The sequence below is a fragment of the Thermobia domestica genome, chromosome 3 (assembly GCF_964235325.1).
Source record: "Thermobia domestica chromosome 3, izTheDome1.hap1.1, whole genome shotgun sequence".
Taxonomy (NCBI): domain Eukaryota; kingdom Metazoa; phylum Arthropoda; class Insecta; order Zygentoma; family Lepismatidae; genus Thermobia; species Thermobia domestica.
In genome coordinates this window covers 106,145,854-106,270,429 of record NC_137456.1, presented here as the reverse complement: position 1 = coordinate 106,270,429, position 124,576 = coordinate 106,145,854, and the positions used below count along the sequence as shown (strand labels likewise).

At 36.3% G+C, this 124,576-nt stretch overlaps 3 protein-coding genes across 3 annotated transcripts; 1 reads left to right on the top strand and 2 right to left on the bottom strand.

Moving 5' to 3' along the window:
* Positions 1 to 3,685: 3,685 nt before the first annotated feature.
* LOC145680641 (uncharacterized) lies at positions 3,686 to 33,429 on the bottom strand. Its single transcript, XM_081751340.1, has 7 exons — positions 33,216 to 33,429; positions 29,243 to 29,408; positions 25,915 to 26,091; positions 24,239 to 24,509; positions 14,479 to 14,574; positions 10,037 to 10,207; positions 3,686 to 6,035 (listed from the first exon to the last, which is right to left on the bottom strand). The coding sequence occupies exons 1-7, from the start codon at positions 33,233 to 33,235 to the stop codon at positions 5,482 to 5,484; spliced, it is 1,455 nt and encodes a 484-aa protein (XP_081607466.1). The 5' UTR covers positions 33,236 to 33,429; the 3' UTR covers positions 3,686 to 5,481.
* A 24,861-nt stretch (positions 33,430 to 58,290) lies between these two features.
* Positions 58,291 to 87,659, top strand: LOC145680640 (ferritin, heavy subunit-like). The gene is made up of 3 exons (XM_081751338.1): positions 58,291 to 58,586; positions 65,971 to 66,195; positions 87,362 to 87,659. The coding sequence occupies exons 1-3, from the start codon at positions 58,482 to 58,484 to the stop codon at positions 87,545 to 87,547; spliced, it is 516 nt and encodes a 171-aa protein (XP_081607464.1). The 5' UTR covers positions 58,291 to 58,481; the 3' UTR covers positions 87,548 to 87,659.
* Positions 87,660 to 92,544: 4,885 nt separating this feature from the next.
* Positions 92,545 to 120,999, bottom strand: LOC145681477 (soma ferritin-like). The gene is made up of 4 exons (XM_081753123.1): positions 120,849 to 120,999; positions 111,232 to 111,371; positions 96,248 to 96,475; positions 92,545 to 92,964 (listed from the first exon to the last, which is right to left on the bottom strand). The coding sequence occupies exons 1-4, from the start codon at positions 120,961 to 120,963 to the stop codon at positions 92,737 to 92,739; spliced, it is 711 nt and encodes a 236-aa protein (XP_081609249.1). The 5' UTR covers positions 120,964 to 120,999; the 3' UTR covers positions 92,545 to 92,736.
* Positions 121,000 to 124,576: the final 3,577 nt, after the last annotated feature.

The following is a 124,576-nucleotide window of genomic DNA, read 5'->3' as shown; positions in this document are numbered from 1 at the left end:
CTCAGACCAGAAACAAGTATTTATAGAACAGGTACAAAGCATGCTCTTAAGGTTCTCTGGCATATCTATCTGCCTTGTCCTCATTCGTACCAAATAATTAAAAGTCTAACTAAAAAGATAAATGAAAAATGAAAACAAATAAAGTTACCCGTTAAACATGAATACACAACTTCCTACTTGAAGTCTCCTGCCGAGCAAAATTCCAATCTAAAATCTTAGAAATAAAACTGAAAAGAAATCATTATAATTTAACGTTCGATGGTTATACCCTTTAGGCTAAAGGAGACGAATGGTCGTAGCAGAATTAGTAAAATGAGGGGACGAAATGGGAGAGTTTCGAGAAAACCCACAGACTCACATGGACTAGGAGCGAACCATGGAACCCTCGCACCAAACGAGAGCGCTCTATCCCTGAGCCACCATGCCCATTTAAAATTTTAGGTCACCACTCACACGTCTTGTTGAAATCATTCTCTCTATATCCTAGGCTAGCCCTATCAAAATTATGATGATGAAGAAATTAGGTCTCCACTTAGACCTCGAGAGAAATCATTTATTCTTTCCAACATAAACCAGTATCTAGGCCAATTCCTAACCAAAGGAAAAATTAAGTCCCCATGTAAATGTCGAGAGAAACCATTTATTCTCTCTGTATTGACCAGAATGCAGACATATCCTAACAAGAAGCAAATAAACATATAGGAATTTCTTAAAAAGAGAACCCTTCGCTTATATATACTTCAACGATTCTTTTCTCTCTTAGATCATTGCTTTGCTAAAATACAAGAAGCAAATATTATAGAAGCAAATTACATAAATACAAATATATATGAATCCATACACAATTCTAAATGTCTAGCCAGACTTAACTTAGTTTATTATTAAAATGTATCCTATTAAATACGTATTACATAGTTAAAAACATCAACATATTTCAAGAATAAGGCCAAACCCATTAGGGATGAACACTTTCCTTACAAGCATCGAAGAAACAAAGACCGAAAAAAACTGTTTGGTGAAAGGAAGGGTTGTCAGTAGAACAATTCTCGCTATTTATTACCGTTTCTGCTATAATACCTGTCGATATATAGATAGGCGTTCTATAAGACTTCTCATTTTTATGCACAGCGTAGTTTGGAAGTCGAAAAATGAGTTTCATTTCACATGGTAAAACTACGAGATAAACGTGCAAACTATGGAGATTAAATATTGAAACGCGAAGCGGTAGAAACATATGGGCGGAGATGGATCTATTCCTGAAACGCTGAATTCATATTATATAATCTCTTACCGTCTTTGTTCTGATACCTGTTGACAGACAAATGAACAGAGCTTTTCTGCAAGACTCTGAAGACGGAGGGCATCCATAATATGACCTGGAAACCTAAATATAGGATAAAGTGTACGAAAGATGGTGGGTAAAGACCAGTCTTTTCCCGTCTACGATAGCCGATAGCATTAAACATTACATCTATGTAAGATGCATATGAATTATATTACATGCTATCTAATCAAGACATGAATTATATTGTAGGAAATCAAATAAAGAACTCCGCAAACAAAGCATTGTTGATATTCAGCCAGTTCAGACGTTTTGTCGAACTTCCAATAATTTTAGTGTATAGCACTTCATGAACCTTTATACTTTCTGTTCTTCTGAAGACTACAATTAATAAGCTTATCAACAAACAGTGGCTCAGTGCAGTGTTGCTCATGAAGTGCCTCATACTAAAATGAAACGTCTAAACTGACAAAATATCAACAACATACTTTGTTTGTGAGCAGAGTTGGTTGGTTTAAACCAAAAATGTAAAATGTCCGTAAAAGTGTTAAGTGTTTGTAAAATCTTGATGAACACACATTTGTGGGTTATCACGTTTCACTCCCGTATATTATTCGTATTATATTCAGACCTAAATTCCCCATTCATTACTCGAAAAGATTATAGTACAAAAGCAACTTTTTTTGGTAAGTTTATAAATGTTTGTTTTCTGATTTTTTCGTAGTTGTTATTATTGTTATGTAATTGCAATCAAAGAAAAATTCTGAATATTGTTTCGTTTCAATGTGTACTATTGATAAAATATATCGAAATGCCGTACTTTGTGTGTGGGGGGAGGGGGGGGGGCATTTAGTGAAATGAGAAGTATCTTTGGTATCTATTTATGTATAAATGAGTCTGAGCCAAAATGGACTCAAATAATCCGTATTTTTATTCACTTTTCTTACCGATATGCAAATTAAGTCGTCGTATTTCTTTAATTTGGACCAGTAAAATTCGTTGTTAACTAACTTGAACTAAATTAGTTCTTCTGTACTCCGTAGTACTTTGAAATTGTCCATATGTAATTCTGTATAATGGTTTCACTTGTGCAACTGTTTATCTTTTTGTGAAGCATGTAAAGATCAGTACAACGTATTTTTATCAGGATTCCTTCGTGAGTGAGTCGGCAGACGTATCGCATTTGTGGCCAATTAGTCCTGGTTCCGAGTTCAAATGGAGGACAATTTCTCTCGGATGTAACTCGAGAAGCTGTTTTTATTCCGCTTTAAGCTTATGTGACCCCTTCCAGCATAACCCGGTTGTTGCATAATAACATCAAGGCGAAACAGACTTATTTCTGTCCATATATGATATGAATATATAGAGCAAATTATTTAAACAAAAAAAACCTGGTTTAAACCAAAAAAAAACCTGTTTTTTTTTTTCAATAAAAACCATGGTTTTTGTCAACCCTGTTTGTGAGTTCTTTATGTGACTTGCTACAATACTTTTCAAATGCATCTTTCATACATGTAAAGTTTAATGTTTGAACTTTCATATTCATAGATACAATGGCTTTTATGAACATTTACTTTTATTCTATCATGGGCGATAAAAGGCCGATCTTTACCTACCTCTTTTACCGCGAAACATATTTGTTTTAAATCGGTTGGAGGATTAATTCATTTATATATAGAAATTACTAACATTCTTTATGTTCCTGTATGTGGACAATGCTTTTCCAATGGCATCTATATTTCGGATACATTAATCGAGTATCCATCATCGGGAAAAACACAAGTTTCAGTCACTGCATCGCTGTATGATTTCCACTGTATTGCTGAAACTAAGTATGTGAAAAACTTTTTGAATAATACGACTCAAGCCTGTATTTTATCCCGATGATGGAAACTTGATTAATGTATCCGAAATATAGACTGACGTTGGAAAGGCATTGTCTACACAGGAGCATTAGGAAAGTTAGAAATTTCTACATGTGTATATTAAAATGTGTTCTTTACATTCTATTAGTCAGTTAATTCACTTCTTTATTCTTGACCGACTTCAACTTCAAGCAGTGACGATGGCTGGAAAGCCTCAGTAGAAATATACACTGTATTGCCTCAAAATTAGTAATTTTTGTTTAGAAAATTTACTGTGGAGGATTAAATAATAACCGGAAGGGGGGAATCAGTGGATTTCACCTCCCATTTTTAATAGATTTCAACCCATGCAAAGGGAATGGTAGAGAAGCCATAAAGAAAATATAAATTACACTACATTAAAACTTTTTTTGTTATTATTGTTGTTTTGTTTTACGAAATAGTTTCCGTTTAAATTTATTTTCTTAGCATATAATATTAGATATTTTTTTTTCTTTTTTTAATCCATGGTGAAGGGAAAGGGTAGAAATGAAAACCATTCTTAGAACACTGTAGAACTAAATTCATTTCAAAATAAATGATTACTAAAAAACTCTCTTACAGTTTTTCCTCTTGATACCTATCGACAGACAGAATCGTTGAATAAGACTTCTCATAATTACTTCTGCACACCATAGTTTGGAAGCATAATAATTTAATAAAAGCTGAACGTTTTGTCTACACAGTGTGGAAAAGAATCAAGAAATGGGGTCATATATTAGTGGACAAAAATATGGTCATATATTAGTGTCAGCCACTTTGACAGAAGAAGGTATGATCAAGTTAAAGTCTGGGTAGGTATTATGAGGATAGAGAGATGAGCATGGCAAGCAAGTAATTAGATAAACCTGCAGAAATAACAGCTGTTAATGTGAAACTGTTGAGAATGTAGAAGTAGCGAGATAAGGAGTAAAAGCTGGAATTAAGGGATGGTACTGTGAATGAAGATGGGGTCAGCGGGAATAAAGATAAATGCTTTTAAAAAAAAGGTTGGAATTTCGAGCAGACAAAATTCAAACACTAATGAACACCAAAGATGAAATAAACATTTGTTATTTTTCGGTTGAACTAGGATTCGTACAAATAACTACACAGAAATATCAAAGTCTGAAAAAGTCCTGAAAAAGACAATTTAAGAAGTGTACTGTATTAACATGAAATGATCAACACAACATATTATTCATACACCTCTGCTATAACTAGTTCTGTAGTGCACACTTTAAATTCTAAGAATTAGGCTACAAACAGTTATTTGAAAGCTACCATTGAACAATAATTCCAAGTTCTCTTTAACTTTCAATTTACTAATTTTGCTATACATGAAATCTGACTAATGAGAATTGCGAAATTACATATTATTGCTTTATTTGCATGTCCAGATACAGAATGGGTTCTTGTTTCTCAAATTTAAGGAACAAAATAAGTATTGCTTAATATTTGTGAAAGTATTATATAGAAGAAAATATGTACTAAATGAAGTTATCACAGGTTAACAAGAACCTCTTATCTATAGGCACAGTTTGACTGTCAAAGTTTTATTGATATACTTTCTATAAAGTTTTACAATCAGATTCGAAATGGAGAAACACTATTCTTCTCTTTTCTGTAAATTATAATCTGAGTTTATTTTCTTTTTCGATGGTCTGTCCATAAGCGTAGTACCAACAAGTGTCGCGACAGCTTTAATCAACTTCAAACATTTAACTTCATTTCACAAATAAGTAGCTTAACTACTATAATTAATTAAATTAATATTATTTTCAGGATTGTCAGAGATTTGCAAGTGCATTTACAAGGAACTTGGACCCACAAAATGCAAACTAAATAAGTTATTATCAACTGAAATCATATACAATAATAATATACAAAAAGTACTGTTAATGCGCATGGTATATGCATGTTTTGTACAAAGACTCCTTTCGAAAAGTCTAGATTATTATTTTCCTTCTTTCTTAATAGCCCTCTTGAAAAATTAACAGTTTTCAGAATATCGTACATTGTTAACTGAGAACGTATTTCACGATTCAGTTCTACATATCAATCAGAAGCACGTAATTTCTAAGTTTAAGTAAACAAAATTGCACTTCTATTTTCATTCACTGAATCCAAGATATATTTGGCTTTCGGGACAGTTTCCTCTAAAGCATGAACAGGTAATCTTTCAGTTGGTAATCTTAAGATTACATTAGTTATCTGTGCAATTCATACAATTTATACCTTAATTGTTATAACTTACGTCCTGTGCCGTTCTACAGATTACATTCTCAAATAGTTACATTTTTCCATATGCAACGTTCACGTTGCATTAACTAGTTCACTGAATATTGACTTAAGCCTATTGTATTTGTTACTACTATCTAACACCTCTTGCACTTCTTTCAGATGGTCTGCTCCTCTTGTTACAATAACAGAACAAAAGTTCTTGATTTGAAAACTGTGACATTGATTTAATGCACTCAATACCTGTTCGCAATCACATTTCGACTTCAACACAGTTAAACAATATTCTTCCAAACACTGTAACAACTCTTTCTTGTGAACCTCTTGTGTTTGTTCCTCTTCAGGACTTTTCGGTTCCCAGTCACTGGATTGGCCATTCATGCAGTTCGTTACATCGGAATCTCTTTCTGGAACAGTTTCTTCTGACCTCTCCATAAGTTCACTTAATATTTTTACAATAGTCACAAAAGAATGTCTGTGAAACACAGAACTTAGTAATGTTTCCAATATAGTTACTATACATGTAACAAATTCCGTATTGTCTTCCTGAAGTCGATTTAACGTACGCTTCTTTGTATACGGTTCTAGAAATCGATTCAGTCTGTGAGCAACTTCCTCGCCATGTTCTTCTGAAAGATCAAAGAGTTATATTTATCAATAACTATCTCATAGAGAATTTTGAGAACTATAGAAGTATCTATATTGTGATTCTTACAGAACCTGCCCGACAATATATGAAATGAAATGATATCTTTCAGTTTAAGGTCAAACGAATTAGTGGAATGAGATTGTGGGAGGAAACAAGAATACTCTGAGAAAACTCACGGACACAATGTTGTCCAACACCAACTTACTTGGCCGGGGATCGAAAAAGAGACCCCACGCATCAAAGGTTAAGCCCTTTACCACTGAGCCATAGTGCTCCACGAGCTGTAATATAAATTATACCATATGGATGGTAACGTAAGGTTTACCTTGGGATTGTGTTACGTTTATTGAAACCAAGGCACTATGGCTTAGTGATTTATTGAAATGTTGAGTGTGTGTCATTTTAACCAAGCCACGCCGCTATCAGTTATTTTCTACTTTCCGTGACTCGCTGCAGTTTTCTCCGGTGATGTTCCCGACTTAACCGAAATATTGTTCTTTAACTGATATAACGTACTGGGTTTATTCCTACAAACCCAGCAGAAAGCAAACCCTACAGAAAGAAATCCGGGTTGTTCAGATCGAAGGACATTTCCTTGAGAGATGTCACAGTTGGAGAAGCTCTACAGCTTCGTATATTTGAATTATTTTGCTGCCATTGGACCATCTATACACTATTCGATTCCATTAAGACCCACGGATTAATGCTCTAATTTTGATCAGTTATAATTATCGACTGCGGAATTATCAGCGAATCATTAAGCCGGTACTATAAGAATCATCCTGTATTACAAAAGTCCCTTTAAGATTATGCTGTGGTAAATGTGAAAGCAGAGTTGGACTACCCGATTATACTAAACTGATTATAATCAATGTTTTCTTTCTAGAGTCGCTCTATGCAAATTGAATATAGTATCAGTTTATATTAGTAAACGCATATAGAAGGAAAAATATTTGTTTTAAGATGGATTCCCTAAGTGTTTCAAGGATTAACAAATTAAGTTAACAGGCAGTAAGTCTTATGACAAAGTACTTACTTCCTATGCAGTATTTTCGACTATTGTAAAAATAAGGACAAGTAACAAAGAAATTTTATGATTTCCTTTAATTCGGTGAGACTTCTGATTATGAAAGCCGGGGTCACTGGCTTTGTAGCTCTCTTGGTTAGTTGGTTGACTTGGAGTTTGGACCCCTTTCAGCAGCGAGGCTATGAAGTTTGGGTCTAGCGAGACTATGTGAGACGTGAACCTGCAGTTTCAGTGGAAGCTGAACATCAGCTCCCATTGGGAATCTAACCCACACTAGAGACGCATACGCTAACCACACAACTACGAGTGAGCTTTCAAACCATCTTGAAAGCGACATAATATGGTGGGGAATGGCATACACTGCGAAGATTGATCTTGTATGATTGTCTGTGAATCCGCTAACTGCACCGGAATAATCAAACCCCGGCCGTCCACGTTAATGCAGGGTGTCTGGTAAGTTGTGCAACCCGAATTTTGAACCATTAGAACATTTGAGCCATAAGTGTGAATGAAATGAAACGTCAACTCAGGAGAGGTCTGTCTGTATAGATATTTTTGAGATATAAACCATGGAAAAGGGGATCGACATTTGTCCTCACGAATGCCATAAATGTACGAAGGTAGTAACTTTTTTTGGTGAAATATGAAAAATTGCGAAGAGGAGACAGGTGTAACATTGTTTGTTGACAAATGGGAATGCTAAAGTGTAGGTTGGGTGGGAAAGTATCATTCTGAAACAAGAACGACATGTTGGCACCGAGTCCAGATATCCCACGCCCTTTCCGATATTATGGTGCAATATGGCAACATTGATAGTACCAGACAGTGTCAACATACGTGGCTAGCCACAAACTATACTACGGATATACTGTTACAAACGAACAAGAAACTTGCACATGCAAGGGTAATTAGATTATTACTTTCCCTCGATTTGCAAGTTCCTTATTTTTTTGTAACAATTTATCCGTAACATAGTTGGCTAGCCACGTGCTGATACCGTCTGGTACCATCAGAGTTGATATATTAAGCCATAATACCGTAAAACAGGTGTTTCTTCATACAGCAGGTCAATAATTGGGCTAGGATTTTTGGTGAAAAAAGTACTGAAAACTGGTGAATGGAAATGTGAAAATCAAAGCACCGTTTCTGGTGAAAATCTGGTGGAATGAACACTATCTTAATTTTAACAAAAGAGACACTGACCAAAGCTTAAAACCCACTTTATTTTAAATTATAATTTGTAACTTATAATAATATAGATATCCGAAACAGTTACAAATTATAATTTAAAATAAAGTGGGTTTTAAGCTTTGGTCAGTGTCTCTTTTGTTAAAACAATCAATCCAAACCCATGAATAGTCTTACTATCTTAATTAATAATTATATTACAATAGCAAACACAATTTTAATATTTTTGTAGCAAATTCTGTACATTTAGATCTTTTACTGAATACTGAAAAATGTAAATGAATATCACAATTAGAGTTTCGATTTGTTGACTTTTCTAGGCGTGGAAGGATGTAAAAAATTAAATTGAATTTGATAACATTTTATCATTTTGAATTCTTCAATAAATGTACATAACTCTGATTACAATACGACGTGTGAGGGGGAGAGGAATGAGCTTCAGCAATTCTTTCAAGGGATGTAAAAATGAAATCTTGTGTATCTATGTTCTCTGATCTTTCGTATCGCTTTCTTTGTGAATACATTTTATTATACTGGATCTAGAATGTGTAAGGTATATGAAAGAAATCTGGTTTGTTTTAACATTCCTTTTTAGCATCGAAACTATATGAGATATAGGACTACAAATTTAGATGGGTTTCGAATTACATGAGCTCCCACAGGGGATCGAACCCGAGTCCCTCGCCCCGAACACGTGAATGCAAACCATTTAGCCACAAAGGTGTTCAATATAAAAGAAATTAAGGTTGGGAGCGGGCTACATTTTAGACGTAAATATTTTATCACTGAATTTGTGCACGATTTAATTGTTTGTGAACAAAATGTCGAGCTGTGGACTAGTGGTGACAAATGATAAACGCAGGTACCTGACGACAAAAAAAAAAAAAAAAAAAAAAAAAAAAAAAAAAAAAAAACCCTTTTAGAATGAAGCCAGTGAAAAGTCCATGAGGCAAGACCGAAAAAAATCCACAGGCATATGATGTCCATTAGAAGTTCACATGACTACCTATCAAACACGGAAGCCTTTGAACTATTTAATCTACCATTGTTTCACAAATTTTCCTTCTTACAAATAAAACTGGAGAGATATTCAAGTTTGATTACGTACTGAAGTTGTTACAGAATTGAAACGAATAGTCAAGGAGTAAAGTCCAGAGTTTTTAAAACGAGCAATTTCACTTTTGAAAATAGCATATACTATTCTACGAAGATAAAGCATGTTTTAGGATCAAAACTTGTTTGTGAAATGAAATGAAATGAAATCTTACAAGTTCTACGTCCCACGGTTATGCGGGCTAGGCTAAAGGAGAAGGTGATAAGGAGAATTGAATGAAACTGTGGAATGAAGAAAGTGGGAGGAAACGGGAGAACCCCGAGAAAACCCATGCACACGGTGTTTGTCCACCACAAAGCTCACTTGGCGCGAGCTGGGATCGAACCAAGGATCTCATGCACCATAGGTGAACGCTCTGCTACTGAACCTCCGCGGCCCTAAAAACTGGTTTATACAAATGTCAGTTACCAATAGCATAATTTATTACTTTATTTTAAGTTCATGCAAATTATGTTTCCAACACTTGAAGGATACAACGATCTCATTATAACATTAACGAAGTACAAGTTTTCCGTTGTAACTTTTTAAATTTTTTTTTATAGATGTTAAAATTCTTGCTTCAGGGGCTTGCTTTCTATTCATCTCCTTGATCATATCACTTATATAGTTAAAAGACAAATAACTAATTATTGATGTACATAATGACACTTACGTAATGCCGCCCTTCCTTCTGAATGGAATGTAAAGTTGTAGAGTATAGACACCCAATGATGTTCAGCGCTTCTCATTTTCCTTCCACCTCCATACACTCCGTCATTCTCACTTTCATAGTCATACTTGCTACGCAGTTGCTTTAACGCTTCCAACAAAGCCTGGATTAAATCTACGGTGAGAAGGAATAAATAAAATAATAAATAATAACTCATGACCAACACAGTTTCACCATCAAACGATATAAAAATTAAACTTTTAAATATCGGTTTTTTGGGAAAAATTCACCTCGAAGTAGAGAGGGAAAAAGTTATTATTAACGTATTACTGTTGAACCATTGGAAGTACCTGCAAGAAAATTTTACTTTTTGATATATAGAATTTGAATACTTCAATCTCTTGACGAATTTAATATGGAGGAAGCAGCTTGAGTAGATGAAGAAAATACAAGTACAGCTAGAAATAGCTCTATAGTGGAAAACGGAAATGATGATCGATGGGGACAAAAACAATTTTCACCTAGTGTCTAAGAAACATGAAATAACCTAGAAAACTTATCCATAAAAGGTGGAGATACGAAATCAAGAAGCGCTGAAGAGTAACATGGAAAAGAATTTGCCGAGATAGATGGTCATGGAGAAGAGTCGGAAAGACCTTCATTTAGCAGCGGACTGTCAATACTTAGCTATGTTGATGATAGATCCCCTCCCTAATAGATAGCGATGAAATTGGTTATTAACCGGAGAGGGATCTTATTGAATGTCTAACATTTTTTACATTTTGTGTATAAAGGTTTTGCTCCAATACTACTTGCATCACCACCACCACCATCATCATCATCATCATTTGAATTGAGTGTTCTGACATCAATCAGATGATCTACGTTCTCTGGAAGATCTAACTGTTCTCCTGGGTGTTGACAACTCACATAACAGAAATATACGTATTCTGTTTTTATATTAGTGCTGCAAGTGTCTTAAAAAGAACAACGTTAGTCATTATTGCCCGAGACGAATAGATTAGCACCCATACCCAACTACGTGTTTGTTAAGTATAGACTCGAAAATTTACACCTTTAGTTGCTTGGGATGAAGTTTCCTTATTCATCCTCAAAATTCTCACCTTCTTTGAGATTGCTGGCCTAAGTACTCGACCACGATGACTGCAATTTATGTGATTCATACATCCATTAAACAGTTCTTTAAGACTGAAAATTCTTAGAAGGATGAAAAGCTACGCCGTCCTTCCTATTGTGATTTTATACGGCTATTATTTTACCAGATTCGTTTCTATGCTAAATTTACTGATAGACTAACATAATATTTTTTTAAAAAACCTACATGAATATATAGAATAACTATACATATGCATGCATTTGTCTAAAGAGATATCTTTTTTAATCTAAATATTCGTTCTCATTTTTTTATATTCTGTTAAATTTTTATATTAATTTTAAGACGGAAAGAACTGGGACTTAACAATATGTTACACTTACTTTTTAAACAATTGATGTTCATATCTTTGTCTTGCCACTTGACAACAATTGTACTTAAACCATCTTATATAATAATATTACCCTCAATAGTAGTTACCATTTTAACCAACTTAATATCGTCAGCACAGAGTAAAATTTTACGGTGTTTAAAACTGATGGCAAATGTTAAAAAAAAAAAAAAATAAATAAATAAATAAAAATAAAAATAAAAAAATTAAAATAAAGATAGGCCCACTGGAGAACCTTGACGAAATCCATTACTGAGAACAGATGCATCTGAAAGACATTTTCAATTTTTATTTGGTATGTTCTACCAGTCAAATAACTTTTAAAAAACTGTTGATACAAGGGAGATAATTTCTTTCAGAGTAATATATGATCTACTGAATCTACTCATTTTGAGTTGAGTTGATTTGGAGATTAATGTCCTTTTCAGCAGCGAGGCTATATGAGACGAGACCTACTGATTAACATGAAATCCGAACCACATGAGCTCCCGCCGGGAACCGAACCCGGGTCTCCCATCCCAAAGGCGCATACGCTAATCGCTTAGCCACGAAGGAGCTCCTGAATCTACTCATGTCGATATATAACATCTGCATATACATTATTATTATTATTATTATTATTATTATTTGGATAGGTGGACAAACACAGCTTTCGCTGATTCATAACTTATGTACGTGAAAAGGAACAGAAACAGAAGAAAAGGGAATGAGCCCAGTAACGTTTTAGCATAACAAAACCTGGCACACTTCTGTCAACACTAATAACCACAAACTTTTTTTTATGTTCCCTAGAATAATTACTTTCCTGGCATAATTTTGTCAACCAATTCTTTTGCCATCGACCGACAAACAGTAACTAAAGCAAGCAGAATTTCTGCATACATTCCATGTTCTGTTTAAAGAAAACACTAATATCAACAGCCGCTTTTTATAACCACTGATGAACACCTTCACACACACTAGCTCAAAACCTGGAAAAAACAGCTACACATAAAATGCGTCTAACAAGGTACATTCGCGAAGTGTCCCCTCGGGATTCGTGTAAAATTGATTCAAATCCAAAGTTCTCCGCGGCCCAATATGTATTGTACTAATTTTAGCGGCCCATAGTTGTAATTTGCATATTTATAGGTCTTCATACAGTATATCTCGAATTCGATCATACACTATTGTAACACTCGAACAAAAAATTGCTTTTAGTTTCTTTAGATTTAACTGGACATGAATGTGGGCATATGCGAAACAAATTGGATCAAATACTGCTTCTTTGACACATTTTACCCACCCCCACCGCCATATTGGATTCAACTTTCGGTTTTTCAAATGGGAATAAGTGAAAGTGATACATCAAATTCATGTACAATTTTCTCGGAAATTCACTGATGTAATGAATTTTACTATAGCTTGTACAGTTTGGAAGGCATTCCATGTTAAATCCCTCCAGGCACTTCGCGAATACACATTGCAGAGTAATATCAGTTACGATTACGTTTTTGATGACAAATCAAAACAATTTCTAACTGAAAAATACTGTAGGAATAAACAAACTCTTCACAACATTGGTGTCATAATCTTATTACATTTCTGTTAGCAATTGTTATTACTTCCATGTTATGCCATAACAAAAAGTATTGTATTACGGTCAAAATGCCTAATGTAAATCCAGATACGACCAGATTTGGGTGAAGATCTACCATTTTTGTATTGACGTCTGTGTGTATACATTCAGAGAATATTCCGTCAACGATAAATCACGTAAAAGCTTTCTATTTGGTTCAATATTCGTGAAGTGCCTGACATTTAGTATGCAATACCTTGCAAACGATACAAGCTACGGTAAAATCAGGGTGTCTACTAAAATTCCAAAATAAAATTTCGTGACTTTTTCTTTCTCAAACCATAAAATTTCATAACATGCTCAAGAGTGAATTTGGATGCGAATTAGGCTGAATTTTCATGCATGCGATAGAAGCTTGCAATTTGGTAGCGTCTAAAGCCGATTACAGACATTTTTAGTGAATTTTGACGTTATAGAACAAAATTTTCCAGACTATACTTATATTTGTACAGATAAAAGAAAAATAATGACCCAAAAACTAAATTTCTTGACTTTCATGACCGTTTTTTGATTTCGTGACTTTTCTATGACTTTCGTGACCGCGAGACACCCTGAAAATTCACTACAGCGATGAATTTCTGAGAAAATTGTACATAAATTTGATGTATCACTTGCATTTATTCCTATTTGCAAAAACGAAAGTTTAATCCAATATGGCGGATCTAAGATGGCCGGGGTGGGTAACAGTGTCAGAGAAGCAATACTTGATCCAATTTGTTTTGCATATGCCCGCATTCATGTCTAGTTAAATCTAAAGAAACTAAAAGCAATTTTGTGTCCGAGCGTTAATAGCAGTGTATGATTGAATTCCGGATATATGAAGGCTTATAAATATGCAAATTACCGGTATGGGCCGCTAAAATTCGTACAATACACATCGAGCCGTGGAGAACTTTGGATCTGAATCAATTTTACACGAATCCCGAGGGGACAGTTCGCGAATGTACCTTGTAAGACTCTTGATTTATGTGTATGTGTTTGTTGATTTACGTGTGTCTCGAAGTTTTGACATAAAGTATACAGATGATCAGGTAAATAAGGCAGATAATTGTGTAGGTGACTAAGTTTTTAAAAAATGACTTGATGTTAGTGCTTTCTTTGAGATTGAATAACATGTTAAAGTACCTATAAAGCCTAAACTCTTGAATTACTATGTGGCAGTCCATGGCAACAGGATTAGATGCCGAAATTATACCAGAAAAGTAATCATCCAATTAGGGCTCCCAGGACACACAATAAAAGTGTAATGCTTGTTAATTAATATAACGACTTAAGACAAGATCCTAATAATTTCTCTGTCTTCTTAGAAAATAAACTCTTACCTGGACTAGCAACATGTTTACCAAAATAGCTTCCATCCTCGAATTTTATATAAAATAATGTATCCAAAAATTCGAATGTGAAACAAATAAGATCCTCTGCAAACAAAAGAGAGAATAAGTTAAGTATTTAACACTTTTAAGAAATATGACTTTAAAGAAGACTTAAAGAAAACATACTGAACAATATACTCTAGTATATATGACACATTCTGACACACTTTGAAAGGAAAGTTGTATATTGTACTGAAATAACACAAAAAAATTTGATCGCACCTGGCATAAAAGTGCATATGAATAATTAAATATTTGTACATACTACATGTTATTGCTTCCTCAATCAAAATATCCGTTATAATGGATTCCCTCTAATATTTAGGCAGACAGCTGCTTAATCGATCATCTATCTATTAAAATGCTACAGTACCAATTAAGAGCGACCGAGCTCTAACCTATAACCTTAGCTTTCAAACCTTTGATTTACGGTTATTTGTGATTTCACGTTTATAACAAAGACAAATATTTTTAAAAGAATGTACTTTAAATAAATTACTTAAAGAAATATTTTTCCCAAAGTTTATCCTTTTAAATTATTGTTCAAAGGCCTTTGCCTTTAATAAGTCTTCTGCGAAATAAATGCAAATGAATTGTGCTGCCATCTTTGGAGCTCTTTTAAACTACGTTTATATGTTTGTGGGTAATCCTTTCGACAATGAGATCTCGGAAACTACAACGTCTAGAAAGATGACGTTTTCACTGATCGATTGCAAATTTCATGTAGATTGTCCAGTTCTAATTGAATATTTAAAAAAACATGGGCACTATTTCTTTATTACATTTTTACGGGTACATTGGAAGTGTTGAAATTAAAAAAAAAACTAAAGCATCACATCCTAAGCATTATACATTCCAACACCACACTGTTGTATATAGGGGTTGTATATGTCTCAGGCGTTTGTTCCATGGCCAAATAATAGTGAAAAAGGAAGGATAACCATTTCTCCAGTCTAAGATGAACTTTTTTTTGGGGGGGGGAGTGTTTTGCCCAATGAACACCATATATAACTGACATTATAATTAATTGTGTATGTAATGTATTTGCTTATTACATACTGCATGCAAAAAGAAAGAAAACACTGGTCAGACATGAATTAGAAACTCCAACCGGAAGCAGGCTCAAATCTTGCAAACGGTGCAAGACATTGAGAAAAAATAATCGAAAAAATTCTCCCCTTTATGATACCCCTTGGCTTTCTTTAATCAATACGTCTTTCACTTGTGTCTGTAAAGGGACATGTACAGATGTAAGGAATGAAAAGGAGATTTATGCTCATATGCGAATGATGCGCTGTGTAGAGAGCGCAGGTTCAGCTAGTGTTTATATATTTCATAGTTTAAAAGGTCAATCCTTTCGACAATGAGATCTCGGAAACTACAGGCTCTAGAAAGATGACGTTTTCATTAATCGATTGGAAATTTTGCGTAGATTGTCCAGTTCTAATTGAATATTTTAAAAAAAACATGGCCATTATTTCTTTATTACATTTTTTAGGGTACACTGGAAGCGTTGAAATTTTAAAAAAAACCTAAAGCATCATATTCTATGCGTTATACATTCCAACACCACAATGTTATATATTGGGGTTGTATATGTCTCAGGCGTTTGTTCCATGGCCAAATAATAGTGAAAAAGGAAGATAACCATTTCTCCAGTCTAAGATAAATCTTTATTTTTGAGTGTTTCGCCCAAAGAACACCATATATAACTGACATTATTATAATTAATTGTATATGTAATGTATTTGCTTATTATATACTGCATGCAAGAAGAAAGAAAACACTGGTCATACATGAATTAGAAACTCCAACCGGAAGTAGGCTCAAATCTTGCAAACGGTGCGAGATATTGAGAAAAAATAATCGAAAAAATCTCCCCTTTATGATACCCCTTGCCGATTTTTTTTTTAAATCAAGGCGTCTTTCATTTGTGTCTGTAGAGCAGTCTTTGGAAGTAACGTAACGCAAGTAACGCGTTACTTTTTAAGTAACGTTTCCTAGTAACGCGTTACATTTTTCCAAAGTAACTGTAACGGTAACGCGTTACAAATTTTTAAGTAACGTACCTAGTTTGCGTTACATTTCGGATGAGTAACTACAATATATGCATTTTTTTTTTCGGAAACAAATGTTTCTTTCCTGTAAGTGAATTTCTCAAAATGAAACAATCGAGCATGAACTACATATGTCAGTGACCGACAGTCACCGACACAGAGAAACAGAGAAGTTCGTAGTGCTACTTTCGTTTTTGGAAGATGAGGACAGCCTTAGGGTAATCACGTGTACTGATTGCAAGCATCTGAAAGATTTTGTCGTAGATTTTGACAGCTCCAAATCAATACATTCAGTGAGTGAACTAGGAGTGCAATGATACCGGTAGTCTATTTTACTTTTATTGGTGTTGTTTTTATAAAGTTGGAGAACGAAAATATTTTACCTTTCGAACATTTGAAAGAATACTTTTTTCTTAAGAGCTGAGGATGATGGTGGACAGAATTTAAAAGTAAAGTGTCTGAAGTGCCCCGACGGAAAATATTTATCAACAACTAGGGTGCCATAATTAACGATACAGTAAGGGGTAAATATGAATAAACTGTGTTCTGATGAGCAGGACTAATTTATTACTAGAATAGTTTGCTGATGGTATGTAATATTGGAGTTCTTTCAGATCAGTTTGCTTATCCTAGTCCCGTTGATTATTGAGTTTGAAACTAGCTTTAAAAAGCATGTATCGATTTTAGAGTTACTGGCAAGTTTTGATTCACCCCCAGTTCATGTGTTCTCCTTTTATTACTTGTAGTGTAATGTTTCTCTATATTCTGTATTTTTAATTTTACATAACATTATTATTGTTATATAATTAGTTTAGCAGAATAATAATAAGCAACCATTTTTTCTAACGCATAGGGATGAGCACGAGTCAAACTAAAACTCGACTCGACTGGAATTCAAGTCGAGTTTCGAGTCAACTCAAAGGTAATATTCTCAAGGCTCGGAACTCGACGATTCAGGTTTTCGCGTCGAGTTTCGAGTCCAGTCGAGTTTGATAAATGGCTCGTTCGTTTTAACTCGTCTTGAAATCATGGCCTGATTACACTGGACAGCGAAAGCCGTGAGAAAGGTAAGCTAAACACTAATATGGAATACTTTTAGTGTTGCTCACGAGAGGGGACACTGCTCGCATCTCGTCTCGATAGCGAGACCACAAGAGATATTTTATAACAAGCTCAACTGGGCTCGGCTCAACTGAGAATATGGCTCGAGCCGGCTCGCTTGGGGTGAGCCATCTGCTCGGTTCGGCTCAACTGAGCCTAGGGCTCTAGCCGACTCGGTTGGGTGAGCTATTGGCTCGGCTCACTTCTCGGTTCGGGTCGATAGTGAATGAGCTGTGAGCCGAGCTGCTCGAGTCGTTGACAATTCTAAACCCGGGCCGAGCAGTTTTGAAGATATTTGGCCAGTGCCCTATAACTTTTAACAGTGTTTGGCCCGAGCCCGAATACTCAACCTAGATCCTCAACCCAAATTCAGAAGCTCGTGAACAATGCCCTTGACTTCTAGACCTCACGACTACCGAGGTTGGCAATCAACTAGTTTTTTAGTATTCAAATACAAACCACCTATCTTTCATGTTTATATACTGGGTTGTTATAATAATAATAATAATAATAATAATAATAATAATAATAATAATAATAATAATAATAATAAAAAAAGTTGTAGTAGTAGTAGTGTCATTGATAATAATTATATTGTCTATGTAATATACTTGAAGAATGTACTCGAAACTACACACGGATTTGGCTCGACTCGACTCGAAACTCGACCCCAATTCGAGTTGGAGAAAATTTTTCGAGCCGAGTTCTCGGGTCGAGTTCAAAGATGTCTGTTTCTAGTCGAATCGAGTTTCAAAGAAAACTCGCTCGTGCCCATCTCTACGAGTAACGCAGTATGGCATTTTATCAATGTTGCATTATATGAAAATGTTCATAATCAAGTAAAAATTTGTCCTTGCATTTACATAAAGCGATTCAGAACGTGCAGCAATAATAATAATAATAATAATAATAATAATAATAATAATAATAATAATAATAATAATAATAATAATAATAATAATAATAATAATAGCAGCGGTAGTAATAGTAGTATGGAACATTGAAGTAATTTTTTTTTCACATATTTAAAGTTTTCGGACCTAAAAGTAACGCGTTACTTTCGAAGTAAAGTAACAGTTACTTTTTGGGGGCAAGTAACGCGTTACTAACGAGTTACATTTTAAGAGAAAGTAAAGTAACTTGAAACGCGTTACATTTTTACAAGTAACTTACCCAACACTGCTGTAGAGGGACATGTACATATGTTGTGAGGAATGAGAAGGAGGTTTATGCTCATATGCGAATGATGCGCTGTGTAGAGAGCGCAGGTTCAGCTAGTCGAGTAATCAAAAACATATATATGTTCGTGTAGCTAGTAACTTAATTTGGCGGATTATTTCCTTGGCAACCGGAACATAATGACTCGAGTAGCAACCCCCTCCTTTCCAGTTCACTAATTAGATTTGTGTGTGTTATTCCAAAATAATTGCATACCTATTTTTATATAGGGTTACCAAGGATTTCCTACTTTCATTTTTCCTGACTTTTCCAGATATTCCAGGTCTATCCACCACATTTTACAGATTGAATTTCTTGAGTTTCTAGTGTATATTTAGCTTCTAAGATTAGGAAATTTTTGTTAGTTATATATACAAGGTGACTGGTAATTCGATGCATTTCTTGCAAGGGGATATTCTACAAGTGTTTTGAAACATTTCATCTACATGCACCCGGGGTCGCAAATCAATAGTTTCTGAGTAATTTGCATATGTATGATTTCTTCGAAATTTGCAGGTTAACGACAGGTGCGCGAGAAAGTTTTACCCTGACCCACTTCCACATATCGTAGAGCGATGAAATTTTACATGTGTAATCCTGCATATCTATGTAGGTCATCTCGTAATGTACAGCTCGTAACTCTGTACTGTTGCTGTGTTATAGGTCCGAACGTGAAGTAAGGTGTACTGGTCTAAAATCCATTACTGTACCTCAGAAATCAGCTTGGCAACATCACAGAAGCACTTGCCCCTAGGAAATGGCTCCATGGTTGGAAAGAGGTGGAATGAAGATAGTGCGGCCGAGAGAAAACGCGAACTATGACAGGTTTCATACCCAGGGTCGTGCATCTGTCTGGCCATCATTCGAGGAGTGAACGGGTGCGTTGTTTTCCAGGGGGCACACACTTTTTGTCAGCATGCCACGCTCTGGAATTTCACAGAATACCTCAACGCACGCAGCAGTGAGGCATAGTATATCCTGGTAATTGTGGTCCCTTTGCCTGGAAAGCAAGTAGTAAAACCCCATGTTGATCCTAATCAAACGTGACCATTACTTTAGTCGCTCAGAGCTGAACACGGACTTCCTTTGGTGGTGGTACGTCGGCATGCTTTCATTGGTTTGACGAGATTTTCCCTAGTTTTCTTTACTCACATTAGGCGAACAGGGATGTTACCTTCTACAAGGCCAGGGCCAGTTCCTTCCCAAATCCTAGATCCACCCAAAAGACCGATGCGACCCTGGAGTTTGAGGTCCGAACCACTCTTTGAGTCATTCTCTTACATAAATAAATAAATAGCAATCGAAATCTATGACATCGTGCCGACGTACCACCCCAATGGAAGTATGTGTCCAACTCTGAGCGAATAAAGTGAGCATCACGTTTATTTGGGATCAACATGAATATTACTACTTGCTTTCCAGGCAAAGGGTACCACAATTAGAAGGATATACTATGCCTCACTGCTGCGTGTGTTAAGGGATTCTGTAAAATTCCAGAGCGTGGCATGCTGACAAAAGGTGTGTGCCCCCTGTAAAACAACGCACCCCTTCACTCCTCGAATGATGGCCAGACAGATGCACGACTCCGGGTATGAAATCCGTCATAGTTCGTGTTTTCTCTCGGCCGCACACTATCTTCATTCCATCTCTTCCCAACCACGCAGTCATTTCCTAGGGGCAAGTGCTTCTGTGATGTTGCCAAGCTGATTACTGAGGTGCGGTAATGGATTTTGGACCACTGCACCTTACTTGGCGTTCGGACCTATAATACAGCAACGGTGCAGAATTACGAGCTGTACATTACCAGATGACCTATATAGGTATGTAGGATTACACAAATAAAATTTCATCGCTCTACCATATGTGGAAGTGGGTTAGGGTAAAACTTTCTCGTGTACACTCATGTCCAAAATTATTGTTGCATGTCTATAAATATGTTGTTCTACGAATATAATTTGATAACGAATTCGCCCGGTATTTCTTATAATGTTAGTATGTGTATAGTCGGTAAAGACATGTATGTGGCAAATTTCGTACCAAAAGAGCAGTAAATAAGAATAAAACGAAAATAAAACTTTCTTCTCCATTTGGCAAGATTTTGTTTTACTCATTCTAATTTTCGTATTTATGATTCTTTTTCTATCAAATTTACCACAAATATACATTTCGCGATTATACACATAGTGTCAGTATTAAAAGTAACCTACAAAATAATTATCAAATTATATTCTTACAAGAAGACAGTTGTAGATACGCGTCAATCATTTTGGACATGAGTGTACCTGTCTTCAAAGAAATCATACATAAGCAAATTACTCAAACTATTGATTTGCGAACCCCGGTTCATGTAGGTGAAAATATTTCAAAATATGTGTAGAATATCTCCTTGCAAGTAATGCATCGAATTACCAGAAACCCTGTATATATATATATATATATATATATATATATATATACACATATCGGGTGTTCTAAAAAGGGCGCCCACTGACCACAGAGCACTATTCTAGAGATCAAAATAAAGCGGAAATGTTATATGATGGTTTGCCCTCCGGGGCTTCTTCAGTCGCTATGAGGAATCAAGATTTGACAATGTAACAACGTTGCAGATTAACTTGGAACCATTAGCATCACTCTACAAATACATCAAGCAGTTAAATCCATTGCTACACTAGTAAGTGATGATAGTCTCAATCTATACCGACTTGAGCTGCCTTCTGGAAAGAATTGATGCAGCTATTTGATAAATTAGTAAATCTACTCTACGGTTCTTTACTTGTGACGTTGCTACATAGTGCAATTCGTGTCTCCAGACAAGTACCCGAAAGGTATACAAATATATATATATATATATATATACGATTTATTATGACTCGTAGAATAGTGCTCTATGGTCCGTGGGCGCAATTTTTAGAACACCCGATTTATATATATATATATATATATATAAATTTTTTCTTATATCAAGGATATTTAAATAATATATATATACACACACAAAGGCCCATCAACATGCATCCTCAGCGTTTGTGTGTATTTTTTAAATATTCTTGATATAAGAAAAAAAAATAATAACAGAAAGTTACATGATGTATTTTGATGACAATAAACAGAATCTAGCATTCAACATACTGTAACTAACAAACAGTTGTGACAAGTTTTCATTGTGTTACGGAAGAGATCGTCTCAAGGCAATTTCCACGTTGATAGCTTCTGTTTCCAGATCGGTGCTTTCTTTTATATATATATATATATATATATATATATATATATAACTTTGCTTTCTCTCTCTAATATAGTAATTTGATCAGCGATGCGTTTACGCTTACCTTTTTTCGACTTAATTGCATTTTCTTTGGCAAGCTTTTTTCTTCATGGCTTCCTTATAACTCATGAAGTAACAACAGATTGAAGCATTTTTCTATTTATTTCCACCGCACAAGTTCCTCCAGAATATTTTACAGAATCACACACTATAACTCAATGTTACTATTGAATCTTCACGAAGGTTTTCTACCATGATCTCCTTATTAATAGAAAAAACACTTTCAACACTCGCATTTCCATGAGAAAGAATAAGCAAAATTTTCATTACCTTCCACAATTCTTCGAACTTATTATTTCCGAATAAATTGTTGTTTTTTTTTTTTTTTTAAGTGTTCAGTCGATCTGATTTAGGGTTGATACTGTCAAACTTATCCATCCATATATTCTGTAATACAGAACACATTTTACTGTACTGATGTTTTGCTTCTTCTGGCGGAATGCGATTTTTCTCAAACAGTTACTACTTTCACACAAATTTCGAATTGCATGAATTTCTCTTGGTATGAGACAAGAAAGGTTGCGCATAAACCTACAGTTCGCTGGACATTTCTCAAGGATCTTCCTTCACATTGATACCAAAAAATTTCCATGTTCCAGGAGGAATTCAAGTTTTAGTCTTTCATTACGTCAACTTTAGAATAAGAGCAAAGTTTATATTTTCATGAGATACTTACACTTTTAACAATTTCCAGGTTGTGTCTTCTCCTCTTTGAACACACTGTTCGGCAGAGCACTTCATTTTCATCTAACACACCAATATCCAACACACGATTGATGATTACTGAGCTCAGAACTCAACTGAGGTCTTGTTACGAGGTAGTTTAAGCGGTAGACGTGTTCAAACTTGCCTGATACTGCGTGCAGAGGAAGTCATGTTCAGACTTGCAGTAAGATGCAAGTTATTAGATTAAGCACACGTGCTTGTTAGTATTTGTTTTTTATTTATACTTTGTTAGTAACATGGAATTTTACTATTCTAGTCATTACGAGCATTATGAAGCAAATAAAGGTTATTTAGAGTAAGTTTTAGAATTTTCGCACTTCCCACACCAGAGATATTCAAGTTCAAACATTGACAAAGTCCCGTTTGTGACCATATTTGATGTCTTATAACATCATTACCATTAATTTCTACGATCTCGTATTTCGTCTGGCTGTATATTGTGTGAAGACAAATACAAAGTAAATATAGAACATTTTTGGAGCAACTCTTTCCCAGAATTCTCGGAGCTTAAAAATGATTGATGCTCACTTATGATTTTGTGGGATTATTTAAGGCATTTTACATTGAACTGGTAAAAAGCTTTTAGCACTACATAAAAAGCCACTTCATAACCCTTTCACTGGTATTTATCTCATATCTGTACCCGTTTTCATTTTTGAGATATTGTAATTCGTGTACAATCTGATTTTCTCATTAATTGCTACACGCCATATTGGAAATATGGACACCGTGGACATATGGAATGGAATCCAATGTTTCTTATCATACCATTGTGTTTACGAGACATGTTTCAATATGGTAAATGGTGCGATTTTCGGTGCGAATAATCCAGTTATTATTTATGGACTCTACCGTGTGTAAAAATCATGTAGAAATCCAAAAACCCAAGATAACTAGATTATAAAACGGCCAAGCAACCAATTATTTTTTCTCTGGTACATTTGACATGAATGGACATGAACGAAGACTCAGACATCTGTCATAACAGACTCGCAAGCCAAATTTTACAATGCATCGGATTCTCTAGAAGCAACTACGCACGTATACACAAAAACAGTTCGTTGTTCATGAATTAGGAGCAAGAGACTACGAATCATGTACAATACTCCCAATGGTTTCAAAACTTTCTTGTCACAGAAGATGAGAGTATTCTGAATATGGCATGATTTTATATCTGGCAGTATTGCACACTAATGCAGCGTAATATTAAAAATGTGATGGATAATACAGTATTAGAATATAAATGAAATGCTTTATTGTTATTGAAAAATAACATACTTACCGTTTGTGGAACTACTCAAAATAAAGATGATATTTTGCTGAAACTGAACATTATCTATTAAAGTTGAAATCCACAAAGACGACTTCCACTGCTCGTCATGTCTCAGATCCCACACACATGTATGGAGTAATCGAACCAACTGGATAAGAGATGGGCTATCAGGAATTTTCAGCAATTCTACTAACAACTTCACTAAATTTTCTTTCTTTACGATCTCCTCTCGAATGGATTTCTGACACGACAAATTTCCTAACATTCCCACCATAATCTCCTAGAAAGTAAACGGGTAAAAAGGAAATAACATTTGTTGATAGACGCTGTTGGGTACATAACTTAAATAAGAACAGTCTTACCTTGCGTCTAGAATTTTAGTGATTCCTTAGTTCCAGTGCACTTTGTCACTTTCTTTAATAACATCTTAAAACTGTTAAACTGGACGCATTATATAGTTTAAAATTAAAATAAATTACAATTAAATATAAATATAAATAATAAATAAATACTAATAGTGTATTGTATTTAATATGTTAGATAGGCTTCTTCTTTTCTGTGGTGCCTATCCTTAAAAAAAAAAAAAAAAAAAAAAAAAAAAAATCGGGAACTGAAGAAAAAATATTTTTCTTTCATGGAAACTCCTGTGTTACATTGTTAATAAAGATCATATACACAACGATGATTAGGAACTAATGACTAGTGATAATTTTTATTGACAGTACAACACACAAGTTCCCATTTAAAAAAAAAATGGTTTGCTTGTTTGTATTCCTCGTAAATTTTCTATAGTTTCTGAAGAATACGGTTTTACTACTTTCTCTAAATACAGGAAAATAGTCCGACAGGAAAGGAGGAGTCTAACAATGAGTCTAGTTTAGCAACTGTAAAAAGTTACTGAAGAAAGTGGCTGAGTAGTTCTGCTTGTGAAGGAGTAGGAAGAGCATAAATATAGCAAATTACAGTCCGCAATCGTTTCCCACTACCGATTTTTATTATAAAATCCTCTATGAACAGTATTTTACAGAAATACTACAATAATGTAAATTCTCTAATATAAAACAGAAAGAAGTGACCTATGGTACGAGCAGCCTAGGCCAGGATCTCCACAAAGCTCCGAGCAAGCTAGGTGGAGTGGATTAGGAATCATCAATGCTCCGAAGGAAGCAGAGAAGGGGGTTAAGAGTCACAGAGTTCCGAAGCAAACTAGGGGCTTTGGGTTAGGTATCTCCTAAAGCTCCAGAGCAAGCTAAAGGAGGGGTGATCAATCTAGACTGGTACCATTCAAATCATCTCGGTTATATATGAGCTCCAGGTGCGGCGGTGGCGCTGCTGTTCCCTCTCGTCATGTGACTGGTGGTGTCGCTGTTGTCTCCGTACTCCATAGTAAGATGCACATGGTTGTTGTTTATAAGTACGAGTACAAGCTGGGTGTTTGTAAACACAAGCACGTGGAACATTACAATACTGAAACCGTCTAAAGGGTGGATCAATAAAATTTGAGACACAAGGTAAGAACGTTCTTACTGGAATATACCTGTACTACAAGAAACATACAAAAGAATATATGTACAAATTGATCTCTATCTCATAATTTTATCTTATATTCCTCACGTCATAAAAACGAAACAACAGAATCTATATACCATAAACTAAGAGCATGTCTTCCTATAAGTCAAACTTACTGTTAATCGCGGAGACGAACTTTCAGTAATAACTTCTGTTATTAGATCTAGAATATTATGATCCATCAATAATTTATCTACATCTGGTTCAATGGTCATATCCCACAACAGACACAAGTCAGCTTCAAGCTCATCTTCTAGCTCTATAACTTCTTCCTGGCAATATTTTGGATATTCCTGAAAATATGAAACAATTCAACATACGATATACGGACGTACTACTACATGAAACAAGAAAATCAATGGTAAAACATTACACAAAACTTAAGATAGTTGATATTAAACTTAAGATCATCTGTTTCGCAGATGTTATACTTAATATTTAACAGATGAAAATCTAAACTACGATTACTGACTTATGTGGTCCCGGTTTCGACATCAAAATTAATTTACAGAATTTACTATTCTCAAATACTGCTTTCTTCGAACATCTTATAATAATAATTATTACTAATAATTTCGACGGTAAAGCTAAGAATTTTTCCGCACAAAAATGTTACTACGATCTTATTATTGAACTCTATTTCTTTGTTGTACAAATATCTCGAATTTTCGAACAGCTGTAAATGTCTGATTCATGGAAAACAACGAAAGAGTAATCATTAGGTAGCACATTGAAATACAACATGACGAAATATACAATTAACAAAATTGCGGATCATTTCTAGGTTTTTGGTGAGCATTTCATGATGCAGGTAAGTTCCTTCTACTGCACTACTTTTGTTTCTTGTCGTGAGTAAGACGCTAGACCTGGTAGTCAAAAACTTGGGAGATATTTGCAAAGCTCAGGAATTTAATTTATTTGTAAATAGTCACGTTATGTGAATAATTAATAACTCAGTTAAATAATATTTGTAACATTATTCAGGTGAGGTGTTAATTATTATTATTATAATACGTTCCATATGCTCAATAAACAATTCTGTTATGAGACGCAGACGCCAGCGAGATCGACGTAGAAATTAAAATATCTTTAGAGTAATGAACGTGGGTATGTCCCGTACTACCGGAGACTAACTGAACGGTAGGGACTAATTAGTGAAATACAGGAGTGGGAATGGGACGTCTGACCGGGACAGGGCGTTTGGGGGGCTGCTATTTGGGCGCGAGGTACATAGTAAAGATCACAATTTATGACACATAAAGTAAGCTAGGCACTGAAAACTAAACGCGAATCAAGATATATATATATATATATATATACATTTCCTACACTTCTATCTTTATCTCACCTCATTTATCTATCTTATTTATTCATCTAAATTAAATAAAAAATATTTAAATAAAAATTATGTAGTTTTATCTTTTAAAATTTTCATTTGCTGCACCATCCCGTCTTACTAAAAGTTGTGATAAACGGGAAAGCAAAGAAAGCTTTGTCTCTCTAGGACCAATCAGAACACGTTGTTCATGATAAACAGCCAATCAAAACACTTCAATTGTTTTGTTTAATTATCGATCATTTTAATGAGGACTCCTATATATTTGAGTCGGCTTGTGCAGGATTTTAGTTCTTGTCCAATCAGTGTGCTTATGAAGTGCGATTTCCTCAGTCTGATATCAATGTGAAGTATGGAAATGTTATCAAAAAGGGAACGGTTTAAATTAGTAGACAACGAGTTTCAGAATGTTTTCGACAAAGGCAGCGCGGATGGAACAAAAAATTTTTGGCGATGTAAAAGAAAGGCGGAAAGGCGTAAAGCTCGTGTTCACACAGACGCCACAACTGGGCAGGTAAGTAAATGTTATTGATATATAGTTCAAGGACATAACTCGATATCTGAATTGCAATATTAACTAATTTATCAATAAACACATAATTATATTCGTTCGTAATATCGCTTGAATGTAAAAAAGTGCAATGAATGTTCATCTTATTAATATTTTGAAAAGTAATAGGCCTATTAATTTTTTAAAAAATAGCTAAGTACTTCCGTTTTTCTGGCTTTGGTTTAGGCCTAGTTTGGCCGCCTTTTGACAAATGTCCAGGTCAATTATGAACGTGGGCACTCGGGGAATCCGTCTTCTACATTTATAAAAGTTTGGAATTTCAAGTTTCGTTTCCATGTTTCAGTTTTAAAAAAATGCTTACACAATTTGTTTGCTTAGGCCTAGTCTGGCCATTAAAAGTAATAAGTGGGTTGTGCTCGTTGCACGCTCGCTAACCCATTCATTATTACTGAGAAAGTAAGCCTATAGTTAGTTTTTTGTCTTTTTAGCGTTTGTGACATTTGTTTAGGCCTGGTTTGGGTATCTTTTGATAAACGAATGCCCAGACCCAGTAAAACTATGGAAAAGCCTTAGATAAATTTTTAAAATTCTGAATTTTAAACACCGTTTGTTTGCGTCTAGATAGACTTAGTTTCGACATATTCCTATTTCGATATATTAAGTTCTTTACTGGAAGAGGCCCATACTGTATGTAATGTAGTCAATCATACCTAGTCTGGTTTACTTTAATTTTGACTTGAAATGTTATCAAATAAAAAGCACACTTAACTTGGTTGAAACTTAAATTTACAAAATTTAATTAAAAGAAACACTAATGATGTCTGTCCCACGTTCGTATGACTTCGAATAGAATCAGTGGCCCTTTGCATTACAGATGAGCACCCTAGCTGATTAACTGTCTCTCTTTCATTTAAATAGTAAGTTTTTCATCGTAAACAAAGTAAATAAAACATACTATATCACAATATCTTAATATCTAATGTACCCTGAAAGATAAATGATGGTTGTAATGAATCAAAATATTTGGCAGTACATACTACATTACTATTTAAAGTGGCACAGGTTACATAGGTCTATCAAAAAGAACACCCAGATTACAACTGAACCGTGAAGGTTTCGGCAAAAGGCTTCTGTCATCCTCAGCACGGATCCTTTCAGAAAACTAATGTTGGTTGGTATCACTGTTAATAGCTTTCCTGATATATTTAGAAAAAAAAAATCGGTAGGTATTGCACACTGTATGAAATCGTATATCCAAAGATATAACTTCAATTTTGCTTGTTTGCAACCTATTCTGAAAATTACTACAAGATTTGATAAAATGCAAGTTCAACCGGAGAGCGAATAACCTTTAGTCGATGGGTTTATGGTTAAACTGTAATCTGTATATTTTTGTAAGTACAACTTTACGTAGTATCGAATATGCAGCCTATCAAATAATGTAGCGACTACCCTGCTGTCTTCTGTTCTTATATGAAATACTCCAATTTAAATTACCAAATTACACAGTGCTTACTTAAATACTGTTTTCTGTTCAAGTCACGAATTTAATGAAAATTAAACTACCTTGTTTATGTATATTTAAGTATTCTCTTACCTCTGTGAATCTCATCAGAGTTTTCAGCACCCATCTTTCACTATATAATGTATCCCCAATTGCGTCTCCTTTCATTTTCGTAACTTCGTCCTTCTCCATACCACTGGGAAGAGTCGGATTGCAGTTGGGAACGTCTGATGAAAGACTGTCTTCATTTTGAAAACTCCTAATAAACGAAAATAATTTCGTGAAAGCAAATAATTTTACAGAAGCACATACTTTTTATGCAGCGTTTCGTACAAGCATACACTTGAAAAAGAAAGGAAGAGAGAGAGAGAGAGAGAGAGAGAGAGAGACGCACACACACACTAATCTATTCAAGGACAAATTTTGAGCGACAATGAAATTACAAAACTGATGAATGACTCAGACTCAGTTGATTACGAATTAGAAAGTGAGGACACTGATTAGACCATGTTCAGCGGCGTAGTCGTGGGTGCAGAAGATAGTAACTGAGTTTCACGTAAAACGGAAGTTCCTTCAGTAAAGAAAAAAAGCACAAACAGACTCTGATACTGGTTGGAGCAATAGAATCCTAAGTAAATGCAAAACAAATAATAAAAAGAAAAAGTATAGGAAATGAAGGGCACAACATGAAAGTTTTTGCTTTTGAAAATTTAGCCATTCAACAAGAAGCCACAAATAAATGTAGCAGAGCTCTAAGCACCACAGTATATTTCATGAAATCATGCAAACCATTGCGAGCAGTGGATCCATGTTTTCCCATATCTATCTTTAGAATGTTTTTCCCCACAAACTGACCATTCAGCATCATTCTCACTAACGCTGTCACTCAAGTCGTTATATTGAATGTCAATACTGGAGTCAATGTCACTGATCGTCTTTGCTTTGGTTTTGCTGGTGGATGATTTCACGCACGCACCTCCGGCAGAAATACTGGGGCTTTCTGCCAATTAATTTAAATTCAGTTTTACATATAAATCATCAATCACACAATTTTACATGATTTATCAAATAATAAACTTTGTCAGTGTATTTTAAACGTGTGCAAACATAGTTTCTAGTAACCAAACCGAAGTGAACTGAACTCAGAAGCTTCCGGCGTGCAAAGCTGTGGAATTCATCCTCTGTTGTCGAGACAAGTCTATCCCTGGTTAAGCCTGGCCACCAAATAGAGCGACCTTTATTTCCTAGATGATGGGCTGCTTGTCCACCATACTTCGTTGAGTTCCAGCCAGTAGTTTCCGAGAAAACACAATATAAAATGAGAGTCAAGCCCAACCGAATCTGTCCCTAGCCGGACCCGGCTACCAAATATATAAATTTATATTTATTTGGCAATAGGCTTTGCCCACCAAATTTGGTTCAGATCCAGGCAATAGTTACCGAGAAATAAAGTACCATATACAAGGCGAGTCCAGCCTATCAGAGCCTTTCTGACGATCCCAGTCAGTAAATCATAGTATTTTTATTTATTTATTTGGCTATGAGGAAGCCGTGGTGGCTCAGTGGTAGAGCGTTGAGTTGATTTTAGCTTAGCGTCCCTTTCAGCAGCGAGGCTATATGAGACATGGACCTACTGATTAACGTGGAATCCGAACCACATGAGCTTCCGCCGGGATCAGTGGTAGAGCGTCCACCTATGGTGCATGGGATCCTTGGCTCAATCCAGCTTGCGCCACGTGAACTTTGTGGTGGACAAACACCGTGTACGTGATTTTTGTCGTGGTTCTCCCGTTCCCTCCCACTTTCTTTATTCCACCATTTCATTCATTTCTAATCATCACCGTCTCCTTTATCCTAGCCGGCATAATCATGGGGTGTAAAACTTAAAAGATTTTCATTTAGCTATGGGCTACCCGACAAATTTGGTTCAGATCCGACCAGCAGTTACCATAAAATAAAGTACAACATGCCCACACACATACACGTGGAGTGAAACTGTATGCTCTCGTATGCTTTACGCATTGTGAGATATGTATGCTACCGGTAAATATGAAGCATAAAACCTACATTGTCACCATTATTAACCTGATTTTCTTATCCTCGCTTATGCATATACCCACGTCGCTCACGCACCTGCTTGCTGTGGATACTCTCCGGCACGGAATCATCAGCTTCGTTCTGTCCTCACTCAGTTCAAGATAGCATTTGTGCATTTATTGGACACTAAACACCAATTGTTTCATGCTTTCTGTACTCGGTTTTACGACATTGTCATAGCTTACATAACGGTTAAACAGACAATGTTTAGAAGAACGGGTTCACCTACTTTTTCTGAAAACATGTTACAATTTCGGTTGTTTCTGTTCACATTAGGTTAGTTTTGATTAGTTTGCTAGTATAGCGGCCCAGCATGACTTGCAAAAAATTGATCGAATTTCGCTAATATCTATTAATATTAGGTTAGTTCAGGTTAGTTAAGGTTATATTATGTTAGATCTAAGTAGTTGCATTTTCCATTTCTCCTGTAAATTTTGTATTTTTTACATACTTTTGGACCCCTTCTGCTAAACATTGACCTGGTTAAACCCTCCTACAGTGAATTCACATCAATGAATACAATTCCTCTCATAAGAAACGATTTAAAGGACATTAGTTGTTTATTTCCTGAAGAAAGTCATAACTCATGATTTCAAGCGTTAATACCTTAACTATGATTATTGTTACCTTTATTACAATCTTGCTCTTATAGTTTAAAAGAGAATTTGAACAGGATCTAAAGTGGGATACTACAAAATCGTAAAAAACTTTAACAATCAATGTCTGGGCCCCTTCTGTAACAGAATAGCAGTATATACGTGTATTTATATGGCCTCTGCGCCACAGAGTTGCTCCAGCATTTTAAGGTTTAGGTTACGTTAACCCTGAAAAGAACATGTTACGAAATATCGCTTCAGGTACACCTCACGATTTCAAGACGTGTTACCCAAATTATTCCACATAATGTTGCATTTTGGTCAGAACTAGTTCGTGCTAGTTCTCTAAAGTCTCCGAGCAGACTGAACGGGCAAGGAATACCAGTAGAAGGGAGGACTCCCTTCCCCTTCCTTTGACTTATGAACGGAGTTGATTGACGTAACACGTCAGAATAGGTAGTGTTATTGTCAGGGTTTATTCAGCTTCTCAGGTTAAGTTGTGTTAGATTAATTTCGACCATGTTCGACATTCCTGAACCTGTTCTGCGGCACAACCCGTAGATTTACTCGCGCGGACGGTTCTACCAAATAGAAAATTTATAGGTAAAATACGATGTGAGAATTTTTCGTGAATATAAGTAATTACTTCAGTGTACAGAATCTTGAAATGATTTTGAGTGATAGTGAAAGTAATATATGTGTAAGTGTGCTCTTCCACTGTCTCCGTTGCTGACGCGCCTGCTCCCTACGGAAGCACATCCTCATTACCGCTCAGCCCCTCTGCTACGATCCTGGCCTGACTGAGTGTGGCATTTATATGCAATACGCCCACTGTATTTATACTGAGCCCTCCTGAAGTCAATCTGCAAGTAGTAATGGAGCTCCCCATTTTGTGCATGCTATGCTAAAAGAAATACGAAGCTCTAACCTAACCTGAAAATGTAAGAAATGGTCAAAATTTGGTAGAACAATCTGCTCAAGTAATGCTGAACTCCGTTTTTATTAACAAAGAACAAACATAATTTCGTACAGTTTTACGATACGGATCCATAGTATAAGTAGTAATAGGAGTAAGAGTAGGGGTAGGGGCAGTAGTAGGAGTAGGAACGGGTTAGAAGCCCCGCAAGAGTTCGTTGGGTTCTGTTCTCGACATAAAATACGCAAATTAGACTTCCCCAAATTTTTTCGTACTTTTTACAATTTGTGGATCCGTATAGTAAAACTGCACCCATTCTTTTAATAGATTAATATAAATGTAACATAATCGCTTAAAAGTAATATATTTAACTATTACAAACTATAGTTCATTTCAAACATTACCAAGGAAATGTGTTTAAAAATCAGAATTGTCTACGCTTCTATACTATACTTACAAGTCATTCCCCTGATCCATTTTAATTTGTCAATAAACTAGAAACAGTTATCAATAAAAATCCATTTATTATTCCCGTTTAGAAACTCAGCAAACACGTCATTTTAAAATTCATTTATTTACACAGCTACTTTGAAAACGAGGCCATCTTCAGTTATATTTGTTCAATTATCAGCACCTCCACAGAAACTCTACTCTACTTAAAGAAATTTCGGTGCAAATTTATTACTCGAATGTCATTGTTGTGAAGCTGAAAAGTTATCGTCCACATTCCATACCAAACTTAAGCAAAATTTTGATTGCAAAAGTGCAACGTAATGAAGGATAAAAGTCATCAGAACTGCATTGCTTATTATCACAAACTAAATCGCAAATTTTGAGTTAAGTTGGTGCAAACTATTAAAAACATGTTCCAGTATAATTAAAAAAAGGTGCAGTTTTACTATACGGATCCACAGATTGTCGAATGTACGGAAAATTTTGAGGAAATCCTTAGTTTGCCCATTTTATGTCTAGACCAGAACCTAACGAACCCCTGAGGGGCTTCTAACACGTTCCTATTCCTACTGCTACCCCTACCCCTACTCCTACACCTATTACTACTTATACTATGGGTCCAGATACTAAAACTGCACGAAAAAATGTACTCTTTATGGGTTGTGCAATGCATTTGTGGTATAGCGAGAAGGTGGGAAAGGAACTAATTTCATAACGCTATTCGCAAAGTTCTATATTAGTTTATTCCCATGGTAGTTTCAAAACGAAATAAGATATTAACATGATTCTTTTTTGCTGTAAGCAAAGATGTATTAGCTACCTTAATTTCTGAGGGTCTTATGCAGAGTCGTTTTGACATATGATTAGCATCATACTAAAGGCGGACAGTTTCTAATTTTTTGAAAATAACAATATCTTGAAATAATAATTGATATAAATACACTTATTAACTGGGAGTATCACCATTCATTTCAGCAACCGCGAAAACTATGGATTTAACTCTAATATTTGTCGTTTTGGGCTATTTTTACATGTCATGGTATCCCCTCCTTCCCGATGACCCCCGGCCTGCATACAACCGTAGCTGAATTTGCAATTCATCGCTAATGGAAGTGTCACCATTGATCTCAGCCACCGTGTAAACTATGGATTTGGCACTAATATCTGTCATTTCGGATTAATTTTATGTCTCGGTATCCCCCCACCCCGGTTATCTCCGGCCCGCAGCCGGAAGTTTATGTAATCGGAGTTTCAGTATCGATCTCAGCGACCGTGAAAACTATGAATTCGACACTAATGTCAGTCATTTTCTACTACTACCATGGTCGTTTCCGGTTTCGAAGTTCATAGCCATAGAACGAAAATGGTAAAAGATTGCGACAAGCGGTTTTTGGAAATCGATTCAGTGTCTCAAGAAAGCATTTATATGACATATCCATCCGTAACATTGTATTGAAACCGAAACATTCAATTAGTGTCCGGTTTCAATATTGATCTCCATAGAGCAAAACTGGTAAGATATATCGAGAAACGTCTTTCTGGAATCGATCCAACATACCAGAAATACTAGTATTTTTTTTTTCTACGTTAACCCTGTTTTCAAACCAGAAGTGGTAGAAATGGACCATTTCTTGTTTCAACCCTTAACGCTATAGAAGATAAGCGGTAATAGATAGAGACAAACAGTTTCCGGAATCAATTCAGTGTCAGTGTCTCAACAGAAGATACTGGGCCTTATGCAGAGTCGTTCTGATTCGTGATTAGTGTCATACTAAAGAGTTCGAATAACATATGTTTCCTGCAGTAGTCAGGCTTTTAGTATGACGCTACTCAAACGTCAAAAAGACTGCATAAGGCCCACTATTTCCATCCGTAACACTAGTAAAACCGGTAGTGCTAGAAATTTACTAGTACTTGCAGGTTTGAATATTGATCTGTATAGAGCAAGAACGGTAAGATATTGAAAAGCGGTGTTTCGGAATCGTCAACCGGAAGTGGTAAAAATCTACGATTTTCAGTTTTACAATGCTGATCACAATAAAGCAAAATGATATTGAAAAGACAGAAGCGGTTTTCTAACATAAAGTTATTACCGTAAGAATATGTTTTATCTTCGGCTTTATTTATTCTTCTACTGCAGTCACAAGTGGTAGAAATATACTACCATTTCCAGTTTCAGTATTATTAGCATAGACCAAACGGTAAAGTATACTGAGTAATGGCTTTCTTTTGTGAATTCAGCATCCCAAGAATAAGTTTTGCCTCTACCATTATCTCTGTATTGAAACTGGAGTACGGAGTCTATGATTTCCGAGTTTCAACGTTGATTACTATAGTGAAAAATAGTCATAGTTGCGGGAAGCTGGTTTTTGATACGGAATCAGTACCGCAAGAATAGTTTCCATCTTTTCGACTTTACTCCTTTCTTTCAACCAGAAATGATAAAAAGCTATTATTACTTCCGGTTTTAATGTAGTATTGTTCCATATGGAGCCAACACTAATAGGAGGCGATAAACTTTTTTTTAACATATGGATTCAATATCTACAATATTGATACATATGTTGTAAGAGCTGGTAATATATTGTTTTTATTATCAATTTATGATGAATTATTATATCTCTTACATTATCCCTCTATTTCAGCCAGATGATGTTATGTATCTGTCTCAATATTGAACTCGCATAGTTTCGAAGTCTAGCGTATTTTCAAAACTGTAAAATGTACCACCCCCACCCCGCTACGTTTGTGGAAAGCTAAACTAATGATTTCACAAGTTAGGTACAGTTGTTAATGCTCATGAATCACTGAATACATTAAACTACCTTTGTATCTAATTATGACATTCAAATTTGTGTGCATGGTTATATTATAATTGCAATCATCTCTGGAGTTACATTGCAAAATAGTGGATAACTTCTACTACGCACGGAGAAAGTCGCTAGAAACGAACACAGCGAACGCTTTTCCAAATTCGTTTTTATATTCGATCCATGACCCTGTGCAGTAATGGCTAATGCTCTTGCATTTCATGTAAGCGGTTCTGGGTTCGATTCCGGGTCGAAGACTTGGTCGAAACGGTGTAAACAGCTTTCTTAGTCCTTTCATTCTTACTTGAAGTCTTACCTTAGTTTACACTCAGCCATCATTTAAATGTCTCTTAACGCTGAAACCGTACACGGTTAGTTTCTACCACTTTAGGTTTGAATTCAGGGTTACGAATGAAATGAAACCTATTCTTGAGATGTTGAATCGATTACAGAAAATCGTATCTCCTAAATCGTACTGCTGTTGCTCAGCTTCTCTCTTACCGTAAGTAGTAGTGGATGTTGATTACTTAAGGTTTCATTAGAGAAGTACGGATGAAGATATGTTTTCTTCAGCCACTGAATCTATTTTAAACAACCGGTTATCGCCATATATTATCGTTTTTGCTCTATAGTGATCAACGTTGAAACCGGAAATGTTTAATTTTTACAAATTCTGTTTTGGCTAGAGAGCAGATGCCGCGGTCGGATTGCCGGCGCCGGAAACCGGCGTCTTTCCGCGCGATTTTCGAGCGCGACGAATAGTTGCCTTGCCGAGCAGTCAGCAAACAGTCGGAAATGAGCATTAAATGCGTCGGCATCGCCGTCGAAAAGAGGCCGGCATAAGGAGTCGGCAGAGGTCGAAAAGAGGCCTTTCCGACTGTTTTGCCGACTCTGACGGTCGGCAACAGTCGGCAAAGAGTCGGCAAAGGACATTTTATTTTACGATTTTCGACCGCTTGCAGTCTCGGCAAAAGGTCGGCAACTTTGAGTTGAACAAGTAGATCGTCGTGCCGCCGCAGACGGGTGCCGACTGCCTGTCACCGTCGACGGTGGCAATCCCTCTATCCGACCGCGACTTCCTGATGGGGATTTTTGCTCTATGGAGATCAATATTGGAAGTGGAAGTAAATTTGTACCACTGTGGTTATAGTAGAGATACGAGTGAAGATATTCAGCCGTATATAGGGACGCAGGGCCGGTTCTAGGCAATTTGCCACCCCATACAATGTCATCATTTGCCGCCCCCATTTCTCCAGAAAGAACAAATCTTAAAAGCCACGATTTTAAGTCATGGAGAGGGTGCTGTACTTACGCACGAAATTTGGATTTGAATGTTTTCTGATCCTTGTAATGCATTTTTTCGCAAATATAAAATTTAGACACATAGTTTGGGGTCTCTTGAATACACAATATTCGTGTATATTTTAAAATGTTGTCGTTAAATAAGAATTATTTTTATTTTCCCAAGACACCTTTTTTGGCCGTAGGTACAACATCCCGTTGTATATAAATACGGCCACTTATTATTTGTACCCACGAACAGGTTGAAATGGGAGGGGGGAGGAAATAGTCAAGAACAACAAACGAATAACGTTTTATTTTTGTCAATAAACAGGTAGTAAAGGAAACAGATCTTTGAGCAAAAGTTATCAAAGATTACGCTCGTTTATAGCACAGATTTGTCTGCAAAATGTAATTTTCATTTTAAACCCAAGTTGAAATCTCTGAAACCAACTGAAAATCAGAGAAGATTGGATTGACATGCAGTAGATCCAACTTTCGGTTATGACAACTTCTTAAGATATCAACTCGTGAATGTCAAGGCCCGTTTAATCATCTTGTGTTTATTTACTAGTTTTCGTGGTGCTCCTTTTTCAAGTTGTCTTCAGTAGCTTTTCCTGTTTTTCTTGATAGGCTTTTTCTAGTTTCTTAATCTCTAGTGAGCTTGTCAGAATTCTTGAACTGCCTTTCTATCGTCCCCGCAAATTCGTTTTTCGTGGAGGAGCCTTGGGATAAGGCCTCAGAACTTTTGGTGACATCAACAAGGAAGCAGATGGACCTCAGGCATGATGATGGCTTCCGAGATATGAGGCTCCTGCTCAGGACCGGATTAACCTATCTGGAGGCCCAGGCTAGAAAAAAAATACGTGGAGCCTGTTTACTTCGCGTTATACTTTTCTGTTCAAGTACAGTAGGAAAGTTAAGGGAATATGTTTCATATTTTTGGTCATATTTTCTTTTATGATGATGATTGTATCTTTATAATTCTTTATAGATAACCAGCTTTGATCAGAGTAGAAGCCCTTGTCCACCTGGAGGCCCGTGGTTACAGCCCTCCTAAACCCCTCTCTTAATCCGGCCCTGCTCCTGCTGATTTATGCCTATTGCTGGTTATAAATGATGTTCATCCCTGTTCCTCGAGGATGGTCCTGCTTCATTGTCATATGCTACATTTTCACGGACCTTAGTGTTGTGGCCGTCTGTCTTCTTTACTTTACCAGTTGTCGGTAACAAACGCAACGTGGCTTCATCCAGGGGCGGATCCAGGACGGACTTCTGGAGGGGTTGTCATATTGCTACTTTTAAGGGCTGCAAACTTTGTGATGGGTTTTATTTATATATATATAAAATAAGAAAGCTTCCTCTTCTTGGGGGGATGCGATCGCCCCCCCCCCCTGGATCCGCCCCTGGCTTCATCGAAATAAAAATGTGTAATTAATCAATAGAATCACTACCAATAGTTATGTTTGTTGGTACTTTTGCATGCACTGTAGGAGGGAGAAAAATTACAGTTTGTGTCCACATTTTTTAACTTTGACCTCCCGAAAACATAAAAAAATAAACAGCTACTTAGCAGACCAAGATCTCGGAACACGAACACGTAAGGAACTGAAAGACTCGGAACGGAGTCTTCTCTGATATCTTCCCGATCTATTCCGACAACACACTACTTTTAATGAGCACTGGCCGTAGGTAGTCTAGGTACAGCACTTTCCCCTACTACTCGTGATAATTCTTTTCATAGAATTCAATATCGAGCTTCAATCACAATATATCAGTTTGCAGTTCCAGTGCAACTAGATATCTTATCTTTATTTCTTGATTTTTCTTCTACATCTGTTAAAAAAATTGAAAAAAAAAAACTTGTTTCCACCTTCAATGATAAGGAACTTGTTTGTGACAAAGACAATACTAGTTTTCATATCAAAACTGTGATAACTAATTAAATGGGATAGGTACTCGCTACTGTTCGAGAATTGAGTTTTTCTATTTGATAACAACCAAGCAATCCATATTAAGATTTGTTTGGCCATTTGCTTTAGCACTGTCCATGTGACCTTAAACCAGTGCGACCTAAACATGATTTATGAACGTAGTATTCAAATAGAAGGTCAACTTAGCAGCCTAAATTGAACTACCATCATCATGAAGTTTCTTTCCAACAAGAAATATTTATTTTAAATAATATAGTTAAGTTCTGACAGATTTTGACATCTTCGAAACTTGCCTCCCTGTGCAACTGGTAGAGTCGGCCCTGTTAACAAGATCAGGTACGCAGGTGATACGGTTTTTATAGCTAGAACCAAACAAGGACTACAGAAGATGGTTCATAAAATATTTGAAATGGGAAACTATATGGAATGGAAATCAACATCGAAAAATTGAAAGTCGTGAAAATATCCCGTGGAAACGTGACCTTTACGAGTCAAAGTAGAACAAAGATAACTTTAAGACACCGACAATTTCAAGTAATATCTGGGAAGTATTTTGACGAGAGACGCTTACTCCAAGAAAGAGATCAAGTCAAAAATTACAATAGCCAAAGAAGCATCCAACAAGAAAAAAATCACTCTTAACGAGCAAGCTTAATATTGGATTAAAGCAGAAGCTGGTCAGGTGCTATATATGGAGTATTGGACCTGGTTCAGAGACTTGGACATTGCGGAAGTTAGAACAGAGATATTTAGAAACCTTCGAAATATGGTGTTGTAGGAAGATAGAGAAAGTAAAATGAACAGAGAGAATAACAAACGAATATGTTTTAAAACAGACAGGAGAGAAGAGAATGCTTTTAGCCCATATCCTTCGTAGGAAGGCCAATTGGATTGGAGACATCTCGCGAAGAAATTGTCTTCTTCGTACTGCCATAGAAGGAAATGTGGAAGGAAAGCGAGGAATAGGAAGAAGAACGCAACTGAGCGATTATTTGAAAAATAGAAGAAAATATTGGGAATTAAAAGATGAAGCTGAAGGTCGAGAAACATGGAAGAAAATTTTTCCAGGCCCAAACTTAAAATAAAAAGTAAAAAATAAAAATCTAATTAGTCCCAGAACCTGCAAAAGATACAATACTTCATAATAATATTTTTCCCCTTGTTTTACCAAATGATTTGAAGACGATGACATGCAATGCAGTGCCGTAACTTGGATTTTTTTCTGGGGATGCATTAATATTTGGGCCCTCTTGAAAAAGTTATTTTGCTCCCTCTCGTAAAATTCGAAAATAAGCTCCTTCTTTCTATTTTTCTCTTATTCTTTGTGTGGCCCTCCGGAGCCTGTGGGTCCTCCCGCACGCCCCAGGACCCGTTCCATACATGAAAAAATTATTAAGGGGACAATATTGACAAATCTCAAAGCCATAGGAATAAATATTATTTCTAGGACCCCTAATAGTAGACATTTTTTACTGAAATGTGCCCACGACTCATTTTTGTTTTCCTTTTGTGTGCTGTTTGGTCATAAGTGAACCTGTTTCAAGCTTCATTTATGATTTCATATTCGTATCGTATACGGAATAAGAAAATTTTGTCTTAAACTGCCCCCCCCCCCTCCGAAAGGCAGGGAGCTTCCCTGGAAGCAGTTGCCCCCTGCCCCTCCTCAAGTTACGGCCCAGATGCAATGCTAGCAGTTGTTAATGCTTTTCTATCATTTGGTACTAACGCCTCATATGTGCACACTATCTTATCAACTACGCTTTATTCATCATTTTTGTATCTTTTTCCTTACCATATCTGTTTCCATTTGATTTCAGTCATGCTATACAATGTTGTGCAACTATTTGCGTTCAGTGTTGCCAAGTGTATATTTTATTTTGCTAAATATTTTCAGTGTGTTGTAATCTTCCATCAGTTATACTCAGTGACGGAACTAAAATTGTTGTTAATGCGATTTCACTTCGGTGGTGACACCAGATGGGGAAGGTCTAAAGTCTATCGTCTCATTCCTCCGGATGACTGCCAATAGTATTTCTCATGTTTTATTTTTATGTAGTTTAAGTTATATAAAATTATCCTAAAGAAATCATTGGGACTATCTTTTTTTTTTTTTTTTTTTTTTTGGTATTTACACAATACGAAATACTTGAGGTAATAATTGTTTGCATTTGGTTTAATTGACGTTCGAAGTAGAGTGTTCATTGACAATAAGTCAATAATTTTGAAAAATGAAACATTTTAAGTAAGTGACTGGAAAATTATTATGTCACTGACACATCCAAAGAGATATTTTGATTCTATAGAACATTTCAAGGAGTATTCAATCCTAAACCCGAATAAAGCTCCCATTATCTAATTAATAGAATCGGTCTAAGCTAAAGTTTAGGTTGGCATTAAAAATGAATCTCTCACAACGGAACATCTTATATTGATAGTAGCATTGCCCAATCAAACCATGCGCAATCGATAGAGGAGTAAAGAAAAGTGAGAAATCCAAAGTTTTACGGGCCGACACCCAGAAACACAGAAGATACAGAGGAAAGAAGGATCTAAAATCATGTGAAGATTAGTGTTGCCACGAGACGAGACAGAACCTTGTTAGACGAGACACGAGACGAGACAGACTACTTGTCCCGTCTCGAAAACGAGACGAGACGGGATGTCTCGTGAAATGTCTCGTCTCGTCTCGTGTCTCGAAAATGAAAACGCTGGCGGGAATGGCCAAGATTGAAATTGCCAGTGGTCATATAGATTGCAAAAGGAAAATCCCCTTTGTGAGAAAACATGTTGAAAAGCCTTCATAGAAAAGTGTCCTCTGTCTATTGAATGAAACAATCGTGATACATGAGCTTCCAGGAATATCATCCTTAATGCCTTGTCCCCAATTCCCTTTGTTGTAAACTGAGGAATTCTCATTTTTTTACTTTCTGGCTGGAATGATGACAAACAAAATCAAAGACAGGGAAGATTTTTACAAGGTCAAGAAACCGAACTACCACCACCATCTATTCAATTCAAAAACTGGGTAAGGTCTACACTCATTACATGCTGTAGTTGAAAGTTCTGGCTGAGATGGCGGAACAGAACAGAACGGACTACACTTGTCTTTATTCTCTGGTGGCGGTATTTTTTTTTTGCTATATTAACCGAAATTAACCGAAAATGGCAATTGAAGTATGTCATCTTGCAACTAAAATTTTGTCTTCTCTCTCTCTCTCTCTCTCTCATACACACACACACACACACACACACACACACACACACACACACACACACACACACACACACACACATACACATGCACATAAAAACACACTTTTACCAATCGCTCCCTTATTATACAGCAGTAATGTTGTAAAATTCACCTCTTCGTTTGGAAGGCGGGCGAAGGACAAAGAAAGCAAAGATATTATCGAGGAACCTTTCAAATTGTTTGCTTTCAGCAAATTTATGATACTAACAATAACACTTTAAGTGAAGAGGTTTTACAGGGGGACCCTCGTTTTGTTACGCGGAAATGTTTGATCTGACCAGAGTGCGAAATTGCCCTCTGCTTCCATGTTGAGAGGAGGGGAATACTTCCCTTTCCTAGTGAATAATATGCATTAGGACCTAAATTATCTTCAGAAATGGTTTCTTACAGAATGTAAAGAACATTTGGTATAATGTTCATGGAACTCCGTTGAAAGCAGGAAATATCATGAGAATGATCAAAATTCGAACATTGAAGAACATAATTAACAGAAAAGAAACAGGATACCCAAACCATAATTTTAAACCTGCTATAAAATATATATCCTATATTTTTACTAATTCCTTACTCCCATGAAAGTATCCTGGGGAGGATATTCTCTCCAATTTTTTCGGACTGAGATCCTTTTATCCCGTACGATTTCGCCCCCTGACACAATACGAAAAAAATTCTGTTAAAATCCATACACATGACCCTTCCGGGACTCAACCCGGGGCCTTCAAGCCGATGGTCTATCGCCGCAGACAGCTCGGCTTGGTATGAAGATGTACGTACGTTGTATGATTGCGAATAGGTCATGACAATATAACAAACTTTAATCCAAAATTGCCACCCAAAAATCAACTTCTTTTTTAGACCCCTAGCTAATCTGGGTGTACTGTCATGAGTTTGTTACACAAACGGGGCAACCACCATATAGTGGCACACACCCCGCGGTTATGGGAACAGATTTGTACCATGGAAGTGAAGACTGGCCCCAAGCATTCTTTGGTCGGATGTGTCGTTCAGCTCCCATTACTATGACACTTTAAGTAGAGCTTACTGTGCAGTAACATATAAAATTTCAATCAAATACTTTGCATTACTCAATAAAATTATTTGGTTCCGAGCTTTTCTTTTTTAAAAAAAATAATAATTGCAACAAATCTAAACATGCTAAAATAGAAAGTAGTTTTTGGATTGGTATGGAAACCTAAAGGCTGGAATATATGAAATCAAAGTGTACACACATCTCTCTCTCTCTATTTATCTATATATCTTTCCATATCTCTCTCTCTCTCTCTCTCTCTCTCTCTCTCTCTCTATATATATATATATATATATATATATATATATATATATATATATATATATATATATATATATATATATATACGCTATAAAGCAAATGGGTTGATAGTATACGGTAGTGTCGGGGATGGTGATACCTTCACATCGCATTTTGCTTATCGTGCAAACATTATTTCACATTAGTGTCTTCATCTTCGACATACCTATGAGCAATTTACTATATATTCTGTATTGAAACTGGTGAAACAAATTTCAATGTTTCAGAATGTTAAAAAAAAGAAAGAAAGAAAGAAAAAGAAAGCCAGGGTCGAGAAGCCTCAGACAACTAACAGCAGAGATATATTATCTTGTAAACTATTTGTCCTTGCCTTGTGAGCTTATTTGAATTTATTTTTAAGACCTTTAGGCAACTTTGACCCACCCCGAATGGATAATGATGGGAAAATTAGTGGAATGAAGAAAGTGGTAGGATACTTAGACAACTTCGAGAAAACACACACATTCGAAAAATGAAATGAAATCTTCGAGTTTTACGTCCCACAGTTATGCCGGTTAGGCTAAAGGAGACGGTGATGAGTATTGAATGAAATGGTGGAATGAAGAAAGTGGGAGGAAACGGGAGAACCCACGCACACGGTGTTTGTCCACCACAAAGTTCACTTGGGGGGCTGGGATCGAACCCGAGACCCCAAGCACCAGAGGTGAACGCTCTACCACTGAGCTACCGCGGCCCCCCACACACATTCGATGTTTGTCCACCACAAAGCTCATATGGCACTAACCGAGATCGAACCGACTACCACATACACCAGAGGTGAAGGCTTCACGGTGTAGCTACCGTGACATTTCTTGTCTTGTGTGTTCTGATTAATGCTTGTAACTTAGTTGCATCTTGACTAGCATGGTGCAGCCTTCTACATTTTACTTTCGTTCCCATGGTATGCTGCTATATTTTTACGAGACAAGACGAGACAAAACGAGACAAACGACTCGAGACGAGACGAGACACGAGACGGGACGAGCACATTTTTTCGAGACGAGACACGAGACGAGACATGCTTTGCACGAGACGAGACGAAACAGCGTGAAGTCTCGTCTCGTCTCGTCTTGTGGCAACACTAGTAAAGATAACAATGCAAAAGATACACTGACACAGAAAGAACTTCAAAATGATTAAATTAATCAAAATGACATTTACACAACAGTATAGTAAGCAAACATTGTACCCACAGACGTGCTCAATAACACCATATGTAATGCAGTGTTGCCAACTGAGAACAAATTGAATTTTGTTAAATGACACGGAACACGAAGTATAGCATCTAGAAAATCTAATTATTAGTAGAACCATACCTATGAAGTCGTGATGTAGAGTGTTGCTAACGTTTGAGGATAGGCCTATATGAATCTGGGATGTAGAAGTGTACATACAGTACACGATTCGAACTTGTTGAAATTAAAATATGTGACCACAAACAGGAATATAACCAATGAAGTACAAAACACTGAAGCACAGTGTTTTAGTTCGGCTGCGGCTTCTGTACGATGTAGGCCGCAATATCCTTGTTTTCAGTAGATTCTGTGTTGGTGCTTACCGATCGCATCACTCCCTTGATTATGTCGCCATTTTAGGGGATCGTGTGCATCGTACGGTCCAGATGTTAACGGGTAGTGACACCATATTACATGATAATACACTTACTCACACAGTTGGAGCTGTTACGGTGTGATTTGAGGAACATCGAGATTAAGTTGAACACTTTCCCTAACGCACCAAATCCTCAGATCTGAATACAATTTAACATCTGTGGTCCGTTTTGGAGACACAAATCCGGCGCTTGTTTTCGTATCTATCTCCTCTCACAAAATTGAGTGATGCACTACACTGAATGACTTAATATTCCATTTGCTACAATTCACGTCCTCTATTACCCCACTCCATATTGCATCAAAGTTGTTCTGCTAGAGAAAATTAGTCTAATGCCCAGTTGCGGATCTAGCCCGGGGCCGAGGTAGCCTAAACCCCCCAGTTTTTTGAGTGACAAAAATAATTGAAGCTGTTATTTATATTAAAGTTTATAGTAAAATCATGATATACCTATCATAGTCTGGGTTCTGGCAGCCCCACCCCCCGCAGTTTTTATCTTCTAGATCCGCCACTGCTAATGCCATATTAATCTGGTTGTTGCACTTTGTTTCAGAAGTTTCCATTAAATTGATCAAGATCTGTATAGCTATGTGCAAATTTGCAACATAAGATAAATAATGCCTTCTTATTCTTCATTCTAGTTTTCGATACCTGGGTTAGTAATGAACTGAAGTGCAAACGTGAAATGAAAGCAAGGATAGGAATGGCGAAAGAAGCCGTTTAGAAAGGAAAAAAGAGACTGTTTTGTGCGACCTTGAATAAAGAGTTGGGAAAAAGACTCATAAATGTTTCGTGTAGTGTACTGTACTATATGGGTAAGAACAAGGACATTACGCAAAAATGATGAAAAACTACTGGAAGCTTTCGAAATGTTGGTGTGGAGAAGAATGGAGAGAATTAGCTGGGTCGAGCGGAAAACGTATGAGAGGGTGTTAGACATTGTGGGGGAGAAAAATAAATTTTAGATATTATTAAGAAGAGGAAGAAAAACTGTTGAGACATTGGCTAAAAAGGAACACTGTACGTACCATGAGGGACGTGACATGCTAGAGGGTATCGTGGTAGGAAAGAGAGTAATGGGCGAAGGAGATTACAATTAATAAACGATATTAAAACAGAAATGTACATGAAGACGAAGAGGTTATCAGAAGACCGTGGATCATGGAAGCTTCTCAATTGCAGCAAGTGATCTGCCAATAATGGCAGAATACATATGATGATGACATTCTTCATGAATTATAACCTTAAACAATAGAACTATTTCTGCATGTTAAAGGCTCATGCCAAGATTCATTAAAATGAGACAAGTTTTGCGAAAATTGTACTTCTGTATTCCAACTGCCGGACAGCTGAACACGGAAATGTCCATCAAGTCGAACGGTAAAAGCTTCGCTACGCTCTCTTCAATAAGTATTCATTATTTACTGTATTAAACAAGTTTAATAAATGATTTGATGCATTGTTGAAACGAGAGACCCTTTGACTAATTGCAACCCCAAACTATACGAGTAAGTCTCTAATCTTAAACAAAACGAAATATTTTGTTTTATAAAAATCTAGTATTTTTACTAAATTTCAGGAAAACATTTTATTAACAATCTAGCGGGAGTGGTTAACCTCTTCATTAATGACCTATTTCTATTTCATAAATAAAAAAAGATTGCGAATCTTTAGAAAAGAAACGCATTATTCTACCCAAATCGAATGATTTTATTCTCCGAGAACTGTTACATGACATATATATTTTCAAAAATCGCAGTGGTAGACTATATGCTTTGGGGAAAGATGGGATGGTGGGTGACTCTTCATTTCTGACCAACTTCAAGCATTGAGGATTGTGGAGAGCCTCAATAAACATACCGATCATTGAGTCAAAATTGAATAATTATTAATCTACGTTCATGCATGGCGGAGGATGGGGGTAAAAAAGATTCGCCTTTCTATTGTCGATCGATTGAGTTTAAATTCAAGTACTAGAGATAACTGTGAAGCCTAAAAAATATGAATCATATTGCATGGAAATCTATTTTTTTTTCACAGAAATTATCGTATACCATATTTCTGTTTTAATCGGAGAAAGCAGGAAATTACTGGGATAAATTCTTCGCTCATTCCTAGTTACCTTTTTATCTGAACTACTACCAAGGCTATGAGAAAGCCTTAAAGAAAACGTTCATAATATTTTGACGAAATCGAATAATTTTATGAAAATTATCGTGGAACTTTTAAAAAAATACGGGCAGAGGTCACGTAATCCACTCTCTGAACTTCAGTAATCTCAGGTCCATCTAGAACAGATGATTCGGAAATCTCGAGGAAAATAGTCGTCATATTCCATTACCGTCAAACATTTTTTTTAAGAGAATGAAATTATTAAGAAACATAATTCTTAATTGGAGTAAAGTTACCCCTTCATTACTAGAGAACTTTAACCTCAAGTTCCAGTAATCATTCGAATCCTCTTAACTCTTTATTTGGCACTATTGCTCTCAAGCAACATCGCATTCTATTGAGTTATCTGCACGAATTATAACTTCAGTGATCATTTAATTGGCATTATTGTTTTCATACAATATTCATATATAGGATTTGCGAGTCGTTTCTGTAGATACTTCTAGTCTTCGTCAACAGGGGACAGTCAAATTTGGTATTGTAGAGGCTTTATGTCCTGCGTTTCGCGTAGAGATGCAAGGGCTCGAAAAAAACCCGGCTTTTTTGAAAAAAAAACTCGGTTTTTTCTGCTTCGCTTTTTTGCTTGGGAAATTTTGGGCTTTTCTAAAAATTTTGCTTTAAACTGATAAAGCAGACTTTGTCTCGCTTCTCTAGAACAAAAAACTCATTTAATTAGTGGTTGATGCAGATAATAATATGAAACCCCCAAAATAAACCATGATTTTCAAAAAGATTTTTTAAAAAATTCTTAACATATTTACATTATGAATTCCAAAGGATTAACCAATATATGTAATAATATTTTAACCTCTTATATATAATAACTACTTTAAAAATGATACACAAATAACTAGCAAAATTGTATGTAGTATTTTTACTTCAAAATATCACACACCCTCTTTTTGAAGCAAAATAAAGAAAAACATGAGAGAAATCTGCACATCAAGAGCTTCGTTTCGGGTGGTTCTGTACATTCTTGAAATTTTTCAGTTAAGTTTTAACTTTCATATACATTGTATGAATATTTCGAACAAATTTTTCACTGATTGATCACATACGTAATAATCTGTTACCGCCTATCATGTGCTTCGGATCTACAAAATCGGTAAAGCTCCAAATTCTGTAATGCACTGACTGTTCCTTAAGCTTGTTCAGAATCGGGAAAGTATTGAATTTTCTGTTCATGGATCATATACGCACTAGACGGTTCATCTGAGTGTATGATTTCCTAGGATGTACAATATATAACCACCATCACGGTTTACCCAGTCCTGAAGGTTTCTGAATTTTTAACAAGAAAATTCAACATATCGTTAAGACTTTTTTTTTTTTTTTTTTTACAAAAAAGAAAAACTATGGAATACATTTAAAAAGAGTGGGAGAATCAATCACTGTTACAATTCACAAGAAAGACAACAAAATTGATTGTAATAATTATCGAGGCATTTCTCTCAACATTCTATTAATAAGATTGACCCCATACGCAGATGAAGTTATTGGAGATTATCAGTGTGGATTTAGTCGAAATCGACCAGATATTTACCATCCGACAAATACTCGAAAAGAAATGGGATTATATTACCCAGTAAATCAATGAGTTTAGAAAGGTTTACAACTCGGTAAGGAGGGAAACATTGTACAACATTCTTACAGAATTTGGAATACCGAAAAAGCTAGATTTATTAAGTGTTTAAATGAATCCCAGAGTAAAGTCCGAGTAGAAAAATGGGAGGTTACACGTCGAGATTGGCCTGAAACAAGGATATGCGTTATCGCCTTTATTATTCAGCTTTGTTCCGGAGTACGCTATAAGAAAAATCAAAGATAGGAACCGGGGCCTAGAGTTGAATGGTATTCACCAGGTTTTGGTGTATGCTGATGATGTAAATTTGATAGAAGAACAATCGAAAGAAATGCAGAGGCATTATTAAACGCTTGCAGAGACATGAGTAAATGCAGAGAAATCTAAATACAAGGAAGTTTACAAGGATCGTAATACGGCAAATTATGAATGCGTTAAAATATCAATTAATAGTTTGGACACAGTGGATACTTTCAAATATCTTGGATCAGTATTACCATACCAAAATCATACCCACAAAGAAATTAAAAGTCGACTGAAATCAGGACATTCTTATTATTCAGTTCAAAATATTTTGTCGTCGCGAATTCTATCAAGGAATTTAAAGTTTAAACTACATAAAATTATAATCATGCCTGTTATGCTTTATGGTTGTAAAACATGGTCGCTTACGCTGAGGAAAGAAGCAGACTGAAATTATTTGAGAATAAAATTCTCAGACGAGTATTTGGACCCAAGAGGAATGGGAATGGGGAATGGTGGAAACTTCATAAGGAGGAACTACATAATTTATACGGTTTACCAAACATCGTTAGTCATCAAGTCTAGGAGGCTCAGGTGAGCAGGTCATGTAGCCAGAATGGAAGATAGTAAGAACGCTTTCAAAGTTTTAACTGGAAATCCAATCGGGAAATGTCCATTAGGAAAATTTAGGTGCCGATGGGAGGAAAATATTAAGATGGATCTAGCAGAAATAGGAATACAGAGTATAAACTGGATTGAATTGGATAAGGACAGAAGTCAGTGGAGAGCTTTTGTGCCCATAGAGAAAGAGAGAGAGAGAATACATTTAAGTTAAGCTCAACTGCACAACAAACATGAGTGAGTGGTTAGCTCTCGCGCTTCTATCGTGAAGTCCGGGATTAAACCCCGCATTCAACCATTTTGACAAAAGTTTTTCTTAATTCCATCTGTGAATGTAGAGATAGTGTGTGTACTGTGAGTCCTGGCCGACTTCCTTTCTAATCGTTTTTAATTCTTTGTTATTACTAATTACCAGCAGTGATGGATTTGCGAAGAAGGTTAGGGTGGGGATGTCTTTCGGATTGAAGCCTCTACCCCGAAATTACGAAATTTCTAAAACAAACTAAATATTAGTTTTGCCTTTAATCATAAACTTCAAGGTGTCCTCAAATAAAAAATTAGGAATGTTTAGAAAAACTAAGCATTAATAAGAAAAGCCTTCCCCCCCCCAAAAAAAATACTTTTCTAAATCCGCCACTGATTATCAATATAAAATGGTCTTCAACGTTGTATCTGGAAGATTATAGCTGAATATACAAACGAAACAAAATATTTGTTATGCCTGTACTAATAAACTTAAGCTCCTCTTAAATAAAAGTTAGGAAATTTTAGAAAAACCAATCATTATTCAGAAAAATCCCTCCTAAATATTTTTCTAAATCCGATACTGATTATTTCTATCAAATGGTATTCAAGGTTGTGTCCGGAAGATTATTGTTAAATCATTGCACAGCTACGGTATAACGGAAATGTGGAAATACACTCTGACAGATATACTGAAAAACGTACGCTCTTATGGATACATTGAAAAATGTGAGTTTAATTATGTGCTAGAAGCTAGAGTACTAAGCTCTAAGAAGTGAAACACGGATGACTAAAAAGAAATGATCTAAAGAAGAAAAAATGTCGATAATTCAGAAGTTAAAGTAAATTTAAAAAGCTTCTAAAATTGCCCTCAAATACTACGTACTTTATGTTTACTTTAATTCATAAACTATGTGCTCCATCCATCATGATGGTGAATTCCAGAGCGAAATATGGCATTTAGGTCATGGAATCTTATTTAACTTTAGAGTATACTATAAGAAAGCTATTTAAACAGAAAAATCATAAAAATGAAAAAAGCCAAAATTTCCAAAATTCTCGTTTTTTTTTTTTTTTTTTTTGCCAAAAAAGCCGGCTTTTTATGTGCAAAAAACCATCGATTCAAAAAAGCCGGCTTTTTTGCATCTCTAGTTTCGCGAAAGTTCTTTTTTCATTTTTTAAATTTGTGGTTTCTTGCTCTGTACGAAAATATTTCAACGAAACTGCTGCTAACTACTGAAAATATTCTTATGATATTTAAGCATAATAGGGCAATACTGCTCACTAGCAACACATAAGACCAATGTTGCTTTGAAATAAACATCCTGTATTTTGTAGCCAAAGTGCAAAATATACTTTAAAAGTTACGAAATTATGATTAGGAAGACATGGTTCAACGATAAATGCAAACTAAATATTTTAATGGTAATGCTATCAATGCTTGTCAATTAAAGGGTTAAAAAAAAAACTGTTTTCTATGTTTTGTCGAACTCGAATAATTTTTACATACTGTAGATTATTATGCAAAATCGTTTGTAATGTATAATGTTCAAATTTGCAATATGGAGTTGATATTACACCTTTTTGTCCCCCTTATTCTTCTGGATTTTAACCCTAAGCAATAGAGTTATGTCTGACGGTTGAAGTAATCTAAATACCGAGTTTCATTAAGATCGGGTAAGTTTTACTAGAGCTATCGTGAAACAGACACACACATACATACATGCATACAGCGGCGCAAATCTGTCTTCAACATTAGGGGGGAGGGAAACGGGTAAGAATGTTCTCATAATCTTTATTTTTTAAAGCGATTTTCAAATTATTTATGAAGTTCAAAAACAATGCTGCGGAGGATCAGAAGAGAAAAGTTGTCTTCAACATTGGGAGGCGGGCAGATTTGAGGCTTATTCTGCGGAGGGAGATGACTTATTACGGTAGATGAATCTGATTTCTGAGATGAACCTGTTGTGTGTTATATATGAAGTGATGTAGATGTAGTAATGGTACATATCAGTATTACAAATCAGTGCCGTGAACACATTCTGAAATCTGAATACGTGCATATTTATAACTGGTATGTTTGTACTTAGGTATCCACAATGATCCTCATCCACAATGTAGATGAAAAACATTTGAAATCGGGTTATTGAGAGGGACAGTTCCTTCCAGTTCCAAGATTGGGGGACATGTCCCCTTATCTCCCCCGGAATTTGCACCAGTGCATACTTATTATTCTGCGTATGCCGATAGATTCGAATGGTAGAAACTCGCTCACGCTCGCTCCAATAAAACAACAGAGGAACCCCATTCGCAAGCTTGGAATCGAGAAAGGACCCCACGCACCAGAGGTGAAAGCTCTACCACAGAGCCATCGTGCTCTCCCCCCCCCCACACACACACACAATTAATGATTGATTAACATTCCTCGCGATGGATATCCGCGTTTGCTATGCTAATATGCTTCGATTTAACAATTGAAGCTAGTACGCCGTTGATGTTCTTTTTCGACGTTGCAGTTTTCGGATACGTGGAACGTTGCCTGTTGTCGACGATCCTCTTTCACGGAACTTCTGGAGTAATTTTTTAATTGCAACATACAACAAAGGCTCTTTTTGTAGGTGGCATTGGTTAAAGACATTTCTTACTAAACATCAGGATGATCAGGATGTTTATGCATTAGCGCCATCTATATCAACTATGATTATGCCTGTTAGGCTGGGAGAGGTGCATGATGAAGGCAAATGAACTATGGTGGAAGAGTTTGTGGAATGAGAATGTGGGAGGAAACGGGAGCATCCCGAGAAACCCACTGACACGATATATAGCTTATCACGGGGAGTGCTGTAGCGGGTGAAGGGCCTCCGATCACAAATTGCTTAGGGTCGCAAAGTACTTTTCAAATTGCCATAATTAATGTTGGTGCAGACACTTTATTTTAAATCACTCTTATCTTTCTGCAGTGGCGGAGCCAGGGGAGGGCCAGGCCCCCTTGCTCAAATTCTTGGCCCCCCTAGTGGCCCCCCATACAGAGTGATACTGATATAGGTCGACAAACGGAGTCTCCACAAGTCGCCTAGTTAATAGTCGCCATAAGTGAAACTACTACCGAAACAGCAGAGTTACCAACTGCAGAATACCGTATGTTGCAGTAGTCTGCGTTCTGAGTAAAAAGCTTCAGGCAGCTCTTTTGTTTGTAGTACAACAAGATCTAATTCATCGAAATTTGGATCGTACATGCATTGACCTCACCATCTTAACGTTCATTTTAAACTCTGTCCCTTATCTGGTTATCTTCTTCGTTTTCAACAAAGAATCAGAAAAAAAGAAAAATGAGTCAACATTCTCATTCACTTGAATGTTGAGTCATATAGATGCTTGCTTACAAAAAGCATACACTACAGTAAAACATGACATTTGCGTTGAACGAAAGAAGTCTGCGCACGCTACTTATTATAATTCGTACAGTAAGTAATTAATTTCCATTGATTATGGCAACAGAACAAATGCATAGCATCCATTAAATAATTTGGTATTATTATTATTATTTTCAAAGAATCTTAATATCGAGCCGTCTTGTTTAGTACAGTAAAAGAAGAGAACAAAAGTTTTTATCAGGTCCTGTTTCTGCAATAATCATTTTCCCTGTTGTTCGTATCCAGATCGCTTGAGAAAAATAAGATACTGAATTCTACCTACACCTAGTACTTGCTACCGATAATGATTCCCCCTCTCGACTACCTTCTGGACTTGTTTCTAGTATGTTTTTTTTTTTTCTTAACGTTCTTAGCCGTTGGCAAATCTGTAGAAACCTTCTGCTATGGCTTAACTAGCGATACTAGCGAATTCCAAGGAAAAGGATGTCAGCGTTGGGTGGACCTATATTACTAACTAAAGCCTGGGGAAATGTAGTAAAAATCAGTGATTTTAAAAAATAAATCGTTCAGAACTATTTTGTTTTAAACGATTTTAACTGTACCCTAATCCCAAAAATACTACTGCTAGAGAAATTCCAAAGCTTATCAATGTCAGAGCTACAATCTCCTGATTACTAACCATCAGGTAAGATACCGAGATGATACAACTTGGTCGCGGCAGTAATGCTATTTTGTGTAAAAGTGATAGTTTGTCCCGTGACCAGGTTGTTTCATCCCGTTTTCTAATGTTTAGTAATCAGAGAGATATGAGGAGTTTGTGGGAATTCAGTCAGTGAATACCCAATTTTATCGCAGATTTATATTTGTTCTTTGTTAAAATATAAATTTCTAAGAAAATTAAGCATTCAACATTTCTGAGAAAATTACATTGTAAGAATTATGCAGAATAGTAAATAAGTGGTGACGAATTTTTAACAGGATATTCTAACTAATGGCCCTCCTTCAAATCTAATCTGAAAACTAACAATATTAATTTAGTATCGACTATAGGATAATAGCGTTAAGTTGCTTCAACTATATTTGGATTCATTTTAAGGCTTTGAAACATTCGAAGCTCAGAGGATAGAAATGAGGGAAATGATTCGATAGGGCAATAAAAATTTCCCTACTGACGCCGAGGAAGAATTTTGGTAAACTCCTCAATCGAAATATTTAACCACGAAGGATCATCACATCATCTTCTGAATCTTAAGTTGATGTTCTACCGCTGAGATTTGGCCATTCGGTATGACTGTGAAGTGTTCATGTATTTGAATTCACATCAAATTCTAAAAGCTAGTGAAGGTAAACAAACGAAAGAAAGAAAAATGCCATCTATGCTTCTTTTGGTGTAAGGAGTCCCAATTGAAATGTCTGTTCTAACACCCTTTGATATTAGGAAAAGAAAAATGCATTTCCTCTTTTTGCTTCAAAAAGTGTTTACTTTATAAGTTTCATGAAGTAAAGGGAAATTCATTACTTAGTTTTATATGCGGTATTATTATGCGGCATTAAACCAAATCCGAAACATATGATATTTATTTACTTCCATCATTCCATCAGGCAAATTAGTGTGACCTGCACAAGTGGGAAATTTTCGGGCTGATAAAATTTGAGATGACTGCTGCCATACTATAATATTGAGATTCGCCTTATCTCAAGTAGATACAGATATGTCAGAAGTTTTGATTCTTGTAGACTAACTAGTTCAAAAGCTGTCGAAGATGAAGTCTGGAGAATACTCTCGTATGACTCTCAACGAACAACATTAGAACAAATTTATCAAGAATGTTTGGAAACATGCAAGAAAATGGTCTTGAAATTCCAGAGTCGGAAACAGAAAAGCTATAGGGGTTCCTCGTGAAAACGAATTAAACATTTGCCTTCAAAATATCACAAATTAAATTTGGATGAATCTCTTCCTTCATTGGAGGTAGAAAACGGATTTTCTAAAGATAATGTACTAAGAGGCATTTTTCTGCCTACTATTGATAAGGCAATCACTGAGACGGGAAAACGCTTTGGATCAAGTAGCAAAATCATTAGATCAATCACCGCTCCACATCCAAAAAGTGAGAACTTCCTAAATTACAACATTGTCGAGCCTATGGATCAGCATTATGGAAGTGATCTGGAAATATTCAAATGTGAACACAAAATTCCCCCAAAACAATTAAGTTGTATGAAGACGAGAGAATCCAAAGTTGATTTCTTGATGAATTTAGATCGTTAGATCTTGATGAAGTTGTTGATAAGTTTGCTGCTGCCCATAAGAATAGAAAGATCCTCTTTTAAGTAGAGGTATGAACCTATAAGTTATTTTCTTTACCTCGTAAAAGTGTATTTCTCTGTTTCCACTTAAATCAACAAGCCACACTTGTTTTAAACGCCGTGATTAAATAACTACTTACTTATATTAGAAATAAATTGTATTAATGTGCCCTAGTTGTTTGAGGTAGTAAATTCTTACATTTTCACTGTAAAAGAGTAAAATCATGAACAACAAAGATGAAAACATTCACACATACACACACACACACACATATATATATATATATATATATATATATATATATATATATATATATATATATATATATATATATATATATATATATATATATATAGATAGATAGATAGATAGATAGATAGATAGATATCAGAAAAATTGAAACATCTGAACGAAATTGCAACTTACCAGATTAATATGGTGTCGGGCCACCTTTCGCCTTCAGAACAGCCTTGATGCGACGTGGGATGGAGGCATAGAGATTGTGAATGGTAGCAAGTGGAATTTTACACCATTCCTCGTGCAAGGCATCGGCCAGTTCTGTGAGAGAGGATGGAGGTGGAAATCGTCGCCGTAGTCGTGTTTTCAAGACGGACCACAGATGTTCAATTATGTTGAGATCTGGGGATTGGGCGGGCCAGGGGAGGTGTTGAACTTCATCCCGATGTTCCTCAAACCACGCTGCAACAACGCCAGCTGTGTGAATGGGTGCATTATCATCCTGGAAGATGGCGTCATTGTCCGGGAATAACATCCGGACCATAGGATGCAAGTGGTCTCCTAAAATTGCTACATAATCGTTGGCAGTGATTCGTCCGCTAAGTGTGACCACAGGACCCAATGAAAACCATGATATGGCGGCCCACAGCATCACCGAGCCGCCGCCATGTTTCACAGTTGGGCGGAGACACTGCAGATCATAAGCTTCTTTGGACGTTCTCCACACAGAAATACGGCCCGTGGTTGGGAATAGGGTAAAGGATGACTCATCCGACCATATCACACGTTTCCAGTCCTCAACGGTCCAAGTTGCATGGTCGCGGCACCATTTGCGGCGTGTGAAAGCGTTATGGTCCCTGATGAGCGGTTTGGCCCGTGCAACACGACCCCGTAAGTTCATGTCATGTAATTCGCGGCGGACTGTGATTGTCGAAACAGTGGGGGAGGTGCTGATTGAGTTCATCCGTCACTTGCTCCCCAGTGGCACGACGGTTCTGCGTGACAATGCGCTTTAATACCCGGCGTGACCTGTCACTCATGATTTTCTTCCGTCCACTGTTCCGCTTCCCCGATGTGGTTTTCCCGTGTGTTGTGTAGGCCGTCATCACCTTCAACACTGTCCCACGCGACACACCTAACACAGTAGCCACTGCCGTCACACTCACTTCACATAACCGCGCACCAACAATTTGCCCTCTTTGAAAATCTGAGAGGTCTCCTATTTTACACTACCTCCGTCTGCTGCAGCCACTGGACACTGCTGTTCCACTGTGCCTGAAGTAGTATGGAGACCGATTTAACACACCACCACCAGCGGTCCGGCGCTGCGGGCGCCACGACACCACTGCCAACCCATACATCTGACGTGTTGCCAACTACAGGTGTTTCCATTTTTCTGATCACCATCTATATATATATATATATATATATATATATATATATATATATATATATATATATATATGTGCGTGTGTGTGTGTGTGTGTGGGAATGTTTTCATCTTTGTTGTTCATGATTTTACTCTTTTACAGCGGAAATGTAAGAATATATATGTAAGAATATATATATGTGTATGTGTGAATACAATTTTTCATTCATTGGAGATGGCCCCCTCAAAATTTTCTTGGGCCCTTCTTTGGCCCCTCCTGGAAAAAATTCTAGCTACGCTACTGTCTTTCTGTGATGTTGTTGTACAGTTTATGTGCGTACTGCACATAAACATATTTTTGTTTCACCTAGGAATAAATCGCAAAAATGTTTTACGTGGATACAGATATGACACTTCATATTCCTTGATTTTATATGGTACGTACTAGAGTATTATTGTGATCTATTACATGTTTTCAGTTCTCTTTTATACGATCCACTTCAGAGGTCAAGTTTCAAAACTTACCTGTTGTTAATTTCCATTAAATTACAAACAACGATAAGGCTCTTTCATGCAATAAATCACGTATCTTTATTTGTATTATGATGTAATGGGTAGAGTTTTGTTTTATGAATATTCGAGATGTCGAGCTAGCAACACTTCATTACGAACAGACAACTTGTTAACGAAACCGAGATTAGTTAGTCATGAGTGGCAGGTGGTATAAAAGCTAGCGTTAGCCTTGAAATTTACTGTTGTTTAGGGTCGCCAGTGAGTGAACGAACAACAGAAATAAAATCAGCTCCACTTGTTTCAGCTCCATCGTGAACAGATTTGTTTTTCATCTACAAATATTTCTCTCAAGTGATTATCTTTTTCTGAGATTAATTAACAAGTTAAAAATGGCCACATCTTTAGTCCGTCAGAACTTCCACAAAGATTCTGAAGATGCAATCAATCAACAGATTAACATGGAACTCTATGCCAGTTACGTCTACATGTCAATGGTAAGTAAACTGTCTGAACTTTATACCTTTATATTCTTTGTTTGCTGTTGTTTAGCGGGATAGGATTATTGTCATGGACCATTTGATCATCAAGGATTATTTGGTCATTTTCCATTGAATTATGTCACAATGCGTTCAATTTTAATAGGGGGATTGGGTTTATTATTTTTTTAATCTATAAAAATTACTAACAATTCCCACTTTTTTTCATATAAGTATTTCATAAACAATCTTACATTATTTATAACTGTTTTGCGTACAAAATCAAGGAAGTTACAGTGAAGATGTGTTTTTATCAACAGTTTTCTAAAAATTGGCTAGGCAATAACAAATATGTGACACAGTGACGTACGCAAGACAGTTTCGCGGGTTATAACCCATCCTTCAACAAGATAATATGGAAAGATAAACATTTACACACACACACACAAACACACACAGAGCTGATCTGTTTGTGATCAAAGCACGGGAAAATGACTGAACAGACTGGAATAATGATTTTTTTTTTAAATGTATAGTTATTACTAGTGCTGTCGAAATCGGTTTTTGAAAAAACCGAAAACCGGTTTTTGAAAAAAGTGAAATTTCATAAAACCGAAATGTCGGTTTTGAAAACCGCTTTTGCGGTTTCGGTTTCGAAAACCGCATTTGCGGTTTCGGTTTTGAAAACCGCATTTGCGGTTTCGGTTTTGAAAACCGCTTTTGCGGTTTCGGTTTTGAAAACCGCATTTGCGGTTTTCGGTTTTCAGAAAATCGGTTTTCTGAAAAACCGAAAACCGCAAATGTCACAAAAATTCTACAGCACTAATATCAAGTAACGACGAGAAAATAGCAAAGAATCTTTCCCCATACCGGCTCTCAGTTGCCAGATGGAGGGAAATTTCCCTCGGCGGCTTAGGGAAAAATGATCAAAATTTGTAGAAGGAAAAGAAGGTATTTTTTCTTAAAATGTCCTAAAGTGTAGGGAAATTCTATACTTTTACAATTGGCAGAATATAAAAAAAAAAAAAATAAGCTGCAATTTCTCAAAGAGGCACGGCTATCGTTATTGGGAAGTAAAAAGATACAGAATAAAATATGATCGGTGTTTCCGTCTAGTATAAACTATTGCAGGTGTCTGGGACTTGCGATAAGAAGCCAGTCGACACATGCAAAACCACAACATTCACATTTATCGGAGTGGCAACAAATCAACAATAAAATTGTGTATTGCGATAGAGATTTTCTTTCTTTCTTTTCTCTTTCTTTATATTAAGAAAGGGAGGTGGTGCCTTTTTGTTAACAAAAGAAAGAGTGGCAGTACTATTTTTAAAAATATGGGGAGAGAGTAATAATAATATAAAAGATGTCAGTTTAAGTGGATGATATTTCAAATTGAATTTCATGAGTTGCATGTGTAGTGATCTTAAATAGGGATATACCTTATTTCTATTGAGTGTTGGCTTATTACCCTATTTTAGCGGGTACCACCCGATTTTCAGGTTATATATTCGTCCCCCGCTTAGACATATCTTAATCACGAAAAACCACCCGCTTTTTGGGATTGGAGAAAAATCTAAGAAAACTTAGTTGATAAAGTGTTGGTATGATATATTCCCCGTAAACCGCTACACCTTTGACAATCTCAATTGCGATTGAGTTAAATTTGGACTCGCGCTCAGGCTCAAGCTCTGGGCTATCTGAGCAGTGCGCGTGTGCAGAATCATTTGCTAATAAGAGATCTGCTCTAATGCACAATGGTTTTCTTTGTATAGTTCATGTGTTTTCTATGTAATGTATTGGAGGTTCTATACGAATGAATATTCGTTTGTAGACGTTGTAACAAACATACTTGAATTATTCATACCTTCACAAGCTACAAGAATGCCGAACGACAATTTCAAGTGTAACTTTAAAGACTCTTATAGAAGCGAATTTACGTTTCTTAGCCAGGGCAGAACTCAGTTTGAAGCAAAATGTACAATCTGGAAAACTGTTTCGTTTGAAAAGTAGGATGCAGGGAAGCAAATTGGACCTCCCCTGATTTTTATATATTTTGTAAACTAGATCACGAGGAATACGAATCTGAAGGCGTTTTGACATTCCGACCTCCGGAACTCGAGATATTAAAACTTAAAGTTTAATATAGACGCTATATGAAAAAAACACAATATTCTCTATACGAAACATATTATGTCCTGAGAGATATATAAAGGTAACCAAGAAAGTTCTGTCGCTTTTTGTGGAATTCTGTGTAAAATTGACCCTCATACCGTGAGTTTAATGCGAATGGAGATAAGGCGAAGGTCAGTTGTTGGTGTGGGTATATCCGACATTCTACCTGATTGTGGAAGTTCAGTTACAACGTAAACGTATGTAAGGACGGAGTGAATATGGAACCTCCACAGAGCGTCATAGGGGCGTGTATGCTGTACGAGTTCCAACTTGGATCAAACGCCACTGTAGCGGGGCGGAAGATACCTCAGGCCTTTGGTGAGGGTGTCGTGATTACGCAGACAGTGCAAGGGTGGTTTAGCAAGTTTAAGAACGGTGACGAAACACTCACGAAAGACGCACCACACGTGCCGGAAGACCAACACATGTACAAAATGAGGATCTTCAGGTAGCAATTGAGCCGAACAGACATGTGAGGAACTGGTGCTAACATTCAATGTTAGTCGAGAAACCATTCGCCAGCACCTCCATCAATTTGGGAAGCACTACAAGTTGGGTCTATGTGTCCCAGATGATTTGTTTCCGGGCCAGAAAGTCCTCCTGTGTGTTTGGTGGACTGCTCACGACATCGTGCATCGGGAACTGCTACCGGGCGGTCAGAGAAGAACATCAATGCAACTGTCTACTGTCAGCAGTTGAGCCGTGTTCAAGAAAAACTCAATACCCTGGAGCCAACACTTCTCAATCGCTAAGGGGTTCCCCCATTACGGGACAACGCTATGCCCCACATAGCTAGAATGAGCCGGAACACCATCCTACACCTTGAATGGGAAACACTATTGCATCCGCCATACTGTCCGGACATTATACCGTCCGGTTATCACCTGTTCCTTTCCTTGGACACTCACTTTACAGGACTCCAGTTCAACTCCGTAGTAGAGGTGCTAAATGCACTTGGTACCTTCTTCGCTTCACGGCAAACCAAGTTCTACCGCGAAGGAATCCATGCACATCCCGAACGTTGGCAGAAGGTCATTGATACTGATGGGTACTATTTTTGATCTTCCAGGTACGTCTTTGGTGACATATCTATGCTCTAAGTGATAGGTCAAAAAGCGACAGAACTTTCTTCGTTACTTTTATACATATTACATAAAACTACTGTATAAGTTCTAGTATCTCGAGATCGGGAAATCGGAATGTCAAAATTCGTTCAGATAATTGCTAATTTTGGTCCAGTTTACAAAATATATAAAAATCAAATAGTGTCCTTTTTGCTTCCTGGTTACTTTATGTTCGAATATCTCGAGTTCCGAAATTCGGAATGTCAAAATTCCTTCAGATTCGTGTTTCTCGTGGTTTAGTTTACAAAATATATAAAAATCAGTTGGGGTCTAGTTTGCTTCCGTTTTCACTTGATGTTCGAATATCTCGAGTTCCGAAATTCGGAATGTCAAAATTCCTTCAGATTCGTGTTTCTCGTGGTTTAGTTTACAAAATATATAAAAATCAGTTGGGGTCTAGTTTGCTTCCGTTTTCACTTGATGTTCGAATATCTCGAGTTCCGAAATTCGGAATGTCAAAATTCCTTCAGATACGTGTTCCTTGTGGTCTACTTTACAAAATATAAAAAAATCAGGTGGGGTCCAGTTTGCTTCCATGGTCAATTTATGCTCGAATATCTCGAGTTCCGACATTCGAAATGTCAAAATTCCTTCAGATTCGTGTTCCTGGTGGTCTAATTTACAACATATATGAAAATCATGTGGGGTCCAGTTTGCTTCCCTGCAGCCGAAAAGTACATTGAATAGTCGTGAAAGAAATAACTAAAAAAAAAAAAAGCTAAGGATCGAACGTCAGTATTTGTCACCCTAATTTAGCTGTGACTTGTACAGCGGGGGACACTTCTAAATGGTACAGCCATATGGAGATTTACGGCTAAGGTGTACCATTTAGAAGTGTCCCCCGCTGTACAACCATCGAATTATCCCTTTCGCACTGTGCTGCACATATTACCATAATAGTCTTGGAGCAAATAAAAAAAGTTAAAACACACATATAAATCAATACATTTGTCTCGATCGATAGATGCTTTCACAATTGTTAAAAGGTGTAATTAAAAACAGCAAACATTGTTTCTACTTTGAAAAGGACAATCCCTTATAAAACCGCAAACACGGTTTCGGGCGGCTTTCGCTTTCGAAAAGAGCTTTTTCGGTTTCAGTTTGGAAAACCGCATTTGCGGTTTCGGTTTTGAAAACCACATCTGCGGTTTCGGTTTCGAAAACCGCTTTTGCGGTTTCGGTTTTGAAAACCGCATTTGCGGTTTCGGTTTCGAAAACCGCATCTGCGGTTTCGGTTTCGAAAACCGCATCTGCGGTTTCGGTTTTGAAAACCGCATCTGCGGTTTCGGTTTTGAAAACCGCATCTGCGGTTTCGGTTTTGAAAACCGCATCTGCGGTTTCGGTTTTGAAAACCGCATCTGCGGTTTCGGTTTTGAAAACCGCACTTGCGGTTTCGGTTTTGAAAACCGCATTTGCGGTTTCGGTTTTGAAAACCGCATTTTCGGTTTTCGGTTTTCAGAAAATCGGTTTTCTCAAAAACCGAAAACCGCAAATGTCACAAAAATTCAACAGCACTAGTTATTACCTACCTCGAACTGGGTTTATCATGTTACGTTGATTAAAGAGCATATAATAAGGGAAAAGTGTGTGTGTGGGGGGGGGGGGGGCAAAATTGAGTATCTCGCGATGCTGTCAAGTTGGCAACATGGAACTTTGCTAGACTCATTAAAAATAATTGGACCCGTATCCCAGAGTTTTTGAGAATACTCGTTTTATTGGGAGAAGGGGTGATTTTCTTTAAGTTCTTTCTTCATATTGAAAGCGATGTTGCCTATTGTTTGTTATTGTATTAACGTAGAAACGGTTGAACAATTTTGAAATTAATTTTGGAATATAGGCTGGTTAGTTCTAATCTTGAGCTAAGTAGTTTTCATTATGTTGTGGGGTTAAAGGGGATATCCTAAATAGAGGGAATTCAGTATTTCTGTCGAAAATGCATGATCTCATGAGACCATCAAGTTAGACGAAACTCCACTTTACTAAAAATAAGCAAATGACTTACCGTTAAAAAAAAAAAAAAAAAGTTTTTAGGGGGCGCATCACGGGAGAACGGCTAAACCAATTGAAATTAAATTTTGGATATAGTTATCACCTAACTCGAACTGGCTTTTTACCATGTTACTTTGATTAAACTAGAATACCCTATTGGATTTTTATTATTATGCTCTCATTGCTTTGCGTATTCTAACGGGCAAAGATATCGAGTTGATTGAGTTGATTTTGAGTTTAACACCCCTTTCAGAAGCGAGGCTATATGGGACAGGACCTACTGATTAACGTGGAATCCGAAACACATGAGCTCCCGCTGGCAATCGAACCCGGGTCTCTCACGCCAAAGGCACGTAAGGAGCAGAGGAGGCTCATATATGTACTTTTTATAAATCTATTCTTTAGGTGCGGAAAAAAATGAAATGAAATGAAATCTTTAGATTTTACGTCCCACGGTTATGCCGGCTAGGCTAAAGGAGACGGTGATTATGAGAAATGAATGAAATGGTAGAATAAAGAAAGTGGGAGGAAACGGGAGGACCCCAAGAAAACCCACGCACACGGTGTTTGTCCACCACAAGGCTGACTTGGCGTGACCTGGAATCGAACAAGAACCCCATGCACCAAAGGTGAACGCTCTACCACTGAGCCACAGTGCCCCCCCCCTCCAGGTGCGGAGAACGGGCATATATCATGCTATTTCTGAAAATATATAAGATTGAGTGCTTAAAACCCATGGTGAAATTGTGCGTACGCCGTTGATATATTATTATTATTATTATTATTATTATTATTATTATTATTATTATTATTATTATTATTATTATTATTATTATTATTATTATTATTATTATTATTATATTGAAAGTCTAGAAAAAGAAGTTTACTGGTGGAGTATGTGTCATTCTGACGATTTTGTCAGAAGATTTCATTAGGGTAGTAAACCGGTGGGAGTGATTAAATATTTTTTAAAAAATAACTATATTTTGTTCGATTTTGTTCGTTTCACACAAAAATAATTAATTAGAAACCCTATAATATGATGTAATTAATCCCGAAAAAGGTAGTGTATTTATATTAAAAATAATTTTTCACATGATTTTTTTTTTTAATGTTTACAGTTTTAATCGATGTTTCGTAAATACCTACAAGTACAGGAAATACCAAAGAGTTTTTATTTAGAGTATAAAGAAATTGAAATATTTTTTTTTTAGTTTAACGTCCCACAGTTATACCCTTTAGACAAAAGGAGGCGAATGATTATCTAATGAAAGTGAATGATCGTGAAATTCAAATATTTATGCTCTACCACTGGGAATCGAACCCGGGACCACGTGCACCAAAGCTGCATTCGCTAGCTACCGGAAAAAAAGCATTAAAAAGTAGTGTGTCTTTCGAAAGATTCCATAACGATATTCATAATTTATATTATAAAAATACAATTGACGTTGATATCATCAGGGAAAACAGTTGAACTATTTGAGATCAATTTTGACACATAACCCAACTTGGCTTGAGGTCGGTATTTTATCATGCCACTCTCATTTAAATGCATATCCTAAAGAGAAAGGAGTGAGAAAAAAGAGAAGCATCTTAAGAGCTTCTCAAGTCAGACAATTGAAACTCGGTATATGATCTCCTTATTAGGAATAGAATTTAGAATTTTGGGCTTTCGACATCTATGGCTATGTTAGCCCGTCACGTTTGAGGGATGACGTCTCTCGGTGAGTATACTATCCGGGGAAACGGAAGAAAGAAAGGATTGGGACGGATATGTCAGGTACCACCCCGGCATTTGCCTGGTATGAATGAAGAAAACCCAAGGAAATACCTCATTCAGGATGACTGGCCTGAAAAGCTTTTACACTTTTTACACTCTTTCGACCGAGTGGCCCCACCGGGAATCGAACCCAGGCCCGCTCCGCGGGGCCACATGATCTCTTTATTAAACATACATGTGTCTAAGTGTTTTTACAAATGTTACCGTTTAAAAAAAAATAATGGAGGGTGTAGTATAATAAAACCCTTAAAAGAGCTGTTTTTGTGTTTTTCTTTCTATTTTTAATCCATTTTCATTCTTTTTCAACTTTTAAAGATATTTTTATGCGTATTTTTAGGCCTACTACTTCGATCAGGATACTGTGGCGTTCCCAGGTTTCTCTAATTTCTTCAAGAAACAATCCAACGAAGAGCGTGAACACGCAGAGAAACTGATGAAGCTGATAAACAAGCGTGGAGGCAAAATTGTCTTGAAAAGCATTGCAGCACCAGACAGGGACGGTTGGTCATCTCCCCGTGCTGCTTTGGAGGCCGCTCTTAATCTGGAGCAGAACGTCAATGAGGTATTTTGTTAATAATGGCTTGTTCTAATTAATGGCGGTTCTCGAAGGGAGATATATTGGTCATTTTTTTTATTGCTTGAAACTAAGGAAATAAAGGTTACCTAATGTATTAATTGTTATATACTATAATTACTACATTGTGAAAGTTTTATTATTATTATTATTATTATTATTATTATTATTATTATTATTATTATTATTATTATTATTATTATTATTATTATTATTATTTACATTTATTTATTTATTATTTTTTGCTTTTTCTTCATAAATTATATTCCAGGTAGTTTTTATGTTTAACCAAGAACTACTGCCCCGGACACCTTTGTGCATAACTATTTCAATTTAAGCCCTTGTACACAGAACCTATCTATAAAGGCAACCAAGAAAGCTCTATCGCTTTCCCACTCACCATATTCAAACATCGATTTTTCACCTGAAGCTAAGACGTACCTGAAAGATCAAAAATAGTCGACGACCTTCTGCCAACGTTCTGGGAGACCATGGATTCTATCGTGGCCGTGAAGCGAAGAAGGTATCAAGTGCATTTTGCACCTCTACTAGGGATTTGAATTGGCATCCTTTAAAGTGATTGTCCAATGCATGGAACAGATGATAATGGGACAGTGCAATGTCCGGGGAGTATGGCGGATTCAATAGTATTGCCCATCCAAGACGTAGAATGGTGTACTGTGCACTGAGAAAAAAAGGACTAGGATTTCCGTGTGGATACATACATATATTTACGCGGGTGCGCTCCTTAAGTAATGTTATTTCATATATAAAAGTACAGCAGGTGGGAACACCATGCCAAGTCTGGAGTTCGGCGTCGAGTTAAAAACATCTTTCCCCTCTTTCCTTCTCACAGAATGATACTCTCGTAAGGTAGGGAGACACAGATTTAGAAAGAACTAAGAGGGGACAGTCGTAGGGGGGTGATAACAACATTATATACGTAAGTTACCACTGTCAGTATGGGTATGGCGTTAATTCTAGATTTGAAATGTGGTTCCACAATATAAAATTTTCGCTGGACGGAGATGTAGATCGTACTACGGATGAAACAACATTACTTAATGTGGTGACGCGCGTAACCTTGTAGAAACAGCATTTACATGCCGACTGGATTATGCATTTTTCTCCGTGTGTCATCCTAGCCACTTGGAGCATAGCGTTGCCCTGTAACAGGAGGAACCCTTTGCGATTCAGAAGTGCTGGCTCCAGAGTTTTGAGTTTTTCTTGAACACGGTTCAACTGCTGACAGTACACAGTTGCATTGATGCTCTGACCAGCTGGTAACAGTTCTCGATGCACGATGCCGCGAGCAATCCACCAAACACACAGGATGACCCTCTTCTGGTGCAGTGCTGGTTTCGACTGTTTTGTAACCGGTTAATGGGATGGTAGCCAATGATGACGGCGCCGTCGAGCTTCGTACAGGAAATACTTCTCATCACATGTCAACACATTTTCCAGAAATGACTCCTTCCTCAGACGAGAAAGCAAACTCAGGTGTCTGCTCGTGTTGCCTTCTGGCCCGGAGTTAAATCATGTGGAACCCATCGACCTTACGTGTAGTGTTTCCCCAGTTGATGGAGGCTCTGCCGAATGATTTCTCCATTCTCACTGAATGGTAGTCTCAGTTACTCACATGTCTGCCCATGTTCGCCTCAATTGCTGCCTGAGGATCTTTATTTGGTACATTTGTTGGTCTTCGGCACATGGTGCGTCTTCGAGTGTTTCGTCACCGTCCTTAAACTTGTTAAACTACCGCTGCACTGTCCGCGTAGTCACGACATCCTCACCAAAGGCCTGGCATATCTTCCGCCCCACTGCAGCGGTGGTTGACCCCAGTTTGAACTCATACAGCATACACGCCCTTATAGTGCTCTATAAAGGTCCTATGTTCACTGAGTAACTGAACTGCCACAACCAGGTAGTATGCTCAATATACCCACACCAACAACTTACCAGCGCCTTATCTCCATTCACATTCAACTGACGGTCTGAGGGCCAATGGAACACATACCTCTAGAAAGCGACAAAACTTTCTTGGTCACCTTGGTACATAAGATTGAATTCCTTTGAAATTGCACTTAATTTCTTTAAGATTTCCTGACAAAAATATTTATTTCTTATTCGTGACTAAAAAACAATTATTTTATTAACAGCTATATTTCACTTTCTATTTTACACCAAGTAGCATTAACAGAATTTTAGGAATGACCAAAAAATGGATCAAAGGATTGCGATCTTGGCCAATAATTAGATTTTGGGTCAGGGGCCATAAAATTTTGGAACTGTCATTAAATCAAGCTTTCATATTTTTTACGGAATAAGCACATCATACTGAGTAAATTGCTAGTTTTGGTTTGGCTACACTGTAGTTCTCAAGATATTAGGCGTACAAGAAAATGTTTGATTGTATGAAATATATTGAATTTTGTAAATCAGAGGGCCACAAAATTTTGGAATGGTCCTAAATCAAGTTTTCATATTTTTTTACGGAATAAGCACATCATACTGAGTAAATTGTAAGTTTTGGTTTGTTTACACGTATGTAGCTCTAAATATGGGGCGTGCAAGAAAATGTTTGATTGTATGAAATATATTGAATTTTGAAGATCAGGGGCCATACAATTTTGGAACGGTCATTAAATCAAGTTTTCATATTTTTTAATGAATAAGCACATCATATTGAGTAAGTTGTTAGTTTTGGTTTGGCTACACTAAATGTAGTTCTCGAAATATGGGTGTACAAGAAAATGTTTGATTGTATGAAATATATTGAATTTTGTGGATTAGGAGCCATAAAATTTTGGAACGGTCATTAAATCAAGCTTTCATATTTTTTACGGAATAAGCACATCATACTGAGTAAATTGCTAGTTTTGGTTTGGCTACACTGCTTGTAGTTCTCAAGATATAAGGCGTACAAGAAAATGTTTGATTGTATTAAATATATTGAATTTTTAAAGCAGGGGGCCACAAAATTTTGGAACGGTCCCTAAATCAAGTTTTCATATTTTTTACGGAATAAGCACATCATACTGAGTAAATTGTAAGTTTTGGTTTGTTTACACGTATGTAGTTCTCAAAATATGGAGTGTGCAAGAAAATGTTTGATTGTATGAAATATATTGAATTTTGAGGATCAGGGCCCATAAAAGTTTTGAACGGTCCGTAAATCGAGATTTCGTATTTTTTCGGAATAAGCACATCATATTGAGTAAATTGTTAGTTTTGGTTTGGCTACAGTAAATGTAATTCTCAAAATATGGGGCATACAAGAAAATGTTTGATTGTATGAAATATATTGAATTTTGTGGATCAAGGGGCCACAAAATTTTGGAACGGTCCCTAAATCGAATTTTCGTTTTTTCTTTTTTTTTTAACGGAATAAGCATATCATACTGAGTAATTTGTTAGTTTTGGTTTGGCTACACTATACGTAGTTCTCGAGATATAAGGCCTACAAGAAACTTTTTCCCTGAAATATATTGCATCTTTTGATCCAAAAAGAGCGAATTAAATCCAAACTGAAAAATTGAATGAAATCGTTATTTTTCTTTTTTCTTTTTTTCTTTTTTTTTTTTACAAAATTTTCGATCTGAAAAATAATGTTTATTTTTTTTATTTTTTTATACAGCATATAAAACTAGTTCCAAGTAGTTCAAATGTACCAAGTAATTAGTTTAGTACCATTATTTTATGGTCGTATTTATAGTACCTTGTTAAAACGTTTGTCTTGAAACTGTCAAATATAAATCGCAGTAAATTGTGTAATCTGCTGTCACAAAAAAGTATACCATGTTATTTTCCGATCGATATAAGGAAGAGATGCCATACTATTTTTCGATCGGCATGGTAAAATAGTATTTCTCCGTACTATTTTACTGTAAATTATTAATTATATGTAAACTTTGTTATTTTTAAATGACTGAAGCGAGATATAAGGCCTTGCGATGATGTTTCTAAAGCTAGTCATTTGGAGGGCTAGGAAATCATTTGGGGGCCCTGGCCCCGATAGACCCCCCGTGGCTATATTCCTGACTCAAAGTAAGGTTATAGCGATTTGTTACTGTTAAGAATATAGTAACATAATTTGCTGCTCATTCGTTAACATTTTGTAAGAGTTAAAACAAACATATGACAGGTTTTGTACATTGAAAGATTTCAAACCTATTTAGTAGGTGTTTACAGATTACAAGGATGTCAACACACTTTACAATGTGGTGTTAGTGATGCAACAGCTTCTCCATAGTGACGATCTTCATGTTAAATATCCTTGAGCAACTGTTTTTATTATTATTTTGAAAGTGAAAACAATGTTCAAATCGTCATTAACGCAAGAATAATAACTTTGTTTACTATCCTTATGTTGCATCATATTACCTACGGTAATAATATGCCGACTTTTAAACCTCGGATCACATAATAGAAACACACGTCGGTTTATTTTACGTTATTTCTCATGCTAATTGTCCTTACTATTTGGGCCCTGTCAGTGGCGGCGTTTGGACGTTAAAAGTGGGGGGGGGGGCAAAGATAAGATCTAAATATGTGTATATCAATGTTAGTGTTCCTGGTTGTTTCTAACACTTTGTTTGACGAAAGGTTGTATAACTAATAGGGTACTACCTTTTTCAGTTAAAATACCGTATATCGTGTTTCATATTTAATTAAGTAAATTGACAAGAGCAATGCACATAGGTACTAACCCTTGATTCCTTCCTCATGAACATCTTAAAATTCTGTCTGGAAAATTTTGTGATCAGATTATTTAATAACATATTTGTAAAACAAATAAATAGAAAGGATATTATTAATCATACTAATGAATAATGAGGCTTGTTTTGTAGAAGTTATATTGAAACTGGGGATTAATAAACAATTTGCATTAGGGATGGTACCGAGACCGAGACGGCCTTTTATATACCGAGACGAGACCGAGACCGAGACGGCCTTTTATCTACCGAGACGAGACCGAGACCGAGACGGACCTCTATAAATCGAGACGAGACCGAGACGAGACTTAGGTCAGTCTCGAAAGTCTCGGTCTCGTCTCGAATATTGATATAGACAATTATTAAGATTGACCTTTACTCAAAATTTCTTTCGTTGCTGTGTTAGGTAATATGGGAACGGTTGACTAATGTTCAGTGGCGTATTTAGGAGATGGCTATCGGACTGAATCCCCCCCCCTCCCGAAATAGATTTGTAATCATTTTTTCGCATTGCACGTACAACACAAATATTTCTTACTCGTTCTCAAGCCTCTCCCGAAACAAAATCCACTGCTGATGTGTATAGTCATCTCTCTCTCTCCCTCTCTCAACACACACACTTATATATATATATATATATATATATATATATATATATATATATATATATATATATATATATATACACTAGCGGATCCAGGATATGATCGAGTATAACAAAATACTTTGGATTGAGTAATAATTACCTGTACCTTGGGCAGAAAGTGCTCATACATGTGCACTATACTTAGTAGAATGTTAATTTCATATTAAGGTGTTTTAAGGAAAAGGTATTATAAAGTATATCAACTAATAAACCATTTTTAACGCCGTTCATAGACGTTATCATTCCTATTAAAAAGGTGAGATTAATAGTATATAATTATTGAAGCTAATTTTTACATGCAAAGAAATACTACCACTCGAAATTTGTATATCTTACTTAGCCGAACCAGGTTAACGACTATCCAGTGATAAGTCGTTGTAAAAAATTTTGGTGCCGAAACCCGGGATATACTGTAAATTCTCATCCCGAAGCATAGTAGGAGTGAATTTACTTTCTTAGTTAATGAATACGAATTTCACCATATTGAGAAGTGGTAGAATAATTGTAAGAAAAATGGACAATGAAATAATGGAGCATGAATCAAATAATAGTGACAACGGTGAAACTAGTGTAACACCAGGATTGACATCGGAAGACCGAATCTTGTTAGCTTTACAGCGACAATTGATTCAGATGTCTACCGAGATAAAGCAGACCATAGAACAGAACTCCGAAAAATCCAATAAGCAATACGAAGAATTAAAGCAGACGATAGAACATAACTCTGAAGAATTAAGTAGACGAATAGAACAGAAGTCTGATGAATCTAACAAGCAATATGAAGAATTAAGTAGACGAATGGAACAGAAGTTCGACGAATCTAACAAGCAATATGAAGAATTAAGTAGACGGATAGAACAGAAGTCAGATGAAACGAAACAGACAATTGTCCAGGTGGTGAATGACATATCCTCACAGTTCGAGGAAAAGTTAAAAAGAATATCCGATGATTGTCAGGAAAAGCACAATCACCAAAACCAAGAAATCAGTGCTGTAAAAAAAGATTTAGAAGTAATAGAATCTTCCGTTCAACAACAAAAGATCCAGGTCATCAACAATTCTAACAACATACGTGTAAATACGCAATTGTTAGCTACTATACAGGAAGAGATTAGAACGCTACAGGTTAAGGACAACACATACCGTAATAACTTGGGTAGTGATCGCTTGGAGTTTCCCCACTCACCAGTGATGAACTCACCTTCGCCGGGGTCTGATGAGGATATTATATTGGACGAAATACATCCGAAGAGTACAGATGGGCGAAACATAGATGGTGTAACAACACATCACGTAATGGATAGGAACTATCACTCAACAAGTACACGGAATGATAAAAGGAAGGTAAAATTAAGTGTTAAGATGAGTGAAATACGAGCTATGAGTAAATTCAGTGGTAAGTGTAACGAGAATGCTACTTCTTTCTTAGAAAAATTCCAGGACGAGTGCAATATTATGTGTATAGATAGATCACAATATATGAAATTAATCCCTCATATATTACTCCCACCTTGTTCATTATGGTTTAAAGCAGTACGTGATCACATCAGTACTTATGAAGAATTCAAAGCGGCACTAATCGCAAATTATGAAAATGACTTTTTGCTTGCAAATAGAGATGCCACCATTAGAAATCAACACTTCAATCCTCGATTGCATAAATCTGTTGTAGAGTTTGTTGTAAATACATACAACGAATTAAAGGTCGTTAATCCATTGCAATCGGAATCGAGAATAATAGCATCAATTCGAAATTTGCTTCCATTTAAGTTACAACAGATCTTATTTTCCACACAGTGTATGAGTTTCAACCATTTATTAATGCTTGTCCAATGCTATGAAACTCAATACCATGCCATGAATCAACAAACAGGAATGGGTAAAAATAAGAATAATTCAGATCATTTTGTACCAGTTCGGAATTTAGATATCCGAAGTGTGAATAATACGAAACCTAACCTAAGCCGAGTATATTCTAGCAATCAAAATGAGCAAAATAGACAAAGTTATGTAGGGAATCCGCCTAACCTAACTAATCATGGTAATCATGATGTCAGATCACCCAACAGCAGTAGATATAAAAACAATCGAAGTACTGAGCGAAATTATAGGAATACAACGGAATACAATGGATAGACGTAATTGGAGAACAAGAGATGGCATTTCATATCGAAATCAGAATCGCGAAGAAATACATGTACAACATATTGTAGAACCTAATCATGATTGCGCAGTACAATGTACTTTATTAGAATCGTATGCCAGTACGAATGTAACCTGATTACCGTTAATGAAATTTGGTTAAATCCATATCAGCTATAGATTTTCATGAACATTTATTTTATTTTTATTCAATTTAATTCTCTTTAATTCTCATTAATCAATGATAATTCTCAAATGTTTTTAATATATGTAAGAATTATAATTTAATTCATAAATGATTAAAAGCAAAGATTATTTATATTAGATTGATTTGTGTTGAAAACTTAATTGTCAAAGATTATGTTAAGAATAAGATCCATTCTATAAAACTAATTATTCAACGACTATCTTGAATGAGATTCTTCTATGTTTTGATACCTTAGGAATCCAATGTTTATTTTAAAACATCTAACTTATTTATTATATAATGCGCCCTGACTATTTGTAACTCATGTTTGTCCTTTACGATTTTTGAATTCGCACCCTTCAACGATTAAGTAAATGAGCGACGATATTTTTAATAAGAAAATATAATAATAATGTAATGAATAATAATGAAATAAATATAATTATTGTAATAAAAGATAAGTATTGATGAAGTGTAAGATTTGTTAAAAATATATATATGTGAAATGTAATGAAGAGATATACGAGGTGCGATCAAAATGTGATGGACATATGCAATGTAAGAACACTATTGTAAACGGACCAGTGGTTCTTGAAGATAAAAGCCAAGCTTACTCATGACTTTTATATTCAGTCCAATTGTCGGGCGACATTTTATATAACAAAATACTTTGGATTGAGTAATAATTACCTGTACCTTGGGCAGAAAGTGCTCATACATGTGCACTATACTTAGTAGAATGTTAATTTCATATTAACAAAAGAAGAATGTTTTTAAGATATGTAAAATATTATTATGGGATAGTTGTTGCTATGTAAATGTTTTATGGATACCTAGTCAGCAAGTTTGTGTGCTTGACAGTTTTAAGGAAAAGGTATTATAAAGTATATCAACTAATAAACCATTTTTAACGCCGTTCATAGACGTTATCATTCCTATTAAAAAGGTGAGATTAATAGTATATAATTATTGAAGCTAATTTTTACATGCAAAGAAATACTACCACTCGAAATTTGTATATCTTACTTAGCCGAACCAGGTTAACGACTATCCAGTGATAAGTCGTTGTACGAGGGAGGGGCTAAACCATAGTTTGACATTTTATCCAGTGTAAAGAAAGAAGTAGGATTGAAGCCCATTTTATACAGTGTATAGCTGAGCGTCAAGGGGAGGTATAACCCCTTTAACACTCCTCTTGGATCCTCGCCTGTATAGATATCTAATATAAGTAAAAGGAAGAGTTTGCTTGTCTGTGTGTCTGCATGACTGTCTTTCTGATTACCTCTGTGTGGCATGGGGACCAGACGAGAGTCCAAGAGTTACGAAATTTGAGTGACAAGTATCATGTCCCAGGCCTCTCAGACCAAGAAGAAGCGTTTTTTTTTTTTATTTTATTTTGAATCAGGAGGGTAGAAAATGACCGATATTAATGTCGAATACATAGTTTTCGCAGTCGCTGAGATCAATGATGATATTTCCATTAGCGATGACTTTCAAATTCAGCTACCAGTGCATGCGAGCCGAAGTTCACTTGCGGGGGAGGGGAGTACCGAGACGTAAAAATAATACAAAATGACCGATATTAGTGTCAAATAGTTTTCGCGTTTTCTGAGATCAATGGTGAAACTCCGATCGCATTAACCTCCAAATTCACCGCATTCAGCTGCGGGCCGGAGTTCACAGAAGGGATACCGTGACATGTATAAGTAATTCAAAATGGGCGATATTAGTGTCAAATGTATAGTTTTTGCGGTCGCTGAGATTAATGGTGTCACTTCCATTAGCGATGACTTTCAAATTCAGATACCAGTGCATGCGGGCCGGGGTTCACCTGCTGGGGAGGGGGTACTCAGACATGTAAAAATAATACAAAATGACCGATATTAGTGTCAAATACATACAGTAGTTTTCGCGGTTGCTGAGATAGTGATACTCCCACAGGCCTTGACTTCCAAATACTGGTCCCATGCGAAAAATGGGTATTTCATCTAGTAATAGTCATATATATTAAAAATGCTGAATTTTTTTAACATGCTGTGTGAAATATGGAGGGGGAAATTCTTGCAGATACTCTGCAATACCACTAGATAAACAAGCAATGTTGCCAACGCAACATAAAGTTGTAATTTCTCAAATTGCACTACGTTTGATATTACATATTTCTGTTCAGTTAATTTAGTTTAGTGCGTGAGTTTTCTCGGGGTTCTCCCGTTTCCTCCCACTTTCTTCATTTCACCATTTCATTCATCTCTCATCATCACAGTCTCCTTTAGCCTAACCGGAATAACCGTGGGACGTAAAACTCAAAAATTTCATTTCATTTTTTAATTGAGTTTAACGCATCTTTCAGCAGCGAGGTTATATGAGACTGAACCTACTGATTAACGTTGAATTTAAACCACATGAGCTCCCGCCGGGAATCTAACCCGGGTCTCTCACGCCATAGGCTAACTGCTTAGCCACGAAAGAGCTCTACATATTTCTAATTTAGATATTAAATTAAACCACAAAAGCACATATCTTATTCAGTGTAACAAAGGACAATACATATCACTAACATCAACATTTTGGAGATCTGTAATAACTCAAATGGCAGGAACATTATAACATTAGTGTTCAGTAGTTTTAATTACAACAAGTCGCAGTTACATTATTTTAAGCAGTGTTGCGAACTTAAATAAATTGCTAAATATTATTATAAATATAGTGCAAATAACGTAGCTAAAGTGCAAAATATTTTAAAATTACTCGTAATTTGTTTTATGGTGCAAGAATGTTTTCAAAACACGATGTTTTTCATAGTCTTTGGGCTACTTATAATGTTAACGTCAAAGTTTTCGTTCCAGCAATACATGTAAAAGCAAATTGTAACTGAAATTAAACGTAAGTGACAACTTTTCAGTAGCACTAGTTGTTCTCCCTAAGCCTTAGGCCTGATGTATTTTTTTAGATTAAAAAACTGCTTTATTAAAATTTTAATTACGCCTTAACTGCATTTCATTTGTTATAGTTTGACCACCGACCACCTCAAACTCGATCCATATCATATAGCTATATGCAATTATTCAAAGACTTACAGTTAGTAATACACATTGTGTTGATTTTTGGTTTGTTTTGTTTTAGTTTAACGTCTCTCGATTATGCTAGGGGGGCTAAAGGAGACGTGGAGTTACTGATCATAGTGGAATCCAAAAAACTTCGGTCGTTGAACATTACCGCCACCGGGAATCGAACTCGGGACCATGCGAACCAAAACCAAGCGTACTAGCCATTACAGCAAATGGGGATTCTTACATTGTGTTGATTTAAATAATTGAGTCCGTGTTGCCAGATCCGAAGATAAAAAAGTAGCGTGTCTGTGCTACAAAAGTAGAGAATATGAACTATTTGTAGCCCAAATATATAGAAATGAATTATTTGGCAACTAATGACTGGTACTAATGAAATAATGTTTAAAATAGATCGGAAAATGTTATGGACATATTGCAAGACGAAATTATGATCGATAGACGAAAACAATTTTAGATTGTATACCACGTGACAAAAACAGCCTAGGAAATGTCTGCATACAAGAAATTGTGACAAAATCAGGAACCACTGGGGAGTAACCTGGAAAAGAATTACCCAAGATAGACAGTTGTAGAGAAAACTTGGGAAGACTTCATCCAGCAGTGGATTGATAATGCTTGATTATGATGATGGTGATGATTTTATATCAAGACCTCAGAGGTAAACTAAACCAAGTCATAATTTCGTAATTTTACAGGAGAAACGAAAAACCGGTTCTTAACTAAGATCTATAATACTGTTTTTCAAACTATACTAAATAGTTACAAAGTAGTAAGGTGGCTTTAGGCTTACATTATTACACCACTAGAAAGAACATAGTCTATTAAAAAAATATATTCTAACTCATTTTGACCAAAAAGTGACTTAACATAGTCTACCATTAATGTTTATATATATGCTGTATAAATTTACTAGGTAAGGTGGGATAAAATTGAATCCAAAATTTAACGAAAGTCATACAGCGAAAAAAGTATATTTTTGACTATTTAATAATTCATGTTGCTGCAAAACTACGAAAATGAATACAAAAGAAAACTAGAAAGTTAAGAATCACTTGTTTTGGCGAGCGAGAGAAAATAGATACAGCTAGCTCGAATTACCTATATACTTATATAATATGTATGTTTGTGTTTCGCAAGTAATTTTCAATCAATATAAAATTTCAACGTAATGAACGCACAATTGGTTTTCTCGAATAAAGATCACATGCGACGCTAAGAGCTCAGGAATAAGCTTAATCTATGTTACGGCAGTGGATATGTTTGGTCTAGGAATTAATTCGTGCGGGTGGACAAGAGATGGCGCAACGAACGGAGCGTCCCACAGTTCCGTGTATCCACACATGTGTTGCAAACCCCTGTCATCGCGTATCGTTCGTAGTATAGGGCAGTGGATTAAAGCGTCAACAACACCAGTTTGTAGTTAAGTGAACATGGCGCAATTTGTGCCTGATAAAGTGTTTTTGTGGGGTGTCCTGCTGCATTACTTTAACATGCAGAAAAGTGCGGCTGAAAGTCATCGTATTTTGGTGGAAGTGTATGGTGACCATGCTCTAGCTGAGCGAACGTGTCAGAAGTGGTTTGCACGGTTTAGAAGTGGTGATTTCGGCTTGGCAGACCAAGAGCGAGCTGGACAGCCAAAACATTTTCAAGACGAAGAATTGACAGCATTGCTCGAGCAGGATTCGTGTCAAACGCAGGAACAACTTGCAGCAGCATTAGGCGTTGATCAAACAACAGTCTCCAAACGCTTGAAAGCCATGGGAATGATTCAAAAGATGTCACATTGGGTTCCACATGAATTGAAAGACAGAGACGTTGAAAGACGAAAAACCATTTGCGAATTGCTGCTTCAACGACAGCGCAGAAAGGGGTTTCTGCATCGAATTATTACGGGTGATGAGAAGTGGATCCATTACGAGAACCCTAAACGAAAAAAGGCCTGGGTGAAACCAGGTGAACCAGGTCCATCACAACCAAAACGAGATATTCACTGTGCAAAGGTTATGCTGTGCATATGGTGGGATATGAAAGGTGTGGTGTACTATGAGCTGCTGCAACCGGGTGAAACTATGAATGGAGAACGTTATCGACGACAATTAATGCGTTTGAAGCAAGCTCTGGCCAGAACACGACCAGAATGGGAGAACAGACATGATAAACTTATTGTTCAACATGATAACGCTCGCCCACATGTCGCAAAACCGGTCAAAACCTATTTAGAAAATGTCGGATGGGAAGTTTTACCCCACCCGCCGTATTCACCAGACGTTGCTCCTTCGGACTACTACTTGTTCGATTGCATGAACAACGATTTGATTGGACAGCGGTTTACTTCTTCAGAAGATATCGAAACATGGGTCTCTGACTGGATCGCTTCCAAGGATGAGGACTTCTTTCGCCACGGAATCCGTACATTGCCTGACAGATGGGCGAAAGTGGTGGCTAGCGATGGACAATATTTTTCTTAAGGTATTTATGTATTTTGTGTTTGTACTACAGCTTCAATATGTGCGTACCAACCGCACGAATTAATTCCTAGACCAAATACATATGCGTATGTAATGCATTACAACTTTAGGAAGTTGTATAAGAAACAGAATGTACTTAAATTTAGTCGCGCACTATGCGAAACATCTGACTTTGAATCTAACTTGTTTCGTGATGCAACCCGAGGCCACACATAGCAAAGATGAGTGCCGTAGCTCCCATCACAAAGTTCAGGAATTTCGTGTTATAAGGTGTCAATTAAACACGTAGATGTGTAACGGTAATAAAGCATTTGATCAATTTTAAACAAAATATATTATAGTAATAATGTACCCTATTTGTTCAGATAATGAACGTTATATTATGCTTTTAAAATGACAGTCAAAACAAAATGTATTGGATAATAAATGAGAAATTGTAAAATTTCAATTTCGGTACGATTAAATACATTCATGCTGCTATGTGTTGCGTTATAAGTTAGAATGTATTGAACAATTCTTATTCTAAGGAAGGAAATAAACTACTGTATAGTACTGAAGTTAATTTAATAGAGTTTAATTGTATAGGCAGTACTGAGGCCATATGAGAAAGTCTTTTGCTGAAAGTGAAATATGGGTTACTATTAGAATTTTATCTCAGATATGATATACCCACTGATGATTGAAGCTGGAACACACGCATGGAAGGCATCAGCGCTAGCAAATTAGCTCTGAAGAAGTACACCATACTATAATTCTAAGTCAAGAATAAGGACAAAAATAAGAAGCAGAAACGACAGACTTTACAATAATAATACTTTTACAATTTTAATTTCACCTATTTATTTCGAGACTTTCGAGACGAGATCGAGACGAGACCGAGATTTGGCCCTCGAGACCGAGACCGAGATCGAGACAAGCATTTGTTGACCGAGACGAGACCGAGACGGCGATTTTTGACTTGAGACGAGACCGAGACCGAGACAGCTATTTTTAAACCGAGACGAGACCGAGACTGTACAAAGTCTCGTCTCGTCTCGTCTCGATACCATCCCTAATTTGCATTTTTAATTCCACTCTTGCCATTAAATGTATGATATTACTCTTAGAAAATGAAAGACAGTAAATACTACAAGATATGCTACGACACAATTGTAATATTAATTCCTTTGAACTGCAATTAAAACGCAATTTCTGTAGCTGTCTTAACCCCACGAGAAGACATATAACCAATATACACTTACGCAACGACAAATATTATATGGTACCATTTTTTTCTATGAACCAGTAATATATGCAAAAACTTTACATTTCCAAATGGAACAATATACATTAACCTTTTTAAATTATGGCTTTTATAGGTAAATTATTGAATTTCAGTCAGTCAACTACAGCATCATCCCTATTTATCCTAGGATCATGGTTAGTACCTCATTCTCTTCAGAATAGAATAACCTTTCATACGGTTGCATTTACATTTTCCTATCATGTCCCTAAAGCGGGAAATTTTGAGGGAAATTTGGAGTTTTTCTGATTTTTTCAAACTTTGATCCCCTCTGGACCCCCTTTGTTAACGCACAGATCTCAAAATCAACTGAAAAATACGAAGGGGTGTACTCAATGTGTATAAAAAATTTCAAACTTCTATCTTGAAAACTAAGTGCGAGAAAATGTTTACCAATGAGCTAAGAACATTCCCACAATACACCAGATGACCTGGATGTAATATAAAATTTTCCTGAGACATCCCTATTTATCCTATGATCATTGTTCATACATCATTCTCTTCAGAATAGAACATACTTTCAAACGGTTCCACTCACATGTCTCTATCATGTACTTGAGTTGGGAAAATCATGAAAAAATGGATCATTTGTTTAAAAAAATATTCCTTCTTTGTACTTTCTTGCCCCTCTGTACTCCCCTCTTTTAACGCAGAGATCTGAAAAATACTAAGGGGTGTACTAAATATGTGTGCAAAATTTCAATCTTCTAGGTGCAAAAGTAAGCCCGACAAAAATATCTCTACAATACTCCAGATTCCCGTATAAAAAGGGATCTCAGGTAAAAATTCCCTGAGACATCCCTATTTATACTAGGATCGTGGTTCGTACATCATTCATTTTAGAACAGAACACCCTTTCAAACGGTACCATTCACATATCTCCATCATGTATCTGAGGAGGGAAAATCGCGAAAAAAGGGATCTTTGTTAAAAAGATATCCATTTTTTTTTACCTTTTTGCCCCTCTGGACCCCCCTACTTTATCGCATAAATCTGAAAAGAATCTGGAAAATATTAAGGGGTGCACTGAATGTGTGTGCAAAAATTTCAATCTTCTAGGTGTAAAAGTAAGCCCTGCAATCATGTCAGGTTGGAACTGTGTAAGATAATGGAGACTCCATGTTGATTTGGAGTGTTTTTTTTTTTTTTTTTGGAACCAATGTTTTGGACCTTTGGTACATGCACTATGCACCCCTATTGTATCGAAATACGAAGATTTCCAGAATCAACGATATCTTTATTTATTTTTGTCATACGAGTGGAAATGGAGTGTGTCATCAGGACAACCACCCTCGTAACAGATCCCGGTTGGCTACCACCTGTTTGGAGGAGCATTCCACTTCTTTCTGCTGAAAGAACCACCGAGAAGCCCGGATTTGAATCTCATTGTTCATTTCAGAGACTTATGCTATGGATGTTCCTTTTAGTATGTGAAACGAGTGGAAATTCAATTCAAAAGTTGTACCTAGGTAATTTCAAAAGTAATAATAAGAATTGAAAAACATTTTTCTTCTTTCTTCGTTAGTAACATATTGAGATGGTTGGATTGTGGAATTATCCAAAGAGCAATTTGTCAGCGGAGCGGAACGATTTGTCGCAAATCACTAATTTCGATCACAGTTGTCCAGTGTTAAGTTATGATCAAATTTAGGTATCTTTTGTCAGATCTAGCTCGAGATATTTACAATTTCATACGAATTAAAATTACAATAGAATCGCAATAGGATCCCTTATAATGCATTAACAGTTTTATAAACTGGAATGAAATCCTCTGAAAGATCAGCAAAACCTACAATACCTTTTGCATCCACATAAGAAGAAACATACAAACTATATTTCATTTAACATATCGATTAGCAATACCATTTGACAATATCAGATATTTGGAAGCAAACTAAAAACTAAAAGTTACTCTTGAACAGCACTCACCTTTAAACAAAATTAATAATAGGTGTAACTTGTTTTTCTTTCATCTCAAATATAGTCTCTATACATTATGTGAGGGCATTAATATTCTCAAAATGGAACGGAAAAATAACTGCAACTATCGAAACATTTTTCCGAAAGCAAATAGTCCTATCACAAATTAGTTGTGGAAAAACTAGTTTTTTCTCAGTTCTTCACATAATAGGGAATATTTTCTTTCGAAAAATTTCTCTCCAGTTTTATCTCCACGATTTTTTTATAGTCCGACATATTAGGCAAAACGAGGATTAGGCCAAACGAGTATCCTTATTTCGCCTAAAATGGCGGACACAAATCTTATTTTTTATCTGTCATAGAAGTGTTAAATAATTTGTTAGGCGAAACGAGGATTAGGTCAAACGATGCAACATCGTTGGGAAAAGTGCCATCAGCTTCGGCGATTCTGTAACTTGCGTCCCTAAGTCTTAGAATTAGATACAGAAGGAAAACATGAATTGTTGTCATTAAAGCAAAAATGGATTTCAACCAAATAATTTCGTTCCTTCCGGTGTTAACGAAAGTACATGGTCGCAAAAGTTAAAAATATATACACTGTCCCAAACAATGTGAAGAAGGCGAGGCCGTCATATGTTTCACATTTACTTTTAGATACCACTAGAAAGCTTTATATACCTGACTATTTTGCCCACTCGTTTATTCTTTCTGAAATTTAAATAAAAAAGTACAACTTTCTATAAGTTTCAATTTCACCTTAATTTTTATAGGCCAAAGCAAAACATAATTAATACAATATACATGTGTTACATATTTCTTTACAGTCCTCCGGAAATAAATAATGCAGGAAGTATTAGGGAGGAAGTATATTATACTTGACTCATACATTACCACGACAACGTTTCTAAAGTTTCTGACTTCGAACGTTGATTTAAAACTTTAATTCTTCTAGTTCAAGCTTACAGTTTACACATTTGGATAACAACGCATATTCTGCGCTTAATAACACAGGACTTTTACCATAAATAAAAGCAATGTAACAATAAATAAATCAGCGTGACATATTTCCGCTAGCATTTCCGGCATAATTTGTTTCCAGTGAACTACAAAGAAATATATCACAAGGAAGCGGAAGCATTTTTTCTTTTCTTTCTTTCCGTAGACTTATAAACCTACCTCGCCTAATGACTCATCAACCAGTCATTTTCCTAGGATAAGAATGTCAACCTTTTAGGCGAGATGGGAATTCCCATCTCGTCTAAAATGGTGACTAGGAAATCTCTGTACTAAATAGGAAATGTTTGTACTAGATTAAGTAACGATCATCACTACGAAACTCAGAAATCATAAAGCAAAATCATAATCATTCATTGTCCTTTCGTTCCCGGTGTTGAAACATTTCATACAGGTCATAAGTAAATACTCCAAATAAAGGGTGTAAGACTTTTTTTTGGGGGGGGGCTGAAAGGAGATAGCCTTCGTGCTGGCATTAATTAAAAATGAGTAAATGAATCATATTCACGATTACATAAAGCAACATTTTGATTTACAACTAATATTAATTACAGTTGCTATTAGAAGGTCATTCATTGACTGTGGTTGAAATCGGGCAAAGAGTAAGCAGGAAGGGAAATTTTCTCTAAATTTTGATATTTCCTTATTCAAATAATATAAGAAAATAATTTTCCTCTATGACTTTCACCAAAATTATTCTATTTTGATGCAATATGGCGTACATTTTATCTGAGGCTTACCAATAGTCTCCACTGGTTCGTTTTAAAGTTTGTCAAGAAAGAAAGAATGGACTAGCTCCCTCTCCGTCACTTAACAATGTCTTGCACATTAATTGTCGTAAATATATATATATATATATATATATATATATGACTTCCAAGCAATTCGCTGCTTTGAGGCTTTTCAGTGATGTCCTTTGCATGAAGTTAAAATCAATGGAAAATAAAAGGGTGCATTTATTTTCCCCCCAATTAAAAAAAATGTTTTACGATAATTCTTCTAAGTAAAATATTTGGTTTTCTGAAGTATGGAATATGTTTTTCTTAGGTTTCCCAATGACTTTCAATGCTGAGTTTAAAATCAGTCAACAGTGACAGAGCAAATTAACTCCCCTCCTCTTACGATTAGGAAGTACGTTCCTTGATCGATTTCCCTCCAAAAGTCGATTTTCATAGTATCTGGTGTATGTTTTATGAGGCTTTCCCCCAATTTCTACTGTTTGGAGTTAAAATCAGTCAATAATTAGCGAGTGAATTCCCTTCCACCTTCATATTTAAATATATATATATATATATATATATAGTATACTATATATATATATATAGTATATATAAACTTCTTCAGTATTTATGAAACGAAGCGAAATTGATGAAGGATAACAATTATCGCTGGATTCTACAATATACCACCTAACTATGGTAAATCAAACATCAAAATTTCATAACATACCGTAAAATGGCTACAGAGTTGGACAGTCAAGAAAGGCAGAAAAACGCTGTTATGAACACTTTGTTCATTGCCTCCGTTATAACGCAAGATTTGTTAGATCTCAATCAGAATATTGGAAATTTCCCACTTGTTCCTTCTGAATGAGAATAGGAGAGATTATAGTGAACAAAATCGTATTTGATATTTCAACTGATTTACATATTTCATATTCCTACACCCTGAAAAAGTCGTCTATTAGTTAGTTTCTACTTTTCCATTCATTCATTGGTATGTAAACATGCCTAGTTGCGAAATTATAACCTTCATGAGATTTTGTAGAATGATTTCTTGATCTTCAGTTCTTTCTTCAAGAATAAGAATAATATACTGTAAAATAAAAATCAAGATTCGATTTATTCAAAACAACTCAATTTTATTTATATTTTAGAAATCAACCTTTCATATTATAATTGGAATATTAAAATTAGGTTATTGATTTACATGTTCACGATCTTTAATATATATTAATAAATAGTGCGGATTCTTTTCAAGTCTGTGTATAATTTCACAATATTTCGTAGTGCTGATTGTTATTAATCTAGAACAAAAATTCCCTTATGAGTACAGAAAGTCTCTCATCACCATTTTAGGAGAGATGGAAAAAGACAATATGGGAACTCTCATTTCGCCTAAAATGGCGGAAATTCTGATCTGGAGAAACCTGTGGCTGATAAGCCGTTAAGGTAATTTGGAATTAAACCTTTATAAATAGCCTTACCAGATTTCCAAACTGAGAAACCCGGGTCATCATATCTCAATTCCTATATTCTTTTTCTTCGAATTACTTTTTTTTATATATAAAAGTAAAATCTGAACGTAGAACATCACTAAAAAATACTTTCTGGCATTTTCACTATGTCCGTAATAAAATAAATTTAAGAATAGTACGTAAGAGTTAAAAAGGATAAAACTCCATAGTATTTCCATCAACATTACGTGACAAGAAAGTGTACGAAACTAGGACTACCGATAGGCAGCGTTACTACAAAAGCTAACACAATCTAACATCTTGAAATTAAAACCTAGCTTTGCGTGTAAAAAATATTCAGTTTTTCGAACAAAATGGCAATATTTAAAAATCTAAACATTTAGATGTTTCGAAAAATGTTTTCGAGACACCGAAAACTAGTGGAAAACCTGGAGATAAATCCGGGATGTCTTGTCAGTCTGTTTATAATAAAAGAGAAAATTACAATTTTAAAAATATATTTCTGAAACAATAATCTTTTAAAGATAAATGAATCAAAAGTAAGAAAAGTTACAGAGTATATTACACGAAAATAAATGTAAGTTATGTACCAACCTGCGCTTTCTTTACCTAGCAGCAGAGATATCAATCTGCCCCAAGGATTAGGGCGCAACCTCCCAAATTTACCATTTTTCCTCTCAAATTTACATTCTTTCCCCTAAATTTATCATTCTTCCTCCAGATTGGGCATTCTTCACCCCCCCCAAAAAAATTACCATTTTGCTCCCAAATAGAGTTTCTTCCCTCAAATTTACAACCTTTCAGTTTGATTGTATCATTTTCAATTTCCCCCAAATAATCCCATGAAGGCAACCTGTACCCTAAAACCCACCTGTGGTCACCATTGCATAGCAGCCATGCTATTTGGAAACGAAATTTCAACTTTTTGAACCTCGCACTTTGGTTATTACCGGAAGTCACGAAATTATTTGGATCATCCATTATGCACTGTACGTTTATTGATAATGGTTCTTTCTTTAACTAATTTGATTCAAGCATCAGGTTGAAAGTACTTGCTTTACAATATGCTCTACACAGTATTGACAATGGTCCAAAGTATTAGCGAAAGTATTTTAAAATATAATTTCCCCGGTATTTATTTATTTATTTATTTATTTATTACGTAATGAGTTTTTTTTTTTTTTTTTGGCTACCACAATACTTTCAGCTCCAGTAGCAGGATTAATTTGATGTGCTATATTTTGAGGCAGATGCTTTAATTTGTTTTTATTCTAGTGTATGCTTAATAAAACCGTAAGTTTTGAAAATCTTGAAGTTTACCGTGAACATCTGCATTTCATATACTTGAACACTAAAAAATTAAAAGGCGCAAGTTAATATATTAATTCTTTATTTATTTTAAAACTGTTGTAAAATGTCCTATTTATTATAACTTTTATATTTTGCAGTTCGAGCTTTAACTGTGCGTTAATTAAAAGTTGTTTGCTTTTTTTTTTTTTTTTTTTTTTTCAGAAATTATTGGAGCTCCACAAGATCGCTAGCACAGTGTCCGATCCGCATTTGTGTGACTTCCTGGAACACGAGTTCTTGGATGAACAAGTGGAGACAATCAAGAAATTGGCCGACCTAATCACCAATATCAAGCGTATTGGTGAGGGACTTGGAGAATTCATGATGGACAAAGAATTACGTTCATAAGTTGAATACACCACAACGAAACATGGACTTCAAAGAAGACAGAAGAATAAAGCCTTAAAGGTACATGTATTTGAGAGAAAAAAATTAATAAAGTCATAGGAGCATTTTCAAACTTTTCTTTATTCTAAAAATAATTTCTTTATTCTGTTTCTAAATAAAATATACACCGTGGCTTAGTGGTAGAGAGCTCACTTCTGGTGTGAGAAGTACTTTATTCATTCACAAGCCATGGGTTTATAGCAGGGGCGTCATTTAGGAGGGCAGGAGGGGACAATTGCCCCCCCAAGAGTTTGAGGAATATATATACTTTAATAGATTGTCTACTAATATACTAGTACAAAACGTGAAAGTCTTATGTCGGTGGTGCTCTTGCCCCTCCCAAGCGAAGTCTGAAATGACGCCCCTGTTTTATGGTGGACAACATCGTGTTTGTGGGTTTTCTCGGGTTTCTCCTGTTTCCTCCCACAATCTCATTTCACCAACGCGAACATATTCATTTATTTCATGAATCATTCTTCCCCTCTAGTTGACTGAGCAATCGTTTTATAACTAAAACGAGCAAGTTTCGTTCAACAGAGTGAAACTACGATAGTCCTCCAAACTATATGAATTCAATGGGCTTGCATAGGGTCTATGGCATAGTTTGGAAGTCTAAAGAAGAAAAAAAGAGAAAAAAGATAATGCCACCTAGCCGGAAACGTACAAACTGTAAAGCACGGGTCACTCACAAAAAGAATATAGTTTTCTCCTTTGCTCACGAAGATATTTGAATTTTAGACTTCCACACAGTGGCGTAGGGAAGGGGGGGGCCCGGAGGGGCCGCCCCCCCCCAAAGAGCTCCGACAATGTACTTTGGTGCTTTGATGTTTGTAATTTTTTATATATTTTTATGTTTATATATTTTCTTGTTTGTAATTTTTCTATATGTACCTATAACAGCACTTGGGCCCCCCCCAAACACACATCCTGGCTACGCTACTGCTTCCACACTATGATATGCATAAGTGTCGGATGTCATGTAGAACGGTTATGTCTATCATCCGTCTGCCTGTCGGCAGATATCAGACTAAAAACGGTAAGAGGCACTAAGGAGTGCTTTTTTTTGCAATCAATTCAACGTCAATCAAATCAATTCAATGTTCCATCTCTTCCGTTAACTCTTTGTAGAAACCGGAAGTGGTATAAATAAGCTGTTTATGGCTTCAACGTTGATCACTATAGAATAAAAACGATAATAAACAACTACAAACTTTTTTTTGAGAATCGATTCAGCATATCAAGGAAATGTATCATAACTACTTGTAACATTCTGTCAAAACCGGAAGTTGTTTAAATTTACTAGTATTTCCCGTTTTAATGTTGCTTTTAGAAATTTAAAAAGCCGGATTTTTTGGACAAAGTTTTTTTTTTCGCACAAAATGCCGGTTTTTCACGCTAGCATAGCCCACTATAGTGAAGTACCATTTTTGTTTCTTTGCAGTAGATTCTGCAATTAAAGTGCCATTACAACATTAAAAATACTTATGGGTTGTATTTTCAATCTAGGGCTGGCTATCTTAATTGGTTCTCAAACTGTCTTTGTATTGTTGATAGCAAATATAAGCTATGCATTCATGACTGCCATGTGGGTTGCCTTACCATCCTACATACTTCCTGGAAGGTATAAATTTTTCCGTGTTTCACTGGTCGAATAAATTCAAATTGGCAAGCAAGAAAACACTCCATAAACTTAAAAAGCCGATACTAACCCAGTTTTGTTTGGGTATAATGATATTTGACGCGAGACACTTACTGCACCAAAGATATTAGGTCAAGAATTGCTATAGCCAAAGAAGCATTCAACAAGAAAGGATCACTGTAAACTTGCAGGCCTAATATTAGAAATATTTAGAGTGCTTCGAAATGTGGTGTTAGAGGAAGATGGAGAAAATAACATGGACAGAGAGAGTAACAAACGAAGATGTTTTAAAACGGATAGGAGAGAAAAGGAAACTGAAAATCGAGAAATATGGAAGAATCATTTAAAACACACACATACGCTGTTAGTTTAACACAGTAGTTAAACTTCATTATTCACAGAATTCCTACCTTCTTTATTGTTATATCGTGACAAAATGTTTAAAATTAGAATTTTTTTTGTTTGCGTCTTCAACTTTCTTACCTTCGAATTTTAACGGCCTCAATAAATGATAATGCAGTGTTAGTTTATTCATAAATAAATAAGAAAATTTTAGTTTATTCATAGATCTTAATGATAATTTTGTTTCCGGAAATTTATTGCAGTTTCAGAACAGTTATTGTTAACATTTTTTTAAATAGAGTTTAAACCTCACGTTGTGCACCGAGAATAAGGAATTATTCGATTTTCGTAAAGAATACAAAAATTAAATATCTTTCTAGTGTTATAATGGAAAAAGAAAAATGGAGCGTGTGAAAATCATAAAGATGAAAGGCTACAAATTTTCTTATGAGGGATCGTCAAAAGTTATTCAAACGAGTTTGTTAAACTTGTGTAGAGTAAGAGATACACCTGAACCCATATAGTGTTTTGTGAAATCTTTTTATTTGGTATCTAGTGAAAATTACCGTATTATTATTATTATTATTATTATTATTATTATTATTATTATTATTATTATTATTATTATTATTATTATTATTTTAGTATGGAAATACAAACGAACAGGTAATTATAAATAATGAATATATGGTACCTTGATTTAAAAAAAAAATGTCATACCGAAAATCGAAGAAATAAATATTCGAGTTCGAGAAGTGGACATCATTATTTCAAAATAAAAATTCTGCAATAATGCTGTGATGCAGAGACTTCAGCTGCTTCTGGGTTACAGAGGGTGACCCGGAGAAAAGTCATGACTCTTTGTACCGTGCCATCACTGATGTTCATATTCCCTTGAAGTATCATACACACAGTCAAGGAAATATGCGGATAACGCTGACAATCATGAACAATTGGTACAAAAATGTTTCTGCTGGCTCAGAAGCGTAGAGCAATGTTTATGAATAAAACCAACACTTGCAATGACACACGAACACTGAAAAACCTGATTCGATACATTCACATCATCTTGGTCAACGTATGTTGGCCGTCACAACTCAGCGTTTTTGTTGACAAAAATGTTCAATACGAGCTGTAGTTACCGCAAATAGGGGCCGCGGTGGCTCAGTGGTAGAGCGTTCACTCTGGTGCTTGGGGTCCCGGGTTCGGTCCCAGCCCCCGCCAAGTGAACTTTGTGGTGGACAAACACCGTGTGCGTGGGTTTTCTCGGGGTTCTCCCATTTCCTCCCACTTTCTTCATTCCACCATTTCATTCATTACTCATCATCACCGTCTCCTTTAGCCTAACCGGCATAACCGTGGGACGTAAAACTCAAAGATTTCATTTCAATTTTTACCGCAAATAGCTATGCAGACTTTACAGCGTGCACCCAGGCCCGTAGCCAGCCCAAAAATGTAAGGGGGGGGGGCGATCCAACCATATGATAGTTCATCACCATATTATAGTTCTTTTGCAAGGCTACTGTAAAACTTTTAGGGGGCCAGCAAAAATTTAGGTGGGGCGGCCCCCTAGACCCCCCTGGATACGGGCCTGCGTGCACCCATGCTATCTATGAGACTAACAAGCAGCGCATGTGGTAACAATTTTGCATCATTCTAGCACAAGCACCCTGGGCAGTTCAGCAATTGACCATGGTGGAGATGTTAAAGCTGCATTTCGTCGTCCGAGGACATCCTATGCACGCTCAATAGGGTGACGACCGCGCTGACCACTGGAGATACATGATGCCTTCATATTGCAGATACGGTAATTCTTCACCAACTATACCCTATTTGGACATGCATTGTTATCCACAAAATGAAATTCAGAACAGTATGAACCACGGACATATCGTTCAAGGATGACGTTCCTGTAGATCTAAGGTATTTTCATTTGCTGATGATCCCGTCCCATACCATGACACCAAGAACTCCACATCTGTCCCGTTCAACAACATTTTGGTGGTGGCAACGTGTTTCTTGTGCCGTTCAAACAAACAGACACAGAGAATCACTCTTCCAAACGGAATCGTGACTCGTCACTGAAGAGTACACTACTCCACTACTCTGAGGTCCACTCACTGTGGATTACAGAACACTGTTGGCGTTCCTGGCGCTGCTGTTGTGTAAGAGGGATGATATCTGGCAGATCTACAATATACATTCGTTTAATCGCCGATATACAGTTTGACATGATACGTAGGCCCCAGAGGCAGCTGCAAAATCTCGAGTTAGTATAACTGCTCTGCTTGTTGGTATTCGTTGGATATTTAAGACCAGATAAAGAGCCTCACGCAGCATCGTTGCATGTCAACGACCTCTACTATGCTGCGTTTGATTGTTTTCACTAGCCAGGAAACGATTCCACAATCTCTACACAACATTGCGAAAAACATAGTAGGGTAGGCCCCGTAGCTTTGGAGCTATGGACCTATATAGTTCACTTTTTTTTGTTTTGTTTTCGACAGCCTTTAAGTCCGAAAGGAAGTATTTGTGCACCCAGGTTGGTCTATACTTTATGTCTTAGCTAGAAATCACCTCAAACGTTGTCGGTGTTGTTTTGAAACACCCTGTATATTAATGCTCAGATCTAAATATGGTTGCGGCACTTCTCGTAATAATAAACAACAAAGCACGTTCATGTTCAGCTTCATCACAATCCATTTCCAAATAATTATGTTGAAACAATAATGATTTCAGTTGCAATTAAATAATCACACTAGTTAAATAATCACACTAGTTTTAAATCTGCAAATTGCCTGCATGGTAGCGGCATATGTTGACATCTGGTAGGCAGCGCAGGTAATGACACCTATTAGTGTGACTTTAACTAATAGGAATTAATGTTACAGACTGAGAGATTTCCCTTTTATAATACGGATTAATATTATATACTTGTATGTGTCAAGTTATATAATAACAACTTCAAACATATATTTCCACAACACTCTATTAAACAACAACCAATTTTTTTATCCTTCTTTTACAAATTTTCAAACGATACGAACACAATTTACGAAGTATGCACACACACACACACACATACACATACATACACACTAATGTCGAAGTAAGGTAACTATTATTTAAGACAACTCATGAAGAACACTCAGTTTTCCTGAGATGGGGTTTAGTCTCTGGTGTGGAGACCTTCTGTTGAGACCTTTTCCATCTTCTTGAGGAGCTCTCGATCATACAAATAAACCCCTGGTTTGTCTCCAACTAGTCGAAGTGTGGTCACGTGTTCAGCGAACTCCCTTATGGTTTTCACTTGATCGTCGAGAAAATAATCTTCCAGAAACGTATAAAAACCGGGATCATCATGCTCTTCAGCTATTTTATGAATAGCTAGCAACTTCTAAAAGATAGAAAAAAGAGAAGAAAAAAGAAAGAGATAAAAGAAATAAATCTTTGAAATTATTAATATGTGTTGAGACGTAGTTAGATTAATACAAAAAATACATACACTATCTTCATTTCTAACCCACTGATTTATATGGAAAATCATTTTTTTCTGTTTTCTTCGAAATGAACTGGAATTTCAATGATTTCTCCTTCAAGTCTACAGTTTAATGTCGCTTGTTTTCATAAAATGAATTTGTATTATTTATAAATTAAACACTATTTAAGAAGAAATGTGAATATCAAATATAGAAATTATTCCCTTATATCAGTGTTTCCCAAAAGGTGTGTCGCGACATACTAATGTGTCGAGAAATTTTTGAATTTAAAAATCATGAAGCTTTTAAATTAATTAAAAAGAATTTTGAGACGGACTATATTTATCATCGCCTTCAGATACAGCAACAATGCTTAGTACTACGTCGAGTAAATACTTTACAAAAGTTTACAGGTTTTTTTTACTAACATAATTTATATTAGTATTAATAAAAAATACAATTGAACAAACGTGTTGCGGGTTCAGTAAAATGTATTGTCAGTCAAAAAAGGTTGGGAACTACTGGCCTATATATAAAATAATTTTCACGAGGTAAGGGATATTTACATTAGTTTGAAGAATAAATCTGTAAATCAAACCCTTAGAAATTTCAGTTCATTTCAAAAAGTTATAGAAAAATAATTCTTCATATAAATCAGTGGGTCAAAAAATAAAGAAAAAGAGAAAGTAAAAAGATGGCACTGGTAATCAACATCATTGAAGTGGTAAGGATAAGAGCATTATAAAGATAAATTTCAATAATACCTGTACCAATTTGCCTATTTACAGTGCAGTATATACAGTATTAATCGGCGAAGCAGTGAGAGAGTCGTCATCGGTTCCGGAGGAAGGGAAAAAATCGTGTGTTTGCGTGAAGAGGATTCTTTGACTTGATGTGAACTGTGGTTTTGGAACAATGAGTAAGAGAAAAGATGTGTCGCCAAAGAAACGAGCGATAATTCGGACTCTGTTGAACTTGAATAGACTCGCGTCATTTTGTTATAAAATTACATGGCGAACGGATTTTATCTAATCTCAAGCGGTTATCGTCGAATATACACGGTTACAGGAGCAGTCTGATTAGCTAAATTAGAAATACCTAAATGATTCCGTCTCCGTGGCCAAGTTGGAAGAGCACGCACCTAGTTATCCAAAGGTTGGTTGTTCGCTCCTACCCTGGGGCGCGTTTTTTTTTTTTTAAGTGTTTCTCCTTTAGACTCTCCTTAATGTAACAAATTACGCATATAGGCGATTTAACATATTTTGCGGGAATAATTTTGTTGTTCATTGGCGTTTCGTCGCGTCTTTGCCGCTGCTGGTGGTATAATTTTCAAAACGAAAGTGGGGCGACCGCGGATCGTCGCTGCGGGGTCGCCAATTTTTGTCGAGGTATCTCTAGTTGCCTATCGGTGGTCCTCCGACGCCTACGGCATGGGGATAGGCTTGTAAACAAACTATAATATGGTTGAATCGCCCCCTAACTTCAGCCGGCTCCCCCTACATTTTTGGGCTGGCGATGGTGAAGAAACTGTATCATTGGGCCAGAGATAATCAGGATTGGACTGCAGATGATTGGGGAAAGGTAGGTTGATATTTTATTTGTCATTTAAGTGTAATAATACATCATTTAGGTTATCATTTAAGTGTAGATTGCAAATGTACAGATTACCTGTATCGTAGGTTACTGAACGAATTTTAATGTGATTCATGTAGACTTCAGTAATGTTAAAGTTACTGAAACATGGTCATTTGACCATAGGTTATATTCAGTGATGAGACCATAATTTCTGTAGAAAAGGAGAACTCCCAGTATGTGTGAAGAGAACCGAAGGCGAAGCCTTTAAGGCATATTGTGTAAGACAAAGTGTGAAATATCCAACACGAGTTGTCGTATGGAACCGCATTAGTGTGAAAGGAATGGAACGTCTCTGTGTAGTAGAACGAAACATAAACGCAGGGCAATATCAAAAAGTCATCACTGAACATCTTGTGCCACAGTTGCTTGAATGGTTTCTATCTGGGACTCGATTTTTATGCACGATGGTGCGCCGTGCACAAGGGTAAGGTTGTTTCCAAGACAAAGGAGTCAGAGTCCTTCTGTGGCCTGGAAACAGCCCAGATTTGAACGCCATAGAGTCTCTATGGGCCTTCCTGAACAAAAAAGTTACGGAGCAGTATCCAACTTCAAGAAACCAGCTGACAGATGTAGTGAATAATGCATGGCACGGTGGCCCAGAAATAAAGAACTTTTGCTGTACGTTAATAAGCCAGATGCCAAAACGAATTCAGGCACTATGTCAAGTCAAGGGTTTCCATACAAAGTACTGAAATACTGTAACAGTACGTAGAATGAAGTGGAATATAAAATTATTCAGACATTAAAACGTTTACAGACGTATTCTTTCTTTGACTTGCGATTTTCTTCAAATTTCACGTGAAAATCCTAAAATTGCTAATAATTTGTCCACGTTTGTATGTTTGAAATATTTCATATTAATCTTATGTGTTATCAAGTGCAAAATGTCTGTAAGTTTATTAAATTTGTAATCTGTCGACAATGTAGAAGGAGGAGGAAGCTAGATAGACATTCAGTAGCGGCAATAAAGGCCCCGGAGACTCTGTGGTGCCAGTGGTTGCGAAATTTAGGGATAGGGGACCTTCAAGTTATGGAACTCGAATCACATAGGGCTTGATGTTTAGTTATGCAGGGGAGGAGTCAAGCTAGTTTAGTTACCTTGGCAAACACTCCACCACTTCAAGGCTTGCAAAGCCCCCTTTCCCTTAGAGATCTGCACGCGCCGGAATTTTTAACCCGGGCTCGGCCCAGCCCGTGAGCTTATAATGTGAGGCCTGACCCGAGTCCAAAATATGTTTTAGCATTTAGGCCCGAGCCCGGCCCTAGCTCGTGCGATAATCAAATGAGCCCTAAATAAGCCCGAATTACAGAAACTTAATAATTAACGTAAAATCGTATTTCTATTTACAGCAATTAGAGATTTAATTTTGAAGTTGTGCTTTAAAAATTCTCCGGAAGGAACGGTCCAATAAATATCGTTGTACAGTATATTTACAAAAGTTAGATCCGAAACGGCCCGAGAAATATGGTTGTATATTTAAAAATTTACGGCCCAAGCCCGTGCAGACCTCTACTTTCCCCACAAATAAATCCTCGGCTATAGGACTGTTAGATAATTAAACCTACCTTATTCACGTTCTTTTCAAGGTTCATACCGAATTCCATAGCTTTTAAAGGCGTATTCCAACTCGAGGGATCCGGAGGATCTGGTATTCCTTTCCAAACAATTCGTCCACCACGTCTGCTCATATAATCCAACATGAGACACGCGTGGTGACGTTCTTCACCAGACTGAAAGCGGAAGAATTTATGAAAACCTGGAAGCGCTACATCATCTTGATTAAAAAACTCAGCCTGGAAAAATAAATTTTAAATGCAAGTATTAGTACTAATTTGAGGGGTGCGACCAAACGACTGAACAAGCGCCACCACGCACATTGTACGGGGCCTAATTTATTTTTAGCTTTCGCAAAATTTGCAGTATGTAACGCTACACAAACGCCTGCAAAACATTATTATAACTGTTGTGCTGCTTATCACAAACTAAAACGCCAAATTTTTATTGTGTTGACGCAAGCCATTACAGCAGAAGGAATTTAAAAACTTTTAGCCCATGCTGGTCAAAATAAAATACACACTCGTTTAACTAAACCGAACTCCTTGCTCTATCTACCGACTTTTCAATGAAATAAACCCTGAGACACGATAGAAGCAGCTAAAATTTCTCTGTTTATTGAAAATAACAGTTTTGCTTAAGTTGGTGCTAGTCCCTTGTTCTTTCGCACCCTTCAATTGCACTAACCATCAAAATTTCACTTTTTTCTGTAACTGGCATGAAAGCCGCTAATTTTTATGTTTTCGGGTATGCTGATAACGAAAATGTTAATGAAAATGCAAGATTAGCTCTCGTTTTGAAGTTACGATAACTTTACGTTATTGCCTATATAAGCTTGTGCACGTATTTTCCTTCGAAGAAAGGTCCCTGAAAGCGCAACCGCTTTGTCTAGCATTTGTAGTTTTCTGCTGGTGATTCCCTGATTAGTGTCCAGTAGTAATCTGCTAACATTGATGCACTCCACTTTCCCTGGTATCTCATTTCTACGTCCGAAATTTGCTGGTGGAAGAGTTCCTCTTGCTTGTCGCTTATAGCACCATAGTCGTTAGGAAAGAAGTCCTTTTGGGAATCTAAGAAATGTAACTTCGAGGACACATTTCAGCCCAGTCTATCGCAGCAGTGCAGAAGATTTTCCACCAGATCCTTACAGTTTCCTGCCCTCTTATTTCCTAGAAAGTTTGTTGACATTTAAACAAAGGCAGGTGGGACAGGAACAGGCGGTCCGTCTGCGTGAGGCACTGGTCGCATGGCCGACGGTATGTTAGCATATATGAAGAAAGATTTCTCTTCTTGGAAATACCATGTTAATGGAGTTGTCATACAAAAGTAACAATCATTCACATGGTTTGGTGATTCTCGCCAGATCATGGGAATAGCAAAGCCCATGGAAGATCCTTTACGATTCAACAACGAATGAAGACTCGAGACACAAAATTGCAACATACCTGAGGAGCCCAGAGCTTGTCGTGGTCCCTGATTTCAGAGCCAACGTACGGTCTGTACGCGTTCCTAATATGTGTCGTTATTGGTCTCCTTTGCGATCTCAATGTAGCCTGTCTGCTCTGTAGCAAAAATTGTCAGCACTGTTTACACATTTCCGAGGCATAATGAATCACAGCAATTAGTAACCACACACACTAACTACACTTCAGTAATACCTTTTTCCAGAACACGAACAGAACACAATTTATAACAAACTGAAATTACACTTAAAGGAAACATGCTCCGCTCCTACCTTCTTCTTCCCCTTCCCTAGTTGCTATGAGCCCGGGTGCTAAAAATAGCAACAAAATACATATAGTCTGTCTACCATCATCGAGATTTCGAAGCCTAATGGGAAGGGATTGGCAATGAATGCTAATAAAATATAATACTTATAATTAAATGCACCATCTTTAACTTGGAAACGAGAGCTAATTCGAGTTTTTCATTGTCGTTTTCGTTATCAGCGTGCTCGATATAGTTAAGAAACATCTATTTCATTCCAGTTACATTTTCACTGTTGGCTAGTGTTATTTGATAGTCCTTAATACAAATACAATTAAAATAAGGACGAACACTAGGACCTTAATATACAATTGTTTTTTTTTATATTCATTATCTCAAAACATACTCAGACATATAGTTACAGATATTTAGTGATGATGCGTTGGACATGTTTTAGTGTTGCCCACGAGACAAGAGTAGAAATAAGACTTTTTGCGTCTCGTCTTGTAAGTTACTTGTAGTCTTGTCCAAATTTTCCCAAAGCTTTTATTCGTCTCTCTCGATTTTAAAATTTAGGTACAAGATCTATGTCCTGATTTTTCCTTAATTTTATCCTCCCGTGTTACGAGAGGTCCATGAAGAGTGTGATATAACAATATTAAAATCATATTTATTATCGGAGTACATATTGTATAATTGCTATGTATCTTTAAACGTTGATGAATGCTCTCTGTTATGTTCGTACCTCCCGTTCTTACTTTATAGTTGTTATACTATGAATCATGTAGCACAGTGGTTGAAATCTAACAAGACACATTCGCGAAATGTCCCCTCGGGATTCATGTAAAATTGATTCAAATGTAAAGTTCTCCGCGACCCAATGTGTATTGTATTAATTTTAGCGGCCCATACCGGTAATTTTTCATATTTTTGGGCCTTCATATATCCGGAATTCAATCATACACTACTATAACGCTCGGACACAAAATTGCTTTTAGTTTCTTTAGATGTAACTGGACATGAATGTGGGCATATGTTAAACAAATTGGATCAAATACTGCTTCTCTGACACATGTTACCACCCCGGCCGCCATCTTGGATCCGCCATATTAGATTCAACTTTCGATTTTTCAAATGGGAATAGGTGCAAGTAATAAATCAGATTCAAGTAGAATTTTCTCGGAAATCCATTGTAGTGAGTTTTATCGTAGCTTGTACCGTTTGCAAGGTATTGCATGTTAAATATCAGGCACCACGAATATTGAACCAAATAGAAAGTTGTGCAAGGCCCGTGTGTATATGTAATCTTTTACACCATTTATTGTTGACGAAATATTCTCTGAACGTACATACATACTCAGACGGAAATGGTAAGTCTTCTTCTAAATCTGGTCGTAACTGGATTTACATTAGGCATTTTGACCGTGATACAATACTTCCTTGTTATAGTATAACACGGAATTAATAACATTCACTCACAGAAATGTAATAAGATTATGACACCAATGTTGTAAAGAGTTTGTTTATACCTACAGTATTTTTGCAGTTAGAAATTGTTTCGATTTGTCAACATCAAAAACGTAAGTAACTGATATTACTCTGCAATGTCTAGTGGCGAACAGGCTGGAGGGCTTTAACATGCAATATCTTGCAAACGGTACAAGCTACGGTAAAATTCACTACACCAATGAATTTCCGAGAAAATTGTATGCAAATTTGACGTATCACTTGCACCTATTCCCATTTGAAAAATCGAAAGTTGAATCCAATGTGGCAGATCTAAGATGGCGGCCGGGGTGAGTAACATGTGTCAGAGAAACAGTACTTGAACCAATTTGTTTTGCATATGCCCACATTTATGTACAGTTACATAAAAGCAATTATGTGTCCGAGCGTTATAGTAGTGTATATATGTAGTATAGGTATATGAAGGCCAATAAATATGCAAGGTACCAGTGTGGGCCGCTCAAATTAATACAATACACATTGAGTCGCGAAGAACTTTGCATTTGAATCAATTTTACACGAATTCCAAGGAAACAATTCGCGAGGACTTGGGTGTACTAGTGTTGCCCAAGACACTCGAGAAATTTATCGTTCAGCCTCGAGAACGAGATGAAAATTGTTACATTTTCGTTTTGCCCACGTTCTTTTCTATTTCCATTATCTACTCCTACATCAAATTTGGTGCAATTATCTCTGAGTGACATCGCGCCCTTCCCTCGTTAGTTGTGATATCCAACAGGCCCGTAGCTAGCTAGGAGCATATTATGGGGAAGGCACAGTTCAATTTGTTTTCTGACACACACACACAAACCAAGCTCAGCTGACGCATGGGTCGAAATAACCGAGAGTGATCAACAGTGTCTGGCCATTTTGAGCTTGGGCACTATAACAACTTTAAATGTGACAGCGGGGTTTGCATATTCGGAAACTAGCGTGTCTTCCTGTTCTCCCCATACCCACAACACTCGAGGGGTCCGTCGGTCACCGGAGATACGCGCCCCCACAAGTAAACAATTCGTGCTTCTGGGCCGGTTTTCGTGACTTCTTGTGAGGCTCCTGCTGGATCTCTGTGGATTCATGCATAATGCGCGCAATAAAAAAAAATGCGCAGCAGTGTTAGAAGATGAGGAGAGACCTAAAGATCTCCAGCAGAAGCCCCTCCAGTCACACACGGTGATCCGGGAAGTGACTACCAGAATTTCGGGATCTCGATCGGTTTTAAGACTTTTGTTCGAATACATCTCACTTTGTGACATCGAAACCAACGTATTCGTAACCTACAGAGCCTGCCGGTTCTTTACATACCCACATCGACAGTGGTAGTCACCGATCAAGAAAGTAGGGAGTCATCAATGCATTGGGTGGAGATGCCCTTTACACTGTTACAAATTTCAGTTTTATTTTTTATTTATTATTATTATTATTATTATTATTATTATTATTATTATTATTATTATTATTATTATTATTATTATTATTATTATTATTATTATTATTATTATTATTATTATTATTATTATTTTGCTTCCTCGATGAAAGAAGGTGATATTTATAGAGTTTGACCTCCTGATTCAGGATCTGTTATTAGTTTTGCTCTATCACCCACAGTTTTCGAGAAACAGTAAAGGTTAGTGTATAAAATAATATCCCAATATATCTTTGTACATGAATCAATAGGAAATTTCATGGGTAATTTGAAGTATAATACAGTATTGCAATTGTTTTAATTCAATTTATTTTTAAAATTACACTTAAATTAGAGCAAATTTGTGCATTTTGTAAGAAAAAAAATAGGTACCAGAGCATAAGTCACAAAGCAGAAGAAATGAATAATTTTACATTTATTTGCTCTATCATCCACAGTTCTCGAGAAACAGTAACGGTTAGTGTATATAAAATAATATTGCAATATACTTTTGTACATGAATCAATACAAAATTTTATGGGTAACATGAAGTACAATACAATATTTCAATTTTTGAAATTCAAATTATTTTTAAAATTACACTTAGATTAGATCAAAGTTTTGCATTTTGTAAGAGATACTAAGAAAAATAGGTACCAGAGCATACATTACAAAGCAGTCACAAAACAGAAGAAATACATTAATTTCACATTTATTTGTACCATTGCACTGCTTATTCAAATCAGGTAGTTGGAAATCTGAACGTTAATGTCATACATTCTAAAACTCTTGTTGCTTTAATGAAACCACTTTGAACAACAGGCGGACCTGTTGTGATCTTGTTTTGTCTCCCTTTTTAAGAACCAACAAAAATCTTCCAACATTGAAGATGTCCATTTACCCTTATACCTGTTCTCAATGGTAGCTAAAGTCTGTGGAACCTTTCACCATGTTCATCACCTACATGGCCTGAGTTAGAATGGAAACAATCAATATGACTATTCAGAAAGTGAATCTTTAAAGACATATTACAACCCATTGTCCGGTAGGCATCGATTAGGTTTTGAACCATTTCCTTATAGTTTGGATCTTTTTCTCTACCGAGGAAATTTTCAGCAACTACACAGAATGCTTCCCATGCAAACTTCTCAGTGCCTCCCAAGAGTTCATAAAATGTCATATCGTGCATAAGTTCTCTGACTTGAGGACCAATGAAAATTCCTTCTTTGAGCTTCATGCTACTAATACCAGGAAATTTCACTGTTTTGATCCATCTATCTATTAAAATGCTACAATAGCGCTTAAAAGCGCCCGAGCTCCAACGTATAACTGTGGCTTTCAAATCTTTCATTTACGGTTATGTGTGATTTCACGTTTAACAGAGACAAACATTTTAAGTACGAGTACTTTAAATAAATCAGTTAACTAGATCTTTTTCATAAAGTTTATGATATAAAATTGTTGTTCAAAGCCTTTGTATTTTAATAAGCCTTCTCGAAAATCAATGCACATGAATTGTGCTTCCATCTTCCGAGTTCTTTTAAACTATATGTTGTGGAAATTTATATGTTTGTGGCCAATCCTTTCGACAATGAGATCTCGGAACTACAGGCTCTAGAAAGATGACGTTTTCACTGATCGATTGGAAATTTTGCGTAGATTGTCCAGTTCTAATTGAATATTTTAAAAACATGGCCGTTATTTCTTTATTACATTTTTTAGGGTACGCATGGAAGCGTTGAAATTAAAAAAAAAACAAAAGCACCATATCCTACGCGTTATACATTCCAACACCACGCTGTTGTATATAGGGGTTGCATATGTCTCAGGTGTTTATTTCATGGCCAAATAATAATGAAAAAGGAACGATAACCTTCTCCAGTTTAACCAGTAAGATGAATCTTTATTTTTGGAGTGATTTGCCCAATGAAAACCATATATAACTGTGACTATAATTAATTGCCTATGTAATGTATTTGCTTATTACATACTACATGGAAGAAGAAAGAAAACGCAGGTCATGCATGAATTAGAAACTCCAACCGGAAGTAGGCTCAAATCTTGCAAACGGTGCGAAATATTGAGGTCCCCTTTATGATACCCCTTGCCGATTTTTTTTTAATCAAGACTTTTTTCACTTGTGTCTGTAAACGGACATGTACAGATGTGAGGAATGAGAAGGATATTTATGCTCATATGCGAATGATGCGCTGTGTAGAGAGCGCAGGTTCAGCTAGTTGCCTTTACAAAATTTTTCATTACCCCAAGTTTAATGTGTAAAAGAGGCAAAATAATGTTTTTTGGCTCAACAAGTGCCATATTTTTTCCTCCCATTCAATAGTATTCTCTACGAGTCCAGTCTTTTGCAACGTAAAGATCGTATATTGCACGACTGTCCCATTCATATAGATAATAGCAAAATTTTGCTTAGCCTGTTGGCATTCCTAGTAACACAGCAATAACTTTAAAATCTCCACATTCTTTCCACGAGTATTTGCTGTACTGCACACAATCAAGCAGAATTTTCAGGTTTTCGCAGGATTCTTTCATGCATGTGGAATATCCAATAGGTAAAGGTAAATCACAGAAAATATGAAGAAGTACAACTTTTAAGCTTACCTTCGATGAATCAATGAAGAGACACCATTCCTCTGGCTTATGCTCGTATCCTAACATACTGAATAGGCCATCAAGGTTGTTACAATAAGAAACACTGTCACTTGTGGAAAAGAATTGTACCAATTCTTTTTCACGATAACGATATATCGAAATTTTCACATCTTTTTCCAAGTAATTATATTGTTGCATCCTAGAAGCAAGTAGTTCTGCTTTCCTTTTCGGCAATTCTAAATCCCGTATAAGATCATTTAGTTCACACTATCTCATTTTATGAATCACATTTGAATTTAGTGGAATATACTCTGTATCTTGAGGTGCAACATCAGAATTCATCACAGCATCTTCTGTGTCAGTTTTGTCACTAATGTTCAATTCATAGTTATCTGGTTTCTCTGAATGTGGGACCGGTCTCAGGACCGAGGGCAGATTTGGGTAAACAATTTTCTTCTTAGTTTTAGATGTATGTCCTAAAATGTTTGTTAAACAGAAATAGCAGTCTGTTACATGTCTCTTGGCTCTCTCCATATCATTGAGACAGCAAATGCCATTGAATATTTCTTCCCTTTAAGCCATGGTCTAAGGTCAACAGCACAAGTTGAACAGCAAATATGGATTGCCCAACTTTTGTTTTGATCCCCGATTACACATCCAAAATAGAGTTTATAGCACATCTTGATGATAGGAGTAATGGTTCTCCTTTGCGATTTCAAGGTGAACTTTTCGCACATGTAACAAAATACATTATTGTCATTCGGTGGCGGCGATTAGACGTTAAAAGTGAGGGAGGGGCAAGACATGATCTGAATATTTGTATTTCAATCTTAGTTTCTCTGGTTGTTTTTATCACTTTGTTTGACAAAAGGTTGTATAACTAATAGGACAGTATCTTTTTCGGTTAATATACGGTATATCGTATTTCATATTCTATTAAGAGTCTTCATCCTGGCCAAATTAAAATACCGCTAATTTTACAGTAATTATGTGATATCTTCAACTAGATAAACGATAATTGAAATATGGAACAAGAGCGCCCTAGACAATATTATTTTGCGTGAGATACCGTTATCACAAGTCACCTAGTGGCTTTCCGTTTTCAGCTGTTTAGAAACGCGAAAATAAATGCCGATTTTCAAAATGGCTCGAAATCGAAAGCAGATAAGTGAGTCGTGATAACGGCTTCTCATGTAAAATATTATTGTCTAGCGCACTCTTGTTCCACATTTCGATTATCTTGAAGATATCACATAATTACTGTAAAATTAGCGGTATTTTAATTTCGCCGGGATGAAGACTCTTAAGTAAATTGACAAGAGCAACATAAGTGGGTAACTAGCCCTTTGTACTCTTAAACAACGAAGATGTAAGAAAGATTTGATTCCTTGTTCGTTAACATCTTAAAATTCTGTCTGGAAAATTATGTGATCAGATTATTTAATAACAAATTTGCAAAACAAATAAATAGAAATGATAATATTAATCAGTAATGAATATTAAGGCTTGTTTTGCAAAAGTTATATTGAGACTGTGGATTAATGAACAACTCATATTTTAAATTCCATACATGCTATTAAATGTATGTTATTACTCTTAGAAAATGAAAGTAAATACTACAAGCATATGCTACGACTTTAAAGCAATATTTGCTTTTGCAGCTTCCCGAAATATGTTTGTTTCCATTAGGTGCAGTTTTCACTTTTTTGGAACACATCAAAACACAATCCAGACTCCAGTTTTACAAAATAATCCCAAAACCTAGAGTTGAGTTCACTAAATTTAATTGTATATACTCTCGCATACCCCTAAACACACCACTTCAAAACCCTGCAAAACAATGAATATTACCCTGCAAAACAATGAAAAAGGTAGAACTTGTTTCTTATTACTCTCTTTTTAATCAATATTCTTTATTACTAGATAGAAGAAAAGATATTTTAGGAACTGTCAATTTTTGTGCAATTCAAGAATAACTTGTGAAATACTTTTTTCAGAAATGTTCTCTCAATTTGTTTCAAAGCGGCTGACTTAATATCAACCCATTGTAAGAAGAAGTGAAAGTATGATGGAATTGTTGTGCTCCAATAGGTTAATTTTTGGGTTATTTTCCACCACAATTAAAATACAATTCCTGTAGCTCTCTTAACTCCACGGGAAGACAACCAATATGTACTCACGCAACGGCAAATATTATATGGTACCATTTTTTCTATGAAACAGTAATACATACAAAAACTTCACATTTCCAAATGAAACTATATACATTAACGGGTTACTTAAAAAAGTGGGGGTCAACTGCCCCCTTTGCCCCCCTAATCGCCACCCATGTTGTCATTAATACACTGGCGTGACATGATGTAATCAATGGCGTTATGTGAGAAATACACAATATCTTTGTTTTATTCCTTGTTCGTCTAATCTCTGTCATGTATATGATTTGACGTTTCGTATTATTTCGGGAAAACACAGCACTCACTGATATAAGTAACGATCAGTACAACACTCACTTCTTATTTTAAATCCCTTCTCACCGCTTTCTTATCTTTAAACACACAAAGCTTTGTAACAAGCAACAACGAAATGAGGGGTCTAGGAAAATTCGGTATAGGAAATTTCAGTGTAGGAAAATTCGGTGTAAGAAAACTCGGTGTAGGAAAATTCGGCATACAGAAAATTCGGTGTACGGAAAACTCGGTGTGGGGAAATTTAGGTGTAAGGTAGATTCGGTGTAATACCTATTGAATATTACCACTTACGATAATTTACGACACTTCATATTGTGAAAACGAAAACCATAAAATGTAACGAATAAAATGTTATTACCTATTTCAAGAAAAGCAAATTTATTTTTTTTGTCTTGAATCCAATACCTGTTTCATATCTTTGGCGGGGTATTACTATGAACTACTTTTCATCACACTATGAAGCTGACACTTTTTGTCACAAATAAAACAATTACAACTATGAGTTCAGAGAATAGTTATAGGAACAACTAAAAACACCTTTCCTACAGTACATCATAGAACATATACAAGGTGTTTCTTTTAGAACTCACGGATTTCATTTGGGTCTAGAATTTCTAACTGAAGTCCGATTTTCATGCGGTTTGTGGCAAATGATCAAGGAACATTAGGAAATTTATGGAACTATGTTTACTAGTTTAAATTCATTTGAGGTAATATTCGCCACGCCTCTAGAAAAACAGAAAATATTCGCCACTGTACCGAATTGGAATTAGGTGAGGTGCGGTGTGGAGATTTGAGTTTCTTCGTTAGATGGCAACCTCTCGACGGTCAATAAAAAACAGGAAACTGGACTGTTGTATTGAGAATTATGCTGTGCTACTGTATCAATATGATCAGGACACAATTACAAAAATGTACTCTTCGGAGCAACGTGATCTTATAGTTAAAAAGTTTTTGGAGAACGAGATCTGTTGTTGTTACGCAAAGGGCATTTACACGCAACTTTGCCTCACGTTCAGCCCCAGACAGGAACATAATATGGACGTTAGTGAATAAATTGCAGGAAACAGGATCGCTTCTGAGTAAGACAGGGATGCATCGGACCCCGCTGGCGGATGCTGTGGGAGATGTCAGTTACCGACTCTAAGTCATCCGAGAACTCTCTATTCAACATGTGATTTATGTGTGTTACCACTAACACTTAATTTGTATTCTCACTAACACTTAATTTGTACTCTTCAATTTCGCTTGAAATATCCAATATCTCATTCGAACTGTAACGTACAATGGCGAATATTTGCTATTTTTCTTGCGGCCTGCTCGATATTACCCCGGATAAACTTAAACCAGTAAACATGGTCCCATAAATCTCCCATCCTTCCTTGATGATTTGCAACAAACCGCATGAAAATCGGGCTTCAGTTAGAAATTCTAGAGCCAAATGGAATCCATGAGTTTTGAAAGAATCATTCTGTATATACATATGTAAGATGCAAAAATATATTGATCAAAAAAGTCTTAGTGGAAAGAACAATATAAAGCAGGATTGTTTTATCAGATAGTAATGGTACAAATAGTTTACTTCTCCTATAATCAGACACTTTAGTTTGTTTGCCTTAAGGTAAGGTAAAAAATTACTGCAACCTTATTGACTCCTTATTGACTTCTCCTCCAATCAGGCGTAGATACTTTAGTTGAGGCATTTATTTTTACACCTTTGAGCAGGCCTGCCCATGAATTGGCTCCCGGAGCCGAAGCGTGAGCGACAACGAGTGGAGATAAGAACAGGTGAGCACAGGTGTTGGTAGCTCCGCCCCTTCCACTGCATCCGATAAGTGTTGCCAACCACACATGATGGTAAAAAACCTACGGCCAAGCCTGGTCACAAATTCGCACGATGTTGAAGCATTGAGCAGACGCAAGCGTGAAATGTGCAGGTGTGCTCTCCCCCTCCCTATTTCGAAAGCAGTGACGCGAAAACACTGCAGGAAATAAAATTGGTACGTTTTTTGATCGAGGAAGACGCATGATAGAGGTTACAGTTAGCGTTGAAGTAACTAACAAATGAAAAAGAAAGAAAGAAAGAAAGAAACTAATATTAAACATGTCAGCTTACAGACGTAAAAACGACTGCAAAAATCGGAAACGAATTGTTTCAGGCCTTTTTTAGCTTGCTTACACAATTCGTGACATTGTATTACATTAGCACTCGGTCTGTAACTTGTCACTCGCTTCACGTTTGCTAAGTTGTGAACGCCTTTCGTTGCTAGATTGATAGCAGAACGACGGGAGGTTGAAAATAATAATAATAATAATAATAATAATAATAATAATAATAATAATAATAATAATAATAATAATAATAATAATAATAATAATAATAATAATAATAATAATAATGCGTGTTATTATTATTTTATTATTATTATTATTATTATTATTATTATTATTATTATTATTATTATTATTATTAGTAGTAGTAGTAGTAGTAGTAGTAGTAGTAGTAGTAGTAGTAGTAGTAGTATTCGGACCAAAGACGGATGAAAATGGGGATTGGAGGAAATTCATAACGAGGAATTGCATAGTTTATACCGCTCACTTAACATTGTTAGGGTCATTAAGTGTAGAAGGCTCAGGTGGCCATTCCGTGTAGCCAGAATGGAAGAAATTAGAAACGCTTTCATAATTTTAACTGAAAACCCAATTGGAAGAAGACCACTAGGAAGACCTAGACGTAGATGGGAAGACAATATTAAGATGGATCTTGCAGAAATAAGAGTACAGAGTAGAAACTGGATCCAGTTGGCTAAGGACAGAAGTTAGTGGAAATATGTTGTAAACGCCGCATTGAACCTTCGGGTTCCATAGACCATAGAGTTAGTTAGATATTATTATCTAAAAGAAATGTTCAAATATTGTTAAGAGACAATTACACAGAAGAACTGAGTTCCGACCAAACACTAATTTACCGGAAGGAAATTCCAGTGCAGTCCAGCCCACTTTAAGCGTTATCCGTGCAATCCAAGTTTCATGTTCAAGACATTGGGAATAATTGTTCGTATCATTCAGTTGGAACGTTCCCTTCCAAGTTTACGCTGTTACAGTAGGCCTACAACATCGTGACTTTCAAAACCAGTCAGTAACTATCGAAGAAAGACAAGCGTGTAGCTTCAGTCGTTGATATGATTTAACATTCTTTTTCACTTTTAACAAGCTACCGGCAAGCAACCAGCCAGGGACAATATATTTTTCCTTATTAAAAAGACACTCCTTGTTTAAAAAAAAAAAAAAAAAAAAAAAAACTAATGGTACCCACTAATTGTCACTCTTAAAAATGGAAAATCTCTTCGGCTCTCTTAATATTTTGTTTGATTCTTTGCGATCAAAGTAACATTAAAAGTGGAAAAAATGAAATGAAATCTTTGGGTTTTACGTCCCACGGTTATACCGGTTAGGCTAAAGGAGACGGTGATGATGAGTAATGAATGAAATGATAGAATGAAGAAAGTGGGAGGAAATGGAAGAACCCCGAGAAAACCCACGCACACGGTGTTTGTCCACCGCAAAGTTCACTTGGCGGGGGCTGGGATCGAACCCGGGACCCCAAGCACCAGATATGAACGTTCTACCACTGAGCCACCGCGGCCCCACTTTAAAAGTGGAGTAAGAAATACTATTCTTCCTATTGATAGTGTAATAGTGGCTTCTAATCTCCACAACCAACCCCTTGCTAAGCCTATTCGTACACACATACATGCATAAGCTAATTTTCTGGAGATAATACTTAGATAATTACAAACAAGTGCTACAGTATTTTTTTTTTTTTCGTATCAACAGATTATCTCTTTTCCTATAAAGCGAAACAACATACCCACACTCGGATTAAGAACTTGATAATATATATATATTGAAAACTGGTTTTCCATTGGGCAAACTGGCAAATTTTTATAAATGTAAGCAATGGTTTGGTTCCACCACATCCTTCTTTAACAAAAGGAAAGAAAAAAGAAGAAAAGGAACGTACATAGTTTATCATTTGATTGCTGTTACCAGTTTGTGTTGTCTATAGTTAACGGTTACCACATTGTAAAAAACACTATACACTAAATGGCAATCAGTTACCATACATACTTTTTTTTATTTGGTAAGCTAGTGATTACCGCCAAGGTTGACAACACTTCCGCTCCTCTAAGGACAAAACCCGAAGATTCACGAAGCACGAACAACGGTATTTGCTCGTAGAATGCTCGTGAGCGTTCACGAGCAGAGTTTCCACTATCTGCTCGCCGTGGCCAGGGCTGCCTTTGAGTAACATAAATAAACTATGTCATTTTTGAAGAATTTAAATTTAAATATTTATTTATAAAATAGACATAAAATCGTAAGAACATTTTTGAAAAATCTACAATCTTCAACTTTGCCTGTCCAGTAACCCATATTTTTTGGAAGTGGAAAATTCTAGGAGACATCCTCCAACGAATCTTTCTTTACACCTAACATTCCCCACACCGAGTTTTCCATACACCGAAATTTCTGTACACCGAATTTTCCTACACCGAGTTTTCTTACACCGAATTTTCCTACACCGAATTTTCCTGCTCCCCGAAATGAGTTATGCCTTATCGACACATGACACTGTTGCCAAACAAAAAAAAAATAATTCACAGTGTTGCCAAACTAAGGAAAATAAATTTCCCTTTTCGGGGAAATTTTCATCATACACAGAAAAAAGAAACAACAATTTCCCGCAATCTGTGGGTGATGAGCAAAAATTAAGGTCATTTCCAGAGCTTGGGGGTGGTTGCCTGCCTGGTACACCACATAACTTTCAGGAAGCAAAATCACTATAACATAGTGTTATTAGAGTACATTTTGCAAATATTGAAATCTTTCAGTTTAACGTCCCACGCTTATGCCCACTAAGGGAGAAAAATGATTAAGGGAAGTGAATGATGATGGAATAATTTGATGGAATGAAAATGTGGAAGGAAACAGGAATACGGGGAAAAACTCAGTACACGATGTTGTCTTTCACAGCATTACTTGGTCGGGAATCGAACCGGGGACTCCACACACCAGAGGTAAGAGTTCTACCACTGAGTCACCGTGCACTTAGTATCTTTTGCGTTAATTTCTTTTTTTTTAATCACTGTAAATTTAATCCGTTATTATTTCCACCTGCCTCCTTCACGGATCTACCTCTGCCTGTGCTACTGATGTTATCTAGTTAACATTCTTTTAAAAGAAAACATTTTGTTCTGCACATATTCAAGATAACAATAGCATATAATCTACTTACGATTGCTAAATAGATGTGACTAGCTGTCAATTCTGCAATGATTTGAGTGTTAAGAGCACTTTCAGACTCTTTGTGGAAATTCTGTCGACATAGGGATGAATCCTGATCACTTTTTGGTTTATTGGGTGGACACACAGGACCTAGATAAAAACACATATCAATTATTTATTTCGCAAACACACATCACAGAAATATAGTGATTTTTTTAAGTGATAAGAAATCAGAATAATGACATCCGAAATATTTTTCAATTGGGTTAAGCATTATTTCCAATAATAATATTAATAATATAATAATTGTAATGAAATTTTACGAACAAAGATAAAAAAAAAATCATATTTTATAAAACATACTAAGAAGTTTGATTCTAATGTTAAAATGGATATTTAAGTAATCAATATTATTTTTGTATTGTTAAAAATCTGAAAATTCTTCGTTAATTAGGTGATGGGAATCTAAATAAAACAAAAAGAATTTTTAGACACATTTTAAATGTGTTGTTAGTTAATGAGGTTCTCAGGCTATCACGTGTTCTCTTGTGTCATTAAATGCCATTAGAAGAAAAAGAAAAGAAAAAGTTATTCTGGAGGACCTCAGGGTTCAGAATAATATAAAATATCCAATATAAAAAGATGCGCGAGAGGCATATTTTAAAATCACGATCAGTCCTAGCCATAGGAGCTAAATACGCGTTTATGATTGGTTAAATTTATCTGTTTCTCGCCACATATAGCAAAACTCAAACGTCTACTGTTGTTGGTCCTCGTGTCCGAGCGTGCCCTTCCCGCTGGTCTAGTGGCTAGCACGTGCGCCTTTGGTGTACGGGGTTCCAGGTTCGAACCCCGGTAGGAGAGCCATTGAATTTTAAAAGTCCTCGATGTTTCTGTGTTCGTGTCGCCTGTCGTTCTAGATTACTGGTAAAGCGAGTTAAACAAGTAAAAGGGAGTAAAACTAAGTAGAAAGTAATAATAAGTAGGTAAGCAAGTTAATGAGGCACGTTCGGTGAAATCAGTTAACTTTTCAAAAAGCATGGTAGCGCAATAGCCTCAGCTTTTGGCGTGGGTTCAAACCCGACTCTAGGATTTTTTTTAAATTTTCATAATCTTTTCATTAAAATAAGATGAAAATAGTGATTTATTTACGTTACAAGTGCAGTTTTATTATATGAATCCATAGTATAAGTAGTAGTAGTAGTAGTACCGGTAGTAGTAGTAGTAGTAGTAGTAGTAGGAATAGGAGTAGGAATGGGTTAGAAGCCCCGCAGGGCTCGTTTTGTCCCACCTTGACTCCCCATGATATCAATTTAACTCCAGCTGCTTCTTCAATTTTCTTCTTCTTCTTCTATTTCAACAAAGTGGCAATTTTCTTCTATTAGTATAATACACAATACATATAACAGAAGGAATGGACAATCGCAAACTGCAACCAATCAGAAAAGTGTATTTAGTTGCTATGGCTAGAGTCGAGCTTGAAAAAAATATGCGCGCGAGAGACCAGGCATTCATTCAGATTCACATTCACATTCGGATTCAGATACTTACTCGAAGAAGAAGAGCATGGGAAGACAACGGAAAACTGGAATACATCTATTGATGTAAGATATATTTTTCGGTAATAGTATACAACAGTGCCTCATGATCTGTGCGCGTGGATACTTCCTACTGTTGCACTACGTATAAAAATGATTTTATTACATTTAGAAGTAGTAAGAAGCATCCACGTGCACGTGACATGCGATATGTGTTTCAAATCCCCCACATATACTCATACACTACGTACAAGGGCACATTATTATTCTTCGCATACCATAAAACACAACGAAACGCAACGCAAACCGACGTACATTTTATTTTATATTACTCAGTAATTAAATGAAAGTCGCCTTGTTACCTCATTTTCAAGTTCCTATATCCTCAATGAATAATCCTTAAAAGACTGCACTTCGTGAGTCCTCGCTAAATGATGAGGCACTCTCGTATACTATATCCTATTTTTCATTCTTGTATATCAAATGCCGTCGCTTTAGAGTCCTAAGCTTGACGTTTGATTTCCCGTCTAATGGCAAAAGTTGTTTCTTTATTAACTATCCTTTTATACCATTTGTCCAACAAACTAAGTCTTATAATTATGTGTAAATAAAAGACTAGCTCGGGAGAGTAATACTCCCGGAAGTGGGAACTAAATACACTGGTTCTGATTGGTTGGCGTTATCCGTTTCTTGCCACGATAGCAGAAATCAAACGCTTGATGCTGATGGTCGTCGTGGCCGAGCGTGCAAGTGCTACAGGCTAGTATGAAAATCGTTTTGGCGTGGGTTCAAGGGAAGTTTTTAAATTTTCATAACATTTTTTTTCATTAAAATAAGATCAAAATAATACTCAAAAAGAGATTTACTTACTTTTGTGCAGTAGTAGTAGTAGTAGTAGTAGTAGTAGTAGTAGTAGTAGTAGTAATGGGTTAGAAGCCTCGCAAGGCTCGTTTTACCCCATGATATAAATTTTGTGACAAAACAGCTGCATAGCATAGCGTGTAAAACACTTGGCTAGGGTAGCGCGCGAGCAGTGGCGTATTTAGGGGGCGGGCTTCCGGGCTTAAGCACCCCCCCGAAATCTTACTTATCATAGTAAAGTATATGAAATATCTTGCAGAATTTTCACATTTTCAGGCAAAGCCCCTCCCCGAAAGTTAGCAAAGACCTCCCGAAACAAAATCGTAAATACGCCACTGCGCGCGAGAAAAAAAGAACGCACTTCCAAGTGTATTACTCTCCCGAGTGGGTCGTGTAAATAAAGCTTTATATTTTGTAGGAAAGAAAAGAAAACGTTTGTCTTTTGCTTTAATCTCACCTTATGTCTAATTCAAGATCAGGCAGAATACTTGTCTTTCAAACATTTGACTCCTATGATTAATTCAAAATTCTAAACCCTACCAATCCCATTATTTAAAACCTAATAGAGAAAATACACTCTCACCTGTAGAAGACTGAAATTATGAGAGCAGAACAAAAATAATACTACAGAACCAGCAAGGGATACAAGGATCAGATCATAGTAAATAGGTTTACTAAGGAAGCTTCTCCAATCCTACATTACTCAAAGGGGAACTTAGGGATTCTCCATAACCTGACAAGCAATCCCTATGTTCCTTTGAGGAATGCTTCCCACATATCTTGCGGAGGTTTGAAACATACAATTCATGAACAGGTCTTCTCGGGCTAGCTGCTTACCTGGCTGCTAGCCCGAGAAGACCTGTTCACAATACGTCGCCAGGAAAGCTTCAATAGATACCATACATTTTTCAATCAAGCAGGTTTGACTTTGAGTGTCATGTTTTAAACCGCACTCTCTACATTGCGTTGTTTCTGAATTACAGCTCTCTGAAGTTCATTTTCCAACGCTTTCGGCACCTTATATCGCAGAAACTATCCCTCAGTGACCAAAGTTTCAGAGGACTTTTATTTTTTTGCTGGTTTCAGTGTCCGTAATCAGCTCCCGAAGTTCCTTCAAATAGTTTCTTACCAACCTGTATACGCACACACACATACCATATATATATATATATATATATATATATGTGTGTGTGTGTGTGTGTGTATGTATGTATGTATGTACTGTCTCCTTGTAAACTGTTTAGAATTTACAGTCACGAACATTAATAAATGGAGGTTGAAGCCATAAGAAATAAAGGCTTCAGCCTCCATTTATTAATGATCGTGACTGTACCATTTCTTGATTTGTGTATACTTCCTGACAAGCATATAACGGCTTCTGTAATTAAGATTTCGTATGAAAATATAGAAACAAACGGAATAAAGCAGGGGCGTCATTTATGGGGGGCAGGAGGGGGCAATTGCCCGCCCCAAGAGTTTGAGGAATACATAAATTTTAATCGATTGTCTACTAATATACTAGTACAATACGGGAAAATCTTATGTCGGTGGTGCTCTTGCCCCCCTCAAGCGAAGTCTGAAATGACGCCCCTGGAATAAAGCCTTCTCTTCACACTCGAAGCGACGTGCTATGGGCGGAAAACGTGTGTGTGGTAAAACGAAGCAGATCAATTCAACGAAGTTATTAACATCTTATAGTGTGTGTGGTAAAACGAAGCAGATCAATTCAACGAAGTTATTAACATCTTATAAAACTAACATTTTATTAAAATTTGACGTTTATATCGTTTTAATCACCAGTTAACATTCCAACGAACACGCTTTGTGTCATGAAAAGAGATGCAATAGCGTAGTTAATAAGGAGTTTGCATACCACCAAGAATAGTGGACTTTCCACAAAATTGCAATACATTTACAATTTAATTTTGATAAAGACGCAAATGCTGAGCAGGCCGTGAAGAAATTTGTGCTGTTTTTATGGGTAAGATGCTTTATCAAAAGCACCAAAAAAACTGGGTCAGTCGCTTTTATCTGGCTGTCCAAGTTGCTCCTCGCAGTAGCCGATTAATCACAGAAAAAATGGATTGTAATCTGGCAGAAATAGAGAAAGACAGTAGTCATGACATCCCTAATGACCTAAACGTCCATTACCAAAAAAATATACAATTTGGAGAAAGCTGGCTGCACACGAAGCTCGACGTTTGGGTTCTACAGAATCAGACATACTCCCAGGGAAGTCATGTTGTGCGTTTAGTGGAATTGGAAGGGCATTGTCTATCACTTGTTGCTGCCGTCCAGCAGAACGATATAATCGGAGGTACATTCAAGCTGTAGAAACTGACAACGCAGACAGCATATAGCTTTCCAGTCTGTCAGATATTAAAATAAATAAATAAATAAAAAACTTGGCTGGAAAGTTTTAATGTACCCACTGATAGCCAGATCTGCGCCTTCATACTATCATTTCTTTCATTCTCTGTGTAACACTCTGAATGGTGTTCAGATAGTTTCAAAAGAGGCTTGTGAAAACCACGACTCATATATATATAGAACAGAAGTTCTATAGCTATGAGACTATGTTAATAGCAAAATGGCAGACGGTCATCGAACAAAACGGTGGATATGTGGTTTCATAATGTTATTTTCAAATAACGATAAAAGTCTTCTTGATGTTGACATCCAAATGCTCTATACCTTATAACCGCCACCAGGTTATAGAAGTATTTTTTGTGGACGCTCTGTATATTTCGTAAAGACAGTGATTATTTTTTCGATGTATACTTTATTCTGTGACGCAAATAAGTTCTTTCTTCGGTGGGAATTCCTTCTTTCCCACGCAACTGGACAAAGAAGTATTTCATTGTTTTGTTTTTTTATGTATATATTTAAAACATTGCTTTGTGGTTAGAACATTTCAGTAAGCGACGAATCTTCCCAGTGTTTCTCCCTGACTTATTAATATAATATTCTACAGTTATTTGGAACTGAAGTAAGTGCTTTCTTCAATCGTTTATGAAAATATTGCAGTAGATTAGAGCAAATCAGAGTAGACCAGGTGCAGAAGCGCCAGATCTTCGCCAGCTACATCACTTCACCAGTTTGTTATCTAAATGTTCACACAGTCGAGTTATCGCAATGTCTCGTGCGTCGTGGCCAGTGGACTAATATTAACGTCAACTCTTTTTTGTTCTATTTGCATGTTCATACAGGAGATTTAACCTGAGTGCTTTTAAGAATGAACTACCAACATTGATTAATGGACCATTGCAGTTCGTATCTCGAACCTCTTGGTTCGGGGAGTGTTACTCAACGTTTTGAGGCAGCAACCACGCACGTTGTGATGAGCATTAAGTATAGCATTGTGCTACGGGGCATAAGTTATTAGCCGGTGGAGGACGTTTTCTTACGGCTAGTCCCAATCAATAAGTCCCAGGTTCATATACCTAGTGCGTTATACAAAGTTATTAACGGTCCCTCCAATATTAGAATTCCACTTTGGAGACTATGTAATTTCCCTGAAGACTCGTGTCGACTCTTCAGAACTGTTTGGAGCAGCAACCATATTACTACGTGAGATTATCCCGGCGACACTTCGCCGAGTGCTAATCCGCTAAGTGCGTTAATGGTGTAAGAAAAGCATTTATAGTGAAATCTCAATTATAATCTTACACACATACACACACACACACACACACACACACATATATATATATATATATATATATATATATATATATATATATATATATACAGTGTGCGAATTAGATAATCTATATTGGGGGGGATAAAATTAGGCCAAAGGACATAGTCTGAAGGTTCAAATTTCAAAATGAAACAATAAATGCCTTACCCCCATATATATATATATATATATATATATATATATATATATATATATATATATATATATATATATATATATATATATATATATATATATATGTGTGTGTGTGTGTGTGTGTATGTGTGACATCTGTAATAAATAAGAGATTTATTAATTTAATAAATCTACCGACAATAACTATGGACATATATATTGTCTGACATACACACACCCCACTAAACCTTTTTGAACGTGTTTTAATGTTGTACTCACTCTTGTCCCCGTAGCTCTCCAAGGTTTATTTAGTTAATAATTTGGCTCGAGCTATAGCCATGATCACAAGCATATGTTAATTTTTCCACTCATATTGAAAGCTTCCACTTTGCATTAATGCATACAGGTTCCGAAATGAAACCTACTTCAGTCTTGTGAAAACCACTAAAATTATCAGTTAAAGTGGACCTTTTTTTTTTTTTTTTTTTTTTTTTTAAAGAAAATCTAGATATTAGCCTATCAAATAAGAAATGGATTGTTGCTGGACCCGATTTCTCACATCAAGGTCAAATCGAAGGCCAAATATTTAAAATCTCTCAATTCAAATTTCGAGCTTGTGCTTCTACTTTCCGCTAAAGCTGTGCTCATCACGACTTTTTTCTCCAAATATCGATTCCGTGATGGGCACGGAAAGTCAGCACTTAAAAATTACTTTACTGTTAGGTTGAAGATGAGTTGATTCACTATGGGCTACGTTATTCAAATAAAGTAAAACATTACATTGAAGTTTTTCAGACAACATTAATTGCGTGGACAGCAAACTGTACAGCAAAAAGATGGAAAAATGAAGGGTTAACTTTAAAAAAAAAAAAAAAACCGCTCCAGTTGAAATGCTTATACAGACACGGACAATGACACGGAGAACCAGTCGTATTAACAAATGCTGAAACAAATCTTGAATTATTCGCTTATTCACCTAAAAATCACCTTCATTAACATGTCTGCTCACTAGGAGCGTATCAGCCAGCGTGTACGTTAACATATACTTACGAGAGAATACATATATCTCAGATTTTGAGTACAGTTTCAAAAGTTCATTTCGGTAAACTGTAAAAGGCAGTGATTACTATGCTAATTATCACAAATTAAATGCAACTTTTGAGTTGCATACACACAACCTACTAGGGAATGAAGACCATGTGCTAACAAAGAGTACACTGGAAAATGAAATAACATGTTATAACAAAAATTAAAATAAGATGATAATCGATACAAATATAGAGGATGAATATGACATATCCGAACTTCGCCAAGTATGGTAGAAGAAGCTATTTGTTTACTTCTTCTTGGCCAACCGCTAAGAACATTTATAAATCTATATGTGGCTTTGTTATACGCAATTAGTACATTCAAATTCACAAACGATGACGAACTGAAGGGTACGAAGGTACAGTTGCAAGTAACAACCGTAGTCATAATAATATAGTTCTACTAAACAACGTTGAAAATAGTGGGTAATTAGGTGGTAAGTAGAAATGACCAAAACTGAACAGTTTACATCGATCATTTCGAAATACAGCTAGAAGATTAAATTTACAAGAAATAACAAAAATCAGTGACATTTGGAGTTATACTAAGCATAGTTTAAGAGGGAAAGCGAGCATCCCCGGTGGGGATACTTCAGCTGACTTCTTTGGGGGGGAACAAAATGTGATTGAGGGGGAAAATCCCCCTCATCCCCCCCGGTAATTCGCACCCTGTATATATATATATATAGTGATAAGGGCTACAGTATAGTGAAAAGTAAAGTATGATTTTCATAAAGCAAATAATTATACATAATCAGTGTTGTGTTGTGATCGTTTCTCTTCGTTATTTTTCTTTTTAATAGTATTCTAATAAATAAGTATAGTGTCATTTAACCCAGTGTGTTTTCGTTGTGCGTATGAGTGATGTTTGTGTGCGTTATGGTCTGGATAACCGTCTGATCGCCCGTGAGGTTTTCGAGACGAGACATCCGAACCTCTCGGCGCCTAATATTCATATCATCATTAAGACCGACGAGCAATTTGGGAACAATTTTGTAATCCCTTCTTGGAGAGGTACTTCAACGTCCTACCCAGATAAGTCCAGGTCTCAGGAGAATAGTCATTGGCAGGACCACGGAGGACAGACTACGACCAGGCGATTACAACCTTTTAGACAACATGATATTACCAAATCATAACTTACGTATACTTGATATTACTCTTTATTTCTATGACGCTCTATGTCATATTTGCCACTTTGTCATAATTAATTAATTGAGATTTAAGTTCCCTTTTCAGCATCATTTTTACTTTAAAGTGTAATATGAAACAGTACTTGAGTTTTAATTCCAATTAAGCACATACACTCCCCACATATATCGGTATCAACACGGTAATTATAATAGAAATAACGTCGTATTTCTTCATTCATTTGCAGAAAAGTTATAATTTTGCCATTTTAAAATGTTTAATAAGGAAAACAAATGATATATTCTATTTGTTGAGAAAACGTTGCGGAATGATTGTATGTTATGACACAGATGACAGTTAATTGTTGGTTAATTAAAGTTTAGCATCCTTTTCAGCAGCGAACATATGTGAGACGTGAATCCGTAACTCAACGTGGAATACGAATCGTATGAGCTTCTACCGAGAATCGAACCCTAGTCTCCCGCGCTCGAGAGGATAATAATAGAATAGAGGACATAGACAATACCTTTCTTTTCGCTACGGCAGTTTACATGTACAAGGCGTATAATACCGTTTCCTAATCTAATTTGAAAAGAAAAGAGTTGTCAATGGCTTATTAAAAGAAATGTTCTCAGTTTCCGGGTTAATTTACAAGCACGCAATGAGAGAGAAACATGACTTACTTCAGGGTTTGAAAGCGCTCGACTATTTCTTATGCTACCTCAAATCTGATTTGACTTTGTGTAAAGTGGTTTCCTGTTTCACATTAGGTTTCAGAGAAATATCAACATAAACTCTAATGTTAAGTCTATTTGAAATATATTCCATCTGTAATATTTTAAAGAACTGAGGTGCTTGGGGAAAGACAGTAGTAAGTGAAATTGAGTTATTAGGTGGAGTGCGTTGGGATTGGACCATAGAACAGTCTGTAGGTTATTTAATTTCAGAAATGTAGATGCCAGAGGGAGCTTGTTTAGTATGTATCATTGTACTATTGCAATGCATGGGAATATTAAACTTCCTTTTCCAATTTATTCGAAAGTTAGAAAAAATGACTCACCATTATCTTCCCTCGCGTCACTAAATTCTTCTACTAATTGTTTTCCTTGCGTTTTAATCTTCTATGTTAAGTTAAACATAATAACATATAACGTTTCGTTCAATTTCTTAGTTGTAAATGGAAGTGGCTCACCTGATTTTCCTGTTGTTTTGGAACTACCAGTATCTGAAAATTTACGATGGCACATAAATATCACTCCGCGACTGAAAGGATTAGTCAAATACTGGCTAAGAGTTTTCGCAAACATTCTGACCAAATAGTTATATAGTTGTGGAAAGTCACCTTGTTAACATTCAACAATATTGACAATATTGAACATTAATTGTTGATTACATAAATTCTCTTTCTTAAGAAAAATAGATGAATACTTAAGTAACTAAAACACATGGAAGCTGATTCCGGTAGTGTTCTGGTGCTCGAGCACTCCCAGAAATGTTGAGGGAGTGCTCAGCACCAGTCGTTCTTTCAGAAGAAATGTTCCGGGGGCACTGCTGGTACTATTCTATTTATTATTATAGTATAGAAGTACTACTTTTCTCCTCCGGGGGGCGCTCTCAGAGCTCCGGGGTACAGTGCCCCCCAAAAAAAAACGTGTCTGGAAGAAACACTGCTCAACACTCTTAGAAAGAAAAATATCAAAAAAAGAACAAGAAATGAAGAAAAACGGGAAAATTCTAATCTTCCCGCATATAAGGACCAATATTTTCATATTGCACAGAGGTAGAACCTGTCTATTCCACCTGTGCCCTCGGAAACTATGCGAACTATACTTAGGCCCCACCCCCGCTACTCTCTGGCGGATAAAACCCTCCCTTTGGTTAGGGAAAAGAAATTAATGACCTCAGTTGTGTTGCCAATTTGCCATTCAGTCCTTTGGTCTTGACGAGTGAAGATCGTAGGCTACTTAGAGCGGCTAACAAGGCAGAGCACACCGAAGTCCGTGAAATAATTGATTGTAGCAACGCTTCCGCATCCAACAATTGAAAGATCTCGGCCGCAGCAACTTGTCCCTCCTGTTTCGAGGTAAGTACGCGAAATCACATATCGACAGCAGCACTAGAAGGGGCACAGATGAGATAGAAAGGCTCTAAGATATAAAGTTTAGGTAAGATTTTACTAGGGATGAAAATAAGTAAAATTCAACAGTTGTGGCACTAACGATCAAAAGTGGCAAAATCCTTTTCCCTGTGTTTTTCGTTAAATGGTAAATTGAATTAGCGTTTCTCTGTATATTTTTAGCTTTTTTTTTTTTTTTTTTAAACCCTACTTCTTCTATATCACAAAGGGTCGGCCCTGATGATTCGTACAGAAACTTCCGCCAACCGCATGCTGCGTAGCTGCCTTGTGGCTATGTCGATAGTGTATGCATCTTTGATGTGGCGTTACAGAAATACTGAAGCCGCTGATAGATAAACTCGAGGCTGTTTTCCTAGTTACCTTTCGAAATTAAAGGTGCAATAAGGGTGAAGTTCCACTAATTTCTTTTACAAGCGTCGACCGTGCCATACATTTTAACGTTCTGCGTCTCTCCTTACGAAATCTCTTAACATTTATTGGTCGATTTATGACTCTAATATTGAATTGAATTAGGATATATCCTATTAAATAGAACATTAACACTACCGCTGAAAGTATGTTTTAAGTATATTCCATTAACGGAATATTGGCTTTTCAGTGTGTTTTGTACTGAGCTTTTGAAAATTGATATCAGGACCACTATACTCATTTTATTTACTTACAGTTGCGTAATATACTTTACAAATCTACTGATATTGTCGAGAAATATGTGGAAAGTATACTTTCTTGAATTCTCACATTCTACATTTTATTGGCATAGCATTTGGTTACATACCTCTATTACATTTATAAAATAAAGACCTTTTACTTTTGTCGTATTATATTGGAACATTATGACAGATTGTTTTCTCTGTATAAACTGGAAATCCCATACATAACGAAAAAGTACAGAACTTTTTTTTTTTTTACACGTTTCACATTTTACATTATTTGCCCATGATATAAAGGGAAGTAGGTTCGACCTGATTTCTTTAAACATTCTTTGCAAAATTTAACCATATTCCGCTAACAAAAAAACACACGGTGATTAGACATTCAGAGCTTTTCGGAAATGTACTCTTGAACCTGATATTGACAGATCTCTGAGCTTCTAATGAATCAGATATAGTGTAACCGCTATAGGGAACTCAAGGTGTCATATCTTGTTGTTGTTTTAGTTTAGCGTGACTTTTAGCAGCGACGCTATATGAGACGTGAACCTACAGCTTACGTGGGATCCAGACCACATGAACTCCTGCTGGGAACTGAATTCGGATCTCCTATGCCTAAGGCGCGTAAGCTATCTACATAACCAAGAGAAAGCTCTGTTGTTGTCATTATAGCAACCACTTACCACTACTGAATGTTTAAGGCATCTGCAAATAATTCCACTATGATCTTAGTTCTCAATCGAAGTCTGAACGCGGCGAAGAGTTTATCTAAAGAGTCAACACCATCCATGCATTTGGTATGCTTCTCTCGAACACTGGGCGGTATTCAGAGAGAATTCGTTAATCGAGGGTTAGTCACAGACTAGTTGATGGCATACTAGCTTTTTACTAAGGAAGGTGCACTTGTTGGTATTCAGAGTACTTTGAGTACAACTAAAAAGTTGATTTGGATAAGATTAACTTACATAAACCCAATGCATCGGGTGAGAAAAATAAATGTGGCAACTACGGAAAAGTAGATGAGCGCATGTGCAGTCTGTAAAAATGAAAATACATGAAATACGAAATGTTGTGTCACACGTTAAACCGTGAGTAAAAGATTAGCCTCTGCTCTAGATTAATTAGTCACATTTGATTAACTTGGTCAAATACTACGTCCTAACCATAGACTCTGAATACAATTTTGATAACCATCCTTTAGTCAATCCCGTAGTATGGCATTAATCAGACGTCGAAACGACTCTGCATAAAGCCCACTATGTTTTGTATTCGTTTTGTTCATAGAGGTTATTTTTTAACTCCTTCCTCTCCTAAGTTATATCGTAAAACTGAATAGATAAATACCATCTCAGGTCCGAACCTCATCTATGTTGAAAATTTGATCGAGATCGGTCAAGTGGTTCAAGAGTTAAGTTTTATTTATTTTTATATATCTTTCCCCTCCCCTCTCTCCTAAGTTCTACCGTAAAAGTGATATGATAAAAACCACCCCAAATACGAACCTCATCTATGTTGAGAATTTGATTGAGATCGGTTGGGTGGTTTAAGCATGATAAGTCATAAGGCCAGTCACTTTTTTTTTTTTTTTTTTTTACATATATATCTCCCTCCTCCCCTACGTTGCACCGTAAAAAGTGAAATGACAAAAACATCCCAGGTCCAAACCTTATCTATGTTGAAAGTTTGATCGAGATCGGTCGAGTGGTTCAATAGTTATTAAGTTTTATTCATTTTCATATATTTCTTCCCCTGCCCTCCTCTAAGATTTACCGTCGAAGCGAAAGGATGAAAAACTTACAAGGTTTAAACCTCATCTATATGGAAAATTTGACTGAGATCAATTGGGTGGTTCAAGAGTTATTAACTCACGAACATAGTCACTTTTATTTCTGTATATCTCCCCTTCCCATGCGTTGCTGTCAAAGTGAAATGATAGAAACACTCTCATAGATAAGAAAGATCTTTGCTGATCACGATGTGCCTTGTGGAAGAGAAGAGTGAAAAATGGACGTGTTCAAATTAGTGAAATGAGAATGTGAAAGGTTTGAGTAAACCTCGAGAAATTCCTACAAACACAATGTTTATTTCAAAACTCATGATCAGGGGAATCTTCGAGCAAGTGTTCTATTGTTG

Coding starts and splice junctions, on each gene's coding strand:
- LOC145680641 (XM_081751340.1), bottom strand. CDS start 33,235: ATGGATCAGGGGAATGACTT. Junction 24,510..25,914: donor GTTCGTCTCCGCGATTAACA/GTAAGTTTGACT, acceptor TTTACTTTCTAG/GAGATTATGGTGGGAATGTT. Junction 10,208..14,478: donor TAAACATGTTGCTAGTCCAG/GTAAGAGTTTAT, acceptor TTCTCACCGTAG/ATTTAATCCAGGCTTTGTTG.
- LOC145680640 (XM_081751338.1), top strand. CDS start 58,482: ATGGCCACATCTTTAGTCCGTCAGAACTTCCACAAAGATTCTGAAGAT. Junction 58,587..65,970: donor GTTACGTCTACATGTCAATG/GTAAGTAAACTG, acceptor GCGTATTTTTAG/GCCTACTACTTCGATCAGGA. Junction 66,196..87,361: donor TGGAGCAGAACGTCAATGAG/GTATTTTGTTAA, acceptor TTTTTTTTTCAG/AAATTATTGGAGCTCCACAA.
- LOC145681477 (XM_081753123.1), bottom strand. CDS start 120,963: ATGTTTGCGAAAACTCTTAGCCAGTATTTGACTAATCCTTTCAGTCGC. Junction 111,372..120,848: donor CAAAACAACAGGAAAATCAG/GTGAGCCACTTC, acceptor GTTTTTATCTAG/GTCCTGTGTGTCCACCCAAT. Junction 96,476..111,231: donor GTCACATCTATTTAGCAATC/GTAAGTAGATTA, acceptor TTATTTTTCCAG/GCTGAGTTTTTTAATCAAGA.